Here is a 137,148-nt window from a genome sequence, read left to right on the forward strand (position 1 = left end):
TGGGGGATGGGTATTTGTGAGTACAGACTCTGCATGGTGGCAGGGTGCCAGGTGCATGGCAGCAGATCAGTACGCGCAGGCAGGCAAGAGTGGGGACAGGGAGAAAAAGTTAACTTTCTCATCAGGTGACCGAGCCAAATGATGACTGGAATTCAACCACTTTCTTCTCGCTGGCCAAGGAGTCAGTGGCTGCAGGAGACCGCCGTGCTGATGCAGAGATGAAGGACCAGCAGGAGGATGTGGCAGGGAGCCAGTCTAAGGCAGAAACTAAGGCAAGGCCCCTCCCCAGCCCTATTCCTGCAGCCGGCTGCTTCCCTGCTCCCTACTCTGCTCCACCCTGTTCCTTTTGTAAAAACTGAAGAATTTTCAGTGGATTAGACCTTTATTTTTCTATCTGGTTTGACGGTGGCTTTGGGGGAAGAGGGAGAGGAGTAGGCTGGGGGATTGAGGTGGGGGATCATTGTAGGTATTGTCACCCCCTCCTACCTCCTTCCCCGGTTACACATGAGCGAATGTACATCCATGCACACTCATCAGAATGTTAATTTATTTTGCTTCCTCTTTTGGTTATGCCCATTTTTCACATGATAGATGGGGTGAGCAATAGGAATGTGGGATCAGATGTGAAACCAGGGTGGAGAGGGAGAGCTCCTGGGCGGGCGTCTTCCTCCTCCCCCCTCCTCCTCCCTGTCCATTTCCAAGCACGTGGCCTCCGTGTGGATGCCGGGGGCACGGGAAAACCACTGTTGTGCCCGTTACTTCTTTCTGATCCCTTCCTCACCCAGATGGTGTGGTTGATGATTTCTTATGGGGTCATGGTGACCAACCCCTGGGTCCCCTTCCCGTATTTCCTCTCTGACCTGCTTTTCTTCCCAGGCAAGTGATGTCCCCACTCCCCATCAGCCTCTTCTCTGCATGTTGCTGAAGGTCCAGGCTCACCTCAAGTCCTGTACTTGAGCCATAAAGTGGAAACAATAAAAACTGAATGTCAGGCAACCTTTTTTGTATTGGCCTTAGAGGGTGGGCATGCATGGCTACATTGTGGAGGACAAATTAAAGGAGTCACTCACCACATCTCCAGTCCCGCTTAAAATGCAGCACCTGATAGAGAATCGGTGGTTGAGCCGGAGCAGCGCTGCCACGCAGGGCCTCCTGGGCTCTGCACAGGCGGCTGGCTCCAGGGCAGCGCTGAGATCCTCCACGTGTTTCCACATTCCCCGCTGCAGTCGGGCAGTTTCTGCCAGCTCTGGTTCTCTTCCCAAACAATAAGGACTTGGAAAACTTCTAAAATACAGGGGCCACTTGTGTTTAGTTTGAAGTTAGATTTCTCTATCTGCCTAACTAATCCCATAGAAAGAACAGGCTCCCTTGGTTTCTTAAAAGGAAAAACCTGCCTGACCTGCAGTGGCGCAGTGGATAAAGAGTCGACCTGGAGTGCTGAGGTCGCCGGTTTGAAACCCTGGGCTTGCCTGGTCAAGGCACATACAAGAAGCAACTACTATGAGTTTCTGCATCCCACGCCTTACCCCTAACCCCCCCCCCCACACACACACACATACCCTATTTCTCTCTCTCTCTCTCTCTCTCTTCTCATAAAAAAAAGGTAAAAATCCCTGATGTCACTAAAAATTCTGTCACAATGAAGAGGGAAGAACAGTCCTCAAGCCAGAGTACACAGACATGCAGACTCACTTAGACTCATTTTTCAGTTTCCTTCTGGGTTCTAACATGAAAAAACTGCTTTTTTCCAACTGTCTGACCCTTCACTCCTGTAACATGGGCCCTGGGAGGGACCACGGGGCACAGGCAGCTATGCTGAGCCTTCTCCTGAACTCGGCTGCATGCCGGGGCCTCCATCCATGCTCCTCTCCTCTGCTGCGCGGGCTGTTCAGTAATTCCTGCACAGTGACAGAGCTGTCTGCCTCCCCACATGCCTGTAAGCAGGTCCTTCCAGAAGAATTTCCTCCACAGTTTTACTATGGAAAATAAACTTACGTGTGAAAAAGTTACACCAAGTCACACAATATGACTGGTACTGGAGCCAGAACTAAAATGTGCTCGTCTCCGTATCACCCCTTCCTCTCCTGCTGGATTCACATCACCGTCCTGGGCCTGGAGCTTGTGTCAGGGTTTTGGTTTTGGTTTTGTTGGGAGTTTGTTTGTTTGTTTTTTGTATATCTAGCTTAGACGTGACCCTGCAGCCAACGATAACAGCTAACCCTCATCATGCACAATGGAAGCCTCGCACTACTCCAAGAGCCTCATGCAGAGTGACTGTCATCTTCACAACCATCCTACAAAGGAGGGACCACTTCATTTTACAGATGAGAAAACCAAGTCTCAGAAGTTAATGCAAAGATCTTCCTGGAATGTGAGATCTCTTGAACAAATCTGAAGTTAGCTCTGAGGTTCATGTGACACAGGGCAAGTTGAACTTTTCTCCTGAACCACAAAAATATGGAGATGGACAAAGCACTCCTGAGGGTCCTTCCAGCTCTGAGTGCTTCAGTAGCAATCCCTAGAATTTAAAACAATCACTTCTGTAGCACCCTGCAGCTGGACAAGCCTTGGTTTATGTGACATTATCGTCCTGTGAGGATGTTTTATTAAAGTGGCCAGAAATCTAAGTTTAAAAATAAACCCACGACCCACCCCTGACACTGCTCTCAGTGAATGCTCACATTTATTTAACAGATTGTTGCACCTTCCTCATCGACACTGAAGTCTTTCTCTATGGAGAGAATGTGCTCAAGTGACAACCAGTAGCAATCAGTACTTTAAGGTGTTAGTACAAGTTTGCAAGTAGTGTCTGGAAAATTTTAAATAGGCTTTAGACCTTAGCTGGGTTGCTCAGTTGGTTAGAGTGTCATCTGGATATGCTGCAGTTGCAAGTTAGACCTCCTGTCGTGGCACATACAAGAATCAAACAATGAATGCATGAATACTTGGAAAAACAAATTGATATTTCTTCCTTCTCTCTCTCTCTACAATCAATTAATGTTTTCAAAAATTTTAATAATACAGCTTGACCAGTGGTGGCACAGTGGATAAGAAATGACCTGGGATGCTCTGGTCCCAGGTTCGAAACTCTGAGGTCGCCTGCTTGAGTGTGGGCTCATCCAGCTTGAGCACAGGCTCAATAGCTTGAGTGTGGGGTCATTGGCTTGAGTGAGGGATCATTAACCTCATCCTTAGCGTGGACCCAAAGTCTCAGGCTTGAGCAAGGGGTCACTGGCTCAGCTGGAGCCCCTGGGTCAAGGCACATATGAAAAGCAATCAATGAACACCTAAAGTGCCACAACTACAAATTAATGTTTCTCATCTCTCCCTGTCTCTGTCTCTCTGTGCCCAAGTGGTTCAGGGTGTTGACTCTGGGCAGACTGCCTGGGCTCCATCTGGCCTCCCCATTTGTTTGCTCTGTGTCTTTGGGAAAGTTACCTACCTTCTCTAAGCTTCAGTGTTCTCATCTATAGTATGGTGATAATGATGGTACCTTCCTCATAGGATTGTTCTAAACGTTAAAGGAATTAAAACTTGCAGGGGAATTACCGTTCCTGAAATGTAGTCAGTGTGCAGCAAATGTTCGCTCTTGATAACTTCTCTGCTCATTTGCTGCCTATGGTGTTCCTTTGTTAACCTGCTATCAGGAGTTACAGAAAGTGTTAGGTGCCCCTTTTGTATTTGTGCTAAACATACCCAAGGAGCACATAAACAAGAGGACACAGGCCTTCAAGAGCTGTCAGTTCCAGATTATGGCCACCCATGCCTGGTGATCGACATGGATGTCAAAAACTATCCACCAGAAATGTTTGTGTTTCTTCACCAGGACTGTGGCTGCAGTTTGCCTTTCTCTCAGGAGAGTGTTGGGCTTTTAGCATACTTTAATTTTCTTTCCTGCTACAGTATTTGCCACCTATAGACAGTTTCATGGGATAAGGAGAGGGCAGGAAGACCATCTCCTGGGCAGAGATGGTGAGTTGGTTGAGCGTGGGTATGGGCCTTCCAAGTGTCTGAGGGAGATGAGGATGCCTCTCAGGGGCCCTCCAAACCAGGTTCCAGGTCAGCCCATTGATCTCCCATCATATGTCAACTTGCTGGACCCTGGGACGTACTGAAGATGTGTACAGTGTGTTTCCTGTTCTCAAGGATCTAGCAGTCCAGAATGGGAGAACAGTAGGTGTTTCTTAACTGTTTAGCATGAACTATGTGGGCCTCTCAGAATCTGGAGAAGAGAGAATTAAGTAAGAATAGATGACATGTTTATCAATCTGAACTCCCCAAACCAGTTAAGCACAAAGTAACCAATCAGTAGAGGAGGCTTCAGAGCTGAAAGGTGTAAAGCAGTGGTCCCCAACCTTTTTTGGGCCACGGACTGGTTTAATCTCAGAAAATATTTTCACGGACTGGCCTTTAGGGTGGGACGGATAAATGTATCACGTGACCGAGACAAGCGTCAAGAATGAGTCTTAGACAGATGTAACAGAGGGAATCTGGTCATTTTTAAAAAATAAAACATCGTTCAGACTTAAATATAAATAAAATAGAAATAATGTAAGTTATTTATTCTTTCTCTGTGGACCGGTACCAAATGGCCCACAGACTGGTACCGGTCCGCGGCCCGGGGGTTGGGGACCACTGGTGTAAATGATGTCAGGACAGGGCTCTGCTTTCACTCCATCCTGCTCTCTGCCTGTGCGTTGGCCCCATCCCCAGGTAGGTCTTGCTTTCGCGGTGGCAAAGTCACAGCAGTAGGGCCAAGGCTCCTAGATTCAAGTTCAGGTCCAGCATTTCATTGGACGTCCTACTCGCCCATTGGATCAGCCTGGTTCTCCTGTCTGTGCCAGAGCCAGCTGCTGTGGTGAGAGGGGCATGACACACTGCCTGGCTCAGAGCTGCTCACCTGCATTACCCTGGGCCCTGGGTCTAGCCCCACATGAAGTCCAGGGATGAGTCTGTAGGAGTGATGATGGATTTTGCCATGAAAACCGGGGCTGTTACCTGAATAAGGAAATAGTGGACAGTAGTGAGGAGAACCACCTGCCTGTACTCGTGGTCAGAGAAGTCCTCCTGAAGGAAAGGGTATGAACAAGGCCACAGCAAGGGCAGGCTGTGGTAAGACAGGACAGGGCAGTGGGCCTGCAGGCCATCTGGTGGGTCTGGATATGTGTGCCAAAGGCTCCGAGGCTGGAACATGGAGCACGGTATGTGCCAGCTCCCAGAGCACAGACAGTGCTGCCTGTCCCATACATTCATCTCTGCCACGCAGGGCAGGACAGGGTGTGAAAAGTGAACCTGCCATGCATCTGTGGATCTCACTCTCCCCTCTGGTCGCCCACTGGGAGCTTGCTTCTGGCTGAGGCTCTGCAGAGCTGTGGGAATGCTCCAGGGCAGAGGAATGGGGGTGCTGGGGGAGGGAGATGGTGGGATTGTAAGTCAGGGCCCAAGGGGCTTCTCTGAACAAGGCGGGACTGTGAGCTTGAGCCAGGGGTTGTAGGGAGCCTGGATAGGCACTTGGGCAGGGAGTGATGGGACAGAAAAGTTCTGGGAAAGTCTGTCAGGCAGTGGTCACAGAGTTGACAAGAAGGGGAGAGAATGGATTCCAGGGACACCTGGAAGCTGTCTGTACAGTCAGGGCATGGGAGGGATGAGGCTGCAGTCCACGGGAGGTACAGGCAGGGAGGACTGGATAAGGGACATTTCAAAGAGAACAAAGACAACATGACAGAACGGGGAAGAGCATGAGGGCAAGGGAGGAGTCAGGGGTGACTGGGGCCAGAGAGGGGAGTGGCTGTAGCCTCTTTCTTCCATGCCCCCTCCATCCTGGAGCAATGAACAAGCAAGGGGCTTTTCATTTCTCATGGGCATCTGTGATGGGCATGTGATCCCAGCTTGAACATCTCCCCCCTTAAACGTGCTCCTCCCATTTGTAAACCTTGCAGAGAAGAGGCACTTTCGTTCTCTCCCCTCACTTCAGGCCCGGGCCCCTGACCCCACTGGAGCCCGTGCCCAGTCTTCAGGTAGGTGAGCTCACAGAAAGTTAGTGTTCCAAGCTGGCATTCCTTGCTCTTGCTCTGCCTCAGTGGGAGCGGTGCAGAGATCGGAGAGAGTGACAGGACCTCTCAGGCTCTCCCGGACCTTCTTCTTCCAGCTCAGACCCTGGCTTCTCTTCCTGCCTAAGGCTCTCCCTGGCCCTCACCTGCCCCCATCTTCACCTGGGAGAAGCCACGCCCAAAATATCTGCCCAGAAATGTCACCTGCTTCACAAGACTTAGAGGCTGAGGCAGAGGGTGCTGCGGTGACATAAGGAAGAGAAGCTGGACAGATTCTGCATGTGGAATTTGAAGTGCTGTCACTTGCCACTCCCCTCAGAGGTCACGTTGGCTCCCAGGGAAGCTGCAGCTCCTGCCTCCATCCTACCTCCTGGGAAAGGGTCCATTTTCTCTGCAAAGCTTTTTCCTTTTCTCTCTTTGTCTTTCTATTTCTTACCTCTTCCCTTCTCTTCCTCTCCTCTCCTATTCCTTCCTTCTTTTCACCTTCTGCACACTTTTCCTCACTTCCTTCTTCCTGTCAGTCCTTCCTTTATCCTTCCCTTTTCCCCCTCTTTCTCTCTACTGACTGGCATCTGATGTCTCTCTCCCAAGGTTAGAAAGCACCCAGTCAGCTGCTGGCATAATTAGCGGATCATTCTTAATTATCCCTGTGAATTAGGCCTGTGAGTGGAGGATAAAGGTGAAGAGCCCAGGTCAGGGTCTGCCGTGCCAGGGACGGGACAGGCGAGATGAGGAGAAGCAGCAGTTAAGGGGCAGGAGTAGGTGCGTCCTCCTGAGGCAGCCTCTGAGGACTGGGTGCGGACTGGCCTGCTGATCTGAAGGTGAGGACCCAGCAGCACAGCCCTGTGGGGCGGGGAAGGGGAGGGAGGGTCAGCTTCAGAGGTGGCAGGGCAGGGAGCCCAAACATTCTCCTGGCCAACCTGTCCCCCTCCCTGTGTCATATGAGGAGAAGGGTGGTCCCTAGGCGCCTCCTGAATGCCTCCTGCCTCAGCCTGAGGAACTGCTCATGGTTGCTCTGCCCTCCGCACTCCATGGTGTTCTCCTGCAAAGTGCTTGTTCCCAGACTGGGACTTCCTTCTCTGTCTGCCCAGCACTGCCTCTTCTGGCTTTCCCCTGAATGCCTAGAGTCCCTCATCCCTCCCTCCCTCGATGGCTAGGAATAGCAAACGTGAACCAAGGACTTAGCATATGTCAGCTAGTACAGGAGCACTAGACATACATTTGTTCATTTTAGCCTTTACTATAATTCCATGATATAGAAGTTACTACTACTTCTTAGCTGACAAGACTGAGGCATAGGCCAACTGGGTGATGTACCCAAGGTCATGCTGCTACCAAATAGATGTTCACCCAGGTCTATGGGACATTGTATTTATTTATCTCCCCAGTAAACCAGTATCTGCTTGAGAGCAGATGTGTGTCATCTGATTATCTGTCCCTGGCCCTGAGCACACTGGGTGAGCCAGTTCTGTCTCAGGTGCTGACCCGGCAGCCCTTCCTCTGCTAGGGTCTGAGCACACATGTTCTAGGGACATGGCGTACATGAGAAGTAGGGGGCTCTCATTGCGAGCGCCTCTAGTTTCTGGATCCTTGAAGAATTTTCTGTAGGTTTGTTTAGTAGTCATAAATTCTAGAGCTTTAGAATAGTTCTGATTTTAAATCTTGTTCCATTGGGTAGAGCCGGAACTCCATCCTTCAGGGTAGAGGGAACCTGGACAGACAGGCAGGGGGTTCCCCAGTCCACCTTAATCCAATGGAAAAGGGGGGGGCTACTAAAATAATTTGAAACTACAGCAACAAAATATCCACGTGTCCCTTAAAGTGTAAAATTTCAGTTTTAATATGTCTCCCAGCCATCACCATCCAGAAGTGGCACAGAATTCCTTGTTGGATCTTATGTCACATTTAGGTACTCTGCACATCAGTGATTCTCAGGGTCCCCCTCTGCAGGGTGGCACCACGATTGGAGGCTGGGCCTGGAGCGGAACCAGGTTGTCTGGACACGACTTCCTGAGCTCAGGGGGACGCAGTCAGCATCCATCAGGAAGAGCCTTTCTCACAGTCAGGCTGCTGAGGGCTCCTCTGGACCCCCAGAACCTTGGGCCAGACAGGTCTGTCCCTCAGCCTGGCCCTGTCTGAGCAGCCTTCCTTCCCCGCCCCCAGCTCCAGTCCAGGGAGCTCCCAAGGAAGTGGTGGAGCCCTCCAGCGGCTGGGCCTCTCTGCTGGAGTCCATCCACCACGAGGCTGAGAGCCTCAGCAAGGCCAAGCTCCACGGTGTCAAGGAGATCAAGCTAGAGGAGAAGAAACAGAAGGAGCAGGAGCAAAATGGAGAGCCCTATGTCCCCTCCAGTAGGGCTCTAAGAAAAGGCCCACCTCTTCTAACCACCACCATGCCAACAGGGTGCTCCTTGTTACCCAGGTGTCAAAAGGCGAGGCCCCTGCTCTCCCCAGGTGTGTGCTGGAAACCCTGGTGGCCTCCCTAGCATCCTGTCTCTGCTGCCTGGGCAATGCATTCCTGTTGGCTTCTGGGGCTGCTGAGTGGGACCTTCATCTCTAATCTGGGAGAGCACGGAGCCTCATCCAGCCCAACGACAAGAGAGAATCTTCTCACATTCTGCCAGCTATCCAAGCAAATGGTCAGGACCGGAGATATTTTAGAAACAGAGGACCTGAAGGAGTTGCTCGGTTCTGCTTCTCTAAGCCTCTTGGGGCTGCAGGTTCCTTCTGCTGTGACACTGGCATAAATATAACACCTGGGAATAAAGCAACACTGCCCTGGATGTCAGCAGTCCTGAGTTGCAGTCCCAGCTTTGCTTCTGAGCTTGCACTGTGGCCCAGGCAGACCGCAACCTCTCTGGGCTGGTTTCCTCATCCATTCACAAAGGCTGCTCATTCACGCCCTGTTGTCTCACAGGGTGGCTATGACAGAGTTGCTCAGATGTCAGCCATTTCCTTTCCACTGCCCTGGTGCTGTGTCCTCTGACAGGCTGAAGCTCCAGGAGCAGGTGGTGACAGGTGGCTGTGGAGGGCTGGGGTGTGTCAGTAGTGAAGAAAAAGGACAGATGGGGCTGAACCCTGAGGTTGTCACCCAGGAGCAGGTTTCATACCTGGTCCCTTCCTCCTCCCTCACGGTGGCTTTCCTGTTGCAGTGAGAGCCACAGTCCAGGGTGGGGACTCAGGATGTTGCACCTCAAACACGTTCTGCCTTTTTCTTCCTGAGTCTCTAGGGACTGGGCCCCAAACCTCCCGTCTCACCTTCCACCTCCCCCCTCCCCTCAGGCATCTCTGGGAAAGGACCTGGGCCCAGGACCAGCTCAGGGCCAGGAGGAGCCTTGTCCAGCATGTCAGACTCCATGCCACCTCTGCCACCCCCACAGCAGCCACCTGGTGAGGAGGATGAGGACAACTGGGAGTCCTAGTGCTCAGTGGCTCCCTCTCCCTAATCCCAGGCTGAGGCTCCTCCCATGAAAACAGCTGGGACAGGCTCCTTGTCTTACAGACCTCTCAGCCCCCTATACCCTTGGAGGGACGGGGCTCATGGAGGAGGACCCCAGGTCTGTGCCTGGACCATCAAGGAGTGGGAGGCTGCCTTTCTGAAAGTGCTGGGAGGGGCCCTAGCTCTCTGTCTGTGCTCCACTCACCTTCTCTTCCCTGAGACTTTGAGGTTCAGCAGTACACAAATCAATAAAGAAATATAATGCAGAATTGAGCATCCAGTGACAGTGCATTTTAATTAAGGGGCTGTGCAGAATGCAAACCTCTCTGAGCCAGAGCCCACCCTGCTCTCCTGGTCTCTGGCAATGGGGCAAGATGCCCATTGAACCCAGGCCGCTTTCTCTGGGGTCAGGGAAAGAGGAGAAGTGTGTGTAGTCAACAGGGGCAGATGTTGCAGATAGAAGGAGGAATATTTTCACAGGGGCAAAAAATGTCTCGGTGACAGAGTATCTAAAATAGTCCTGTGAGAGCCTAACGGCCCTTGCTGTGATTGCTGAGGTCAGGGGAAGAGGTGTCTTGGAGTTTGCACAGGTGGCGGAGAGGGAGAGAGGTGCCACTGACTGGCAGGACCTGGAACGAGGACTGTGGAGCAGGGCGGGGGTAGGGGCAGCCCCGGATGGGAGAAGTGAGGCAGCGGTCCGGGAGCAGTGCACGGGCTCTGCTCAGGCTCTAAGGACTTCATTGCCCAGTTTGTCATAGGTGGCGCCTCATCCCCAGATGGCAGTCGGGGAAGTAATCAGAAGCCTGTGCCCAGGAGAGCCCTGGGCACCGGGCGGGGGACTGGGAATGAGGAACGTTCTGGATTTTGACGAAAGGGTGAATGAAGGGTAAGAGCTAATTTCAGCGAGAAAAGGGAGAGGCAGAAGAGGCCTGCTCCATCTCAGCTCTGAGAAGGGGGTGCCGGGAAAGGAGCAAGGGCAGTGCCCCAGGGGAGGGCGCAGCTCCCACAGCCGCCTGCCAGGCTGCCAGGAGACCCGGCAGGGAGCTCAGCAGAGAAAGACAAATGTGTGTATCTCATTTATATGTGGACTCTAATGAAGACAATTAACTGAGGAGCAAAGTAAAAAGAGGCAGGGTCGCTGTGAACACAGAGGGAAGGGGGAAGAGAGGATGGGATCAAAGGTGAAGGGATTGACCAAATTATATGCGTATAAAACTTAGATACAAACAACAGGGTAGCAATTCGGGGAGGGAAAGGGGAGATTAAGGTAGGGGGAGTGGGGAAAGAAGATGAAATGGGAATGGAAAGAGACTTTGCGTGGGACATGAGGGATACGATGCGGCGGCGGGGGGGTAGAGGGTGTTATAATGAGTGGGACTCTTAAAACCATGGCAACACAATAAATTAAAAAGAAAATTTTTTTTAAAAGACGCATTAAATCAGTCCAGTGAGTCGGGCCGGAGGCGTGGGGCTGTCCCTCGCTGGTGCTGGGGTTGGTGCCGAAACACGCAGGGTGGGAGCGCGGGGAGCGCGGCGTGTAGAACGTGGGGCAGCAGACGCCCAGGTCGTACGAAGGGGAGGGCGGGAGCGGCCAGAGCGGCCGAGGGGCGAGCGGTTCCAGGTGCGGACTCGCGCCGGCCCGGGATTTGACCGCCGCGGGAGCCAGAGCTCGTGAGCCCCGCGAGCGCCCCAGAGGCGGAGCCCGAGCGGCGGCGTCAGCACGCGGCAGCTGCGGGCGGAGCCGGCGCAGCGAGCGCAGGTGAGGAGCGGGCCGGGCCGCGCGATTCCGGGCGGTGCTCCCGGCCTGGCGGGCGGACGAACCGAAGCCGGATGCGGGGGGCCGAGAGGCGCGGGCGAGCAGCCGTGCGAGGCGGGGGACACCGCCGACGCTGCGCCCTAGTGACTTCCGAGCTGCCGGCCGCCTCGCTGCGCAACCGGAGACAGTGCGGGGTCTGTGCCGGCGGCCAGAAGGGCCCCCACCGCGGCCCGGGCTCTGCGCCCCCGGGGCGAAGCGCTGCAGCCCCTCCCTGCCTCTGAGTGAGGCCGAGGCCCGGGCTCTGCGGGCCCAGCGGGAAGACCGGGCTCCGAGCGCCACGCCACAACCGGCCTCTTCCTCCCCGGCCCGCCGGTGACCCTCGCGGTCCTCCCGCCCTGGGCGGGGCCCTAGAGACTGCGCCGCCCGAGGCCTCAGACGTGCGGCCCCGCCCTCACTGAGGCGGACGAATGCCCCGCCTCCCTGGCCCCTCAGGGTGGAGCCCGTGGAGCATCAGCAAAGGTTTTTGACCTGGGATATAGACCCTGGGAGCCGGGGTTCCCGAAGGGTTTGCAGGAAGGATTTCACGCACTTCCGAAATTATAAACAACATTATGAGAGACGAGTATGGTGGAGGTTCGTTTTTCTGGAAGTGTCCATAGTTGTTACCAGATTCTGTAAGGTGGTGTTATTGGTTAGAAATATGTGAGGCACATAGTGATTCTAAAAGTAAAAAGAAACATGTGAAAACTAATTTAGTACTATCTTTTATTGAACTCATTGTAGCTAAAATGTGACCATTTCAGCACGTAATCACGGTACAGTACATGCGGTCTTCCCCCGCTTATCCCGGGTTCCACACTTTGTGGTCGCAGTTACCCGGGGTCAACCCCAGTTGGGGATATTGAATGGAAAATTCCAGAGATACTTCCTAAGTTTTAAGTTGCACCCCATTCAGAGGAGCATGGTGAAATCTTGCAGGTGTCCCACTGAGCCCTGTATTGTGCTTCCTGGGGTGTTAATAATCCCTTCGTCCAGCCTGTCCACGCTGTAGATGCTCCCACCCCCACTGTCACTCCTTAGACACTAGCTAAGTTATCAGATCAACTGTCAAGGTATTGCAGTGCTTGAGTCCTAGTAACCCTTATTTTACTTAATAATGTCCCCAAAGCCATTCACATTAACTTGTATTATAGTATCTTTTTAATATTGTTTTATATTATGATTGTTGTTAATCTCTCACTGTGCTTAATTTATAACTCAAACTTTATCATAGGTATGTATGTATGCTTAGAAAAAAATGTGCTTATATAGTGTTCAGTACTATGTTGCACTCAGGTCATTCACTGCATTGCTTTAAGCCAGTAAATTTTTTTATTCATTGAATTTATCAGGGTGACATTAGTTAATAAGATTTTATAGGTTTCAGGGACACAATTCTATAATACATCATTTGTATATTGTGTTATATGTTCACCACCGCAAGTCAAGTCTCTTTCCATCACCATTTATCCTCCCCTTTACCATATTCTGTGTCCTCTTTAAACCATTATATTTGTGGTAATTTACAGCAGCAACAGGAGGAAAAAGGAAGGGACGGTATCTGACTGTGGGTGATGAGAGAGAAAGCTCTGTAGATGTCCTGGTTGCCAGTTTGAGTAACAGTGACAAAAGCAGTGTTGCCATTTACTAAGCTAGGAAAAAATACAGAATAAGAAGCAGATTAGGGTAGAAGAGACCCCATGATCAGAAACTGGCCGATTTGAGTGGCAATAGGAACAGAGGCAGGAGTAGGAGATGGTGATGAATCTGATTTCCTCTGTTGTCCTGCCTGGCTGGGGAGGGAGTCAGTGTCGCTGGCAGCCTGAGAGCAGCTAAGCCAGGGTGGAGGTGTGTGAGGTCTGTAAACTGAAGAACAGGTCAAGGGCTAGAAGGCTGTGTTTCAAGAATGGGACTTCAAAGCTTAAAATTCATATGTGGCACTTTGGATCTGTTGACAATATGCTTATGTGCCTGACATGCGTATTTTCCCTTCAAATGTTATGTTTATTTGTAGGAGCATTTTTCTAGGGAGTGGTTCTATACCTTCATAGAACTCTCAAGGAGTCTTTGATGACCCCATAAAAACTAAGAATTGGTATTAGGTTGCACCAATTATACCTATTTCTCCTATTTTCAGTCATACTTGTCCATTTGCTCTGTGAGCATAAGGCAAATGTTTCCTTTTAAATTTTTGTTAAAGATCCCAGAAGGGGGGAAGAAAATAAAGGAACAGTACCAAAAAAGTAGGCTGACAGGTTAACAATTTATGAACGGTATCCACATTCTTCAGTGTTTCCTTTTAAAATTTGGGCAAATAGGATTGTATGTATTGGCAAGCAATTTGGTGGTTTGTGGCATCATTTACATTTATAAATAAATCTTGTAATGCAGCCTTTGCTTTTTTAAAAAGAAGCTTTTAGATTTTTTTGTTCCTAAGCTTTGGTGGACAATAACATTTGAAAAAACTCTCCCTCTGGGATCAGCGTTAAAATCTGTTCTCATAACCTAAGAATTTGAACTGATTGCTGCTACTTTTATAGTCATAATAGTCCATGCATAGCTTGACAGATAAGATGGGAGCCAGGATGAGAGGGATTTAGAGAGTCCTGCCTCTGTCCCCAGCACTCCGTGTAGAAGGTATTTGCAGCAACTGAAGCAAGTGCATCTCACTTAGCGGTCAAACTTTTTATTGTTAAGTGCAAAAGTGAAAGCCGAGTTATTTTTTTATGAGAGATTTCTTTAAAATACACTGAATGTTCAGAAAATATTATAGTGAATAATAATCCAGTTATTGTAATTCCAGGACCACACTTATAGAAGTAAAATATCTTTTCTGATAGAAAAATAAACTGTATTCTGTTCCTCTCACAAATGCGTAAGGAGGTGGGGCCTTGGGCACAGTCAGGTTCCATGAGAAGGTCCAGAGCTCATCACTAATAATGATGTAGTTGACAAAGCACCTTTTGCATTTACTCATTTTATTATCCCAAGAATACTAGGAGATATAGGTGGTATTATCCTCTTATACTATGTGAATAAAATATTACTAAGATGCATGATGAGATTTGGATCAAAATATTCTGACTCCAAAACCCATTTTTCTTCATTGTATTACAAAGCTCACAAAAGCATTAAGATATAAGTTGACAGATGACTCTAACTGCAGAGTCGAGCAACTTAAATTCAATATTATGCCGAGTAGGTGCCTTCATGATTTTGAGGTGTGGGAGTGGCCAAATTAAACTGTTTTGGCTCTGGCTGAGTAGTTCGGTTGATTAGAGCATATTCCCCATACACCAAGGTTATGGGTTTGATCTCTGGTCAGGCTACTTCCAAGAATAAACCAAAGAATACACAAAGAGGTGGAACAACAAGTCGACATTTCTCTCTCAAATCAATCAATCAAATAAAATTTAAATAAAGTCTCCTAGAAGTTATGCTCATGAAGACGGCCGGTGAAGGCATGGAAGTGTGGAGACTGGTTTGAAGCATTTTCTGGTATGAGAGGTTATGATTTGGATCAGATGTTGGTGCCTGCCTTGGAAGCTACTTCTTTGGACTCCAGGAGTCTTGTTTGCTGAGCTTCTACTGTCTCATGCTCTGTTAGTGGGGTGAATCGGGTAAAGGGGAGCAAAGAAGATTTAGTTGCAAAAGGAGAGTCTTTCTACTGTTGAAACCAGATGTAGTATCTCTCCTATACCTTAGAGCTACTTTTCTGTCCTATGCTAGAATCATCCAATAACTGACAAGTTATTACATTAATAGTTTGTCATTGCAGGCATCTCCACTCAGTCTCTACATGGGATCATATTGTTAGGTTTAGGTTCAGGGCTCCTTTAAATCCAGAGCCCCTTTAAAACTCAAATTCCCCTCAGCCAACTTCCCACTAGGGCTCAAAACACAACATTCTTATCCCCCACTGTGAGGTTGTAGTTAATTTGCTTGCTATTCTCTCTCAGTGGCTTCCTGGCCTTCACTTTGAAGTGTAGCAAAAAGTTGACCTTTGCAGAAGTGTCTGGGAAAGCTTACACTGGGGAAGGCTCTGACAATTAGGGGATTTGAAACCAGAATAGTTTTTTTGTAAAAGCCTAGCCATAGGTTCAGAGACTCTTCTGATAGATCAGGTGCCATCCCGCCATGGTGAGGGCAGTGCAAACTTGCAGGAGGAGGGGCTGGCTTGCTTGAAGTCCTTGCCCAGGATCTTTGAACCAGCCCAGGCTTTCTTTTTACACCTAATGTGGATAATTGGCAGTTGAGCAGGGAGATAAACAATTTGGAGGAGCTGTGGTGCCACTCCAATCCACATATGAAGAAATATTACTTTGTACCTATAGGAGCAGTGATGTCAGCCGCTTTTTCCAAGACCCCTGACCAACCTATATAAACCCAGTTCCATCCCTCCCTGTGGGCCTACACGGTTTCGTCTGTCTCAACCAGCCTGCATCCAGGCTCCTCCCCCCTCTGTGCCCCCAAATGAGAAGCAGGAAGGCAGACAGACAGACTTCCGCATTCGCCCGACCAGGATCCACCTGGCATGCCCACTAGGGGGCGATGCTCTGCTCATCTGGGCCGTTTCTCCACCGCAACCGGAGCCATTCTAGCCCCTGAGGCAGATGGAGGCCATGGAGCCATCCTCAGCACCCGGGCCAACTTTGCTCCAATGGAGCTTTGGCTGCGGGAGGGGAAGAGAGAGACAGAGAGGAAGGAGAGGGGGAGGGGTGGAGAAGCAGATGGGCGCTTCTCCTGTGTGCCCTAACTGGGAATCAAACCTGGCAGTTCCACACACCAGGCTGATGCTCTACCACTGGGCCAGCCAGCCAAGGCCTGCACCCAGGCTTTTAAAATAAATTTTCCTTTTGGAACATACCAGCCTTGTGTTTTCAGTTCCTTCTGGATAGGACCATTCTCCTGGTGCCCCAGCTTCTCCCTCACAGCATTCTCACAGTCCTGTGCTCCAAGAGAGCAGCGAACGACTCTAGCTTATTCAGGGCCCTAAGCCAAGCATCGAGAGCAGAGTGCACAGGAGGCATTCATCTATTTGTTGAATGAAGTTCAGTATTGATTAAGCACCAAGTGCTTCATGTAAGGACCAAGAGAAAATCAGAAAATAAGCAGGGCACTAATGGAACAGGGAACTTAAGGGTTACAGGCAGGTCCTGCTCCTGTTCTGTTAGGAGTAACATGCCCAAGGTCGTTCAAGAAGCAGAGACAGATAGGGACTCTGGGAAGCTGAGAGAGAAGAAAAAAAAAAGGAAAAAGAGACAAAGGTTTGCATTCTATTGGTTAAAAGACCCTTATCAGAAGTTCAGGTTTGGAATTCGCCAATGAGCTAGACCCCAGCCCCTGTTGCTATGCTATGTGCAGCCCCCTTAGCAAATAGGTTACCGCCACATCTGCTTCTGGTATGAGGCTTGCTTGCTTAGCTTATAAAAAGATTTAGCTGTGAGTGCTAGGTGCGGCTCCCATTTGCAGCTCCTTGTGGGCACGGTCTTTCCGGACATCTCGGGAGTTCACCCCTGCGCAGGGTAAACTGGCCAATAAAGTAACATCTTAACTCCTGAAAGTCTCCGACATTTGTTCTCGTACCCGGTGGATGCTACATTTTGGGGGCTCGCCTGGGATTCTCCCTTGGCGGAGTTTTGGGTTGGAGACCGGAAGGACAGCTCAAGCTGAGTAAGTATTCACGGAGGATCCTCATTTGGTTTGGTTTTGGGCTCTGGAGCATATAAACCTGAGGTAGTAGGTGGGACGCCGCTGGTAACCTACCCAGGGCTTTCAGAAGCGGGACGCCGCTCTCTGAAATTTGGATATTTGGATTTGTTAACTTTGGGAGTGACCGGTCACATTAGAATCCGTTTTGCGCTGCGCTGCGCTGCGTTTTGTCTGAGCTCAAATGACTGAGTTGAGTGTGAGAGAGACAAGTGTGTTCCTTGTGTTAATAGTGTGTGTTGCCTGTATCCTACCCTTTCTCATTATTTCTGAGTCATCTAGGATGGGACAACAGGAGTCTGTGCTGGGATCCCTGCTCGAGTGCCTGTTGAAGAATTTTTCTGATTTCCAGAAGAGGGCTCAGGGGTACGGAGGTCCACAGCCAAGTCCAGGTTTCCTCCCGACCTTGAGCCAGCTGGAATAGCCTGCATTTAATGTAGGATAGCCCACAGAGGGCACTTTTGACCTTCCAATTTTGTTTGCTGTCAGAGCCACGGTCTATAGGGCTCCCCACCCAGACCAATACCTGAATATGGATGTATGGGTAGATACAGCCATTTTGTCTCCTCCTCTGGGAGGAACAGCCATTTTGCCTCCTCCTCCGGGAGGAACAGCCATTTTGCCTCCTCCTCCGGGAGGAACAGCCATTTTGCCTCCTCCTCCAGGAGGCGCAGCTATTTTGCCTCTCCGGGAGGCGCCGCTGGCACCAGATGCTGGCCCACGGGCACCTCCTCGCCTCATCTATGTGCCTTTTTCCACTAGTGATTTATACAATTGGAAACATCAGAATCCCCCATTTTCCGAGAAACCTCAGGGATTAATATCTCTCCTTGAGACCATTTTTAGGACCCATCAGCCCACATGGGATGATTGTCAGCAGATTTTACAAACCCTCTTCACTTCTGAAGAAAGGGACAGAATAATAAGAGAAGCTGCTAAGGCGGTATTAGGAGAAGAAAAGGAAACTTAGGAGGGACGAAGGGAAATAGAAGACGTTCTCCCATCTCAACCTCCTACCTAGGACCCTAATACTGCTGGAGGAAGGGACGTGCTCCTCCAGTATCGCCGGGCTCTGTTGAGGGGGCTCAAGGCAGCAGCTAGAAAGTCAACCAACTTTAGCAAAGTAAGTGAAGTCATCCAGGGAAGAGAGGAATCCCCAGCAGCCTTTCTAGAGAGACTCATAGGAGCTTGCTTCATAGCTTTCATCAAGGCCCTGCTCCAGAGTGGAAAGAAAGGTCATTGAACTGAAGCCTGCCAGGTTTCCGGGCCCCACCGGTTGACACACCTGTGCTGTGGAAAGAGGGACATAAGAAGGTAAGCTGCCCCCTTGCTCCATGGAGGGAGGGTTCAGTCTCTTCTAGTCCTGCTCCAGCTACCTGTGACCTGACCTTGCCCAGCGTGCTGGGAATTGCCACTGAAGGCCCAAGGACATCGTTCAGGAGCCTAAGGTATTTCTTCCAAGTAGCATATAAGCTAATCTCATTTCTTGTAAACACAAGGGCCATCTACTATGCCTTGCTTGAATATTTAAGTTTTATTTATCCCTCAAAGATCTCTACTGTGGGTATTGACAGTCTGGTTTTATTGCTTTATTTAATGTTTAGTATCTCCTTTATTTCTCTTATCTCAATGCCTCATGCCTATTATAGGCTGGGACCTGCTGCTAATTCCAGCTAGAAGCAGTGGTCACTAGGACTTAAACTCTAACTGCAATGTGTAGAAATGTAACACCCTTTCCCTAAGTACTTACAGGTTTTATAGGTTACTCAGAAAACTGTTCAAAGACTGTCCAAGAGGCACTTCTAACAGTACATCACCCAAGGACTGACTCCCACGTAGACGGGTCCACACACCATGATCCTGACAACTCCCACTACTGCCAAGGTAGAAGGCATACTCGCCTAGGTCCACCGCAGCCGGCTGAAGCTTGCAGTCCCAGCAGAGACACCTTTGTGGACAGCGAAGACTGACCCCATCAACTAAGCTGACCCTGAGAAGGACAGCATGCCCTGCTTCAGCCACAAACCAGAAGTTAACTGGTCCATGCATGGAGACTTTGAGGAGGGAGGGAAACTAAGGTAAAGGAAAGCCAAGTAAGTCATCTTAAGGTTTGATGCATGTACTGCTATGAGTCATACAGAAAGGGAGTGTAGGTCCCTTAGCTGAGAGAGAAGCTACAAGGTAAATGAAAGTTATGTATGTACTCATAGCTACCACTATAGAATAATCTGTGAATATTGGTCATGTGTCCAATAGGCTACTTATGAAAAGGACACCTCCAAAAAGCAATCTTTAAAAGAGGATTACTTAGTACTAACTTAGTCCTTGCTGAAGGTTAAGGTTTTTAGGAATTAAGAATTCTAATAAATTAAAAAGAAATTGTATAGTTTTAATAATAAAAGGTATAAAATATAGAGGTACTTTAAAAAAAAAAGTAAGTTATTATAAAGGCCAGTTATTTCTAAATAAGAAAGTGCATAAAAGTTGAAGGTTTGTGTAAGTTGCAGAAGGTTTGTGTAAGTTGCAGAAGGTTTGTGCAAGTTGTAAGAAATTAGTACAGAAAAAAAAATGCAAGGCAGAAAGAAATTAGTCCGTAAAGCTTGTAGTACTAAGGGCACACTATCAGCGTGCCAGCACATACTAGGGAGAACCCCTGACCTAATTAGCTTATAGCTACAGCTAAAGTAGAAAATTCTCATAAGCCCCAGACTTATACCATTCTCCCCACTGATGAAGAATCAAGGATTTGATTTATGCCCTAAAAGGAGTAGGGAATGTAAGGACCAAGAGAAAATCAGAAAATAAGCAGGGCACTAATGGAACAGGGAACTTAAGGGTTACAGGCAGGTCCTGCTCCTGTTCTGTTAGGAGTAACATGCCCAAGGTCGTTCAAGAAGCAGAGACAGATAGGGACTCTGGGAAGCTGAGAGAGAAGAAAAAAAAAAGGAAAAAGAGACAAAGGTTTGCATTCTATTGGTTAAAAGACCCTTATCAGAAGTTCAGGTTTGGAATTCACCAATGAGCTAGACCCCAGCCCCTGTTGCTATGCTATGTGCAGCCCCCTTAGCAAATAGGTTACTGCCACATCTGCTTCTGTATGAGGCTTGCTTGCTTAGCTTATAAAAAGATTTAGCTGTGAGCGCTAGGCGCAGCTCCCATTTGCAGCTCCTTGTGGGCACGGTCTTTCCGGACATCTCGGGAGTTCACCCCTGCGCAGGGTAAACTGGCCAATAAAGTAACATCTTAACTCCTGAAAGTCTCCGACATTTGTTCTCGTACCCGATGGATGCTACACTTCACTTCTTCAACTCCTCACAATAACCCTTTAGGTAGATGTTATCCCCATTAACAGATGAAGAATGTGAGAACAGAGAAGTTAACTTGCTCAGAGTCACCCAGTCAATGAATGACACATCCAGGACCTGACCTAGATCACTTTGATACAAAAGCCAGTGTCATTTGTCTTTCATTTTCCTCATGGCATGCATTCATCCCTCTGAAAAGCCAGTGTTGTAAGCACAATTCTGCTTGGTCAACCCCAGAAAAACAGACAGAGGGTCTGATAAAAATGCAGTAGGAAGCTCACGCTGGGCATTGTGGTGTGCCTTCCCACCACCCAGCCCCACGGTCTCCAGTCACGGGCCCTGTTTTCATGTGGATGATACCCAGCTCTCCTTGCCTCAGCCCACATGTGTGGGAGACTGCAAGTGGCAAAGCCCTGGCAGTTTGAGGCTTAGCCAAAGGGTAAGTTATTTCCCACATACCATGGCTATGAAGCTGAGTATTTGTACTCATCCCATCCCCCCACCTGACTTCCTTGTTTAAGTTACTAAAAGCAATTTACATGCCCTTCCTCTTACCCTTTGTTTTAATGTTGGTTGATTTCAGTTATGCAGAGCTCAAGGTTTCTGCATTTGGGAGAATTCTTGGGTTGCCTTGGAAATGTGTGACTTTGTATCAGAGACTTTCTTATTTGTGTATGGCTATATAATAAAGCAGGCCAGGGCTCTTGGCCTTTTGCAAGCTATCTTTTGCATTGCAGGGTCCCCCCTGAGCCCATTATTTTTTCTCTTTAAGCCTATTTTATTCATTCCACACCATTCCCACTCAGGACCTGGAATTACTAGCCGCGCTGGTTGTGGTACACATGGTCTGGGTGTGCTCAGCTCCAAGAATGGAATACTGTGACTTATATTGAGCCAGTCAGCATAGTCCATTCTGTCTAAACATGATTAGTTTAGCATAGGGCTTGGAACCAGTATTGTCAATAAGAGCCAATTGAGACTCACTCCTTAGGCTATTGGAATGATCATAAATATGTGTTTTCTGGACCTGAGGAGGAAAGCAGTGAGAAGGTAACATGGCAATTATAGTCAAAACAAGTTTTGAGGTTTTGGGAATCAGGGCTTATAATACCTGCTCTGTAACTTATGGAGTGTAAAAAACTTCATTTATTTATATATTTCCATACACCTCAGTTGTGTCTAAAGAAAGTGAGGATAATATTTGCCAAACAACTTAGACAAGGAGGAACTGATTAAAATGTGCCTAGTACTTTGTACTTTGCTATTATTTGTATTCCATCATGACGAACATTTAACCATGTCAACCTGTGGCTTTTCATATTTCTCAGTCACTAGACTGATCTAACCAACAGTGAAGTGGGGAGATGAACAAGGTTACTACTTTGGGGAGACTACAGATGGAGGAGATTCATGTTCCACTGCTCAGGGGGCCTTAGATGAGTGTCCTAACCTCACTGTAAAATAACTTTTCATGTTCAGGAGAGAATAGTAAGCTTGCTTTCTTTCTGTTCTATGGAGTTCACAAATGGGGTCTTTGGACTTGAACTTTTCAAAACACATTCTGATCCTTCCAAAATTGCTTTCTCTGAAATCAGATAGATGTGTTTATAGTTATTAACTATCTGTGAGGAAGGAAAGCCCTTAGAGACATTAAGAAAAATGAAACCAACCCTGGCTGGTAGCTCAGATGGTTAGAGCGTATCCTGATACGCCAAGGTTGCAGGTTCGATGCCCGGTCAGGGAACATACAAGAATCAACCAATGAATGTGTAAATAAGTGGGACACCAAATCGATGTTTCTCTCTTTCTCCCTTTTTCTCTTTCTCAAAAATCAAGAAATAAAAATTGGAGAAAAAAAAAGGAATTGAAGACTGGAATGCAGAAAAACACACTGTGGTGGAATAGTGGAATAAAAGACACAACAGAGGTGGCAGAACTAGGGGTGGCATCCGAGTACATTCATCTTTTTTTTTTTTTTCATTTAGAGAGAGAGAGACAGACAGACAGGAAGGGAGAGAGATGAGAAGCATCAGCTTGTAGTTATGGTACCTTAGTTGTTCATTGATTGCTTCTCACACGTGCCTTGACGGGGGGGGGGTGCTCCAGCAGAGCCAGTGACCCCTTGCTCAAGCCAGCGACCGTGGACTTCAAGCTAGTGACCTTTGGATTCAAGCCAGCAACCATGGGGTCATGTCTCAAGCCGGCGACCCTGTGCTCAGCCAGATGAGCTCACACTCAAACCCGTGACCTTGGGGTTTCCAGCCTGGGTCCTCAGTGTCCCAGGCCAATGCTCTATCCATTGTACCACCGCCTACATAGGCCCAGGTACATTAATTTTGAAAGCCAGCCCCCAGTGACACCAAGAACAACAAATAAATTTAAATGTCTTTAAGAAAACAATCTGTGCTATTTAGATTTGGATTTTCATCTCTTTATTCAGTTTGTGACTCCTTAAGCTCTTTTCTCCTTTTCAAAGTCATCTTCTGAGTGATTTAACTAAGCCCTCAAAGAAAGGGTGAAATTCTAACTGTTGGCTAACAACTTGAATAAGACAGCATTTTGAAGTTACCGAATAAACTAAGGTTTGGAGATGATGGTAGACTTCAATTATCAAAGCTCACTGTTTCCTTTTAAAGGAGAGCTCAAAGTTGTTTTGTTTTTGATGCTTTGGAAATCAATAGAAAATGGCTAAATAGGGTGTAACATCAACTTTTTAGGATTAAATTCAGCTTTGCCTAAAAAAGGCATCTCTTCTCCCATTTAGTACGTTAAGTGTGAAATTGAAGCTTAAGTCGTTTGAGCCACTCATTCAGCTCTCCACTCTCCACTCGTGCTATTTCACAGCATATCCACAGATGTGGGACCGCACCAGCTCCCAGGTCAGCGGGGCCTGTAGGTGCTGCAGCTTCAGCCTGGAGAAGCCAGCCCGCTCCAGGGCCTTCCAGCTCTCTCTGGTCAGGCTGCACCCATCAAAGAGCAGGTACCAGGCAGGATCCAGGACCTGCTGCCAGAAGTAATTCCAGGTTGAACGCTCAGCTGCTCCATGCTCCATGAAATAAAAGCCCCTCCCTGGAAAAGAGAAAAGAAAACATATTTCAAGGATTTTAGTTTGGGGAAAACAGATTTATAAGATGATTGAAGCATCAGATTTCAATGGCCCCAGAGTTCAACTTCATGAAAAGACATGGATAGGTTAAAATTGACTGCCCTGGCTGGGTAGCTCAGTTGGTTAGAGCATCTTCTTGATACATCAAGGCTGTGAGTTTGATCCCCTGGTCAGGGCACATACAAGAATTATCCAAGGAATGTATAAATGAGCCACAAATCAATGTTTCTCTCTCTCTCAAATCAATAAATTTAAAAAATTGTTTAAAAAACGTACTAAAACATCACTTTGGCCAATAGTTTATCTTGTGTCAAATTGTACACAGAGCTGACAATCTAAAGCAGTTATTGACACTTCTATTTTCTGATTATAAAAGCAATATATAATAATAGCTGAAACTTAAAGCAGTTACTGGATGCAAGGTGCTATATCCTAAATAAATGTTAACTCAATCCTCACAATAAATATATTTGCTAAGTATTATTATCATCCCTACTTTTGCAGACGAGGGAACTGAGAAAGTAAGCACATAGGAAATGAGCAACTTGCCTCAGGTCACACAGCTTGTAAAGGTCAGAATCAGGTTTGTTTTTTATTTTTTTAGCACAAGAGAGACAGAGAGGACAGATAGACTAGAAGGGAGAGAGATGAGAAGCATTAACTCATAGTTGTGGCACTTTAGTTGTTCATTGATTGCTTTCTCTCTTTTTTAAAGATTTTATTTATTGATTTTAGAGAAAGGATAGAAAGAAAGGGGGTGAGAAGCAGGAAGCATCAACTCCCATATGTACTTGACCAGGCAAACCTGGGGTTCAAACCAGCAACCTCAGCATTCCAGGTTGATGCTTTAGCCACGGTGCCACCACAGGTCAGGAATAGCAGTTGCTTCTTCTGTGTGCCTTGACTGGAGATCGAACATGGGACGTCCACACTCCAGGCCAATGCACTGTCCACTGAGCTACCAGCCAGATCCAGTTTTAAAATTTTTTACACAATATTTCGCACCACTGAAAGTACTGTTTAACTATTCTTATTTAGGTTATTTCCCATTTTTCACTAGTATAAATATGGTTACAGTGACTGTCCTTACCCAAAATTTTTGTGACTCCATCTGTCGTTCTCTCCAAATAAATAACTTGCTAAAAAGTAGAATTGCTTAGTCAAAAATCTGTGCATTTAAAAAAAATGATTTTATTTACTGAGTTGGTTTTTTTTAGAGAGAGGAGAAAGAGAGATGGGTTGGAGCAGGGGCCCCCAAAGACAAAATGGGAACAAATATTTAAAATAAAGAACAAGTAAATTTAAATCAACAAACTGACCAATATTTCAATGGAAACTATGGGCCTGCATTTGGCTAATGAGATGGTCAATGTCCGGTTCCATATTTGTCACTGCTAGCCGTAACAGGTGATATGACAGGCTTCCGGAGCTGTGACGCGTGCATCCCGCGTCACAGGAAGTACTGTATGTGAGCGATGCTACGCTTTGTGGCAACGCCACATACAGTGCTCCTCTCACTGACCGCCAATGAAAGAGGTGCCCCTTCTGGAAGTGCAGCAGGGGCCAGATAAATGGCCTCAGGGGACCGTACTTTGGGGACCCCTGGGTTGGAGGGAGGCCTGGCGACCTCAGAGCTCCAGGTAGAGGCTTTATCCACTGCGCTGCCACAGGCCAGGCTGAAATCTGTGCCTTTTTAAAGCTGTTGGTATAGGTTGTCAAATTGCCCTTTGAAAAAGTTGTAGCAAGTTTACCTTCATACTAGCAACAGATGTAAGTGACTATTTCCAATAAACTCTCTTCAGGACTTTTTTTCCCCCCTCTATATATTTAATTTGATGGGTAAATGGTACTTCATTTTCAATGCTATGTATGTCTTTAATAATCTTAAGAAATATAACATCTTTTACTAAATCTTATTGGTTATTTGGATTTTTTATTTTCTAATTCACCTATTGGTGTCCTTTGTCAGTTTTTATAATAGGGTGTTGGGTTTTTTTTCTTACTAATTAGTGATAACTTTTAGTATAATAAAGCTACAAATGTTTCCCCCAGTTTCTTTGCCTTTTAATTACCCTTTAAAAACTTCTACTACTTTTATTTTTAAAAATCTGTTAATTCATTGAAAATTGTTCTCAGGCTCTGCTTTGCAAACCTGTGGGAGAGTCTGAATCCACACCAAGCAGTGCCTGAGACTAAATCACCATGTCTTACACTTTTGTACCATTGTCACAAGTATGTAAATGTGATTAATTAAAATACCAAATCATCTAAAAGCATTACTGAATTCACGGTAACATTTTGTCAGTAGGTATTTTATTCAATCAGTGGATGCTCTGTGTAAATAATTATCATGAAGGAGTCTTGTGAGCGCTGCTTTCATCTAGGACAGCCCTATAAATACAGGTCAGTGTAGCTGCAGTAGAGGCTCATGTTATTAGGAGGTCTTCAGAAGTTGTCTGCCTGTCTCTGAGGTGAGTAGGGGGAAAGGGACCTGACAGTTGTCCCACACTGGTGGTGACTGCCCCACTCTTCTTAGCCTCTTCTCCCTACCTAGCTGGCAGAGTTGAGAGATAGAGTTCCCCAAAATTCTCTGGGTAAGTCTAAGATCTGTGTTCATGAATAGAAAACCTGAGATTTCCTGATTTAAAAAAAAAAAATTCCATAGAATAGAATGGGAGGAAAGGAGGAGACCCAGGTCTGGGGAGGTCAATATTGCCCTCTAGATAACACAGGTTACTGTCAAGTGAATGTAGCCCAGAAAAGATCTGGGCTACATATTTCAATTTGGAACCAATCTGTGTATGTGTGATAATTGAAAACTCTGTGAGTGAGATTGCTGGGGGTGGGGGTGGGGTGGGGGAGTATATGAGTGAAATGAGAACCAGAAGAGTCTCTAGTATTTAGGGATGGGTGGAGGAAGAACAATCAGCAGAAGGGAATGTTGAAGTCAAGAGACGTAAAAAGCCCCAGTGACAAGCAATGAGGTACAGTGGTAAGAGTATTTGCATTGAAGAAAGATCTACTAGCTGTGTAACTTTGGGCAAGTTTCTTAACATTGCTGAGCCTGTTTCCTCAACCCAACAATACCTATTTTAAAGGACTACTGTGAGGATTAAATGAGAAGGTAATAAAGTTCCTGGTTATATTCAGCAGAGAGTGGGTGCTTCACGGGAGCTCAGGAGGTTTACCAAGAATATGATTCTCTTAAGAGTATTACTAGTACTAGAAAGTGGAGATGTTAATTACTTTCTTTGCAGGGGTGTTGTAAGATTAGTAACACTGTAGCAAAGCATCTACCAACCATACCCAGTTAGTAAGCAGGCTTAGGACAGAAGAACCCAGCATTTGGGTATAAGAATCAGACCTTTTTCGTTTGTTACTTGGATGTCAGCCTAACCTTGAGCCAAAGACAAGATTATATAATGGCCTCGCAGCCCTATCTCTGAGCCCTCTTCTTCCTGAGGAGCTTCCTCTATTAGAAAACAAAACCGGGGATGACAGAACACCCTTTTCTCCTCAAAAAGTAAATTCAAATGTTAAGATATCCATGCTTTATTTATGGTCAAGCATATTTAAAATAAAACTATTTTAAAACTAGGTTTTAAAAATAATAAAGGTATTGCCTGACCTGTGGTGGCGCAGTGGATAAAGCGTCCACTTGGAATGCCTAGGTTGCCGGTTTGAAACCTCAGGCTTGCCTGGTCAAGGCACGTGTGAGAGTTGATGCTTCCTGCTCCTCACCCCCTGCTCCAAATGAATAAATAAAATAATAAAAAAAATGTTAAGTTAAAAAAAAATACAGCTATTATGTGTAAATTACATACAGGCATTAAGAATTTCAAACTATGCAGAAAGGTATAAAATAAAATATAATTTTCCCCCACCTCTGTCTCATTCCCAAGAGCTCAGCACTGCTAATAGTTTCTCATCTGTCATTCCCATTAACATATGTACATATTTAAGTTCATTCTTTTCCCCTTTGCACAAATAGGCTTTTTTCATTTAACATTATCTCTTGGGGGATTTTTTTTTGTATCAACATAGATAACTCTCCTTTGGTATTTTTAACAGCTGCATAAAATTCCTTTATACTGTATGACAGTTTACTTTCTTTGCAGGGGTGTTGTAAGATTAGTAACACTCTAGCAAAGCATCTACTAACCATATCCAATTAGTAAGCAGGCTTAGGACAGAAGAACCCAGCATTTGGGTATAAGAATCAGACCTTTTTCGTTTGTTACTTGGATGTCAGCCTATCCTTGAGCCAAAGACAAAATTATATAATTGCCTTGTAGTCCTATCTCTGAGCCCTCTTCTTCCTGAGGAGCTTCCTCTATTAGAAAACAAAACTGGGGATCAAAACCTTCCTGTTGATGGAATTCTAGGTTATTTCCAATTTGTGCTATTACAAAAACTGTAATGAATATTTTCTCATATGGATGAGTTTTTGCACATTGGTGCACTATAGCAATAGGATAAATTTATACTGGGTAAAAGAGAATGTGCACCTTAAATTTTGTCATTTTTGCTTTCGCTTCCCTTGCCTTTGAGGTCAAATTCATAAAATGCTAACCAGGGTCCATAAATTTAGAGCATATATTTTCTTCTATGTTGGAGAAGTTGTAGAGAAAAAGGAACCCTCATTCACTGCTGATGGTAATGTAAACTGGAAAGCAGTATGGAGAATTCTCAAAAAATGAAGAACAGACTTACTTGCCATATGACCCAGCAACCCCTCTTTTGGGTACCTACCCGAAAAATTTGAAAACATTTATTTGTAAAGATACATGTCCTCCTATGTTCACTGCAGCATTACTCACCATGACCAAGAAATGGAAACAACCAATGTGTCCTTCAATAGAGGATTGGATAAAGAAGATGTGGTACATATATACATTGGAATACTACTCAGCCACAGGAAAAGATGAAATACTGACAATTATGACAACATAGATGGATCCTTCTTTTTCTTTAGATTTTATTTATTCATTTAAGAGAGGAAAGAGAGAGAGAGAGAGAGAGAAGGGGGGAGGAAAAAGAAGCATCAACTCCCATATGTGCCTTGACCAGGCAAGCCCAGAGTTTCAAACTGGTGACCTAAGCATTCCAAGTCAACACTTTACCCCTGCGCCACCACAGATCAGACAATGGATGGATCTTGAGAGTATCATGCTAAGTGAAATCAGGCAGAAAAGTCAAGAACCATATGATTTCATATGTGGGCTATACAACTGAAAACATAAAATGAACAAATAAAACAAATAAAAACTTATAGAGACCAATATAGTATGGTGGTTTCCAGAGAGGAAAGGGAAAAGGAGGAGGTATTAAAGGGTGAAGGGGATCAAATGTATGGTGACATAAGATTTGACTTTGGTAAACACACGATGCAATGTACATGATGCATTATAAAATTATATATTTGAAACAATTTTATTAACCAATGTTACTCCAATAGATCTTTTAAAAATGTGACATTATTAAATTTTATGTTATTGGGCACTTCCTCCAATGTGTATGGTGGTATCCAATCGCCCACACCAGCCCAACACTGTATTCTTTAAAGTCTCTGACAATATAATAGGTAAAAATGGTATCTTGCTTTAATTTATTCTTTAATTGTAAGGTTGAACATTTTAATGATATAATTGGCTATTTTTATTTATCTTTCTGTTCCTACTCTCTGCCTACTTTTCTCTTGTGTTTTATTGATTAAAAAATAACCTATTGACCTTTGACTTGTAATGTATTTTAATACAAAGGAAGTTACCGTATTTCCCCATGTATAAGACGCTCCCATGTATAAGATGCACCTTAATTTTGGGGCCCGAAATTTGAAAAAAAGTATTACATAAAGTTATTGAACTCAAGTTTTATTCATCATGAAATTCATACAACTCTTCTTTGCTGTCAAAACTCCTATCCATTAGCTTGTCCTCATCCATGTCTGATGATGAATCAGTCTTCATATATTGCCTCATCCTCAGTTCCATCACATTTGAAATGCCACACTCCTACAACCACTGTATAATACGCACCCAGTTTTTAGACCCCAAGTTTTTTTAAAAGGGTGCGTCTTATACATGGGGAAAATAAGTTAACCCTTGTCTATCATCCCCAGAAAATACTTTTTCTAAGTTTCTTGTACTGTAACTTTGTTTATAGTACATTTTTTCCTGCAGTTTAAAATTTTTATATATTCCAATTTATCAGACTTTGCCTTCATAGCTTCTTTCCCACTCTAAGATTTTGAAAAATTCAATAATGTCTTCTATTAGTTTTTACTTTTTCAGTTAGAATGTTCAATTCACCTGACATTGATAGGACTGCCCCTGGTTATAGTGGTTGCTACTAACCAGTCCTCACAGCCCATCACTCACCGGCCTCAGCACTCTGCACACCTCCCGGAGGATCTGCTCCTGGTTCTCCACGGAGCACAGGACCAGGGTGCAGACCACCACGTCCATGGAGCCATCAGCCACCTGGTGCATGTTCTCCCCGACAGCCACCATGAAGCGCTCGAACTGCAGGTGTCGGTTCTCGGCAATGCTCTTGATCAGGAACTTCTCAAAGTTGGGGTTGGGGTCAACGCAGGTCACCATGCATCCAGGCGGATAGAACTTGAAGTTGGTCCCGGTGCCACAGCCCACCTCCAGCAGGGAGAGCTTCCCGGAAGGGCCCACGAACTCCTGCAGGTTGCTGAAGAGCTCACGCTTCTTGCTTGCCATCTGTTTGTTGTACATCACACTGAACCTCACCAAGAAGTAGGGGAAACATTTTTTGCATATCCAGCTCCACACGCCCAGAAAGCTCAGCAGGTACAGGGGAGATACGAGGATGCAGATGATCAGCCGGAGGACAAGGAGGGTAAGCGCCATTACTCAGAAGAGAAACAGTTTAGAGAACAGACTCCTTTAACTGCAGGAGGGAGGCTTCTGGCCACATTCCAGAGCCAATCAGCTTCAGAGGAGAGAACTGGCTGTGCTACCACAGAAAGCTGCAGCCGAGGTCAAATCATGGGAAAGGGGCCCATTTCTCTCAATTAATAGACGTTTGGCTAAAGTTGACTCATAGCTTAGTTTTCATGAAGCAAAAAGAGAAAGTTTCCAGCTTTTCTTTAGAAGGAAAGGTGGCTACAATCCCTCATTCTAATTCTGTTCCTGCTTCCGCTTCTCTGAGTTTGGAATCTACAGCTAGTTTCCAGCCGCAATTTTCTTTGCACAGTGCACTTCCTTTCCAGATCTTCCAGTGACCTGCAGAAAGCAAGCAGAATCCGTGGGTGGAGCCTGGTTAAACTATACCAGAAGAGGCAGCCAAATGGCCTCTGTTACAACATTCCCTCCTCCTAGTCCCTCTCCTTCCGTCAGTCAGCCTGCCTCTCCCCAGCCCACATTTTTTTTAAGTGAAATTGAAAGGATATGCCTAAAGGATATGCCTAACAAGAATTTTCCCATTTGCATCCTGGGCTGCAACTCTCAGATGTTCCTAACTCAACAGAATTATTTTTATGTCACTTTTGGGCTGCCTGTCCTTTAAAGTACAAGTTGTTCACTACCACATTATTTAGCTAATTTAGGTGAAAAATAGTTCCCCAGAATATTGACATTTGGGGACCACAAGCATTCAGAAAATAGTTTGAAACATCTATCTGTTTTTAACAAGAAAGCCTGAGATTTAGGCTGGTGGGGAAACACAGACATTTTCAAAACTAATGATTACATTTATTTTTTAAAACTGGGTGATAGATACAGAAGATCTTCTATTATTTCATTATTTGTTATACATTACATGTATTTTATAAATATTATATTTATTCTATTTTTAGCAGCTTTTTTGAAGTGGAATTGACATACAATAAACTCTACATGTTTAGATTCACAGATACAAAGAACAGACTGATGGTGGCCAGAGGGGAGGGGTTTGGAGGAGCAGGTGAGAAAGGTGAAGGGCTAGAAGTACAGATTGGTAGTTACAGAATGGTCACAGGGATGTAGAGTACAGCACAGGGGTTATAGTCAATAGTATTGTGATAACTGTGTGTGATGCCAGGTGGGTACTGGAAATATTGGGGGACACTTTGTAAAGTATATGATTGTCTAACCATGATGCTGTACACCTGAAATTAATACAAAGTAATACTGAATGTAAGAAAAATAATAAATAGAAAAAAAAAATAAACTAAATAGAAAAAAAATAAACTACATATTTAAAGTGTACAGTTTAGGCCCTGGCCAGGTGCTCAGTGTATAAAGATTCGTTCCAGCATGCCGAGGTCTCAGGTTTGACCCTGTGTCAGATTATGTATGAGAAGCAATCAATGAATACACAATTAAATGAAACAACTAAGTACGAAACAAGTTGATGCTTTTCTCTTTCCCTTCTCTCTTTCTCTCACTCTAATTCAAATCAATGTAAAAAATTAAAGTGTACAGTTTAATAAGTTTTGACCTACTGTGTACATACCCATGAAACCATCTCTTCAAACAAGGTAATGAACAGCCTGACCGGGCAGCAGCACAGTGGATAGAGCATCAGTCTGGGATGCTGAGGACTCAGGTTCAAAACCCTAAGGTCTCCAGCTTGAACCCAAAGGTCTCTGGCTTGAGCAAGGGTTCACTGGCTCAACTGGAGCACCCCGCCCCACCCTGGTCAAGGCATATATGAGAAAGCAATCGATGAACAACTAAGGTGCTGCAACAGATAATTGATGCTTCTCATCTCTCTCTCCTTTCCTGTCTGTTTGTCCCTCTCTCGCTCACTAAAAAAAAGAAAAATGAAAAACCCGGTAATGAACATATCCATCACTCCAAAAAGTTTCCTTTTGGTTCTTTGTGATATCTCCCTCCTGCCCTCTCCATCCCAATGCTACCACTGATCTGTTTTTCTGTCACTACAGATTAGCTTGCTTTCCCTAGAATTTTATGTAAATGGAATCACAGAATATGTACTTTTTTGTCTGGCTTCTTTTACTCAGCATATTTTGGGAGTCATTCACATGTTGCATGCATCCATTGATTTTATTGAGTAGTATCCCATTGTAGGGATGTATAACAGTTTATTTGGGTTGTTTCTGGTTTTTGGCTATTACAAATTAAGCTACTGTAAACAAGTATACAAGTCTTTGGATGGACATATGCTTTAATTTCTCCTGAATAAATTCCTATGAGTAGAAATAGGAGCACTATAGGAATACCCTGAAGTAATCTCACAAAGGCTTCTCCTTGGTCACAGTGAGTGTTTCTCCTTCTGGCACATCCAGTCCTATAAACTGTCTATCATGGAAAAAGGGGCTGTGAATCGTAGCTACTCTTCCACAGTGAATCAGTGTGCTGTCTGTGCCTAAAACTCCGATCCCCCATCCTACCTTGTACTGTTTAGAAGAACAAATGCTTTAAAGGAGTAAACACTTTGGGGAAAAAAAATATCATTAGTTTTATCTGTTGATCTCATATCCCATGACTTTGCCTATAAACTCAGTAAGTAATAGTAGTGACTTTTCTGTAGAATCCTTAGGTTATTCTAAATAACAAAACCATGTCTATGAATGACTCCTTTATTTTGTTCTTTCTACATGCCTTTTATATTTCTTTTTCTTGCATTATTGTACTGTCTAGGACAATGAACTATGTGCTATGGTGACAATACGCTACTCAGAGACCAGATAAAATGCTCCGAGGGACTGAGGGGAGACAAAAGCCCCAGTCAGCAGACTGAAGGACTGAAGCCCCGTCCCCAGACTTACTCAGATATTTATTAGCCAGTGCAAATAACTCAAGGAAGCAGACAGGGGTGAAGTAAAGGACAAGGAACATGCTGACTCCTAATCTCTGTTCTGAGAACCTAAACATTTCTGTGTTGCTGAATCTTATCCTGCTATTTTGCTGTTTCCAGCACGCACTGTTTCCAGTATGGGTCAGAGAGGCCCCTGGACTCTCGTCCACTCAGGGCTCTCACCCTAGGGTGCTTCACTGTCTCTAATTGTCATCCTAACTCTGCATGTCTTCATAGCATATTCCAACAGACTTCCAGTACAATGCTGAATAGAAGAGGTAAGAGTGGAGAGCTTTGCTTTATCCCAGCTTAGAAAAAAATGCAAATATAAAAAAAAAGAAAAGACAAGCCTGGCCAGGTGATGGGGCAGGGGGTAGAGCATCGGACTGGGATGCGAAGGACCCAGGTTTGAAACCCCGAAGTCGCCAGCTTGAGCGTAAGCTCATCTGGCTTAAGTGCGGACTCACCAGCTTGAGCACGACGCTGCTGGCTTGAGTGTGGGATCATAGACATGACCCCATGGTTGCTGACTTGAGCCCAAAGGTCGCTGGCTTGAAGTCCAGGGTTGCTGATTTGAGGCCAAGGTCGCTGGCTTGAACAAGGGGTCACTTCCTCTGCAGTAGCACCCTAGTCAAGGCACATATAAGAAAGCAATTAATGAACAAGCAATCAATGAACAACTAAGGTGCTGCAACAAAGAATTGATATTTCTCATCTCTCTCCCTTCCTATCTGTCTGTTCCTATCTGTCCCTCTCTCTGACTCTCTCTCTGTCTCTTTCTAAAAAAAAAAAAAAAAAAAAGACAATAAATGTTTATTAAGATATAAAGAGCCTGACTGGTGGTGGTGCAATGGATAGAGCATTGACCTGAAACACTGAGGTCCCAGGTTCAAAACCTTGAGGTCTCTGACTTAAGCGAATGGTCACTGGCTTGAGCACAGGATCATCAACATGATCCCAAGGTCACTGGTTTACATAAGGGGTCACTAGCTTGGCTTGAGACCCAGGTCAATGCACAAATGAGAACAATCAATGAACAATTAAAATGAAGCAACTACGAGTTGATACTTCTCACTCCCCTCCCTCTTTTTCTCCCCCTTCCTCTCTCTCACTCTCAAAAATCAATAAAAAAACTATCACAGTTTCCTTAAAAAAAAAAGATATAAAGACATTAGTATCTCTATCCACTGTTGGTGAGACTGTTCAATTGTGCAACTGTTACAGAAAACAGTATGGTGGTTCCTCAAAATATTAAAAAAAGAATTACCATATGATTCAGCAATTCTATTTCTGTATATATTTATATATAACCAAAAGAATTGAAAGCAGACTCTCAAGAGATATTTGCTCACTCATACTCATGGCAGCATTATTCACAATAGCCAAAAGGTGGAATCAATCCAGGTGTCCATTGATAGATGTGATTAAGATGTCAGATCTCCCCAATTCATCTCTAAATTAAACCCCAATAGACATCTCAGTAGGCTTTATGTGAAAATTAAAAGCTGTTTCTGAAATTCCTATGAAAATGCAAAGGACCTAGAGTAGCTAAAAACTATTTTAAAGAGAAAAACAAAGCTGGAGGACTTAAATTATTAATACATTACTAGAAAGTTAAAGTTATGAAGACAGTGTGGTTTTTGTGTAAAATAAATACAGTAAAATCAATGAAACAAAATGTAGTTCAGAATATACCCACCATATATGAACAATTGATAGCTGCCGAGGTAATTTGATGAGGGAACAATGGCTGGGACAGCTTAATACACTTATGTAGAGAAAATAAGCTGCAGCCTTTACCTCCTCACATTGTACACAAAAACTAACTCAAAATTGATCACTGACCTAATCATAAAAGCAAAAACTGTAACACTTCTAGAAGAATACATAGGAGAAAATCCTCATGAGCTTGGTTTAGGCAAACATTTTTAGGCCATAAAAGCATTAATTAAACATATATGTTATATATTATATGTAAATATAGTATATGTGTTATATAAATTACATTAAATATATGATATATAAATATGTATAATAAATTGAATTTCATCAAAATTTAAAACTTCTGCTCTTCAGAAGACACTTAAAACTAAAAGGCAAGAAAATAATCTCAGGATATAGCTCCAACTAAGGACTTATATTCAAAATGTATTAAAAAAACCCTACAGCCTGACCTATGGTGGTACAGTTGACAAAGCGTCAACCTAAAAAAAAACAACACTTGAGGTTGCTGGTTTGAAACCCAGGTCTGGTTAAGGCATATGTGGGAGTTGGTGCTTCCTGCTCCTCCCCCTTCTCTCTCTCTCTCTCTCTCTCTCTCTCTCTCTCTCTCTCTCAGCTCCAGCTCTAAAATGAATAAAAAACATTAAAAAGAAAGAACCCCTACAACTCAGTAATAAGACTAAGAGCACAATATAAGTGGGTAAAAGATTTGAAGAGGCATTTAACAAAAGAAGACATTCTGGCTGACAATAATCCTCTGTGTCATCAGTTATCAGGTAGTGCAAAGTAAAGCTACAGATAGATGCCACTGCACACCTAATTGAACGGTTAAAATTTAAAAGACAATACCAAATGTTAGTGTGAGCTCTGTTACTGGTGACATGTGAATGGTACAATAACATCAAAAAATAGGTTATTTCCCCCTGACCTGTGGTGGCACAGTGGATGAAGCATCGACCTGGAAATGCTGAGGTCACCGGTTCAAAACCCTGGGCTTGCCTGGTCAAGGCACATATGGGAGTTGATGCTTCCAGCTCCTCCCCACTTTCTCTCTCTCTCTCTCTCTCTCTCTCTCTCTCTCTCTCTCCTCTCTATCTCTCTCTCTCCCTTTCTCTCTCCTCTCTGAAATGAATAAATAAAATTAAAAAAAATAGGTTATTTCCAATAAAGTTAAATATCACTCCTGGATATTTATCCAAGAGAAAGGAAAAATATGTCTGTACAGTGTACACAAATGCTTATAGCAGATTTATACATAATAGTCCCACAGTAGAAACAACTCCAATGTCCATCAATACATAAATGGAAAAACAAATTGTGACACATTCACATGTTTGACCACTACTCAGCAGTAAAAAGGAATGAATACTGATGCATGAAATAACATGGAAGAATCTTAGAACACTATTTTAAGTGAAAGAAGCCAGACTTAAAACACTGTGTACTCTTCTGCCAGAACCCCAGCTGACTTGGGACCAAGATGTGAGTGCCATAGAGAAGCCATAGTGGTTCAAGCGTTGGCAAGTGCCCCAATCTGACCCTTTAGAAGGCAGAATCTTTTCAAAGGGCTTTTTAAACAATAGAGAAAACATCAATGCAGTGTCCTGTGAAAGAGGCAGGGACTGGCCATGGCTGTGCTGGAACAGACTGGACTTTGTGCTTCAAGAGCGGAAATTCCTCATGCTGATCACAGCTCAAAGATAACTTGGTTCTGAAAAATATACACATAGCTTATCTTTATTCACCTAGAAGTCCTATCCTGTATGTGAAGAAAAGGGGGTTAAAAATGAAGAAGAACCACACACGGTTGAAATATTCCATGTGTCTGGTCTTTACTGAGGCATATTCTCCTGAGAATGACCTTTTGAAAAACACAGAGGCATAGAGAAGTTGAATTGAGTGCACAAAGTTAGAGGGTATAAGTAATGGTGCTGGAATTTGACTCATGAACCTCATACTCTGACCCACAAACTTGGCTCCTGGATTGTACAATAAATAGCATTGCCAAAAGAGATCCATGCATAAGACCTATGCATCTTTCTTAGAGTCTTCATTGTATCATGGAGAATAAAGTGTTGTAATGATTTTTTAGTTCTTAATCGGAAGAGTATGGGGAAACTCTGCTATTCTGAGAGCTCATCACTTCCACACAGCCTTTAGCCCTTAACAAATAGTACTTTAGGAATTTCCTATGTCATTCTCTCCTTCAAAGCACCCCAAGACTACCCCTTCTCTAACCCAGTGGGTGCCACATAAGTAAGCCTCTTTCATTCTACCATTCTTTTTTCCTTTTATTTTTTAGCGAGATAGAGAGAGAGAGACAGGGACAGACAGGGAGGAAGGGAGAGAGATGAGAAATATCAACTCATAGTCGTGGCACCTTAGTTGTTCATTGATAGCTTTCTCATATGTGCCATGACTAGGGGGTGGGGGGCTCCAGTGAAGCCAGTGACCCCTTGTTCAAGCCAGCGACCTTGGGCTCAAGTCAGTGACCTTGGGCTTCAAGCTAGTGACCATAAGATCATGTCTATGATCCCACGCTCAAGCCAGTGACCTCACACTCAAGCTGATGAGCCCGCGCTCAATCTGGAGACCTCGGGGTTTGAGCCTGGGTCCTCAGTGTCGCAGGCAGATGCTCTGTCCACTGTGCCACTGCCTGGTCTCTCTTTTGAAGGTGATTTACTGCAGGTGTGGCAGGGCAGTGATATAGAAACTAGATTCTCCTCTTTAAGGGCCCTGCAGTGCCTGACTTCCCACCATGTATCAGATGACCATGTTGCAGGAAAGTGAACACTACAGATACAGATGCCACTTCATCACTGCGTGTCATTGATGTTAATCCAGAACACATCCCCTCTGCTTTAATATTCTGTTAGACATAAAAATTTTTGAAGAATGTAAAAGCAATATTGTGTGGTAATCCAAGTTCTCATTACTATATGACCAACTTAAAGAGGCAGGATATGCAGATATGATGTGTTCCCATTTTGCAAGTGCAGCACTTACTATTTTAATTCTAGTTTAAGTGTCTGAGTGATCATCAGTAAATAGTAAATTCAGAGGTATCTAAAAATAGATTGGTCATCTCAATCCTGTGAGTTCTTCCTCCTTCCTTCCTGTCACTGGAAATGTTCAAGCAGAGGATGGTGGCCCATCTTCCAGAGCAGTGACAGAGAGACTACCTACATTGGTAGACAGTTTGAATGAGATGGCTCAAAAACTCATCCTGTTATTAGCATTTATGATTCTGGGATATTGTGTAGTATTGCTATATTAGGAACACAGAAAAAATATTATATACTATGTGGTTACACTAATATGAAACTCTATAAAGGACAACTATCTATATTGATTGAAAGCTGATCAGTGGTTGCCTGGTACAAGGGTGACTTTTACTGAGAAGATGCACAAGGGAACTTTTTGAGGTTCTATGTCTTGATTAAGATGATAGTTACACACAGATGTATATAGTTTTCAAAATTCATAAAATTGTACTCTTAAAATGTGTGCATCTTGTATATAATTTATACCTCAATAAAATTAATTTTAAAAATCATACCTTAGTTAAAAGGAAAGAATAAACCCTAAAATTAAATGCAAATAAAAATAAGTATTATCAGCTGGTAAAATTACTGCACATAAAATCATTTCATTAATGTAACTTTCAATATAGTACTCTGATTCTGTAATTATAGTAGGATATAGTCAAGGACAAAAGAGATACAATGAAATCTTGACCTTTATCAATGAGGTGTGTTGCTAGTAGGTGTTTTGATGTAGTGACTCTGACACTATTGTGTGTGTAGTATAAGAGAGCAAATGAGTAAATAAATTTAAGGTGTTAGCAATTATTGCAAAAGAATTGAGATACACATATGGAAATGGGGAGAAGTATAAAACAACCCTCTGATGTTAGACTTGAGTTGAAAGTATCAATATGAAATCATGCTTTGAAACATGTATTTCTTAGTTCTCTTCACTTCAACAACCTAGACTTAATGAAAACTCAGTAGCAGTGACTTTATCTTATACTTGGTTCCTAAAACCATTATCCAATAAAAGAATTCGGAATTCCTTGGAGAAATGAGTTGTTTTAGATGTGGGTCAGGAAAACTTTAGCCAGGAACACTAGAAAGGAAGTACAAGTTGACGGCTAATGGAAGAATGTCAAAAGAACACAGAAACCACCTTGAATGAACTTCCACTGCCAAATCTAGAACAATTTAAGCACCAAGAAGAATGATGGTAACTGGATTACACAATAAATTTAAAAAGGAGCCTGTGAGTCCAACGTGATACTGGGCAAAAGGAGAAGAGTCAGAAAAGAGCCTCCCCCCTCAAAAAAAAAAATGCCATTGTATAAATGTAAAGAAATGAAAAGGAGCCCTGGCCGGTTGGCTCAGCGGTAGAGCGTCGGCCTAGCGTGCGGAGGACCCGGGTTCGATTCCCGGCCAGGGCACACAGGAGAAGCGCCCATTTGCTTCTCCACCCCTCCGCCGCGCTTTCCTCTCTGTCTCTCTCTTCCCCTCCCGCAGCCAAGGCTCCATTGGAGCAAAGATGGCCCGGGCGCTGGGGATGGCTCTGTGGCCTCTGCCTCAGGCGCTAGAGTGGCTCTGGTCGCAACATGGCGACACCCAGGATGGGCAGAGCATCGCCCCCTGGTGGGCAGAGCGTGGCCCCTGGTGGGCGTGCTGGGTGGATCCCGGTCGGGCGCATGCAGGAGTCTGTCTGACTGTCTCTCCCCATTTCCAGCTTCAGAAAAAATGAAAAAAAAAAAAAAAAAAAAAAAGAAATGAAAAGGAAATCAGCATTTTGAAACTTTTAGCATACTAATTGACTTGAGCAAGGATCACCAATGGATATTAAAGCCATTGGGTGTAAATTTGTTGAGGAATAGGGTAATCATATGATCTCAGTGCATCCTCCCAGGTTATTTATTAATTATGAAGGAAAAGGGGTATCTTTACAATAAAGAAATACGATGGAAACCACTTTATCAAAATGATCAGGCCTTGGCCGGTTGGCTCAGTGGTATAATGTTCGCCTGGCATGTGTATGTCCTGGGTTCAATTCCCAGTCAGGGCACACTGGAGAAGTGCCATCTGCTTCTCTAGCCCTCCCCCTCTCAATACTCTCTCTGTCTCTCTCTCTGTGTCTCTGTCTCTCTGTCTTCCCCTCCTGCAGGCACGGCTCAATTGGAGCCAGTGGCCATGGGCACTGAGGAGGTCTCCATGGCCTCTGCCTCAGGTGCTAAGAAGAGCTTGGTTGCAGAGAAACAGAGCAACACCCTAGATGGGTAGAGCATTGCCCCCTAGTGGGCTTGCTGAGTGGATCCCAGTCAGGGCACACATGGGAGTCTGTCTCTGCCTCCCTTCCTGTCACTGAAAAAAAAACACCAAAAACAAAAACAAAATGATCAAACAGAGCATTACTTATAATGGGACAGACATTGTGTGTTGCCTTTTAAGGATATGCAATGGGAAGTCCATCTATCTAGTGCCATTGTCAGAAACCTTTAATTTGACTCTTATCTGATAAATTCAGAATGTAGAGAATTTTAGAAGAGAATTGACTTGAAATCTCTATCAGCTTAATGAAAAAGGAAAAAAGAACAGACTTTTTAGATTAAAAAACATTGTAGAGCTATGAAAAAAAATGCAACATGTGGGATCCAGATTAGATCCTGGAGTAAGGGTTGGGGAGGAGTATAAAAAACATTTTTGGGACACTTAGGGAAGTTTGAATATAGACCCTATATTAGATATTATTATTAAATCAATGTTAAATTTCTTTGGTGTCATAAATGTATTGTGATTATGTTTTTGTTCTTAGAAGATTAGGGAAGAAGTAGCATAACATTAGCAATTGACTTGTAAATTGTTCAACAACAAAAAATGAGGGGTATCTGTGTGTGTGTGTAGAGAGGCTGTAAAGGAAAACGTGCACACGGCAGTAAGTTATTATTTGAAAAATAAAGGTGGGCAGTCATAGTACTATCTTTCCATTTTACTATAGGATTGACATTTCCAAAATCATCAGGGTAAAATAATACTTTGGAAGTGTTTGTTTACAAAAAAGAAGATTTTACAAAAATACCTATTATACGTTAAATATCAAAATTCATGGTAGCTTTCTTTGCATAGTAGGGCTATGGATGATTTTCTCTTTATTTTCTATACTTTACTTTTAAATTGATTTTTGAGAGAGAGGGAAGGAGGGAGGGAGGGGAGGGAGGGAGGGAGGGAGGGAAGGAGGGAGGGAGGGAGGGAGGGAGGGAGGGAGGGAGGGAGGGAGGGAGGGAGGGAGGGAGGGAGGGGAGAGTAAAAAGCATCAACTAGAAGTTGCTTCATTTTAGTTGTACATTGATTGCTTCTCTTGCCTTAATGGAAGTGGGGGGCTCAAGCCGAGCCAGTGACCCCTTGCTCAAGCCAGCAACCTTGGGCCTCAAGCCAGTGACCTTGGGATTGTGTCCATGATCCCACGCTCAAGTCAGCAACCCTGCACTCAAGCTGGTGATCTCGGAACCCTGAACATGGGACCTCAGTATTCCACGTCAAGGCTCTATCCACTATGCCACAACTGGTCAGGCTATTTTCTTTACTTTCTTAGTTTTTAATAATAAGGTTGTAATACTTTGGGAATTAGGAAAATAAAGTAAATTTATTTTTTAAATAGTATACTTTAAAATTGAGTTTATGAGAAAAAGGGTCTTTTTTTTTAAACATTTAATATGTTTTTTGGGTGGTTTTTTTTTTTTTAAGTTTATTCATTTTAGAGAGGAGAGAGAGAGCTGAGACAGAGAGAGAGAGAAGGGGGAGAGGAGCTGGAAGCATCAACTCCCATATGTGCCTTGACCAGGCAAGCCCAGGGTTTCGAACTGGCGACCTCAGCATTTCCAGGTCGACGCTTTACCCACTGCGCCACCACAGGTCAGGCAAAGGGTCTTTTGTTCCAGTAAGTTTTTCAGATGAAAGTAATGAGATATTTTCAAATAGTATAATGATAATGAAATATAATGAAAAAGATCATGTGATTCATGGGTGGGTTATAGTAACCAGTTACTGAGCACCTTCAATATATATTTATTGAGCCCCTCAATATATTAAAATTTTCACATAATCAAATTATTCAAAAATTACAATAATGCTGTAAGTAGGTATTAATAATTGTCCATACTCTTGTAACTAGTAAGTAATAGAATGAAATATGAAACAAAGTCTGTCTTAGATTAAACATCTATACACTAATAGTCTCTTGTGAAGAGAAATGTTATATAACTAATTCCTGTTGGCTGAAATAAGTGAACTAAGCTGGGCAAAAAGATAAGAAACTGCTGGTAGCCTGACCAGGTGGTGGCACAGTGGATAAAGCATCGGACTGGGATGCTGAGGACCCTGGTTCAAGACCCCGAGGTCACCAGCTTGAGCACAGGCTCATCTGGTTTGAGCAAAAGCTCACCAGCTTGGACCCAAGGTCGCTGGCTTGAGCAAGGGGTTACTCGGTCTGTTGAAGGCCCGCGGTCAAGCCACATATGAGAGAACAATCAATGAACAACTAAGGTGTCGCAATGCGCAACGAAAAACTAATGATTGATGCTTCTCATCTCTCCCTTCCTGTCTGTCTATCCCTCTCTCTGACTCTCTCTCTGTCTCTGTAAAAAAAAAAAAAAGAAAGAAAGAAAGAAAGAAAGAAAAGAAACTGCTGATAGTAGTTTCTGCCTAATTAGAAATTCTCCCCTCAAGAGTAATTAGGACATAACCTTTGGAGTAGAAAGCAAGAGCTTCCCCTTCAATGCTGTCAATTCATTTTAGAAGAGTTTCTTAGTACAGGCGTCCTGAGTTCTGATGGTTCGACTTACAATTTTTTACTTTACGATGGTGTGAATGCAATCCAGAAACTGTGCTTTGCATTCTGGTCTTTTTCCAGGCTAGTGATCTACAGTACGACACTCTTGTGATGCTGGGCAGCTGCAGCTTGCAGTCAGCCGCCTGATCAGGAGGGGAAAAATCGACACTCTACAGTGTACGGTGTTGCCAGCTTTTTTGTGTGTCTATGAATTCCATCATGTCTTTCTTCTACAGAAGGCGCATCTGATTCTGCTTCTGGTGAGAAGAGGAAGGCAGTTACAGACGCTCCTCAATTTACTATGGGATAATTGGGAGGTAACCTTATTGGAAGTTGAGAAGCATCTGTATTAATAATATTCAGGGTTATCAAGTGAATCTGAGTGATGCTCAGGTGGCATAAATAGGAAGAGATTAATGCATTATGGTGACTGCCATACAAGCATTACCAACTAATTCCTTATAAGACCTGTGAATGCATACTGTAGGGTCTTATTCAAGAAAGAACAGTCAGTATTCCCTCAGTGTTGCTCAAAGTCTATAAAAATCAGCCTCTATCCCTTGTGTTAAACCAGTAATGATCCTTAAAGGAATCAGTACATGGAAAACTCATGCTTGAACCACCGGTGGAAGGATTAGAACTGGTCGCCATCCGCCTCATTTTTCCGCGAGGAAGTTGATGCTCAGTGAGGCCGAGGGACGGAGAGTGACCGGCGCAGTTATTGAAAATGGAGTCTTCTAATAAAACTTTTATCTGATGACGTCAGAGTAATGGCGGGGTAGGAAGCGATACCAATAAATCTCCCCCAAAACTCAACAAGATCTTCAACCAGAAACAGAAAAACCTATCCTTGGAGCCTCCAGATGTTTCGCAATACACCCAAAGGTATGATCGAGCGAAAAATTGGCTAAATATATAACCAAACCCCCAAGGAAATAGGGAGTAAGAAATGCTCCGCCTTCCTCACTAACCTAAACAGGACGGTTTTCACTGGAAACTGAGAATATAGAAACTAAGGCGGGCAAAGGGGGTGAATAGATCCAGGCCGCAGGACAATCGGCCGAACCAGGCTGTGGCACAGAGATCCAAGCCGAGGAAAAACTGTTCCTGTGACAACCCGGGCAATACAGCTAACACTTGCGCCAAACCCAGACAAAGAAAGACAAGCGGGGCAGCCATTTTACCTGATCTCCTGGTCGGCGCGCGCAGATAGTGGGTGAGAGATTCCTTCCAAAGCCCCGGGAGGGAGCGCCCGTGTTACTCCACAGAGAGGCAGAGTCAGAGGCCTTTGTGTGGGCCGAAAGCCTCCGGGCCGCCCCAGCGCGCCCTGGGAGAGCCGCACACGGGGAGGGAGCGAGAGATAATTTCAACACTGGAACTTTTCAGTGCGGGCGGGAGGTTTCACTCAGAGGGCAAGACTCCGGCCTCACATCCTGGTCTGCGCGCACAGAGAGTGGGTAGGAGACTCCTCCCAGCACCTCGGGAGTGGGAGCCCGTGTTGTCCCATGGAGGGGCAGAGTCGGGGGCCTTTGTGTGGGCCGAGGGTGGAGTCTCAGGCCGCCCCAGCGCCTTGAAAAAGCCGCACACGGAGACGGAGCGAGAGCCAATTCCAACGCTGGAACTTTTCAGTGCGGGCGGGGGGGTTTCACTCAGAGGGCGAGACTTCCGGTCTAACATCTTGGTCTGCGCGCGCAGATAGTGAACGAGAGTTTCCTCCAAGCACCCCGGGAGTGGGTGCCCGCCCATGTTACCGAACAGAGTGGCAGAGCCAGAGGTCTTTGAGTAGGCGGAAGCCCTGGCTGATTATGCTAGCGGCTCTGACTGACTGAGCCTTACCCAGAGCCCTGTGCTGAGTGGGAATAGAGTGGGGAGTTGCCAGCTCTTTGAGCCTCTTACTATCCAGGCAGAGGCAGCAGCAACCCCATAGCTGGATTCTCAGGTTACTAATTGAGGAAGGAAAGACTAGGAGAGAGGCTCCAGGAACACGGACTCTCTCACTGTCAGAGCCTATAAATGCTAATGAGCCTCGACTGCCAACGAGACTGAAGCACAATACATGACATCGCCATAGAGACTTATCAACTGCAAACCTCTACCTGAGCGTGCCAAAGGGCCAGAACCCAGGGTACAGAGTCACCGACCAGGAAGAGGGAGAGAAAAGAAAAAGCAAGAAGATAACCTCTCAAAATCAAGAATAATCCGCAGACTTTATAACCTATCCCATTTTATTATATTTGTTCGTTTGTTTCTCTTATCTTCATCCTTGATTTTTTTTTTCCTCCTCCAATTTGGCCGATTAACTCTCTGCCGGTCTTACTCTCTCCTCTCCTTGAACTACACTACCCATAAGTGTTACATCTCCCATTATCTTTTCTTTCCTCTTCCTTTCTCTCTATGAGGGTTGCACTCCAAAACTCTTAACTCTCTCTCTCTCCTCTTTTTTCTTTTTTCTTCTTTTAGTGGTTCCTTCTTTTCTCTCTCTCTCTCTCTTTCTTTTCTCCCTCTATATCAGTTTCTTCCTTTCTCCTTTACGTCTCCTCTCATTCAAACCTCAATAACGATCAAATTATTTTATCTGGGATTCAAACTTATGTTTGTGGCATTTTGGGGGGTTTTTATTTCATCTTTTTAACTCACTAGCAGTGTTCCTATCCCTGGCTCTCCATTTTATCAAGCTCTTGTTCCACTAAATACAATAGTAATTTTTTAATTTGTCCCCCCATTTTCCTGTTTCCCTCTTACTCCTTTCATCATAACTCTTAGTCAACCAACCCCTAAACGCAAATCATTTTATTCTTGATCCAAATTTTTTCATTATTTGCTTTTTGTGGGTCCATACCCCCACCTTTTTTTTATTTTTTATTTTTTATTTTTTTTATTATTTTTTTTCTTGCCCCTTTATTAGTTTTCCCTAATTCAGGCTCTCCATTACAGGCATTGTTTGTTCTATTAAATACAATATAATTCACAGTTCACCACAAGATTTTCTCAAGAGAGAGGGGAGAGGAGAGGAGAGGAAAAAAGGAGGGGGGGAATAATTTCCTTTTTTAAATTTTAATTTAATTTTATTTTTCTTTATTTCATTATTAATTTTAAAAAACACAACTTTTTTCAATTTTTTATTTTTTTAACTTTTTATTTTTTATTAAATCTCATTAATACTATCAACAAAACCACCCTCAGATGCCATTAAGGAAGAGAAAATCGAATATCATGGATACAAAAGAAAGAGAGGTAACACAGCTAGATGAGGAAAAATCTATGGAGAAAAAATTTAATATATTGGAAACCTTGGAGTTAAATGACAGAGAATTCAAGATAGAAATCCTAAAAATACTCAGAGATATACAGGAAAACACAGAAAGGCAATTTAGGGAGCTCAGAAAACAACTCAATGAACACAAAGAATATATGTCCAAGGAAATTGAAACTATAAAAACAAATCAAACAGAGATGAAAAACTCAATTCATGAGCTGAAAAACGAGGTAACAAGCTTGGCTAATAGAACAGGCCAGATAGAAGAGAGGATTAGTGAAATAGAAGACAAGCAACTTGAGGCACAACAGAGAGAAGAAGAAAGAGACTCAAAAATTAAAAAAAATGAGATAGCCCTACAAGAATTATCTGACTCCATCAGAAAGAATATCATAAGAATAATAGGTATATCAGAGGGAGAAGAGAGAGAAAATGGAATGGAGAACATACTCAAACGAATAATAGATGAGAACTTCCCAAGCCTGTGGAAAGAACTAAAGCCTCAAATTCATGAAGCAAACAGAACTCCGAGTTTTCTTAACCCCAACAAACCTACTCCAAGGCATATCATAATGAAATTGGCACAAACCAATGGCAAAGAAAAAATTCTCAAGGCAGCCAGGGAAAAGAAGAATACAACATATAAAGGAAGGCCCATTAGATTATCATCAGATTTCTCAGCAGAAACTCTACAAGCTAGAAGAGAGTGGACCCCAATATTTAAAGTCCTGAAAGAGGAACTTTCAGCCACGAATACTATACCCATCAAAGCTATCCTTCAAATATGAAGGAGAAATAAAAACATTCACAGATACAGAAAAGATGAGGGAATTTATCAGCAGAAAACCCCCCACTCCAGGAATTACTAAAGGGGGTTCTCCAATCAGATACAAAAAACAAAAAAAAAATAAAGCCACAAGTAAAAGCTCCAAGAAGAACACAATAAAACCAAATTTAAACTGTGACAACAACAAAAAGAAAGGGGGGAGAGGGTGGAGATTAACAGTAGCAAAGGACAATGGAGTGCAAAAGTACTCACAAAATAGTGCGCTACAATGAACAGGGTAGGAAACCTTTTCATTACTTAAAGGTAACCACCATTGAAAAAACCACCACAGTAGCACATGAGATAAAAAAGATAGAAACAGTGGAAAGATGTATGGAATACAACCAAATAAAAACAAAAGATAGAAAAACGAAAGAGAAGAATCAAACAAGACACAAAACTAACAGAAAGCAATCTATAAAAGGGCAATAGGGAACTCACAAGTGTCAATAATTACACTAAATGTAAACGGATTAAACTCACCAATAAAAAGACACAGAGTAGCAGAATGGATTAAAAAAGAAAATCCAACTGTATGCTGCCTACAGGAAACTCATCTAAGTAACAAGGATAAAAACAAATTCAAAGTGAAAGGCTGGAAAACAATACTCCAAGCAAATAACATCCAAAAAAAAGCAGGCATAGCAATACTCATATCTGATAATGCTGACTACAAGACAACAAAAGTACTCAGAGACAAAAATGGCCATTTCATAATGGCTAAGGGGACACTGAATCAAGAAGACATAACAATTCTTAATATATATGCACCAAACCAAGGAGCACCAAAATATATAAGACAGCTACTTATTGACCTTAAAACAAAAACTGACAAAAATACAATCATACTTGGAGACCTCAATACACCACTGACGGCTCTAGATCGGTCATCCAAACAGAGAATCAACAAAGACATAGTGGCCTTAAACAAAACACTAGAGCACCTGGATATGATAGACATCTACAGGACATTTCATCCCAAAGTGACTGAGTATACATTTTTCTCCAGTGTACATGGATCATTCTCAAGAATTGACCATATGTTGGGCCACAAAAACAACATCAGCAAATTCAGAAAAATCAAAGTTGTACCAAGCATATTTTCTGATCATAAAGCCTTGAAACTAGAATTCAACTGCAAAAAGGAGGAAAAAAATCCCACAAAAATGTGGAAACTAAACAACATACTTTTAAAAAATGAATGGATCAAAGAAGAAATAAGTGCAGAGATCAAAAGATATATACAGACTAATGAAAATGACAATACGACATATCAGAATCTATGGGATGCAGCAAAAGCAGTGATAAGAGGGAAGTTCATATCACTTCAGGCATATATGAACAAACAAGAGAGAGCCCAAGTGAACCACTTAACTTCACACCTTAAGGAACTAGAAAAAGAAGAACAAAGACAACCCAAAACCTGCCGAAGAAAGGAGATGATAAAAATCAGAGCAGAAATAAATGAAATAGAGAACAGTAAAACTATAGAAAAAATTAATAGAACAAAGAGCTGGTTCTTTGAAAAAAATCAACAAAATTGACAAACCTTGGCAAGACTTACCAAGGAAAAAAGAGAAAGAACTCATATAAACAAAATCCAAAATGAAAGAGGAGAAATCACCACGGACACCATAGATATACAAAGAATTATTGTAGAATACTATGAAAAACTTTATGCCACTAAATTCAACAACCTAGAAGAAATGGATAAATTTCTAGAACAATACAACCTTCCTAGACTGAGTCAAGAAGAAGCAGAAAGCCTAAACAGGCCTATTAGTAGAGAAGAAATAGAAAAAAACATTAAAAACCTCCCCAAAAATAAAAGTCCAGGCCCTGACGGCTATACCAGCGAATTTTATCAAACATTCAAAGAAGACTTGGTTCCTATTCTACTCAAAGTCTTCCAAAAAATTGAAGAAGAAGCAATACTTCCAAACACATTTTATGAGGCCAACATAACCCTCATACCAAAACCAGGCAAGGATGGCACAAAAAAAGAAAACTACAGACCAATATCTCTAATGAATACAGATGCTAAAATACTAAACAAAATACTAGCAAATCGAATACAACAATATATTAAAAAAATAATACATCATGATCAAGTGAGATTCATCCCAGAATCTCAAGGATGGTTCAACATATGTAAAACGGTTAACGTAATATACCATATCAACAAAACAAAGAACAAAAACCACATGATCTTATCAATAGACGCAGAAAAGGCTTTTGATAAAATACAACACAATTTTATGTTTAAGACTCTCAACAAAATGGGTATAGAAGGAAAATATCTCAACATGATAAAGGCCATATACGATAAACCATCAGCTAACATCCTATTAAATGCCACTAAACTGAAGGCTTTCCCCCTTAAATCAGGAACAAGACAGGGTTGTCCACTCTCTCCACTCTTATTTAATGTGGTACTAGAGGTTCTAGTCAGAGCAATCAGACAAGACAAAGAAATAAAAGGCATCCATATCGGAAAAGAAGAAGTAAAGGTATCACTTTTTGCAGATGATATGATCCTATACATCGAAAACCCCAAAGAATCCACAAAAAGACTACTAGAAACAATAAGCCAATACAGTAAGGTCGCAGGATACAAAATTAACATACAGAAGTCAATAGCCTTTCTATATGCCAACAATGAAACAACTGAGAACGAACTCAAAAGAATAATCCTCTTCACAATTGCAACAAAAAAATAAAATACTTAGGAATAAACATAACAAAGAATGTTAAGAACTTATATAATGAAAACTATAAACCATTGTTAAGAGAAATCGAGAAAGATATAATGAGATGGAAGAATATTCCTTGTTCTTGGTTAGGAAGAATAAATATAATCAAGATGGCTATATTACCCAAAGCAATATACAAATTTAATGCAATTCCCATCAAAATTCCAATAACATTTTTTAAAGAAATGGAGCAAAAAATTATCAGATTTATATGGAACTATAAAAAACCCCGAATAGCCAAAGAAATCCTAAAGAAAAAGAATGAAGCTGGGGGCATTACAATACCTGACTTCAAACTATATTATAGGGCCACGACAATCAAAACAGCATGGTATTGGCAGAAAAATAGACACTCAGACCAATGGAACAGAATAGAAAGTCCAGAAATAAAACCACATATATATAGTCAAATAATTTTTGATAAAGGGGCCAAGAACATACAATGGAGAAAAGAAAGCCTCTTCAATAAATGGTGCTGGGAAAACTGGAAAGCCACATGCAAAAGAATGAAACTGCACTACACTTTGTCCCCCTGTACTAAAATTAACTCAAAATGGATCAAAGATCTAAACATAAGACCTGAAACAATAAAGTACATAGAAGAAGACTTAGGTACTAAATTCATGGACCTGGGTTTTAAAGAGCATTTTATGAATTTGACTCCACAGGCAAGAAAAGTGAAGGCAAAAATTAATGAATGGGACTACATCAGACTAAGAAGTTTTTGCTCAGCAAGAGAAACTGATAACAAAATAAACAGAAAGCCAACTAAATGGGAAATAATATTTTCAAACAACAGCTCAGATAAGGGCCTAATATCCAAAATATACAAAGAACTCATAAAACTCAACAACAAACAAACAAACAATCCAATAAAAAAATGGGAAGAGGACATGAACAGACACTTCTTCCAGGAGGAAGTACAAATGGCCAACAGATATATGAAAAGATGCTCATCTTCTTTAGTTATTAGAGAAATGCAAATCAAAACGGCAATGAGATACCACCTCACACCTGTTAGATTAGCTATTATTAGCAAGACAGGTAATAGCAAATTACCTGTGGAGAGGCTGTGGAGAAAAAGGAACCCTCATCCACTGTTGGTGGGAATGTAAAGTAGTACAACTATTATGGAAGAAAGTATGGTGGTTCCTCAAAAAACTGAAAATAGAACTACCTTATGACCCAGCAATCCCTCTACTGGGTATATACCCCAAAACCTCAGAAACATTGATACGTAAAGACACAGGCAGCCCCATGTTCATTGCAGCATTGTTCACAGTGGCCAGGACATGGAAACAACCAAAAAGCCCGTCAATAGATGACTGGATAAAGAAGATGTGGCACATATACACTATGGAATACTACTCAGCCATAAGAAATGATGACATCGGAACATTTACAGCAAAATGGTGGGATCTTGATAACATGATACGAAGTGAAATAAGTAAATCAGAAAAAACCAGGAACTGCTTTACTCCATACGTAGGTGGGACATAAAAGTGAAACTAAGAGACATTGATAAGAGTGTGGTGGTTACGGGGGGAGGGGGGAAAGGGAGAGGGAAAGGGGGAGGGGAAGGGGCACAAAGAAAACTAGATAGAATTTGACAGAGGACAATCTGACTTTGGGTGATGGGTATGCAACATAATTGAAAGACAAGATAACCTGGACTTGTTGATCTTTGAATATATATAACCTGATTTATTGATGTCACCCCATTAAAAAAATAAAATTATAATAAAAAAATTAATAAAAAAAAGAAAACTCATGCTTATTCTCAATTATATTCTGAAATTAGGTTAAAGTAAAACAAAACAAAGCAACAACAAAAACACTTGGTTTTAGTGAGTTATATGTAAAAAGGAAGAGAAAATAATTATTTTTCCTTTAGTACATGGTTTATCCAAAGTTCCAGGGAGATGTCAGTTGATTAATAGTAGATACTAACTTAGTGAACTTTTTTCTGTTTTGATAATTCATTTTATAGATTAGTCATCATAAAGTTTATCCCAGATTGGCTTCCCTCTTTTACCCAGAATGCTTTTCAGTCACCTCTTCTCACAGTTAATTTAGGGAGCCCAAGGAATATAAACTTTTACCATGGACTTCAAGAAAGTGAGCTTCAGAAAGTACATTATAATGCTGTTAAAGTCATATTATACATTTCTAAATAAAAAGTAAATTATTTGAGGGTATCTGTACCACAGTTCTTTCTTGGCATAGGAAAGGAAGCATTAATAGCTTTCATTAGAATTGAGACAGCAGGCAAATATGTATTTCTCCAAATATTTTTGAGAACCAGATAATAATTTTAAAAAATCATACAAACAAATGTTTTTGAATAGAATAATCTCTAACTTTAGAAAGGAAAAAGTTTCAGCCCTGGCTGGTGACTTAGTGGATAGAGTGTCAGCCTTACATATGGACATCCAGAATTTATGTGCCAGGTCAGGGCACACAAGAGAAGCTGACCATCTGCTTCCCCCCTTCTCTTTCTCTTCTTCTCCCGTCACCAGTGGCTTGATTGGTTTGAGTGTGGCCCCAGGCACTGAGGATAGCTCCATTGGAGCACATTAACCTCAGGCAATAAAAATAGCTTGGTACTTGAGCATTGGCCCTAGATGGGGTTGCCAGGGAGCATGCAGGAGTCTGCCTCACTATCTCCCCTCCTCTCACCTAAAAAAAAAAAAAAAAAAAAAAAGAGGAGTTTTGATTTAATTAACAAAAGAACAACTTCATTTTAATTATAAACTCTTTATTCTTTGTCATGTACATACATAAAGTATATTTAAACTGAATATTTTATACAAACTCTAGGAAAGTGTTCCAGATAAATTATGATTATAAAGTAAAACAATGAAGATACATCAAAGATGCTTGTGATTCAGTAATAATTCACAATCGTATATCTAAAATGTCACAGTCCTTTTAATCCCCCCAAAATGTCCACATAACAACTCAAAAATGGGCAATAACTTGTCCAGAGAATAAATTATTTTCATTATGTGGAACATGGAAAGGGACATGGTGGAAAATTAAGATACTTTAGAATTCTTTTATGGAGTTCCTAGTAAGACAACAGTACCTAAGGCGATGAGGACCTGTCCAAGTAGCATATTTATATGAAATATGTCTTTATTGCTTGCCTGGTAGAGGTGATCTCTCAACCACATTTCGAAGAAGAATGGACCAGAGTAGACACCAGGAAAATTTTTTCGACCACAGCCATATCCGAAACTGGTAACTCCCATTACAAAAAATCGTTTTTGTTCTGGTAAGTAGCACATTAATGGTCCACCACTATCACCCTATTAAAAAAGCCCCAAAATAGTGTTAGTTACTTCTTTATATAATAGTAAAGCTAGAATAAATTAATCACATTAAACATACATTTATATAAATACACATTTTCAATATACCTCTAAGTTATTAAGATCAATAGATTTTTTAGTTTACATTCCAACTCAAACAGGAATTCAGTTACATTCAATCTGGCCTAGTATTTAGAGGAACCACATAGCTGGTGGATAAACTTACCATCTACATAATTTTGAATCAGAATACTATAAACTAGATTGTTTGGATTTTTTACTACAATTACTCAGGAGAAATATAATTTAGGATGTGTGCAAAATATTGTAAACATTGTTAGAATACTTCTGTTGGTTAATGCTGTTTGTGACAGGTATAACTTTAAAATACTGTATTTCCTCATGTATGAGACACACCTTTTTTCAAAAAATTTGGGGTCTAAAAATTGGGTGCATCATACAGTGGTTGTAGATTTTATTTTACTTGCAGTTCCCGCTTTTTCACATGGATGAAGAGTTGTATGAATTTTATGATGAATAAAACTTGAGTTCAATAACTTTATATATATTTTTTTTAATTTTGGCCCCCCAAATTAGGGTGCATCTTATACATGGGAAATACAGTACATGAAGGAGTCTTTTAGGTATATGTGGTTTTCAAGATAGAGAAGAGTAAACTGAATCTTACAAGAAATGGCATCTAAGTGTTGACATTGGCTGATGCAGGATATTAGGAATAAATGGCTAATCCTCTCAGTGTTATAAACAACAAATCTCCTTCGGCTGTCAATTTAACAACTGAAACACTATTACAAGGATGTGAATCACTCAAAACAGCAAGGACACTGAGCTGCTACAGTGCCTAGCAGTTAAAGACTGTTATTAAAATGTTTTCAAGTTCTCTCTATATACTAGGCCTTAAATAATTATTTTTTGACAATGGAAATGTTTCACTTATGACTACAGTTTAATTAGATTGGATTCTTTACTATTTTACTCAGTAAGGTTTTTAAGGAAAAAGACACAGGAAAGTAAATCCTTGATTTCTAGAAGTCAGAATGAGTAGAAGATCAGAGCATGGGGTATTACTTAGGAGTGAAGTGCTGATAGATTTAATAGTGAAGAAAAGAGGAATAAAGAAAGATTCAAGGCCCTGGCCAGGAAGCTCTGTTAGAGGGTCATTCTGTTATGCCAAGTTTGTGGGTTTGATCCCAGTCAGGGCACATACAAGAATCAACCAATGAATGCATAGATAAGTGGAACAATAAATCCATGTCACTCTCTTTCTCCCTCTCTCTCCCTCTTCCTTTCCTCTCTCTCTAAAATAAATCAATAAAAATTTTAAAAGATTTAAAACAAAAAGTATATAAATTGTACTTCATAAAAAATAGAAAAACTTTGTGCTATAAATGATAGCATTAGGGAAGTAAAAAGACAGTCCACAGAATGGTAGAAAATTTTATCTATAATAAATAAAGAATGCTTATGACTCTCAATAATAAAAAGTACCATAACTTATTTTAAAAATGGGCAAAGGACCTGAATAGACATTTCTCCAAAGAAGAGGTGCAAATGGCTAATAAACATATGCAAAGATGCTCAGCACTGTTAGTCATTAGGGCAATGCAAATTAAAACCACAATGAGAAACCATTTTATATAAAGATGGCTGTAATAAAAAAGACAATAAGTGCTGACAAGGATATGGGGAAATTGGAATGCTTGTGCATTACTGGTGAGAATATAAAATGGCGCAACCACTGTGGACTACAGTTTGGCAGTTCTTCAAAATGTTAAACATTGACTCAGCAGTTCCACCCCAGGGAAATTTCCAAGAGAAATACAAACATGCCTACACATAAAAATATATACACAAACATTTATAGCAACATTATTCATAATAGCCAAAAAGTGGAAATAGCTCAAATGTCCATCAACTAATGAATAGATAAATAAAATGTAGTATATTCATAAAATGGTATATTATTTGGCAATAAAATAAAGTATTAATACATGTCACAATGTGGATAAGCGCTGAAAACATTATCCACAAAGTGAAAGCAGTCACAAAAGACCACATATTGAACGATACCATTCATATGAAATTTCCAGACTAGGCAAATCTATAGATTCGTGGTTGTCTAAGGCTGGGGGTGGGCGGGAGGAATGAGGAGTAACTCATAATATGTAGAGGTTTCTTTTTTGGGTGATAAGAAATGTCCCAAATTTAGATTGTGGTAATGGTTGCACTACTCTGTAAATGTATTAAAAACCCATTGAGTTGTACACTTTAAATGAGTGAACTGTATACATATGTAAATCATATCTCCTGAAGGTGGTAATGAAAAAGGAAGGAAGAAAGGTTCAGTGCAAATCAGGAAAGCAAAAGGATTTGGATTGTTGGTATAGTTAAAAATGAGAACAAATAATTTAGTGATTTTGAGGCTTGAAAACGAAGGCTTCACCAGAAAGTGATCAAACCTTGTTCAATTTCTCTCTGGCTTTAAAAAATATCTCTAAGGAAAATTATTTGGTCTTACCCTGCAAGAATCAAAATGTCCATTTTCATCACCTGCACAAAACGAAGTTACAGGAATTATATTACCATAACTCATCTCAGAATTACAAATGTTTCGAGAAATATAATGCACTTCCGCTTCCTGTAACATACTTGTAATGCTACCTATTAACAAAAAAATACCAATAAATTATTTTGGAGAGCAGGCATTTGAACAGTGATGTAAAATGTTAATATTGAATAGGTTTTATTTCCAAAGCAACTGATTCAACAATTATGTAAGATTGTATCCATATATATATGGATATATGCCTAGGAAGATTGTTGAAGAACATTCACCAAAATGCTAATAATGATAGTATCTCTAAGCTATTACAAATTTCAGGTTATTTTTGCTGTCTTTGCTCTCATGTACTCTTGAAGGTCTCACAAGGGGATCTATCATTTTTACAAAATAAAGCAATAGTCAAGGACTAAAGAGGCAAAGTCAGAGGTCATTGTTTCTTATGCTCTAAATTATGAATAATTTTATTACATTTTATAATGATGCTACATCTTGAAAAATGGTGCACAGGAAAATAAAACATTTTAATTTATATACTCCCCTAACTTCTCTTCTTATTTCTGACAATGACGTGGTTCTTTGCTACAGAAAAAAAAAAAAGGAAAATACAAGACAACACTTCAGGAACCATTTAAGGACAGAATATGGTAAAATTTACCCATAGAAAAGCTGCTGTAACAGCAGCATCTGATCCTATCAGTCTGAGTTGCAGTTGTCTCATGCGGTAGCTGAATATTTTGTGTGCCCCGCATACTTCTCCAGCGTTGGAAGTACTAGACATTGCCCCTTGACTGCGAGTGGGCAGGTACCCAACTATTCCAGCCACGGAATTCTGCTCTCCTGGTGACACTGATTGGTCTAGAGATGACTATATTTGGTATCAGTGTAACTGATTGGAATACTTCTCCAGCATTTTTTTTTTAACTGGGGCTGACAGAGAAGAACTTTTCAGCCTATTCACAGGGCTGTTAAGCTATAAATCCAAAGCAACCTGTAGCCTTAGTTCCAGCATTTTGAGGACAGGCAGCCTGAGAAAACAGTCAACATACAGTGAGACTAGAATAGGAAATAAAAATAAAATATATTCCAATGGTATTCAGATTATTGGATCGAGGCTTCCTAGAGGCCAGTCACATTTCTGCCATTTATTTTAAAATAATGAAGTTATAGTAATACTGGCTGCATATAAAGGAACATATGTAACATGTAAATTATAGAATTTAATAATGAACACCTGGGAACCTACCATCCAATTAATGAAACTGAACAATTCTAATACCAGTGCAGTATTAGTGCAGTGATATTAAAAACCCAGAGATTTTAAAACAAATAGGAGGAGCCCAGAAACAGCTGTTTGGGTTTTCTATTCCGTTGCACTGGTCACTTAGAATTTCCTTGCAAAATAAAACACTTAACTACTATAGCTTTAAAATAAACCTTGATTTCGGGATGGCAATTCTTCCATAGGATTGTCTTGGCTATTGTTGGGTCTTTTAGAATCAGCTTTTTAATTGTCTCAAAACTCATATTACGGTTTATCATTCTCTTTATTTTATTAGTTTTGCTGATAGAATTGACATCTTTATGATCTCAGTTTTTCTGTTCCAGCAGAAAGTATACCAGCATTTACTTAACTATTCTTTAATGTCTTTAAAAAATATTTTAGGGTTTTTTTCCCATATAAGGCCTACATCTTTTGTTAGTTTTGTTTTTAGCAACCTAATCACTTTGGTATTATTGTAAATTTTAATGTTTTGAACTTTTCCAACATTTTATTATGAAAAATTTCAAACACAAAACAAAGATCAAAGAACTTCTCAGTGAACAGCCATATGCCTACCTCCTAGGTTCTTTAATCTGTAGTTGTTTTTGCAACTTTTTATTTAGCTATAATTCCAAAATTATAGAAAAGTAGTGATAATAGTACAAAGAACTGTCAAGTATTCCTTTACTGAGATGCATCAGTTGTTTGCTTTTTGTCACACTTGCATTATTTGCACTCTGTGTGTTTATCATTTTTTCTGAATCATTTGAGAGTGAATAGCAGACATTGTTTCCTTATACCTTTAAATACTTCAGTGTGCATTTGTTAAGAAAAAGGAACATTCTCTTATTAAGCATAGTACATTTATCAAGATCAGGAAGGAAATTTAGGCCCTGGCCAGTGGCTCAGTGGATAGAGCATCGCCTGGCATATGGATGTCTTGGGTTTGATTCTAGTCAGGGCACACAGGAGAAGTGACCGTCTGCCCCCCCCCCACTGCCTTCTCTCCTTCTTCCCCTCCTGCAGCCAGTGGCTTGATTCGTTCCAGCGTGGACCCCCAGGTGCCGAGAATAGCTCCTTTGAAGGTATCAGCCTGAGGAGCTAAAAATAGATTGTACTCAGCATTGGCCCCAGATGGGGTTGCTGGGTGGATCCTGGTCAGGGTGCATGCATGTGGGAGAGTCTGCATCACTATTTCCCCTTCTCTCACCTTAAAAAAACAAACAAAATGAAATCTATATTATTATTATTATTATTACTATGATTTTAATGAGAGAGATTAGAACCATCAACTCACAGTTGCAGCAATTTAGTTGTTCATTGATTGTTTCTCATATGTGCCTTGCCTGGGGTGCTCCAGCCAAGTCAGTGACCCTTTGCTTAAGCCTGCAACCTTGGGCTCAAGCCAGTGACCATGGGACCATGTCGATGACCCCACACTCAAACTGGTGAGCCTGCACTCAAGCCAGATGAGCCCACACTCAAGCTGGAAACCTTGGGGTTTTTGAACCTGAGACCTCAACCGATGCTCTATCCCCAGGGGTTCCCAAACTATGGCCCGCGGGCCGCATGTGGCCCCCTGAGACCATTTATCCGGCCCCCGCCCCACTTCTGGAAGGGGCATGCACCTCTTTCATTGGTGGTCAGTGAGAGGAGCATAGTTCCCATTGAAATACTGGTCAGTGTGTTGATTTAAATTTACTTATTCTTTATTTTAAATATTGTATTTGTTCTTGTTTTGTTTTTTACTTTAAAATAACATGTGCAGTGTGCATAGGGATTTGTTCATAGTTATTTTTATAGTCCGGCCCTCCAACGGTCTGAGGGACAGTGAACTGGCCCCCTGTGTAAAAAGTTTGGGGACCCCTGCTCTATCCATTGTGTCACTACTGGTCAGGCAACACTCTTTTTTTATATATTTATATATACTTTTTAGTTAATTAATTGTGTTTACATAGATTCTAGGGTCACCCCGAATGCACCCCTCTCCCCCATATTCCCTTGCCCCCCTCCTTACAGTGCCTTCCCCACTTCCCTTCAGGTTTCTCCCATCCTATCATCCCCTTTCCCTCTGTCCTCTTCTCCTCTGGTCCCTTTGATCCCTCCTCTGACTGAAAAAAAGAAATGCACCCCCATGTTTACAGCAGCATTGTTCACAATAGCGAAGATCTGGAAACAGCCCAAATGTCCGTCAGTGAACTAGTGGATTAAAAAGCAGTGGTACATTTTATTTATATATATATATATATATATATATATATATATATATATATATATATATATATATATATATATATATAAACACACACACACACACACACACAATGGAATACTATGGGGCTATGAAAAAGAAGGAAATAATTAATTTTTGCAACGATATGAAGGGACCTGAAAACTACAGGTTATGTTGAGTGAAATAAGCCAGGCAGAGAAAAAAAAATCTCATATGACCTCACTCATTTGAGGAATCCAAGGAATAATGAGAATCAAGGAACAGAATTGAGAAAGGCAACACTGTCTTTTAAGTAAACAAGCCAACACTATTGTCTTGATGACAATAGTTTATAGAATATTTTTGAAATTTGGTAGGATAACTCCTTCAGCTTTTTTGTTCCTCAAAGTAATTTTGGCTATTCTAGGTCCTTTGCCTTTCCATGTACTTTTTAGGATCAGCTTGTCAATTTGTGTGAAAAATCTTGCTAGATTGTGATAGGGATTTTGCACTGGATGTTCAGGTCAGTCTAGGGGTAATTGTTATAGTGAATCTTCAGCCCATGAATGTCCTCTGTCTTTCCATTCATTAGGTCTTTTTAACTATCTCTGTAATGTTTGTAGTCTTTCGTGTACAGGTCTTGCATATTGTTTGTTGACTACAGTGAGTCTAAGTGTGGATCTCTTTTTTAAAAATCTTAATTGAGGTTCATTGAGCTTTTTCTATAAATTAATGTTTTCATGAAATTTAAGGAGTTTGGGGTCATATTTTCTTCAAAATTTTTTCTTCCCTGTTTTCTTTCTTCTCCCCTTCCAGAAATCTCATTACATGTATGTTGGCATATTTGATTTTGTGCTACAGGTCTCTGTATATTCACTTTTTTCAATATTTCTCTCTATGTTCTTCAGATTAGATCATTTTTATTGCTCTGTTTCAAGTTCGATGATTGTTTCTTGTGCCATTTTAAAAATTGAGATTTTCTATTTGGTCCTCTTAAAAACGGTCTGTTTCTCCATACTCATTCCCTCTTTGTAAGCCATTCTCATCTCATTTTCCTTTAATTTTTTCAGCAATAATTTCTTTAAATTATTGAGCATCTTTAAAGAGCTTCTTTGAAGATTTTGTTTGTTAAATTCAACATCTGTACCCATTCCGTTTCTTTTTTTTTTTTTTTACCTGAGTATATAGGTCACATTGTCTTGGTTTTTAAATTTTTAATCATTACTTTTATTCTTTAGCTCTCTCATTTTTAGACTATTCCTGTCACATTTCTGACTGTTCCGCTACTGGCTGCCCCCAGGCCAGCAGAGCTGTGTGTTTTCTCCATTTGTCTCTTGCTGAGTCTACTACTTTTATTGACAGTGTTCCAGGCCTGAATTTTCAGCTGCTGCTCGGAATTGAGTTGTCCTCCTCCAACAGCAGGACCCTTGGCTTTCATGGCCCTGGTAAAACTACTGTACTCACTGATCTGGAAGGAGAGTCTGGAGTAGCCACAGCAGGACAGCTGCAGATTCCTCTTCTTATCCAAATTTCTAGTTGTTTATAATGAACAAACTCTCTTCAACTTGTTGTGTAACTTTGGTTGATTTCCTGGGCCCTGAAATAACTGCTCATGACATTTTTATCCTGTTTATATTTCTCTTGGGGGAAAAGGATTTGCCAGCCTCCTCATGCCACCACAGCCAAAATTCCCATCCCCAGTATCGTTTCTAAGTTCATTGTAATCAGGGTAGATAGTATGTGTACTACCTAACCTTTGAACTTTAAAATTTATTTTATGGCCTAAAGAGTGGTCAGTTTTTATTAAGTTTCTACCTGTACTTAAAAGATGATATTTTATGATTTTGAGGTACAGAGTTCTCTGATTTGGCTATTAAATTAAGCTTGCTAATTATGTTGTTCAAATATTCTAAACATTTACTAATTTTTCATCTCTTTGATATGCCAATAATAAAAAGAGTCATGTTAAAACTTTCTACAATCATAGAGGAGTTATAATGTTTGCTACACAATTATATTTTTCCTTAATATTATCTTGGTCCTATTTATTAGGCTCATAAATGTAGAATTTTTGTTTTCTCCTAGTGAGTTAAACATTTCTAAATATATAATGACCTTCACCCTTAATTTTTTTATGTTTAAAGTCTGTTTTATCTTCTATTTTCATAGTGATATCAGCTTTCTTTTGATTTGAATTTATTTGGTGTATTTCTTTCTTATTGTTTTACTTCAGTCTTTCTGTATCCTTATATTTTAAATATCTCTTGCTAAACTAAGATGGATATCCTGTTCCTTAATCTGATTATCTATGATTTAACTGGTGATTTGGTCCATTAATATTTAGTGTGATTATAGATATGTTTGGGTTTGTTTCTATTGTTTTATTTTGTATTATTTATTTTTTTCACTTTTCCTATGCCTCTTAATTCTTTTTTGATTTTTTTATTGATCAAGATTTTGTCTTTTTTTTATTCCATTTGTTTCTTTCTATTGGTTTATAAGTTGTATCCTCTATTTATATTATTGAAATTTGACCATTCAGGCTTAAAGCTAATGTTAACCGGTATCTTAACACTTCTGCTAAATTACACAAGAATGTGAGACCACTTAAACTCTTGTTTTTGAGAGAAAGAGAGAGAGACAAAATGGGAGAGAGAGGGTGAGAAGTGTTAACTTGTAGTTGCTCTCACTCTAGTTGTGTATTGATCACTTCTGAAAGACGGAGGAGAAAGTGAGAAGAATCAACTTGTACTTGCTTGCACTTTAGTTGTACATTGAGCTTCTCCTATGTGCCAGTATCCCCTTGCTAAAGCCAGCAACCTTGGGCTTTTCATGCCAGCGACCTTTGGCCTCAAGCTGGTGAGCTTTGGGATTATGTGGATGATTCACCCACTCAAGCCAGCAAACCCATGCTGACAGGCCACACTCAGGGTTTCAAACCGGTGACCTCAACATTTGGGGTTGGCACTTTATACTGTACCATCACCCATCTGGCAAGACCACTTCAATTTCGATCACCCAGGGCATGTAATTCAGCCCCTAGTAATTATATAACTTTATACAAAATTTTACAAATTACATATTTTTATTGCATTCCAAGGTTTCTCAATCTTGGCACTATTGACATTTTAGGCCAATAAGATGTGGAGGGTGGGAGGACTATCTTGTACATTAAAAGATGATGAGCAGCCTCCCTGGCTTCTACCCACTAAGGTGTTAGCAGCATATTCCTTGCACAGTAGTAACCAGAATTTTCTTCAGACATTACCAAATGTCCCTGGGCAAAATTACTCACTGTTTATACACACAACCTTTTTTTTCCCCCTTAAGTGAGAAGTGGGGAGGCAGAGAGACAGACTTCTACATGTGGCCCTGACTGGGATCCACCCAACAAACCCCCTACTGGGCAATGCTCTGCCCATCTGGGGTTGTTATTCTGTTGCTTGGCAACTGAGCTATTTTAGCACCTGAGGTGAGGCCATGGAGCCATTCTCAGTGCCCAGGGCCAATTTGCTCCAACCAAGCCATGGCTGTGGGAGAAGAGAGAGAGAGAAAGAAAGAGAGAGAGAGAGAGAGAGAAAGAGAGAGAGAGGGGGGAAAGGGAGGGGGAGGGGGGAGAAGCAGATGGTCACTTCTTCTCTGTACCCTGACAGGGAATCAAACTTGGGATGTCCATACACCAGGCCCACGCTCTACCACTGTAGTTATTTTGCAACTAGCCAGGGCCTTTACACACAATCTTTATTTATATTTATCTATATATTTACCTATTTGTTTACTCACTTCTTGAAACTCATACCTCCTTTTTGCATCATTTTCTTTCTGGTATATTTCTTCTTTTGGTGAAAGATTATTGATAGTCAAGTCAGTTTCTTAGTCTTGAAGGATAGTTTTGTTGGGTACACAATTATAGTTTCATAATTATTTTCTCTCAGTACTTTTTTCATTGTGCTTTGACTGTCATTATTGCTATAGAGAAGTTTTCTGAAAACTCATCTGTAGTTATTTTGTAAAATGATTTTTTTGTGTTTTTTGTCTTTTTTCTCTGGCTGTATCCATATCTTCTCTATGTGTTTTGTTATACTTTATTACAGTGTGTAAAAAAGGACTGCATTTTGTTTTGGCTCATATTGCTTACTCACTGTATCTGGATTCATGTCTTCTATCTACCAGTTATAGAAAAATTTCAACCCAAATTTATGGAACATTGCCTTACCTTTATTCTCTTCATTTCTTCTCTCAACCATCTCATTACATGTATATTTGCTTTCTTATTCTATCCTGCTTATATTTTACTTTCTTTCATACTTTTAATTCTGTGCAACCGTTTAGGCAGTTTCTTCAGATGTATCTTCTGGTTCATAGGTACTTTCTTCAGATGAGTGATATGAAACTTAATTCATTCAGGAATTTTTAAACTTTAGCAATTACATTTTTCACTTTAAAGATTCTCTTTGGTTCTCTCTTAAATTTGTCTAGTCATTTTTATGTAGCCTATTAATCATTTTTAATTCTACTTTTAAAAAATAAGCCCTGGCCGGTTGGCTCAGCGGTAGAGCGTCGGCCTAGCGTGCGGAGGACCCGGGTTCGATTCCCGGCCAGGGCACACAGGAGAAGCGCCCATTTGCTTCTCCACCCCTCCGCCACGCTTTCCTCTCTGTCTCTCTCTTCCCCTCCCGCAGCCAAGGCTCCATTGGAGCAAAGATGGCCCGGGCGCTGGGGATGGCTCTGTGACCTCTGCCTCAGGCGCTAGAGTGGCTCTGGTCGCAACATGGCGACGCCCAGGATGGGCAGAGCATCGCCCCCTGGTGGGCAGAGCATCGCCCCTGGTGGGCGTGCCGGGTGGATCCCGGTCGGGCGCATGCGGGAGTCTGTCTGACTGTCTCTCCCTGTTTCCAGCTTCAGAAAAATGAAAAATGAAAAAAAAAATAATAATACATATATGCTTACTTTATAGTCTCTTAATATTTGAACTCCTTGGAGAGCTTTTGGGGGCTTCATTTGTTGTTTCATTTCTGTTGACTTTTACTATTATGGTTTGTTTCCTTGTGTGTTTGGTAATATTTGATTATGAGATTATAATTGGATGATTTTAATCTGTGGAAATCCTATGTGCCTCCTGACTTGTTATTACTTTAGCCTAGTGAATTTATTTCATTTATTATATTTTTTGTTATAGTTTTGTTCTTTATCTTTTATTTTTTATTCATATTGTCACCCATTTATGCCTCATGTTCCATTATTGGAACAGTAGTCATATGGGAGTTATTTACATCCTATTGCTCAAGGTCATTGCTGAGGTCTGAGTTTTCACACATCTGCCTCCTAAGAGTACATGTTATCATGTGGTGCACAGAATTAGTCACTGCTGCAGATATTGGCATGCTGGGAGCTTGTCAAAAAGTGATGTGAATTTTTGGAAAATTTTTTAAGAACTGAATTTCAAAAATTTCAACCTCCATCATAAAATGGGTTAAAGCACAGCTTTTACTTCTTATTATATATTAAACATTTTAAATATTATCTGATAACTCCAATATCAGAAATCTTTCTGGGTCTGATTCAAATGTCTTTTGTTTGTGCTGACTCTTACTCATAGTACCTTGTTTCATTTTGTGTTTAGTGGTTTTATTTTATTTATTCATTTTTAGCAAGAGAGAGATAGAGAGACAGGAAGGGAAAGAGATGAGAAGCATCAACTTGTATTGCAGCACTTTAGTTGTTCATTGATTGCTTTCTCACATGTGCCTTGACTGGTGGACTTCAGCCGAGCTAGTAACCCTTTGCTCAAGCCAACGACCTTGGGCTTCATGCCATTTGGCCTTTGGGCTCAAGCCAATGACCATGGGGTCTGTGATCCCACACTCAAGCTGGTGAACTCGTGCTTAAGCTGGTGAGCCTGTGCTTAAGCCAGCAACCTCAAGGTTTCAAACCTGGATTCTCAGTGTCCCAGGTCAACGCTTTATCCACTGTGCCACTGCCTGATCAGGTTGATGTTTAGTGAATTTTAAAATTATAATCTATTTGACTTCATTGAAAGGATATCTGGTAACATTCTTTGAGGTCTTATATAAAATTGGGTATTTATATTCTCAGGCACCTAGAGAGGTTAACAGTCTAGAACTTATTTAAAATAATTCAGAGCTTGAGGCTTTCTGGTCTAATTAGAGTGATTTTGGGCAGCGAATCCATATTATTGGTATTTGTAGCTGCATATTTTCTGGGAAATGTTCTACTTTTCCCTTTTCATTAAGCATTTTTTCCCAGCAATCCTGGAGGTGGGGGTAGGGGTTGAGGTTGCTTGGTGATATTTGATTCATTTTTAAAGAAAACCTTTTTATTTTGAAATAATTATAGTTACAGGAAGCTGCAACGGTAACACAGTGAGGTCCATTGTAGTGTTTACCCAATTTCCTGCAATGGCCACTATGTAAATGAAGTACAATATCAAAACCAAAATGTTGACATTGTGGTGTGTGTGTAGTTCTATGCCATTTTATTGCGTGTGTATATGTAACCACTACCACAATCAAGATACAGAATTACTTTATCACCACAAGATCCCCTTTGTACTACCTAACCTTCTACCTAAACTACAGCAACCAGTAATCTGTTCTTCTCTATAATTTTGTCTTTTGAGAGTGGTACTGTATATGACCTCTTGAAAATAGCTTCTTTTCACCCAGCATAATGCCCTTGTGATTTATCTTAGTACTTATATGTATCAAAATTATTTCCTTTTGACTGCTTAAAAGTAGTATACCACATTAAGGATATGATACTTAATCCATCCAGGGAGTTTTAAACTTTAGCAATTATATTTTTCATTTTTAAAGATTCTATTTGGTTCTCTTTTAAATCTGTCTAGTCATTTTAAGTAGTTTATTTAGATACAGTTTGTTTAAGAATTCACCTGTTGAAGGACATTTAGGTTTTTTCCAGTTTTTGGATATTACAAAAAAAGCATTTGTGAATATTTGTGAATAGGTTTTTATGTGAATATATGTTTTCATTTCTCTGAGATAAATGCCCAGAGTGTGATTGCTGGGTCATAAAGCAAGTGTATGTTCACAAATGTGTTTTTCAAAAAAATTTAAAACACATTTAATATGAAAATATTATTATAAGAGAACCTCATAGATTTTTAACTTCACTTGTGCAAACTTTATCTTTAAAACATCTCTCTGCTATCCTATCCAACACCATTTTTTTGAGATTGAAAAAATACTTACAGTCAGTCATTTACCATAGGCTTGAGCATAGTCTGACAGTTAATGACAGTCACCTTAAAAGACATAATGGGCCCTGGCTGGGTGGTTTAGTTGTAAAGTGTCCACTTGGCATGCCAGAGATTGTGGGTTCAGCCCTGGTCAGTTCACATAGCAGAAGCAATCAATGAGTACACAACTAAATGGAACAATTAGGTAAAACAAAGAGTTTTACCTAATGTTTCTTTCTCCCTCTCCCTTCCTCTCTTTCTCTCAAACCAATGGGGGAAAAAGATAAAGGGCACTTCATTAACAGTACTTATCGGGTCCTGGCTGGTTGGCTCAGTGGTAGAGCGTCGGCCTGGCGTGCAGAAATCCAGGGTTCGATTCCCGGCCAGGGCACACAGGAGAGGCGCCCATCTGCTTCTCCACCCCTCCCCCTCTCCTTCCTCTCTGTCTCTCTCTTCCCCTCCAGCAGCCGAGGCTCCACTGGAGCAAAAGACAGCCTGGGCGCTAGGGATGGTTCCTTGGCCTCTGCCCCAGGCGCTAGAGTGGCTCTGGTCACGACAGAGCCACGCCCCAGATGGGAAGAGCATCGCCCCCTGGTGGGCGTGCCGGGTGAATCCTGGTGGGGCACATGCAGGAGTCTGTCTGACTGCCTCCCCGTTTCCAACTTCAGGAAAAAACAAAAAACAGTACTTATCGTCCACTTGTTCATCTCAGCAGAAATGTCAAGATATGCTAAGCCCATTAATACATTGTTGCACATATCTATCAGTCCACTTGGTATTTGATAACATTTTGCAATTCTGTCTTCACATTTATGTTTTCTTTAAGTTTTTAAACTGAATTGATTGGGGTGGCATTGGTTAATAAAATTATATAGATCAGGGTATATTGTATGGTGTGCCCACCACTCCAGGTTAAGTCTCCTGCAGTCACCATTTATCCCCCTTTGCCCTCGCCTACCTCCCCCCAACCCCCTTTCCCTCTGGTAATCACCCTACTGTTGTGTAAGAGGCTTTTTTTTTCTTACTAATCCCTTAATGTTTATAACCCAGCCCTGCTATCCTCTCCCTTCTGACAGCTGTCAGTCTGTTCTCTGCACCTGAGTCTGTTTCTATTTTGTTAGGTTTTTTTGTTTATTAGATTCCACATATATGAAATCATATGGTACTTGTCTTTCTCTGCCTGGCTTAATTTATTTAGTATAATACTCTCCAGTTCATCCATGCTGGTGCAAAGGGTAGGATTTCCTTCTTATTTTATAGCTGAGTCATATTCCACTGTATAAATGTACCACAACACCTTTTTTTGGGGGGTGAGAGAGACAGGAAGGGAGAGAGATGAGAAGTAGCAACTTGTCACTTTAGTTGTTCACTGATTGCTTCTCATACGTGCCTTGACCAGAGGGCTCCAGCCGAGCCAATGAACCTTTGCTCAAGCCAGTGACTTGGGGCTTCATACCAATGACCTTTGGGCTTAAGCCAGCAGCCGTGGTATTATATCAATGATTTCATGCTCAAGCTGGCAACCCTGAGCTCAAGTTGGTGAGCCTGCACTCAAGCAAGCAACCTCAGGATTTTGAACCTGGGTCCTCAACTGTCCCAGGTTGACACTTTATCCACTGTGCCACCATCAGCCAGGAGTCCAACTTTTTCTTTCTCCAGGTTTCTTTGATTATTGGGTTCCACATTAATTTTATGATTATTTATTCTAGTTCTGTTAGAAATGCCAGTGGTATTTTGACAGGGATTGCACTGAATCTGAAGATTTGAGTAGTGTGGACATTTTAAATATGTTAATTCTTCCTATCCATGAGCACAGTGTATACTTCCATTTATTTGTATTAATATCTTCCCAATTTCTTTCTTCAATGTCTTATAATTTTCTGAGTATAGGTCTTCTTACCTCCTAGGTTAAATTTTTTAAAATAATTTTTATAAACTAGAATTCAACTGCAAAAAAGAGGGGGGAAACCCACAAAAATGTGGAAACTAAACAACATACTTCTAAAAAATGAATGGGTCAAAGAAGAAATAAGCGCAGAGATCAAAAGATATATACAGACAAATGAAAATGAAAATACGACATATCAGAATCTCTGGGATGCAGCAAAAGCAGTAATAAGAGGAAAGTTCATAAAATTGTGTTGTATTTTATCGCTTCAGGCCTATATGAACAAACAAGAGAGAGCCCAAGTAAACCACTTAACTTCACACCTTAAGGAACTAGAAAAAGAAGAACAAAGACAACCCAAAACCAGCCGAAGAAAGGAGATAATAAAAATCAGAGCAGAAATAAATGAAATAGAGAACAGAAAAACTATAGAAAAAATCAATAAAACAAGGAACTGGTTCTTTGAAAAGATCAACAAATTGACAAACTCTTGGCAAGACTCACCAAGGAAAAAAGGCACAGGACTCAAATAAATAAAATCCAAAATGAAAGAGGAGAGATCACCACAGACATCATAGATATACAAAGAATTATTGTAGAATACTATGAAAAACTATATGCCACCAAATACAACAATCTAGAAGAAATGGATAAATTCCTAGAACAATACAAACTTCCTAGACTGAGTCATGAAGAAGCAGAAAGCCTAAACAGACCAATCAGCAGGGAGGAAATAGAAAAAACTATTAAAAACCTCCCCAAAAATAAAAGTCCAGGCCCAGACGGTTATACTAGTGAATTCTATCAAACATTCAAAGAAGACTTGGTTCCTATTCTACTCAAAGTCTTCCAAAAAATTGAAGAAGAAGCAATACTTCCAAACACATTTTATGAGGCCAACATAACCCTCATACCAAAACCTGGCAAGGATGGCACAAAGAAAGAAAACTACAGACCAATATCTCTAATGAATACAGATGCTAAAATACTAAACAAAATACTGGCAAACCAAATACAACAACATATTAAAAAAATAATACATCATGATCAAGTGGGATTCATCCCAGAATCTCAAGGATGTTTCAACATACGTAAAACAGTTAATGTAATACACCATATCAACAAAACAAAGAACAAAAACCACATGATCTTATCAATAGATGCAGAAAAGGCTTTTGATAAAATACAACACAATTTTATGTTTAAGACTCTCAACAAAATGGGTATGGAAGGAAAATATCTCAACATGATAAAGGCCATATATGATAAACCATCAGCCAACATCATATTAAATGACATAAAACTGAGGACTTTCCACCTTAAATCAGGAACAAGACAGGGTTGTCCACTCTCTCCACTCTTATTTAACGTGGTGCTAGAAGTTCTGGCCAGAGCAATCAGACAAGACAAAGAAATAAAAGGCATCCATATCGGAAAAGAAGAAGTAAAGGTATCACTTTTTGCTGATGATATATGATCCTATACATCGAAAACCCAAAGGACTCCACAAAAAGATTATTAGAAACAATAAACCAATACAGTAAGGTCGCAGGATACAAAATTAACATACAAAAGTCCATAGCCTTTCTATATGCCAACAATGAAATATTAGAAAACAAACTCAAAAAAATAATCCCCTTCACGATTGCAACAAAAAAAATAAAATACCTAGGAATAAACATAACAAAGAATGTAAAGGACCTATATAAAGAAAACTAGAAGGCATTGTTAAGAGAAATAGAAAAAGACACAATGAGATGGAAAAATATTCCTTGTTCTTGGATAGGAAGAATAAATATAATTAAAATGGCCATATTACCCAAAGCAATATATAAATTTAATGCAATTCCCATCAAAATTCCTATGACATTTTTTAAAGAAATAGAACAAAAATCATCAGATCTATATGGAACTAAAAAAAACCCCGAATAGCCAAAGCAATCCTAAGGAAAAAGAATGAAGCTGGGGGCATTACAATACCTGACTTTAAATTATATTATAGGGCCACGATAATCAAAACAGCATGGTATTGGCAGAAAAATAGACACTCAGACCAATGGAACAGAATAGAAAGTCCAGAAATAAAACCACATATATATGGTCAAATAATCTTTGATAAAGGGGCCAACAACACACAATGGAGAAAAGAAAGCCTCTTCAACCAATGGCGTTGGGAAAACTGGAAAGCCACATGCAAAAGAATGAAACTCGACTACAGCCTGTCCCCGTGTACTAAAATTAATTCAAAATGGATCAAAGACCTAAATATAAGACCTGAAACAATAAAGTACATAGAAGAAGACATAGGTACTAAACTCATGGACCTGGGTTTTAAAGAACATTTTATGAACTTGACTCCAATGGCAAGAGAAGTGAAGGCAAAGATAAATGAATGGGACTACATCAGATTTAAAAGTTTTTGCTCAGCAAGAGAAACTGACATCAAAATAAACAGACAGCCAACTAAATGGGAAATGTTATTTTCAAACAACAGCTCAGATAAGGGCCTAATATCCAAAATTTACAAAGAACTCATAAAACTCAACAACAAACAATCCAATAAAAAAATGGGAAGAGGACATGAACAGACACTTCTCCCAGGAAGAAATACAAATGGCCAACAGATATATGAAAAGATGCTCAGCTTCATTAGTTATTAGAGAAATGCAAATCAAAACTACAATGAGATACCACCTCACCCCTGTTAGATTAGCTATTATCAACAAGACGGGTAATAGCAAGTGTTGGAGAGGCTGCGGAGAAAAGGGAACTCTCAACCACTGTTGGTGGGACTGTAAAGTAGTACAACCATTATGGAGGAAAGTATGGTGGTTCCTCAAAAAACTGAAAATAGAACTACCTTATGACCCAGCAATCCCTCTACTGGGTATATACCCCAAAACCTCAGAAACATTGATACGTAAAGACACATGTAGCCCCATGTTCATTGCAGCACTGTTCACAGTGGCCAAGACATGGAAACAACCAAAAAGCCCTTCAATAGAAGACTGGATAAAGAAGATGTGGCACATATACACTATGGAATACTACTCAGCCCTAAGAAATGATGACATCAGATCATTTACAGCAAAATGGTGGGATCTTGATAACATTATATGGAGTGAAATAAGTAAATCAGAAAAAAACAAGAACTACATGATTCCATACATTGGTGGAACATAAAAACGAGACTAAGAGACATGGACAAGAGTGTGGTGGTTACCAGGGGTGGGGGGAGGGAGGATGCAGGAGGGAGGGAGGGAGAGAGTTAGGGGGAGGGGGAGGGGCACAGAGAACTAGATAGAGGGTGACGGAGGACAATCTGACTCTGGGCGAGGGGTATGCAACATAATTTAATGACAAGATAACCTAGACATGTTTTCTTTGAATATATGTACCCTGATTTATTAATGTCACCCCATTAACATTAATAAAAATTTATTTAAAAAAAATAATAATTTTTATTTTTCAAGAGAGGGTGAGAAAGACAGGAAGGGAGAGAGAGTGAGAAGCAGCAGCTCATAGTTGCTTTCACTTTTGGTTATACTTTGATTGCCTCTCATACATGTGTTGATCCAGATTGTACCTTGGGCTCAAGCTGGCAAGCTTTGGTATAGTGTGGATGATCCCTCTGCTCAAGCCAATGACCTTGCACTGACGGGCCCCACTCAGAGCTAGCAATCTCGGGGCTTCAAATCGGGGATCTCAACGTTCCAGGTCAATGTTTTACCTACTGTACCACCACCTGTCAGGAGTTCTGGCTTAAATTTATTTATTGTTTTGAAGAATTGTAAATGCAATTGTTTTTTTAACGTCTTCGATAGTTTGTTGTTGATGTATAAAAATGCAATTCATTTCTGATTATTAATTTTATATTCTGCTACTTTACTGAATTCATTTACCAGTTCTAGTAGTTTTATGGTGGAATCTTTGGGGTTTTCTATATATAGTATCATGTCATCTGCAAATGATGACAGCTTTACTTCTTAGTTTCCAATTTAGATGCATTTTATTTCTTGTCTGATTGCTGTAGAGAGGACTTCTCATATTATGTTTAATAGAAGTAGTTCCTGATTTTACAGAAAACATCTTTAGATTTTTCCCATTATGATGTTAGCTGTGGTTTTGTCACATGTGCCTTTATTATGTTGAGGTATGTTCCCTCTATCCCCACTTTGCTGAGAGTTTTTATTATAAGTAGATGCTGGACTTTGTGAAAAACTTTTCTGCATCTATTATAATTATATGATTTTTATCCTTCACTTTGTTTATGTGGTGTATCATGTTAAGAGATTCGTGGATACTGAAACAATCTTGCACCCCAGGAATAAATACCAGTTGATCATGGTGTATGACTTTCATAATGTATTGTTGAATTAGGTTTGCTAACAATTCCAGTGCCATGCGGACTTTTCCTGTGGGGAACTTTCCTGGACTCCTGCTCCCTGTGGTGGCTCCTAACAGACTGAACTGTGGTTGGGTTGCATTTTTCGGGGATTTGGCATGGTGATGGGGCCAACTTGGACTTGGGGAACATGTTAAGGACACTACTCATTCATGGATTCTTGCTGTATTGGCCAAGAGTTTGCTTAAAGGCTGTTAATCACTGTAAAAAAAATAGAGGACTGGATAAAGAAGATGGGGCACATATAAAAAAAAATATATTGTGTTGAAGATTTTTGCATCTATGTTCATCAGGAATATTGACCTATAATTCTCTCTCTTTTTTTTTTTTTTTTTTTTTTTGTAGTATCCTTTTCTGGTTTTGGAATCAGGGTGATACTGACCTCATAAAAATAAGCTTGGGAGCCTTCCTTCCTCTTCAGTTTTTTTAAATAGTTTTAGTTTAAGAATGATAGATGTTCATTCCTTTTAAAATGTTTGCTAAAATTCACCTGTGAAGCCATGTGGTCCAGAACTTTTGTTTGATGGGAGTTTATTTTTTTTTAATATTTTATTTATTGATTTTAGAGGGAGAGAAGAGAGATAGAAAGCGGGGAGGGAGGAACCGTACGCATCAACCTGTAACAGTTGCTTCTCGTATGTGCCCTGACCAGGCAAGCCCAGGGTTTTGAACCAGCAAACTCAGCATTCCAGGTCGATGCTTTATCCACTGCGCCACCACAGGGCAGGCAGCTGTTGTTTTTTTTACTATTGCTTCAATTTTGTTAGTAGTTATGGGTCTATTCAGATTTTGTTTCTTTCTGATTTGTTCTTTAAAGGTTGTATGTTTCTAGGAATTTGTCTACTTCTAGGTTGTCCAACTTATTGGCATATAATTGTTCATAGTATTTCCTTAAAATGCTTTGTATTTCTGTGGTATCAGTTGTCACTGCTCCTCTTTTATTTCTGTACTTATTTATTTGGATCCTCTTTCTCTCTTTTTTGATGAATCTGATTAAAAGTTTATCAATTTTGTTTATCTTTTCAAAAAAAACGCTGCTCTTGGTATTGTTGCTTTTTCCTATTATTTTCTTTAAGACCCTTTTATTTCCATTCTCATCTTTATTATTTCCTTACTTCTACTTGTTTTGGGCTTTATTTGTTATTTTTCTAGTTCTTTAGATGACCAGAAGTTTATTCCAGCTTTCTTTTTGTAATTACTTTTTTTGTGTGACAGAGAGGGACAGATAGGGACAAACAGACAGGAATAGAGAGAGGAGAAGCATCAATTTTTCATGGCAGCACCTTAGTTGTTCATTGATTGCTTTCTCATATGTGCCTTGACTGGAGGGCTACAGCAGACCGAGTAACCCCTTGCTCAAGCCAGCGACCTTGGGCTCAAGCTGGTGAGCCTTGCTCAAACCAGATGAGCTCGTGCTCAAGCCTGTGACCTCAAGGTCTCAAACCTGGGTCCTCTGCATCCCAGTCCGACGCTCTATCCACTGTGCCACCACCTGGTCAGGTTATTCCAGTTTTCTTTTGATTCATATTGCCATAGTGTAGCTTTTCCCATCCTTCTGCTTTGAACATAACTCTATCATAGTTGAACTATGTATACATGAGCTATATGCTGGATCATAAGTCTGACTCATTCTTAGAATACAGTCCTGAAGCTCCAGTTTTATGGGAGTCTCCCCACATTACACTTGAGCAGGCTTTGTTCTTCAACCCTCTCAAGGCCCATGAAACTACAGAAATCAATATTCAATGTTACCAATTTGGTAAAGACCCTGAAGGTGAATGCCAACTTTGGTTATTCAAGTTTTTATCCTCACATTCGGTCCTTGACCTATGTATTTTATCCCCTTCCAATAGTTTTAAGTGAGAAGGTTGGTGGGTGCATCTAATCAATCATGTTACTAGAGAGCCAACTTAATCCTCAAAACAATTCTCTGATAGGTATTATTACTCTCTTCCTATAGATCATGATAATGTATGACATTGTGAGAGATGATATAAAATAGTAGAAACAAATGAGTTTTGAGACTGGCTGCCCTGGGCTTGAATTTTGACCCCTTACCTAGTTTGCTCTGTAATTTTGGGCAATTTATTATATCAACCTCTTTTTATTTTTGGAGTTTTGGGCATTTGCCAAATTCAGGCGATAGAATATCTGAATCTTAAATCCCTTGTATATACTGTATGCATCTATCCCAGAGGAAACAGAAAGTAATACCTGACAGGAAATGTTTTTCCACAGCTTCTCTATAAAATCATTACTTTTCTTCTTTTTATATTAGGATTTTATCTAAAGAGATCACTGACAAGAGACTGCTTTTCCATGTTGACTTTGCACCTCTATTTCCTGCCTTAACCAGTCTTCTAATTCTGTATTCTTTTCAAGCATGATGAGCAATTATATTTGATCCTCCAGTGATCTGAGGGAGTTTTCCTCTCCAGGAAGTGTGACCTTTCCCTATTTCTTGGAATTCTTTAGTCAACCATAATCATCACTTTCACTTGGTGCATTTCTGCAGGCAGAGATCTAAATTCAGTCAGTGACTCCTTCCTTGGCAGCATCTCACTCCTGAAGACTGTCATTGTTAGCAGATTCTTCTTTATGTGACCATTGTAATTCTTTCTTGAGATCATATTTCTTCCTACTTTTATTTCCTTGAAATATTTTGTTACTTCCTGGTATTGTTTCATCATTAAAAGGGCCATTTGTTTCTATATCCAATCTTGGCCTTTTTCTAATATTGCCATCTTTCTCTTGTTTTTGAATTTTCACTTCCATTTTTAACCCTGGTTTTGTATTCTTAAATAATTGTTCCAATACTTCATTTTTTAATTTTTTAATTATTTATTTAATTTTTTTAACGCGAGTTCTTTTTTTTAAATTTTTATTTATTTATTCATTTAAGAGAGGAGAGGGAGAGACAGAGAGAGAGAGAAGGGGGGGAGGAGCTGGAAGCATCAACTCCCATATGTGCCTTGACCAGGCAAGCCCAGGGTTTCGAACCGGCGACCTCAGTATTTCCAGGTCAACGCTTTATCCACTGCGCCACCACAGGTCAGACTTAATTTTTTTTTTTTTTTGTATTTTTCTGAAGTTGGAAACGGGGAGGCAGTCAGACAGACTGCCGCATGCACCCGACCAGGATCCACCCAGCATGCCCACCAGGGGGCGATGCTCTGCCCATCTGGGGCGTTGCTCTGTTGCAACCAGGGCCATTCTAGCACCTGAGGCAAAGGCCATAGAGCCATCCTCAGTGCCCGGGCCAACTTTGCTCCAAAGGAGCCTTGGCTGCGGGAGGAGAAGAGAAAGACAGAGAGAAAGGAGAGAAGGAGGGGTGGAAAAGCAGATGGGCGCCTCTCCTGTGTGCCCTGGCCAGGAATCGAACCCATGACTCCTGCACGCCAGGCCGACGCTCTACCACTGAGCCAACCGGCCAGGGTTTCTAATACTTCATTTTTTTATTGCTTTCTTTTTTTATTTAGAAAATTACATTTAACAGGGTAACATTGATGAGTAAGAGTACATAGGTTTCCGGTAAACATTTCTATAGCATTTGAACAGTTGATTATGTTGTATACCCATCACCCAAAGTCAAATCATTTTCTGTCACCTCATATTTGTCCCTCTTTATACCCTTCCTCTATCCCTCCCCCATGTCCTCCACCTTCTAGTAACCACTGCACTTTTATCTATGTCCATAAGTCTCAGTTTTATATCCCACCTGTGTATGAAATTATACAGTTCTTAGCCTTCTCTGATTTACTTATTACAGTATAATGTTCTCAGGGTCCATCCACGTTTGTCGTAAATGACACTATATTATCATTTCTTATGGCTGAGTAGTATTCCATTGTATACATGTACCACATCTTCTTTATCTAATCCTCTATAAAAAACACTTTGGTTGTTTCCATGTCTTGGCCACTGTGAAGAATGTTGCGATGAACATGGGGGTGCATGTGTCTTTACATACCAACGTTTTCTAGTTTTGAGGGTATATACCCAGTAGAGGGATTGCTGGGTCATGGGTCATATGCTAGTTCTATTTTTAAGAATAGGGCCTGAAACATGGTTAGTGCTCCCAAACAGTAGCTGTTGTTATTCCCAAAGTAATAGATTGTTATCTACTTTTTTTTTTTTATTCAGTGAGAGGAGAGGAGGCAGAGAGACAGACTCCTGCATGAGCCCTGACCAGGATCCACCCAGCAAACCCACTAGGGGGCAATGCTCTGCCCATCTGGAGCATTGCTCTGTTGCTCAGCAACTGAGCTCTTTTTAGCACCTGAGGTGGAGGCTATGGAGCCATCCTAAGCACCTGGACCAACTTGCTCCAAGCAAGCCATGGCTGTGGGAAGGGGTAGGGAGAGAGAGAGAGAAGCGAGAGGGGGTGGAGTGGAGAGGCAAATGGCCGCTTCTCCTGTGTGCTCTGGCCGGGAATCGAATCCATGACTTCCACATGCCGAGCAGACGTTCTACCACTGAGCCAACCAGCCAGGGCCTTGTTTTCTACGTTTTTAAATTTATCCCGCTAGTTTAGCCAGTGAACAATTGGTGCCCCTTTGTATACTAAAGAAGATACATGGCAGTCAACCTGTTTAATACTAAACAGGGCATTAAATTTAAAAGGACATAGCCTGACCAGGCAGTGGCGCAGTGGATAGAGCATCGGACTGGGATGCAGAGGACCCAGGTTCGAGACCCCGAGGTCGCCAGCTTAAGCGTGGGCTCATTTGGTTTGGGCAAAGCTCACCAGCTTGGACCCAAGTTCGCTGGCTTGAGCAAAGGGTTACTCGGTCTGCTGAAGGACCACAGTCAAGGCACACATGAGAAAGCAATCAATGAACAACGAAGGCGTCACAACGAAAAACTGATAATTGACGCTTCTCATCTCTCTCTGTTCCTGACTGTCCCTATCTATCCCTCTCTCTGTCTCTGTTAAAAAAAATTTTTTTAAAGGACATAAGTTGATTACCTACAGCCAGAAGCTTATTATTTAAGATAAGCAATTCTGTCACATAGCTGACCTTATTCCACATGAGTCTCAAAAATGACAGAGACACTTAGATCTGTCATGCTAAGGACGTCAAAAGGTTCGAGTATCTTGACATGTATAACCAGAGAAAGTCTCTGTTTCTGCTTTAGAAGATAATTTTGTCTCTTCTACAAAGGAGGAAAAAATACAGACAAGAAAAAAAGACATTTCCTTTTCACTGGTTTGTAAAGACCTCTTGTTCAAATCATAATACAAAGATATAAATAAATATTATAAAAGGGCTCCCTTCTCCAATAATTAGGGGAAAAAATGGTATCAATAAAATTCAAACTGTAATTACCTTCTTCTTCTGTTCTTCCCCAGCCACCTATAATGCACTTTGTGTTTCGATCCAGGTTTTGGGAAACATTAAAAGGTAGACAAATAGGTTGAATATAGTCATTATACCTCACTGCTTCTTTTAAATGAAAGAGTGCAATATCATTTTCGTAAGTTTCTAAATTGAAGTGTGGGTGGATGATGATTGCTTTAACTTTTATAATCTTGGTGTGTGGTTGCCTCCCAGCTATATTATTAGTTCCAAGCACAGCTCTCCACACTAAAGGTTGTCTGAAAGAAAGTAAATATTCTTATTATAAACACATTTATTTAAGTAAATATTCTTAATCTCCCATTACTTTTTGTTTTTCCCATGTTGATTAATAACCAAAAAAATTAATCCTAATATTATGTGACATAAAGTCACATCTAATAAAACCTAAATATCAAGATGTAAGAAAAAAGAAAAAGATCTATGGAACGGAAAGTCCAAACACAGACTCAAGTACATGAGAATTTATATGATTAAGGCAGTACTTCTTACTGGTGGGTGTAGTATGAATTAGTAAATGGTATTGGTATAACCAGCTAACTAGTTTGTAAAGTGAAATCTCTGAAAAACACTAAACACTAAAATAAACTCAAAAAGAATTAAATATATAAACACAAAAATATTTTTAATAAAACTATCTTTTAGAGATTCATAAAGTGTTGTGTCTGAGATTTACTTCAAAATAGTTGGAGAGGGGAGTTGGTAAGGATGAAGAAGAAACAAGATCAGGCATGAGTTGATAACTTGAAGCTGGGTGATTGGTATATGGGAATTCACTTAATTATTCCCTTTACTTGTGTAAAGTTTTGAAATTTTATAATGAAACTACTTGGATATTAAATTAGTATAAAAATTATAAAAATGAAATCTGCAAGAAAATATAGATGAATACATAACATTGAACTGAGGAAGGACTTTATAAAGCATGACACTAAATACAAAAACAAGAAGCAACTAATAGATCTTGACAGTCTTAAAAAGGAAAAAAGAAAAACCTAAACCAAACCAAAAGATGTTCTGTAGGTAAAAAATCAACAATTAATACCCAAGCATTTTATAGTTGTTAAAACTGTGATTGGATTGGAAGGACTTGTACTTTTTATGTAGTTGTTTACAAATGCTGAAATTCTTTTTCACCCTTCAAATTGGTAAAGTTTGTATATGGGTGTGTGTTGTGCACATGCATGTGAGAATGCATATTTGATGATAATGCTCACTACAGATAGGAGTCAGAATAACAAAGGGACTCCTATTCATTGTAGAAAGTATTAATAGATGAGCACTTGGGTAGCCTGTTTCAATAGCCTATAAGAATTGCATTGTATTTGACTCTTCAGTTTTATTTCCTAGAACTTATCCCAAGGAAATAGGACAGGGGTCTCCAAACTACGGCCTGCAGACCGCATGCGGCCCCCCGCCGCACTTCCTGAAGGAGCACCTCTTTCATTGGTGGTCAGTGAGAGGAGCATAGTTCTCATTGAAATACTGGTCAGTTTGTTGATTTAAATTTACTTGTTCTTTATTTTAAATATTGTATTTGTTCCTGTTTTGTTTTTTTACTTTAAAATAAGATATGTGCAGTGTGCATAGAGATTTGTTCGTAGTTTTTTTTTTATAGTCCTGCCCTCCAACGGTCTGAGGGACAGTGAACTGGCCCCCTGTGTAAAAAGTTTGGGGACCCCTGAAATAGAAGATGATTAACTCTCTTAAAAGTGGACTAGGCAAACTCTAAAAAGTCTGTAGTAAAGTTTTAAAGTTCTAGTGTTTTTTGTTTTTTTTAAATCACTGCTTTAAGCTACTTGGAAGTAATGATGTTTCTTTTCTTTTCCAAACTTAATTTATATAACTTAACTTGCTTCAACTTATATTCAGGCTATAAGATTTAAAAACAGGTTGTACACACTGTGAACTACAAAACATTGCTAATAGAAATTAAAGAATACATAAATGGAAAGACATCCCACATTAATGGGTTGGAAGACCTACTACTGTTAGGATAACAATAATACCCAAAGCGATCTATATGTTCAATTCCTATAAAAGTCCCATGATGTTTTTTTCCAAAGTAGAAAATTTAATTTGGAATATCAAGGGACCCCCACCCCCACCCCAAGTAACCAAAATAATCTTGCTAAAGAAGAATGAAGTTGGAGGACACACACTTACTGATTCCAAAGTTTACTACAAAGCTACAGTAATCTAAACAGTGTGGTGTTGGCATAAGGACAGGTATATATACTAATGGAAAAGAATAGAGAGCCCAGAAATATACCCTTGCTTATGTGGTCAAATGGTTTTCTTTCTTTCTTTTCTTTTCTTTTTTTTCTTTCTCTCTCTTTCTTTCTTTCATTGTTTCATTTTTTCCTTTCTTTTTATTGTAAGTTTTTTCCTTTCTCTTGATTTTATTGGGGTGACACTAGGTTATCAAGAGTACACAGAAAAAAAAAAGCCTGACCAGGAGGTGGCGCAGTAGATAGAGCGTCAGACTGGGATGCCGAGGACCCAGGTTCAAGACCCCAAGGTTGCCAGCTTGAGCGTGGGCTCATCTGGTTTGAGCGAAGCTCACCAGCTTGGCCCCAAGGTCGCTGGCTCGAGCAAGGGGTTACTCGGTCTGCTGAAGGCCCGCGGTCAAGGCACATATGAGAAAAGCAATCAATAAACAACTAAGATGTCACAACAAAAAACTAATGATTGATGCTTCTCATCTCTCTCTGTTCCCATCTGTCTGTCCCTATCTATCCCTCTCTCTGACTCTCTCTCTGTCTCTGTAAAAAAAATAAAATTAAAAAAAAATTTTTAAGTTAAAAAAAAAAAGAGTACACAGGTTTCAGGTGCACAATTCCACAACACAGCATATGTACACTGTATTGTGTGTTCATCACCCCAAGTCAAGTCTCCATCCATCACCATTTATCCCCCATGATACCCTCCTGTTCGTCTCCCCATCCTTCTCCCTCTGTGGTCAACTGATTTTCAATAAAAATGCCAAGACAATTCAATAGAAGAATGGACAGTCTTTTCAACAAATTGTGCTGAGAAAATTGGATATCTACATGCAAAAGAATGAAGTTGGATCATATGCACCATATGCATATGGACCTTATACCATATGTAAAACTTAACTCAAAATAGATAATGACTTAAATATAAGAGTAAAATTATAAAAACTCATAGAAGAAAACACAGGAGAAAACCTTCATGGTGTTGGATTTGGCAATGATTTCTTGGATCTGATCCCAAAAGCATAGGAACAACAACAACAAAAAGATAAATTGAACTTCATCAAAATTAAAAGCTTGTAAATAAAACAAACAAAACAGAAATAGACTCACAGATACAGGAAACAAACGCGTGGTTACCAGGGTGGAGAGAGGTTGGGGATGTAGGTGAAACAGGTAAAGGGGATAAGTGGTATAAACTCTACCATTGAGCTAGCTGGCCAGGGGCAATTTTTTAAAAATTTAAAAAATTTGTGCATCAAAGGACACTATCAAGAGAATAAAAAGACAACCCACAGAATAAGAGAAAACAGCTGCAAAACATATATTTAATAAGGGATTAATGGCCAGAATATATAAAACACTCCTACAACCTAACCCCCCCCCAACAGCCTAATTAAAAATTGGGCACAGGACTTGAAAAGGTATTTTTCCAAAGAAGATGGCCAGTAAGCACATGGAAAGATGTTTAGCATTACTAGTGATTAGTGCAAAGCAAAACCACAATGAGACACACACTTCACACTCATCAGGGTAGTTATCATAGTAATAGTGTAAGTGAAAGTAGTGCAAATGATGAGCTAAGGAAAAGGAGACTGATATTCTGGATCTACTTTTAATCAGTGGGGAGCTTTAGGGGACAGAAGAAACAAACTTTAGAGCTACTTCACAGAAAGAGCTAGCTCTCGGGAAGTGGAGCTATTGGTCATGCTGTTATCTGAGAGACAGAGGAAGGAAAGGATTAAACAAAACAGAAAAAATTCATTGTTGGCAACTAATGAATAAACAAGGAAAACAGACAAAAACTCATAGACACAGACCACAGTGTAATGGTTTCCAGAGAGGAAAGGGGTGGGAGATAGTAAAGGAGGTCAACTATATGGTGACAGAAGATTATTTGACTTTGGGTGGTGTGCACACAATGCAACATACAGATGATATAGCATAGGATTGTGCACATAAGAGCTGTATAATTTCTGGTCCTGGCCAGTTGGCTCAGCAGTAGAGCATCAGCCCGGCGTGTGGAAGTCCCGAGTTCAATTCCCAGCCAGGGCACACAGAAGAAGCACCCATCTCCTTCTCCACCCTTCCCCCTCTCTTTCCTCTCTATCTCTCTCTTCCTTTCCTGCAGCAAGGCACCTCTGGAGCAAAGCTGGCCCGGGTGCTGAGGATGGCTCCATGGCCTCCACCTCAGGTGCTAGAATGGCTCTGGCAGCAATGGAGCAACGCCCCAGATGGGCCGAGTGTCGCCCCTGGTGGGCATGCTGGGTAAATCCTGGTCGGGTGCATGTGGGAGTCTGTCTGACAACCCCCTGCCCCCCACCTCTCACTTCGGAAAAATACAAAAAAAAAGTGCTATATAATTTTTATTATTTTAATTTAGAAATTAAATTTAATGGGGTGACATTGGTCAGTAAGAATACATAGGTTTCAGGTAAACATCTCTATAGCATTTTTGAACTGTTGATTTTGCTATGCGCCCATAATCCAAAATCAAAGCATTTTCTGTCACTGTATATTTGTCCTTCTTTACTTCTCTCCCCTTCACCCACTCCCCCTGGTAACCACTTCACTTTTGTCTGTGTCCATGAGTCTCATTTTTATATCCTATATATGTGTGAAATAACATAGTTATTTAGTTTTTTCTGATTTAGTTATTTCACTTAGCATAATGTTCTCAAGATCCATTCGTGTTGTAAATGGCAATAGATCATCATTTCTTTTTCTTTTTCTTTTTAGATTTTATTTACTGATTTTACAGAGAGCAGAGAGTGGGTGGGGAGCAAGAAGTGTCAACTCATAGTTGCTTCACTTTAGTTTATTGCTTGCTTGTCATATGTGCCTTGACCGGGCAAGCCCAGGATTTTGAACCAGCAACCTCGGCATTCCAGGTTGATGCTCTATCCACTATGCCACCACATTTCTTATAGCTGAGTAGTATTCCACTCAGTATATATGTACCACATCTTCTTTATCCAATCCTCTATTGAGGGAAACTTTGGTTGTTTCCATGTCATGGCCACTGTGAATTAAGCTGTGATGAACATGGGGGTGAATGTGCCTTTGCGTACCAACGTTTTTCAGGTAGATATCCAGTAGAGGGCTTTGTTGGGTCATATGGTAGCTCTAGTCTTAATGTTTTGAGACACCATACTGTCTTCCATAATGTCTGTACCAGTTTACATTCCCACCAGCAGTGAGTGAGGGTTCCTTTTTCTCCACATCCTCTCTAACGCTTGTTATTACCTGTCTTGTTGACAGGTAATAGCTAATCTAACAGGTGTGAGGTGGTATCTCATTGTAGTTTTGATTTGCATTTTTCTAACAGCTAGTGAAATGAGCATCTTTTATATATCTGTTTGTTGTTTTTATGTCTTCATGAGAGAAGTGTCTGTTCAGGTCCTCTCCCCATTTTTTAATTGGATTGTTTGTTGTTAAGTTTTGTGAGTTCTCCATATATTTTAGATATTAACCCTTTGTCAGAGCTGTTTTTTGTGAATATCAACTCCTCTTTGGTTGGCTGGCTTTTCATTTTGTTATCAGTTTCTTTTGCTGTGCAGAAGTTTCTTAGTTTAATACAATCCCATTCATTTACTTTTGCCTTTACTTCCCTTGCCTTTGGGGTCAAATTCATATAATATTCTCCACAGCCAAAATCTAAAAGATTAGTACCTATGTCTTCTGTGTAATTTATTGTTTCAGACCTTAAATTTGGGTCTTTGATCCATTTTGAATTAATTTTTGTTCATGGGGACAAACTATAGTAATTTCATTCTTTTGTATGTACTTTCTAATTTTCCCAGCACCATTTATTGAAGAGGCTTTCTTTTCTCCATTGTATATTTCTGGCTCCTTTGTCAAAGATTATTTTCCCATATGTATGTGGTTTGATTTCTGGGCTCTTGATTCTGTTCCACTGGTCTGTATGTCTGTTTTTCTGCCAATGTCATGCTATTTTGATTATTGTGACTCTATAGTATAATTTGAAGTCAGGTAATGTGATACCTCTAGTTTCATTCTTTTTTCTCAGAATTGCTTTGACTATTTGAGGTCTTTTATGGTTCCATACAAATCTGGTGATTTTTTTGTTCTGTTTCTTTAAAAAATGACATTGGGGGTTGCATTAAATTTGTATATTGCTTTGGGTAATATGGCCATTTTAACTATGTGAATTCTTCTGATCTATGAACATGGAATATTGTTTCCTTTTATTGTGTCTTTTTCCATTTCTTTTAATAATACTTTGTAGTTTTCAGTATATAGGTCCTTCACATCCTTTATTAAGTTTATTCCTAGGTATTTTATTGGTGTATAGGAAAGCAATATTTATTTGTTTATTTATTTAGCAAGAGAGACAGAGAGAGGGACAGGGATAGATAAGAAGGGAGAGAGATGAAAAGTATCAATTCTTTGTTGCGGTATCTTAGTTGTTCATTGATTGCTTTCTCATATGTGCCTTGACCTAGGGACTACAGCAGAGCGAGTGACCCCTTGCTCAAGCCAGCGACCTTGTGCTCAAGCTAGTGACCTTGGGCTTCAAACCAGTGAACCTTGGGCTCAAGCTAGTGACCATGGGGTCATGTCCATGGTCCCACGCTCAAGCCAGCAAACTTCTCATGCTGGTGAGTCAGTGCTCAATCTGGTGACCTCAAAGTTTTGAACCTGGGTCCTCTGTGTCCCAGGCTGACACTGTATCCACTACACCACCACCTGGTCACGCAAAGTAATACACTTTTGCATATTGATATTTATCCTGTGACTTTACAGTATTTATTGTTTCTAATAGTTTTTTGGTGGAGTTTTTGGGGTTTCCTATATACAGGATCATTTTATCTGCAAAAATTGTTACCTTTACTTCATCTTTCCCGATATGAATGCCTTTTATTTCTTTCTCTTGCTTAACTGTGTTGGCTAAGAGTTTCAGTCCATGTTGAATAAGAGTGGAGACAGTAGGCATCCTTGTCTTGTTCCTGATTTTAGAGGAAAAGCTTTCCATTTTCCACTATTTAGTATGAAAATGGCTGTTTGTCATATATGGCCTTTATTATGTTGCAGTGCTTTGCTTCTATATCCATTTTATTGAGTTTTAAACATAAATGGATGCTGTATCTTATTGAATGCATTTTTCTTCATCTATTGATACATACACACACATATATATTTATTTATTTATTTATTTATTTATTTATTTATTTATTTTTTAGCAAGAGAGACAGATAGGGACAGACAGACAGGAAGGGAGAGATATGAGAAATAACTCATAGTTGTGGCACTTTAGTTGTTCATTGATTGCTTTCTCTTATGTACCTTGACCAGGGGGCTCAAGCTCAGCCAGTGACCCCTTGCTCAAGCCAGCAACTATGGGGTCAGGTCTATGAGCCCAGGTTCAAGCTGGTGAGCCTGCACTCAGGCCAGATGAGCCCACACTCAAGCTGGTGACCTAGTGATTTCAAAGCTGGGTCCTCAGTGTCCCAAGCCAGTGCTCTATCCAATGCACCACCACCTGCTCTGGCAGGGATCCTACCATTTTTATCCTTTGTTTTGTTGATGTGATGTATCATATTAATCGATTTGTGTATATTGAACCATCCTTGTGCTCCTGGAATGAATCCCACTTGATCATGGTGTTATTGTTTTGTTTTGTTTTGTTTTAATGTACTGTTGTATTCGATTTTCTAGTATTTTGTTTAGGATTTTTGCATCTGTATTCATTAGAAATATTGGTCTGTGTTGTCCTTGCCAGATTTCGGTATCAGGGTTATGTTACCCTCCTAAAATGTGTTAGGAAGTATTGCCTCTTCAATTTTTTGGAAACCTTTGTGAAGGATAAGTACCAAATTTCTTTGAATGTTTTGTAGAATTCACTAGTGTAACCATCTCGTCCTGGACTTCTATTTTTTGGGAGGTTTTTGATAGTTGTTTTTATTTCTTCACTGCTTATTGGTCTATTTAGTTTTTTTACTCTTTGTGACTCAGTCTAGGAATATTGTATTGTTCTAGGAACTTATTCATTTTTTCTAGATTATTGAATTTGGTGGCATGTAATTTTTCACAGTATTCTAGTATGATCCTTTGTATAGCTATGATGTCTGGTAATTTCTCCTCTTTCATTTTGGATTTTGTTGATATGAGTCATTTCTCTTTTTTCCTTAGTGAGTTTAACCAGGGGTTTGTTGACTTCATTGATTTTTTGTCAAAGCACCAGTTCTTGGTTGTATTAATTTTTTCTATAGTTGTTTTTATTCCCTATTTCATTTAGTTCTGCTCTGATTTTTATTATTTCCTTTCTTCTGCTGACTTTGGGTTGCCTTTCTTTTTCTTTTTCTAGTTCTTTAAGATTTAATGTTAGATTGTTTACTTGGGATCTCTCTTATTTCTTGATATAAGCCTGTAATAATATAAACTTCCCTCTTATTACTGTTTTTGCTGGATCCCAGAAGTTTTGATATGTCATATTGTCTTTCTCATTTGCCTGTATATGTCTTTTTTTATTATTATTGAGAGAAGGAAGGCAGAGAGACAGACTCCTGCATGTGCCCTGACTGAGATCTACCCAGCAAGCCCCCTAAGGGCAATTCTCTGCCCATCTGGGCTTCGATCTGTTGCTCAGCAACTGAGCTATTTTTAGGACCTGAGGTGAAGGTTACAGAGCCATTCTCAGTGCCTAGGGCCAACTGGCTTGAACCATTGAGCCATGGCTGCAGGACAGGAAGTGGGGTAGGGGTGGAGAAACAGATGATCATTTTCCTGTGTGCCCTGACTGGGAATTAAACCTGGGACATCTATACACCAGGCCGATGCTCTACCACTGACCCAACCAGCCAGGGCCTGTATGTATCTTTTGATCTCTGCTTTTATTTATTCTTTGACCCAGTCATTTTTTAAAAGTATGTTGTTTAATTTCCATATTTTTGTGGGTTTTTTTTAAAGTTAAATTTAATGCAGTGACATTGATAAATCAGGGTACATATGTTGAGAGAAAACATCTCCAGATTATTTTGACATTTGATTATGCTGTATACCCCTCACCCAAAGCCAAATTGTCTTCCGTCATCTTCTATCTGGTTTTCTTTGTGCCCCTCCCCTCCCCCTACCTCCTCTCTCCTTCCTTGCCCCATCCCCCCCATGGGTTTCTTTACTTCCTTTTGGCAGTTGGATTCTAATTTCAGAGCTTTTTTTTTTTTCCTGAAGTTGGAAACAGGGAAGCAGTCAGACTCCCGCATGCTCCCGACCAGGACCCACCCGGCATGCCCACCAGGGGGCTCTGTCCATCTGGGGCGTCGCTCTGTTGCAACCGGAGCCATTCTAGCGCCTGAGGCAAAGGCCACAGAGCCATCTTCAGTGCCTGGGCCAACTTTGCTCCAATGGAGCCTTGGCTGTGGGAAGGGAAGAGAGAGACAGAGAGGAAGGAGAGGGGGAGGGGTGGAGAAGCAGATGGGCACTTCTCCTGTGTGCCCTGGCTGGGAATTGAACCCGGGACTCCTGCACACCAGGCCGATGCTCTACCACTGAGCCAACCGGCCAGGGCCTAATTTCAGAGCTTTATGGTCAGAGAATATCTTTGGTATAATGTCAGTCTTCTTGAATTTGTTGAGCTCAGTTTTGTAGCCCAACATATGATCTATCCTTGAGAACGTTCCATGAACCCTGGAAAAGAACATATTATCTGATGTTTTGGGATGAAATATTCTATAAATATCAATTGGTTTAGTGTGTCATCTAAGGCCAATATTCTTTATTGATTCTCTCTTTGGATGATCTGTCTAAACTGTCAATGTTGAGTTGACATATCCAACTATGACTGTATTTTTGTCACTTCTTATTTTAGTTCCATTAGTAGTTGTTTTATATATTTTGGTGCTCCCTGATTTGGTGCATATATATCAAGGAGTGTTATGTCTTCTTGATATAGTATCCCCTTTATCATTATGAAATACCTATCTCTGTTTCTTGTTATGTTTGTTGTCTTGAAATTAGTATTGTCAGATATAAGTATGGCTACACCAGCTGCTTTTCTTTGTATATTATTTGCTTGGAGAATTGTTTTCCAACCTCTCACTTTGAGTCTACTTTTGTCCTCGCAGCTTAGATGTATCTCTTGGAAGCAGCATATGTTTGGGTTTTGTTTTTTGGGTTTTTTTGTTTGTTTGGTTGGTTTTTTTGCATTTCTCTGAAGCTGGAAACAGGGAGAGACAGTCAGACAGACTCCCGCATGCGCCCGACTGGGATCCACCCGGCACGCCCACCATGGGGCGAAGCTCTGCCCACCAGGGGGCGATGCTCTGCCCATCCTGGGTGTCGCCATGTTGTGACCAGAGCCACTCTAGCGCCTGAGGCAGAGGCCACAGAGCCATCCCCAGCGCCCGGGCCATCTTTGCTCCAATGGAGCCTTGGCTGCGGGAGGGGAAGAGAGAGACAGAGAGGAAGGCGTGGCGGAGGGGTGGAGAAGCAAATGGGCGCTTCTCCTGTGTGCCCTGGCCGGGAATCGAACCCGGGTCCTCCACACGCTAGGCCGACGCTCTACCGCTGAGCCAACCGGCCAGGGCTGGGTTTTGTTTTTTGATCCACTCTGCTACTGTGTGCCTCTTTATTGGTAAGTTCGGTCCATTTACATTTAGGGTAATTACTGATGCATGAGGATTTCTTATATCCATTTTATATTTTGTTTTCTCGTAGCTTTGTGTCTCCTTTGGTTTTTTCCCTCTGTGTTTCTGGCACTTGTTTTTGTTTGGTGGTGTTCCAAGTTTCTTTCTCCTATTTCCTCTTTTTTTAAGCTATGTATTTCAGTTTTGTTTTTTTTTGATGGGTGGTTACCATTAAGTTATTGAGAAAAATAGTTTCATATATATAGGAGTCCTTTGTTTTATGAGTACTTCTGTCCTCCATCCTCCCTTGCTACTTCAGACCTTTATCCTCTCCCCTTTTATGATTCTGTTGTCACAGATTATCCTTATTTACAGTGTAACCTTGTTGGAACTTTTACTTGTAGTTCTGTGTTGTTTTGTTCTTTGTATCTAGTAAAATAACCCCCTTGAGAATTTCCTGCAGTGGGAGTTTTCTGGTGATAAATTCCTTCAGCTACTGTATGTCTGAAAAAGTTTTAAATTCTCCTTCACATTTGAAGGATAGCTTTGATGGAGATAGTATTCTTGGCTGGTAATTCCTCTCTTTCAGTAGTTTGAATGTTTGGGTCCACTCTCCTCTTGCTTGTAGAGTTTCTGGAGAAGTCCAATGATAACTTGATGGGCCTTACATAGGTTATATTCTTCTTTTCCCTAGCTGCCTTGAGGATTCTTTCATCATTGATATTTTACTGTTTTATTACAACATGCCTTGGAGAAGGCCTGTTTGGGCTGAGGTAACTAGGTGTTCTGTTTGCTTCTTGAATTTGAGGATCTAACTATTTCTATAGGCTTGGGAAGTTTTCCTCAATTATTTGTTTAAATAGGCTATCCATTCCCTTCTCCTTCTCTTCTTCTGATATACCTATAATTCTTACACTGCTTTTTTTATGGAGTCAGACAATTCTCATAGAGCTCTATCATTTTCTTTCTTTCTTTTTCTTTAATTCTTGAGTGTCTCTCTTCTTCCCTCTGTATCATTTCTGCTTGCCTATCTTTGATGTCACTGATTTTATCCTCTATCTTGTCTGTTCTGTTAGGTAAACTTGCTAATTCAGTTTTCAATTCATGCATTGAGTTCCTTGGTTTGGTTCTGTTTTAAAGTTTAAATCTTTTTTGTTCATTAATTTGTTTTCTGAGGACATCGAATTGCCTACTAGTGTTTTCTTGCATCTCGTTGAGTATTTTCAGAACTTCATTTTTGAACTCTCTACTATTTAACTCCAAGGTTTCCATATGATTGAGGTTGCTTCCAGGAGATTTTTCTGTGGGACACTGCAAATTGAAAAAGCCCTTGCAGTTTAAGGCTTAGACCAGTGGTCGGCAAACTCATTAGTCAACAGAGCCAAACATCAACAGTACAATGATTGAAATTTCTTTTGAGAGCCAAATTTTTTAAACTTAAACTATATAGGTAGATACAGTCCTTATCAAGGTAGCGCGCACACGTGGTATTTTGTGGAAGAGCCACACTCAAGGGACCAAAGCCACATGTGGCTCGCGAGCTCAGTTTGATGACCAGGGGCTTAGACAAAGGCTAGGTTCCTCCCCCACACCTCCATATTGGCTATAAAGCTGAGTATCTGCACTCATCCCACCCCCTCACTTCACTTGCTTAAGTTACTAGAAGCAATTAACATGCCCTTCCTCTCACCCTTTGTTTGTTCTGATGTTGGTTGATTTCAGTTATGCAGAGTGGAAGGTTTCTGCACTTGGGAGAATTCTTGGGTTGCCTTGGAGATGTATGACTTTGTATTGGAGACTTCCTTATTTGCATATGGCTATATAATAAAGCAAATCGGGAGCTGTTTTGCTCTTGTAAGCTAAAGGCATTGCAAAGAGTCCTCCCAATCCCATCCTTATTTTTTCTCTTTAAGCTTCTTTTCTTCATTCCACACCGTTCCCACTCAGGACCTGTAATTACTAGCTGTGCTGGTTCACAGCATTTTTCATATTCTTTCTGAACTGCATCTCTTCCTTGGGCAACCATGAAATTATACTGCTCACAAAGATTAGGAGATATTTCTTTTTTTTTTTTTTATAATTTTATTTTTTTAATGGGGTGACATCAATAAATCAGGATACATATATTCAAAGATAACAAGTCCAGGTTATCTTGTCGTTCAATTATGTTGCATACCCACCACCCAAAGTCAGATTGTCCTCTGTCACCTTCTATCTTGTTTTCTTTGTGCCCCTCCCCACCCCCTATCCCTCTCCCATTTCCCCCTCCCCCCCGTAACCACCACACTCTTATCAATGTCTCTTAGTTTCACTATTATGTCCCACCTACGTATGGAATAATATAGTTCCTGTTTTTTTCTGATTTACTTATTTCGCTTCGTATCATGTTATCAAGATCCCACCATTTTGCTGTAAATGTTCCGATGTCATCATTTCTTATGGCTGAGTAGTATTCCATAGTGTATATAATTAGGAGATATTTCAAAATGAATATGAAGCTATAAAATATCCCAATTTTTGTGAGCAGTGTTTTATTTTTTTCTGTCTAGATGAATAATTTTATTAACCAACATTTCCCCAATAAGTTTAATTTAAAAGAAAGAATAAAATAAATAAAAACATAAAAATTTTTCATTTTTGGACTTGTGGAGAATGTGACTCCAATATATCTGTATATTAGGCAGCTGGATGGGAGTTGCTAGTATATGGTGATGGCAGAAACAAGCAATGAGATAGCTCTAGGAAAGAGTACAGATGATGAAGCCAGAGGATAGAAGGTAAAATATTACCATTTAAATGATAAAAAAAACTCATCAAGGAAGTGGAGAAAAAGGAAAAGAAGGTAGAGTGATGTCTTTCTTGGAAATTGAGAAAAAAGATAGCTACGAGAGCAGCAGTAAACTTTGTCAGATGTTATAGAAATCAAACAGAATGGGGACTGAATAAAGGTCATTGCATTTGGCATGGAGGTAGGGTGTTTTTTTTTTATTTGGAAAATTAAATTTAACAGGATGACATTGATCAATAAGAATGCATAGATTTCAGGTAAACATTTCTATAGCATTTGAACTGTTGATTCTGTTGTATACCCAAGGAGGTGGATTTTTAATACTGTGTTTTGGCCACAGAAATCAGATTGTAATTGGGATTTTTTTGTTTGTTTGTTTGTATTTTTTTCCTGAAGTTGGAAACGGGGAGGCAGTCAGACAGACTCCCGCATGCGCCCGACCGGGATCCACCTGGCATACCCACCAGGGGGCGATGCTCTGCCCTTCTGGGGCATCGTTCTGTTGCAACCAGAGCCATCCTAGCACCTGAGGCAGAGGCCTCAGAGCCATCCTCAGTGCCCGGGCAAACTGCTCCAATGGAGCCTCAGCTGTGGGAGGGGAAGAGAGAGACAGAGAGGAAGGAGAGGGGGAGGGGTGGAGAAGCAGGTGGGCGCTTCTCCTGTGTGCCCTGGCCGGGAATCGAACCTGGGACTCCTGCACGCCAGGCCAGCGCTCTACCACTGAGCCAACCGGCCAGGGCCGCAATTGGGATTTTATGAATCGTTGCAGATGAAGCAAAACAGAATCTCTCTTTCAAGGAGTCTAACAGTGAAGGGAAGAACAGAAACAACTAGGGTTTGTTTATAAATAACAATGATGTGACCCAAACATGTTTGAAGGCTGTAGGGAAGAAAGGAGTTAAGAGATTAAAAAGGACTAAAGAGACAATGAGATTTAATGAAACAGTGTAGTGTTTGAGACCTGGATTTAAACCAGTGGGCTGGCACTTAATGGCAATGTGATCTTGGGCAAGTTACCAAATCTCTCTGATCTCTGGATTCCTCAAGTGTAAAGTGGAGATAAAAATAGCTATATCAGAAGGTTAGGGGGAGGGCCTTTTAAATACAGAAGTATAACATCCTTAGTACCTAATCTCATAGCAGGTCTTTGATAAGTGGTTGTTATAAGAAGGAATACGGGATAATTGATGGTGCAAGGTTTAGGAAATAAGGGAGAACAGAAATAGAAGGTGGCAGATTTGGTCCTCTAAGACAGAAGAAAACTCCTAGAAAGTAAAGACTATGCCTCAGTAATGCCTACTTTCCTAGAACCTAGCCCAGTCCCTAGTATATAATATATAATATATTGAATATATATATTTTTCCCCCAGTAAATGTTTGTTGAGTAAATGGGTAAAAACATCAACGAGATTGAGTCTATGAAACTGTTAAGTGGAATATGAACATTATCTTCAAATGCCTGGAAGAGGAATTAGGTTTAATATATATGGTTTCAGAAGGCAGAATAAAAACCAAGACACTTAGTTCAGCATAAGGAAAAGCCTTCTAAGAATTAAAGCTTTCCAAAATTAAAATGAGAGTCTCCCACAGTAGCAGTTCATCACAGAAGGGTTTCACGTAGAGATCCATATGATATACTATAGTTACAGTTATGTGTGTGGGTTTTCATTCTGACAGATCTGGATTTGATGCCTGATTTTGTTGCTTTCCAGCTATTGAACCATGAGCAAGGTACTTATGCATGCTCAATTCTCAGGGCCTCCCTATAGCAGAGTGGTTGTAAAGTTAATGGAAATGATGTATGAAAAAAATGAGTGGCTCAGTACACTGAAGTGCCTTTTCTGTCAGACTAGAAACCCTTCACTTCAGTACTGTAAGAAGGATTCATATACAAAAGATTGAACTAGACATTTAAAGTGGCTCTTTGACTTCTAAGATTTTCTGACAGTATAACAGAGCTATATAATTTGACCAAGGACATATATCTAAGTAGGTTTTGGAACCTTACTTAAAGCCACTGTACCACCAAGTGTCAGGGAAGGACTAGGATTCAATTCTTCCCACTCCAAACTCATTGTGCTTCCCACTCTATCATAGGAACAGATCAGTAGAGGCATAATGTTAGGGTTTAGTAGGCAAAGAGAGCTTTTCCAAGAATTTTCAAGACTCTTCCTCCCTTGCCTTAAGATTTAAAAACTGGAGAAGAGCAGTTTTTAAAGATAGCATGTGAGGCCCTGGCCGGTTGGCTCAGTGGTAGAGCGTCGGCCTGGCGTGTGGGGGACCCGGGTTCGATTCCCGGCCAGGGCACATAGGAGAAGCGCCCATTTGCTTCTCCACCCCCCTTCCTCTCTGTCTCTCTCTTCCCCTCCTGCAGCCAAGGCTCCATTGGAGCAAGGATGGCCCAGACGCTGGGGATGGCTCCTTGGCCTCTGCCCCAGGCGCTAGAGTGGCTCTGGTCATGGCAGAGCGACCCCCCGGAGGGGCAGAGCATCGCCCCCTGATGGACAGAGCATCGCCCCTGGTGGGCGTGCCGGGTAGATCCCGGTCGGGCGCATGTGGGAGTCTGTCTGACTGTCTCTCCCCGTTTCCAGCTTCAGAAAAAATACAAAAAAAAAAAAAAAAGATAGCATGTGAGAGAACAGTTGTAAAACACCCATATCTGAAAGGACTGAACGGAATCCTAACTTTGAAACTTTTTCCTACATCTTTTTCTGTACCCTTGGTTTATACCTTAATTTCTCCCCATTTTTCTAATCTCTGTTCCTCAAAAGGCCAATTGATAGAACTGAAATCCATGTTTTAAAAATATAGTATTTTTTAAAAATTTAAAAATATAGTATAGTATTACTATATTTAAAAATATAGTATAGTACAGCCTGACCAGTAGTGGTACAGCCAGTTTCAAAACTCCAAGATCACTGGCTTGAGCGTGGGCTCACCAGCTTGCACACAGGATTATCAACACAGTCCCAAGGTTGCTAGCTTGAGCCCAACGTCGCTGGCTTGAGCAAGGGGTCACTGGCTCAGCTGGAGTCCCAGTCAGGGCATATTGGAGAAGCAATCAATGCACAACTAGAGGCACAATTTGGGTCTGTTGCCCTGTGTTAGCCATATGCAGCTGATATATTTAATAAATTTCCTCCTTTAATAAACTTTTCAAAAACTTATTTGGACTACGTGCCTTTACAAAACACCCGCGGATTTGTGGATTTAGTTACTTTACAACATTTGGCACCCACACCGGCCCTACAGTGTTTTACATCACTCTCTAGAGGCATCCTGAATCAGACGGACTCTATGGGGAGCTGCCCGGGGCCCGCTTGAGAGCTGAGGAGAGGCGCACCACCTGAGACTTACAGGGCTCCCGGTCTTCCTGTGGGGTTCGGGTAGTTCTCTGGTAGACACGCCCAGTTCCCTAATTTGACAATTTGGACTATTCGGCAGAGAAATAAAGGAGGAATCAGACCATTAAAAACTGTTTTCAGAGAGAGAAAAAAATGGCAGTGGAATAGGCGGACGCACAGATGCCCAGCTCTCACCACCAAACTGGAATACAAATCAATTTAGGAAAAATCAGCATGAAAAACCAACTCTGAACTGCAAGAACAGCTCTCAAAAACCAAGGAGCAAAGAAGAAGCCACAACAAACCTGGTAGGGAGTGCCTGAATCTCCCCTGCTTACAGGAACGGGGGAGGGGGTGAGGCTGAGAGCCCAAAGGGGATCTCACACAAAGGAAAAGATCAGAAACTACTGCTCACAGCCACTTGCCTGGCGACCAGGGAGTAAGGTGTGTTGAAAAGACCAGCTTATCTCCCAAGTGGAAAGGAAAGAGAGAGGGACAGACTGTGAGGGGCTAAGGAATGAAGGAGACGACCTAAAAAAGCTGACTCATCCATGCTGGAGGCGGCCATAGCTGGGGGAGGGACCGAACCTTTCACAAAACAGAGCTGAATTGCTTCCGGATCACAGATCTCCGGACATCTATCCAGCTCCAATCAGCGCAACAAGACACAGCTTAAAACAAGAAGTAGGGAGGAGGGGCAGTAACTCAGGTCTCCATGGAGATCTGAGATACACCTCCCCCTACTGAAGCTGAGAAAACACCCTGGCCCCAGTGAGATTAGCTGGCTAAAGAGGACTTCAGAGTCTCAGGTTACACCCATGGCATTCCTGGATACAGTTTCAAGGAAGCCCCCTGCTGAGATCAGTAAACAAGACTATCACCTGTTTAGAAAACAAACAAATCAAGACTTCAAAGCTGCCCAAATCCGAAAGTGGATTACAGATAACAGCGGATACCAACCCAAGAAGACCTAGAAATAACACAACTGAAAACTGGAGGCAGACAACACCAAGCCTAGACTCAACCAACTCTACAAACAAAACACCCACACAGACAATGAGAAGACAAAGGAGTGCAATCCAAATGAAACCACAAGAAAAACCTTCAGGAGATGAACTGAGTGATATGGAAATAATCAAACTTCCACATGCGGAGTTCAAAATAATGATTGTAAGGATGCTTAGGGATCTTAGAACAACAATGGATGGTCATTATGAACACCTAAATAAAGAAATAGCAAGTATAAAAAAGAATCAGTCAGAGATGACAAATACAATATCAGAAATAAAGACCACAATGGAAGGAATTAAAAACAGGATAGATAGAACTGAGGATCGAATCAGCGAGTTGGAGGACAACTGGAATGAAGGCATGAAAGCAGAGAAGAAAAGAGAAAAGAGACTCAAAAAGTCAGAGGAAACTCTTAGAGAGTTCTGTGACAACATGAAGAGAAATAACATCCGCATCATAGGGGTTCCTGAAGAAGAAGAAAAAGAACAAGAACAAGAACAAGGGATAGAGACTTTGTTCAATCATATCATAGCTGAAAACTTCCCTAACTTAATGTAAGAGAAACTCTCACAAGTCCAAGAAGCACAGAGGACTCCATTAAAGAGAAACCCAAAGAAACCTACACCAAGACACATCGTAATTAAAATACCAAAGCTAAGCGATAAAGAGAAAATATTAAAAGTTGCAAGAGAAAAAAAAGTTATCACCTACAAAGGAGCCCCCATAAGGATGACATCCGACTTCTCAACAGAAACACTTGAGGCCAGAAGGGAATGGCAAGAAATATTCAAAGCAATGCAGAATAAGAACCTACAACCAAGACTACTTTATCCAGCAAGGCTATTGTTTAAAATCGAAGGAGAAATAAAAAGCTTCCCAGACAAAAAACAACTCAAGGAATTCATTACAACCAAACCAATGCTGCGGGAAATGTTAAGGGGCCTGTTGTAAACAGATCAAAGTGGGAAAAGAATATAGCAAAAAAGGAATACACCTTTAAAGAAGAAAATGGCAATAAACAACTACATATCAATAATAACCTTAAATGTAAATGGATTAAATGATCCAATCAAAAGACATAGGGTAGCTGCATGGATAAGAAAACAGGACCTATACATATGCTGTCTACAAGAGACACACCTTAGAACAAAAGATACACATAGATTGAAGGTAAAAGGATGGAAAAAAACATTTCATGCAAATGGAAATGAAAAAAAAGCTGGGGTAGCAATACTTATATCAGACAAATTGGACTTCAAAACAAAGAATATAGTAAGAGATAAAGAAGGCCACTACATAATGATAAAGGGAGTAATCTAACAGGAAGTTATAACTATTATAAATATCTATGCACCTAATATAAGAGCACCCAAATATATAAAGCAGACTTTGATGGAGTTAAAGGGCGAGATCAACAGCAATACTATAATAGTAGGGGATTTCAATACCCCACTAACATCACTAGATAGATCCTCAAGAAAGAAAATTAACAAAGAAACAGCAGACTTATTGGAAACACTAGATCAACTCGACTTAATAGATATCTTCAGAACCTTTCACCCTAAAGCAGCAGAATATACATTCTTTTCAAGTGCTCATGGTCCATTCTCTAGGATAGACCACATGTTAGTGCACAAAAGTGCTCTCAACAAATTTAAGAAGACTGAAATCATATCAAGCACTTTCTCCGATCACAATGGCATGAAACTAGAAATGAACCACAACAGAAAAGCTCAAAAATTCTCAAACACATGGAAACTAAATAGCAGGTTGTTAAATAATGAATGGATTAAGAATGAGATCAAAGAAGAAATTTAAAAAATCCTAGAAATGAATGACAATGAGCATACAACAACTCAAAATTTATGGGACACAGTGAAAGCAGTACTGAAAGGGAAGTTCATAGCACTACAGGCACATTTTCAGAAGCTAGAAAAAGCTCAAATAAAGAACTTAACCCTGCATCTAAAAGAATTAGAAAAAGAACAGCAAGTAAAGCCCAAATGTAGAAAGAAGGAAATAATAAAGGTCAGAGCAGAAATAAATGACATAGAGGCTAAAGAAACAATACAGAGGATCAATGAAACTAGGAGCTGGTTCTTTGAAAAGTTAAACAAGATCGATGAACCTTTAACTAGACTCACCAAGAAAAAGAGAGAGAGGACTCAAATAAATAAAATCAGAAATGAGAGAGGAGAAATAACAACTGACACAACAGAAATACAAACTATTATAAGAAAATACTATGAAGAAATGTATGCCAAAAAACTAGACAACCTAGATGAAATGGACAAATTCCTTGAAACATACAATCTTCCAAAAATCAATCAGGAAGAATCAGAAAACCTAAACAGACCGATTACACCAAATGAGATCGAAACAGTTATCAAAAAACTACCAACAAAGAAAAGTCCAGGGCCCGATGGCTTCAAAAGTGAATTCTACCAAATATTCAAAGAAGAACTAACTCCTATCCTTCTCAAACTATTTCAAAAAATTCAAGAGGAAGGAAGACTTCCAAGCTCCTTTTATGAGGCGAGCATAATTCTGATTCCAAAACCAGGCAAAGACAACACAAAGAAAGAAAATTATAGGCCAATATCTCTGATAAATATAGATGCTAAAATCCTCAACAAAATATTAGCAAACTGGATCCAACAATATATGGAAAAAATCATACACCATGATCAAGTGGGATTTATTCTGGGGAGGCAAGGATGGTACAATATTCGTAAATCAATCAATGTGATTCATCACATAAACAAAAAGAAGGAGAAAAACCGTATGATAATTTCAATAGATGCAGAAAAAGCATTTGATAAAATCCAGCACCCATTCATGATCAAAACTCTCAGCAAAGTGAGAATACAGGGAACATACCTCAACATGATAAAAGCCATCTATGACAAACCCACAGCCAACATCATACTCAATGGACAAAAATTAAAAGCAAGACCCTTAAGATCAGGAACAAGGCACGGTGCCCCCTTTCACCACTCTTATTTAACATAGTCCTGGAAGTCCTACCCACAGCAATCAGACAAGAAGAAGAAATAAACGGCATTCAAGGTGGAAAAGAAGAAGTAAAACTATCATTATTTGCAGATGATATGATATTGTATATAGAAAACCCTAAAGTCTCAGTCAAAAAGCTACTGGACCTCATAAATGAATTCAGCAAAGTGGCAGGATATAAAATCAATACTCAGAAATCAGAGGCATTTTTATACACCAACAATGAACAGTCAGAAAGAGAAATTAAGGAAACAATCCCCTTCACCATTGCAACCAAAAAAATAAAGTACCTAGGAGTAAACTTACCCAAGGAGACTAAAGACTTGTACTCGGAAAATTACAAAGCATTGATAAAAGAAATCAAGGAAGATACAAACAAGTCGAAGCATATACCGTGCTCATGGTTAGAAAGAATAAACATCATTAAAATGTCTATATTACCCAAAGCAATCTATAAATTCAATGCAATACCAATTAAAATACCAATGACATACTTCAAAGATATAGACCACATATTCCAAAAATTTATATGGAACCAAAAAAGAACACGAATAGCCTCAGCAATCTTAAAAAAGAAGAATAAAGTGGGAGGTATCACACTTCCTGATATCAAGTTATACTACAAGGCCATTGTACTCAAAACAGCCTGGTACTGGCATAAGAACAGGCATATAGATCAATGGAACAGAACAGAGAACCCAGAAATAAACCCACAGTTTTATGGACAACTGATATTTGACAAAGGAGGTAAGGAAATACAATGGAGTAAAGACAGCCTCTTTAACAAATGGTGTTGGGAAAATTGGACAGCTACCTGCAAAAAAATGAAACTAGATCACCAGCTTACACCACTTACAAAAATAAACTCAAAATGGATAAAAGACTTAAATGTAGGCCGTGAAACCATAAGCATCTTAGAAGAAAACATAGGCAGTAAGCTCTCGGACATCTCTCGGAGCAATATATTTGCTGATTTATCTCCACGGGCAAGTGAAACAAAAGACAGGATAAACAAATGGGACTATATCAAACTAAAAAGCTTTTGCACAGCTAAAGACAACAAGAACAGAATAAAAAGACAAACTACACAATGGGAGAACATATTTGACAATATGTCTGAGAAGGGGTTAATAACCAAAATTTATAAAGAACTTTTAAATCTCAACACCAGGAAGACAAACAATCCAATCCAAAAATGGGCCAAAGAGATAAATAGACACTTCTCCAAAGAGGACATACAGATGGACAATAGGCTTATGAAAAAATGCTCAACATCACTAATCATTAGAGAAATGCAAATTAAAACCACAATGAGATAACACCTCACACCAGCCAGAATGGCGCTCATCAACAAAACAACACAGAATAAGTGCTGGAGAGGATGTGGAGAAAAGGGAACCCTCCTGCACTGCTGTTGGGAATGCAGACTGGTGCAGCCACTGTGGAAAACAGTATGGAGATTCCTCAAAAAACTGAAAATCAAACTGCCTTTTGACCCAGCTATCCCACTTTTAGGAATATACCCCGAGGACACCATAGAACGGCTCCAAAAGGAGAAATGCACCCCCATGTTTGTGGCAGCATTGTTCACAATAGCGAAGATCTGGAAACAGCCCAAGTGTCCGTCAGAGGACAAGTGGATTAAAAAGCGTTGGTACATATATACTATGAAATACTACTCAGCCATAAGAAATGATGACATCGGATCATTTACAATAACATGGATGGACCTTGATAACATTATACGGAGTGAAATAAATAAATCAGAAAAAACACTAAGAACTATATGAATCCATACATAGAAGGGACATAAAAATGAGACTCAGAGACATGAACAAGAATGTGATGGCAACAGGGGTGGGGGGTGGGGGGAGGGGGGAGGAGGCGAAGAAGGAGAGAGGGGTTGGGGGAGGGGAGGGGCACATAGAAAACCAGATAGAAGGTGACAGAAGACAATTTAACTTTGGGGGAGGGGTATACAGCACAATCAAATGTCAAAATAATCTAGAGATGTTTTCTCTCAACATATGTACCCTGATTTATCAATGTCACTGCATTAAATTTAATAAATTTTAAAAAATTGAACAAAAAAATGCACAACTAGAGTGATACAACTATGAGTTCATGCTTATCATCTCTCTCTTTTCCTCTCTCCCTCTCTCAAAAAAGAAATTCTAAAAAGTATATATATAGTATACATATTAAAATCTACCTAATCAGGCCAATTACTCTGAATTGAATTTTGAAGTTGCTAGCTCCTCTTAAAGACTTTTATGCTTCTCTAAGACAGCTGTTCTCTTAAAAATTAAAGACTAAAGGGAGACTATATGACAGGTACCACAGCTCTAAGATTTATCTTAGAGCTTCATATTAAATGGTTCTATTCTAACTGGTAAATCCTATTTCTCCAAGATTGACATCATCCATAGATTCAATAAATATTTTTTAGGTTTCTTATAAAGTAGGTCAAGTCCTATATTAGTTCCAGGAATACAAAATAAAACATGTATCCCTTACCTTCAAATAACTTATGATCTAATGTAAGAAAGACAAATACATGGTTACAATATAATAATTTTATTTTACTATTTTTTTAAAATTTTTATTTATTGATTTTAGAGAGAAAGGACGAGAGAGAGAGAGATAGGAACATGTGCCCTGACCAGGGAGCGAACCCACACCTTTGCTTATCAGGATGATGCTCCACCTAGCCAGGGCACAATATAATTTAAAAGCTAAAAGAAAGTTCCATTATTTAAAGGAAGATCTAACAAACTTCAATCCACAAGCCAAATCTGGCCTGTCTCCTATTTTGCACTTGTAAGTAGTTAGGGGAAAAAAAGCAAAATAACAAAATAGTATTTTGTATAAATTTCAGTTTATAAATAAAATGTTACTGGATCACAGCATACTCATTTAATTATGTATTGTCTATGACCACTTTGGTTCTACAGTGGCAGAGTTGAATAGTTGTGCAAAACCTAAAATACTTACAGGAAATGTCTTTACAGAAAACGTTTGTGGACATCTGACTTAAAGGATTCATTTCAAAAGATATTCAATGTAGTCTGGATAAGACATCATGGGCCCTTGCAAATATACAGCTTAACTGAACATGACTGAAGTCAAACATTCCTCCACCATTTTAAAATACTTTCTAAGCGAGTAAAATAGGAGTTGTGTTCTAAATACATACCTAGTGTAGTTAGTGCAGTGGGCAGCTGTGAGGACCCATCTGTTTTCCACTAAGCTTCCCCCACATACATGAATGAGAATTCTTCCGGACTGAATCTTCAGGCTCACTATCCACGGCCATGCGCCAGCGTGAGCATCTGTGCCCCCTGTTATCCGAGACCCTTTCAACATATCCCCAAGTGGTGCTCTTCCACAATCTAAAAATAAAAAAGATAATTGCTTAGACTGAACATCTAGTAACATGTATTACTTCCTTATCTTAACACGTTAATGTAATCTTTTAAATTCCTATTAAAAAATGATCAAACTGGACACTTAAGGCATGCCCATATTTTGAGGGAGAAAAAAAGTAGAGTTAAGGTAAACATGGCTTAATTGATTATTTATTTACAAATGGAAAGACACTAAATCAACACAATTCATTAATTTTAAAACTCTGTTCTCCAAAAGTATTTACGTGAGATGTTTCTCGGGCCAGGAGTTACGTTCTTCCCTGTGTGAAACGATTCAAGATCCTGGGACTGGTGGACCAAGAGCTGCAAGTTCTAATACTTGCCATTTACCTTTGTTGGGTTAATTTTTCTCAACTGGAGTATAAAAAGGTCATCTAATAGCCCCAATTCAACCCTGAATTCCAATGAATTATTAACCTGTAGAATGAGGATTACAAGCCCCAGCGTTTTGAGGCGCATATATAGCTGCCCTACGCAAACGTATGGTATTTTTACTGTTTCGGCCACTGCTGTAGTCGTCGTTGGGTTGCTTAGGGATGCACATTTTCAGTTAAAGGCAGTTGGGATGACGGAAAAGAAGGGGCCCCAAATCAAACACTACCGGAACGGGGGAAAGGCAAGGGAGACTGTCCGGTGAGAGGACTGAACAGATACTGCCCTCTGTGTCCGACCTTCCCTTTTTCCCGGCCGTGCGCCCCTTCGGCCGCAGGAGCCTCCCGCGCGGGGCCGCACGCCCCCCGGGACCCTCGGCCGGCTCCGGAGCCAGGCCGCGGCTGCCCCGTCCCGACAGCGAGTAATGTTCCCCAAACAAGAGAGAGCTGCCCACGAACAGCAGCGCGGCGCTCAGGAGCCTGGGCCCCATGGCGGACGCCTCGCTCGGCAAGATGGCAGCGGCCTTCCCGTCGCCTGAGGGCTCGTGCTGCAGCGTGGTGGGGCGGGCCGGGCTGCTGCGGAGCTGCGGCGTGGTGGGGCGGGGCCGGGATGCTGCGGGGCTGCGGCGTGGTGGGGCGGGGCCGGGATGCTGCGGGGCTGCGGCGTGGTGGGGCGGGCCAGGAGGCCAGCGGGGAGGAGTGTGCCGCGAAATAGTCGAGGTAGTGCCAGGGAGAAGAGGCCGCGGGAAAGGCCCGGGGAGAGTCCGGGAGGGAGGCCCGGGAGGCTGGCAGACTTGTCCCGCTGAGCCTGGCCTCCCGCAGGTGTTCTGGTTGATGTGCACTTACTGGACGGTTGTATACGGAGTGACCTGCTCTCAGCCAGGTTCTGCGGTTCGGTTTCGTTAATTAGACTTTCCTGGGACCAGAGCCAAACGCAGGTACAGTACAGTAGGACTACGGGGGTGGGAGGGGAGGTGCTGGGTCCCGGGTGCTACCCGCGCAGACTCGCAAGGCCAGGAAGGCTTCCAGAAGGGCTCCTACCAGGCCAGATGTTTCAGGGTGATATGGCTGTGGACCAAAGGGGCTTTTAAACGAAGGCGTCACGCTGGGGAAGGGAGAGGTAAAGCAGAAGGCAAAGCAAGTGTGGAGGTTGGGATTCCAGACGGGACAGCCATTGGAGGAACCCGATTTCTGTGGTACAGATTGATCTCATTGTTTTTTAGTAGTTTGTCTTTAGCTTATTTCAGGGTGAGCATATAAAATTTAAGGGCCTGCAAAGTTGAGGACTGAAAGTCACAGCCCCCACTTCGATCCCTACCCTGAAAGATGCATTATTCCTTGCCCTTTTCGGAACCCCTGAGATGCCCCCTTGATATTCTAAAAATGTGGAGATAAATAGCTCCAGTTAATGGATTAATTGAAACAGTAATTATAGTATTAACCTCACACTATATGCGGTACAGGGAAATAAGAATCATGTCATGGGAGATATATTAAGACCTGTCCATCTGACCCAGAGAACTTTATAACTTGGTTAGCAGAGAAATAAGGTCTAATTCATTTCGGGAACAAAGAAATAAGTAATCTATGACACCCAAACCTGGCACCAATTCAGACACAAGGGATTGGTGTGGCAGTCTGAGGAGGCTCCCTGCAGGAGGGGGGTGTTAGTTGGGCCTAGATTGTGGGGGAAGGTCAAGAAGAGAAAGATGTAGCGAAGACAGGCTAGTCTAATGCACAGTATAAGCAAAGGTTTGAAATTGTGAAAATTAATAAAGGAGACCTCAACCAAAACTGGAGTCTGGTGGCCTTTAGGGGGAACTCACACTCTACCACTCACCATTGGTTGCCCAGACAGGAAGAGATACACCTTGTATGGCCAACAGGAAGATGTTTTCAACTCGACTATCTCGGCAGGAGGAAGATTTTCTCCTTATTCAGCAGTGGTCCAACCAATGAGAGATTGTCACAACCCAGCCAATGAAAAGTCACTAGACTTTGGACTCCCAGTTTTCTCCAATGGACTGTATTTATAACAGCTTCTTCCACCTTCCCCTTTCTTCTCCTTTGTTCTCCAGAAATCACTATGGTTTTGTCATAGCTCACATATCTTGAATTGCAATTCTCTGCTATTTCTCAATAAATCCACTTTTGCTGTAAAATAACACTTATTTTTAAGATCAATAATGTGTATCCCTGCATGTGTCTCCAAAGAAATAGCATCAGTAGGATATATAGAGACATATGTGAGGACATTTATTGGCTCATTCAATTGTGGAACCTGGAAAGTCCCACGACATGCCATCTGCAAGATGAAGAACTAGGAAAACCAGTGGTATAATTAAGTCCCAGTGCAAAGACCTGAGAACCAGGAGGTCTGATGTCAAAGGATAGGAGGGGTGGATGTCTCAAGAAGAAAGGAAGAATTTGCCTCTTCACCATTTTTTTTTTATTTGAACCCTGATTGATTGGATTGGATGATACCTGCCCAACATTGTTGAGGATATACCTTTTTTACTCACTCTACTAATTCAAATGCTAATCTCTTCCAGAAATGAACTCACAGACACACCCAGAAATATTATTTTACCAGTTATCTGGACATCCCTTAGCCAGGTCAAGTTGACACATAAAATTGTCAAAGTAATAATAATGCAATGAGTGCCTGTATAATTTTATTATTATATTTTTATTTCAGTTGAGATACAATATATTAATTTCCAGTGTACAACATAATGATTAGACATTTATATACCTTATGAAGTCATCACCCACTATGTCTAGTATCCATCTGACAACATATACAGTTATTATATTATTATATTCCTTATGCCAGTGATGGGCAATCTTTTGAGCTTGGTGTGTCAAAATTCGCCAAAAAACCGAGCATAACTCAGGTGGTCTGTCACTTTGAGAAAAAAACCATAATTTTGTAATATTTATAGTTTAAATAACAAAAATGTATAATTGTAATATATATTTAATAAGCCAAAAACTAATTATTTAACTTACCTGCTTAGTGACTTCTTTGTTTATCTGTCAATCAGTTTCTTTTGTTGGTCTTGATATTATTTAACTTTTGTGGGTGCCATGAACTAAGATAAGTGAGGGGGAGGGGGAATTCTTTAACCTGCCTATTAGTGACTTTTTTGTTGCTGAATTTCATTGGCTAAATCTTCACTTGAAGGTTGGTATTTTGTACACTTCAAACCCAAGCAAGCACTACTACTAACTTCATCTGTCAATCTGTTTCTTTTGTTGGTTTTGATATTATTTAACGCTGAGAATAAGGTCTCACAAAAGTACATAGAGGGAAAAATTGTGAGTAAAGCTATTGCTATATTTTTCAGGGTGCTAAAAGTGTCTGGTAAACGGTTCCAGGCACTCCAAATTTCCTGTTCGTAGTGGCATTCCTCTTGATTCTCCAAGCAGCACCTTTCCAGATTCTCAAGCTTTGACCTCAAGTCGACAAACACCTGAGCCCAGATGCTGTCTTGAAATTCTGCAAGTTGCATCTTATGTAAATTAAGGTGGTTGCCGCTATTTCTAATGGCGGTAAACGGCACCTATAGCACAGGCCCTCGCCTCTCCTAGCCTCCCCCTCGCTTATCTCAGTAACGATGGTCAATTAGAAATCCACGACACCCCAGAACAGTAGATTGGATGATGGTTGCTGTGGTTATGTGGTTGCTGGTAATGGCGATCACAGGGCCCCCAGAGATTGGCCCCCTGCGGCATTCCACTGCTCCCTGCTCTGCTGGCCGGGAAGTGAGGTCAAAGATCCCCTAACAGCCTAACTGGAAGTCCCAGAACTAGAAGCTTTGTGCCAGAGTTCTGTTGTTTTGGCCTACAGACCTCCGGCACAGAGTGTCTACACTACAGCAAATGTTTTATCCTCGGCTACTGCACCTGGCCATGCAGGAACCGAGGATGAAACGTCCTTCTCGGCATGTGGCCCCATACTTCTCTGGTATGCAGCCGCATGCAGCCACGTGTCATCAAAAATGGCTATGTGTGTCAGTGCTGACACGCGTGTCATAGGTTCGCCGTCACGGCCCTATGCTGTATTTTACATTCCCATGACTATTTTTATAACTGGCAATTTGTACTTCTTAGCCCCTTTCACAGTTTTTTACCAATTCCCACAGACCTACTTCCAACTGGAAATCAATTGTTCTCTGTATCTATGAGTTTGTTTCTGGGTTGTTTTTTTGTTCATTTATTTTGTTTTTTAGATTCTACAAATAAGTTAGTCTTCTTTATCTACTCATATATGGATGGACATCGGTTGCTTCTATATCTTGGCTTATTGTAAATAATGCTGCAAAGAGGTACATATATTTTTTGAATTAAGATTTCTTCAAACTCAGAACTGGAATTTCTGGGTCATATGCTAGTTATATTTTAAATTTTTTGAGGAATCTTCATACTATTTTCCACAGTAGCTGCACCAGTCTGCATTCCCACCAGCAGTGCAGGAGGGTTCTCTTTTCTCCACCTCCTCACAAGCACGTATTGCTTTATTGATGATAGCCAGGTGTGACATGATATCTCACATGTGACATGATATCTCATTATGGTTTTAATTTGTATTTCCCTAATGATTAGTGATGTTGACCATTGGTCCTCTGTCCATTAAAAAAAATTTTTTTTTCTATTGATTTGAGAGAGAGGAAGGGAGAAGCATCAATTTGGTGTTCCACTTAGTTGTTTAATTTAGTTGTGTACTTATTGGTTGCTTCTCATATGTGCCCTGATTGAAGATTGAACCCACAACTCTGGCATGCTGGGACGATGCTCTATTCACTGAGCCCACCTGGCCAAGGCCTCTCCCCCCCACTTTTTTTAAGATTTTATTTATTTATTTTACAGATGGGGGAGGGAATGAGAAGTAGTTGCTTCACTCTAGCTGAACATTGGTTGCTGTATGTGCCTTGACCAGGCAAGCCCAGGGTGTCGAACCGGTGACCTCAGCATTCCAGGTCAGTTCTCTATCCACTGCACCACTGCAGGCCAAGCTAATCCCCTCTTTTGAAAAACAAATTAGTTTTTTTTTTTAGTTGTATGAGTTCCTTATATATTTTGGATATTAACCCCTTATTGAATGACTCATTGGCAAATATCTTCTTCCATTCAGTAGGTTGTCTTTTCATTTTGTTGACAGTCCTTCCCTGTGCAAAAACTTTTTAGTTTCGCCTGACTGGTAGTGATGCAGTGAACTGAGCATTGGCCCTGAATGCTGAAGGCTCCAGTTTGAAACTCTGAGGTCATCAGCTAGAGTTCAGGCTTCCCAGCTTGAGTGCAGGGTCGCTGGCTTGAGTGGGAGATCATCAACATGATCCCAATGTCGCTAGCTTGAGCCCAAAGGTTGTTGGCTTGAGCAAGGGGTTACTGGCTCGGCTCAAGCCCCCTACTCAAGGCACATAAAAGAAGCAATCAATAAACAATCTAAAGTGAAGCAACTAGGAGTTGATGCTTATCTCTCTCCTCCCCCCACTTCCTGTCTTTCTCTAAGAACAAAAAAACTTTTTTAGTTTGATGTAGTCCCATTTAAACGTTTACTTTTTTCTTTTATTTCCCTTGCCTGAGCAGACATATCCAAAAAGATACTGCTAAGAGTGAGGTCACAGAATTTTCTGCCTGGTTTTCTTCTAGTAGTTTTATGGGTTCAGGTCTTACATTTAAGTCTTTAACCCTTTGAGTAGTATAAACATTCGTGTACATCCTCGTGCCTCCTGACCATCCAGAGTATGGTTGTAACAAAAAGTTTTTATTTTAAAAATGTGTAAGGCAACATTAAAAAAAGGGAAATGTATGTTCTTCTTGTTTTCATAAATTGGTTATCAAACAAACATGTTTTAAGTTAATAAAACTGTAACTGGAACTAATTTCATTTTTGAAAAAAACTAACTCCCTGGGGTCAGCAAGCATGAAAAAAACTCACTACTCAAAGGGTTAATCCATTTATTTTTGTATGTGGTGTAGGAAAGTGGTCTAGTTTTCTTTCTTCTTCCTCCTCTTCTTCTTCTCCTTCTCCTTCTTCTTCATTTTTTGCAGGTATCTGTCCAGTTTGCCCAACACCATTAGTTTAAAAGATTATCTTTACTTCATTGTATATTTTTACCTCGTGTGTGGATTTATTTCTGGGCTCTCTGTTCTGCTGTATTAACCTATGTGTCTTATGCCAGTACCATGCTGCTTTGATTACAATAGCCTTGTATAGTTTGATATCAGGTAGCATGATACTTCCAACTTTGTTGTTCTTTCTCAATATTGCTTCTGCTATTCAGTTCTTTTGTGGTTCCATATAAATTTTAGACTTGTTTCTTCTAGTTATGTATAAAATGCCATTGGTATTTTGATAGGGATTGCACTGAACTTACAGATTGCTTAGGTAGTGTGGACATTTTAATGATGTTAATTCTTCCTGTCTTTGAGCATGGTGTATATTTCCACTTATTTGTATCTTCTTCAGTTGCTTTCCTCAGTATCTTATACTTTTCTGAGTACAGGTCTTACCTCCTTGGTTAAATTTATTTCTAGGTATTTTATTCTTTATGATGCAATTGTAAATGGGATAGTTTTCTTAATTTCTCTTTCTGAAAATTAATTATTAGTGTGTTAAAATGCAACCAATTTCTGTATATTAATTTTGTATCCTACTATTTTACTGAATTTATCAGTTCTAGTAGTTTTTAGGTGGAATTTTTTTTAATGTATTGATTTTTAGAGAGAAGGGGGAGAGAGAAATGAGAGTAGGTGTTTCTCCTATGTGCCTTGACCAGGCAAGCCCAGGGCCCTGAACTGGCGACCTCACCATTCCAGATCGCTGCTCCATCCACTGTGCCACCACAGGTCAGGCACAGGTGGAATTGTTTAGGGTTCTTTACATATAATATTATGTTATCTGCAAATAATGACAGTTTTCTTTTCCAATTTGGATGTGTTTTATTTCTTTTTCTTGTCTCATTGCTGTGGATTGGACTAATAACACTATGTTTAATAGAAGCAGTGAAAGTGGACATCCTTGTCTTGTTCCTGGTCTTTCTTTTCTTTTCTCTTCTTTTTTAATAAGAGGAGGGGAGATAGACAGACTCCCGCATACACTGTGACCGGGATCCACCTGCAAACCCCCATCTGGAGCTAATGTTCTGCCCACCTGGGGCCATGCTTGCAATTAAGCTTTTTCTAGCACCTGAGGCAGAGGCTCCACAGAGTCATCCTCAGCACCCAGGGCCAATGCACTCAAACCAATCGAGACATGGGTGCAGGAGGGTATAGGGGGGAGGGAGAAGGGGTGGAAAAGTAGATAGTTACTTCTCCTGAGTGCTCTGAGCAGGAATCGAACCCAGGACATCTACATGCCAGGCTGATGCTCTACCACTGAGCAAACTGGCCAGGGCCTTGTTCCTGATCTTAAATAAAAAGCTCAGCTTTTCATCATTAAGTATGATGTTAGCTGTGGGTTTTTTATACATGGCCTTTGTTATGTTGAGGTGCGTACCTTCTATCCATACTTTGCTGAGAATTTTATCATAAATGGTTGTTGGATTTTGTCAAATGCTTTATCTGCATCTATTGTTAGGATCATAATATTTTTATCCTTCATTTTGTTTCTGGGGTATATCACGTTAATTATTTGCAGATACTAAACCAGCCTTGCATCCCAGGAATAAATCTCACTTGAGCATGGTGTATGATGTTTTAACATATTGCTGAATTTATTTTGCTAATATTTTGTTGCAGATTTTTACATCTGTGTTTATGAGGGATATTGACCTATAATTGCATATTTTTCAGAGTGTCTTTGTCTGGTTTCAGTATCAGAGTAATGTTGGCCTCATAAAATAAACTTGGGAGCCTTCTCTCCTCTTAAATTTTTGGAATAGTTTAAAAAGAATAAGTACTAATTCTTTGAATTTTTGGTAAAATTCATCTATGAAGCTACTTGCCCAGTATTTTTTTTTCTCTTGGGAGTTTTTTTAATTACTGATTTTTGTTAGTAGTTATCAGTCTGTTCAGATTTTCTGCTTCTTCTTGAGTTAGTCTAAGAATATAGTATGTTTTAGGAGTTTGTTCATTTCTTCCAGGTTGTCCAACTTATTGGCATGTAATTGTATAGTATTTCCTTATTCTTTGTATTTCTGTGGTGTCAGATGTCACTTCTGCTTTTTCACATTTTAGAATTACTACAGTTTTTACTTAGGTTTATGTTTTTGTCAACATTATTTACTTTGTGTGTGTGAGTATCCCTTAATTTATTGTTATAATTACACATGATATTCATACTTTTGTCTTTTAACCTTTGTATTAACTTTATATTTGATTGATCCACTGCTTTTACTAAGTCTTTGCCTTTGTCAGTGAGAATTTTCTTCTTGCCTATATAGCTTATTCATATTTTTTGTCTTTTCTTTCCCATTTAACAAAGTCCCTTTAACATTTCTTACAATACTGGTTGAGTGGTGATGAATTTCTTTGGTGTTTTCTTGTCCAGGAAACCTTGTCTCTCCCTAGATTCTAAATGACATCTTGCTGGGTAGAGTAATCTTGGTTGCAGGTTTCTGCCTTTCATCACTGAGAATATTTTACTGTGTTTTCTTCCGGCCTGCAACGTTTCTCTTGAGAAATCAGCTGACCGTCTTATGGGAGCTCCCTCATAGGCATCTAACTGCTTTCCTCTAGCTATTTTTATGATTTTCTCTTTTTCTTTAACATTTCCCTTTTAATTATGATGTATCTTGATATGGGCCCCTTTTGGTTCATCTTGTTGGGACTCTGCACTTCTTGGAATTGTCTTTTTCCTTTGCCAGATTAGGGAAGGTATTATTTCTTCAAATAGGTTTACAATTCTTTTTTCTCTCTTTTCTCCTTCTGGTAACCCCTATGATGTGAATATTGGTATTTTTGGTATCCCAGAGGTCCCTTAAACTATTCTCATTCTTTAAAATTCTATTTCATTTTGCTGTTTTGATTAGGTGTTTTTGGCTACCTTGTCTTACAGATTGCTGATCTAATCTGCTGTTGATTCACTCTACTGTATTCTTCATTTCAGTTGTATTCTTTAATAACTTGTTCTGTTTTATGTGTTTGCTTTTGGCTTTTTTAAAAATTTATTTGTTAAAGTTCTCACTGAGTTCATCTATTCTTCCCCTAGGTTATCACCGAGGTTTTGAATTGCATATCTAGTAGGTTGCTTGCCTCCATTTCATTTAGTTCTTATTCTGGAATTTTGTCCTATTTCATTTGGGACATGTTTCTTTGTCTTCTCGTTTTACCAACTCCCTGTGTTTGTTTTTGTGTATTAGATAGATGTTACATCTCCTGATCTTGACAGAGTGGCCTATGTAGAAGATGTCCTATGTTGATCAGTGGCACATTCTCCCTGGTCACTTGAGCCAGTAGTTCCCTGTGTGGGTTGTGTGTGCCCTCCTGCTATAGTTGGGCCTCTACTGCTGTTGGCATGAATGAGTGGGGTTAACCCTCAGGCTGAATGGCTGTGAGGGATGGCTGTGACTACGGCAGATGAGCTCTTGTGCAAGTGCTTACCTCACAGAGTGGGAGTTGGGTTCTGGTGCCAGCCAAGTTACCCCTTCAGGTGTGTTGGTTGTGGAGCTGGTTGGGTTCTGTTCTGATATAATCTGAAGCCAGCCACTGAGTGTGTTGGTTCTGGAGCCTCTTGGTAATGGCTCCAATGCAGGCCAGGGTCAGCCACCATTTATTTTGGACTTGTAGCTGCTTGGTAGGAGCTACAAAGTGATCTGTGATTGGTTGCTGCTTGTGCTACCTATGTTCCAGGCCAAGAAAGTCTGTCACTTATGCCAGGCTCAGGGCCACCTGATGAGAATTACAATGCAGGTTGAGACTGATCACTGTTTGTGCAGGACTGGGACTGCTTAGCAAGAATTACAAGGCACACCAAGCTGGCTGTTGCTTGTTTCAGTTTGTGGACCTTTGAAAGACTTTAAGGCCCTGGCCGGTTGGCTCAGCGGTAGAGCGTCGGCCTGGCATGCGGGGGACCCGGGTTTGATTCCCGGCCAGGGCACATAGGAGAGGCACCTATTTGCTTCTCCACCCCCCTCCCCTCCTTCCTCTCTGTCTCTCTCTTCCCCTCCCACAGCCAAGGCTCCATTGGAGCAAAGATGGCCCGGGCGCTGGGGATGGCTCCTTGGCCTCTGCCCCAGGCGCTGGAGTGGCTCTGGTCGCGCCAGAGCGACGCCCCGGAGGGGCAGAGCATCGCCCCCTGGTGGGCAGAGCGTCGCCCCTGGTGGGCGTGCCGGGTGGATCCCAGTAGGGCGCATGCGGGAGTCTGTCTGACTGTCTCTCCCCGTTTCCGGCTTCAGAAAAGAAAAAACAAAAACAAAACAAAAAACAAAAAAAGAAAGACTTTGAAAAAATCTGCAGTGTGAGCCAAGGTAGTTCCTCTTGTAGCGGAGCTGCTATAAGAGGCTTGGGCCCAGTGAGCAAGCTGGGTGGGTAAGTTCTCAAGGTGTCACCGGGGTGGGGTGAATGGTGGTAGTTAGGTTAGTGGAGAACACAGATTTGGTGCCTGCCTGCACCAGGCCAGTTGAATGGGAGAAAAGTTTAACAAAGGGACAGTGGCACCTGTGAATACCTCTGTCCCTAAAAAGAGTTGAGAGTTGTCCCATTCCCTGTCCCTCCAGCCCTCACCCTGAAATTAGTTAATTTAGGTCCTCCCCTTATGTTCCTGGTGCTTTTGGAGCTGCTGCTTCTGCTGGAACTTAGAGCAAGTGAGTTTGTGAGTGAGTGAGCTGTGTGTGGGTCCTTTCAGAGCAGCCCTTTGGTCCCTAGCAGCACTTTGTCTTTCTTAGGTGCAATTCCTGCTGTTTTTCACAGCCGAATATTATGGGGAGTCCTATTCCCAGCATCGGTGTCCTGGGCTGGGAAGCCAGCTGTGGGGCTAGAACTCCTCGCTCCTCAGAGGTGACCATGCAATGAAAGGTTTCTCCCAACTCTCTTTTTTTTTAATTCAGTGGGAGGAAGGGAGGCAGAGACAGACTCCCGCATATGCCCTGACCAGGATCCAGCTGATTAGCCCACTAGGGGTCAGTGGTCTGCTCATCTGGGGCATTGCTCCATTGCTCAACAACTGAGCTGTTTCTAGCACCTGAGGCAAGGCCATGAAGCCATCCTCAGTGCCCAGGGCCAACTTGCTCCAACTGAGCCATGGCTGCAAGAGAAGAGAGAGACAGAGAGCAGTGAGAGGGAGAGGGGTGGAGAAGCAGATGGGAACTTCTCCTATGTGCCCTAACCAGGAATTGAACCCAGAATATCCACACCCCAGGCCAACGTTCTGCCACTGAGTCAACCAGCCAGGGCTGCATTTACTGTATTCACACACTTGTTTAGTCCCCCCTCCTTTACCATTAGCTGGATTTAGTTCCACACTTCCAGCAAATAGAAAAAATGACAGTTGATAGCCTGTTCCTTTCAATATTAAGTCATAAAAAGATTGTGACTTAGCTCTTGCTCTAAGGCAGGGGTCGGGAACCTATGGCTCGCGAGCTAGATGTGGCTCTTTTGATGGTTGCATCTGGCTCGCAGACAAATCTTTAATAAAAAATAATAATAACATTAAAAATATAAAACATTATCATGTATTACAGTCCAATCATTTCCTACTGCTCATGTTCATGGTTGAGGGTGGCTGGAGCCAATCACAGCTGTCCTTTGGGACACCACCACATTTTTATTGGATAATGCATAACATACACAGGTCGTTGTATGGCTCTCACAGAATTACATTTTAAAATATGTGGCATTCATGGCTCTCTCAGCCAAAAAGGTTCCCGACCCCTGCTCTAAGGGAAGCTGGCTGTCATGTTGTGAACTACCCTGTGGCCCTATGGAGTGGCCTCCAGCGGTAGCTAATAAGGAACTGAAGTCTTCAATCAATCCACAAAGAGCCAAATCATACAGCACTAAGTGAGTAAGTTGGGAACACTTCTTCCCCTGGTTCAGTGGTTGGCAAACTCAGTCAGCAGAGCCAATATCAACAGTACAGCGATTGAAATTTCTTTTGAGAGCCAAATTTTTTAAACTATATAGGTAGGTACATTGTTATTAACTTAATTAGGGTACTCCTAAGCTGGCCAAAGAGCCTCACACAAGAGGCCAAAAAGCCGCATGTGGCTCATGAGCCGCGGTTTGCTGACCACTGCCCTGGCTAAATCTTCAAATGAGAACACAGTTCTGGTGAGCACCCTATCTGCAATCTCATGGGAGACCGTAAGCCAGTCATTCCATTTAGCCACACTCAAGATTACTGACCCATAGAAACTAAAATAACACATTTTTGTTGTTTTAAGCCACTAAGTTTTGGAATAATTTGTTATGCAGCCACAAATAATACATATTGTTTCTACTACCATTGAAGGAGGGTGGAGCCTAGGGCTGGCTGGGTGCATGTGGAGGTAGGGACAAGGTTGACTGGATATGAAGTCCGCGAAGGTTTTATTCTTCCCTGCTCTACTTGGGACATGTCAGAGTTGGTGCTAAAATTTTTTTTTTATGTGAGAGGAGGGGAGACAGACTTCTATCAATACATGCTTCTGGACCAGAATCCACCCAACAACCTCTGTCTGGGGCCAATGCTCAAATCAACTGAGCTATCTACAGTGCCTAAGGCTGATGCTCAAATCTACTAAGCTATCCTCAGTGCCTGAGGCCAACACTTGAACTAACCAAACTATCCTCAGCACCCAAGGCCAACACTTGAACCAGTTCGAGCCACTGGCTACAAAAAGGGAAGAAAGAGAGAAGAGGTAAAGGGAAGGGAAGAGAAGCAGATGGTTGCTTTTCATGTGTGCCCTGATCAGGGACCAAACCTGGGACTTCCACATGCCAAGATGACACTCTAGCCACTGAGCCAACCGGCCAGGGCCTAGAAACCTTTTTAATAAAAATATTTTATTTTGTAGACTTGAAGTAAGAACAACACTATAAATATTCACATACCCACCGCTTCATTCTCTATTTTTTTTCATTAAATATTTAATCTATATAAAAGTATATTTATCCTTGTTTTCTGTAACCCTTCTGTAAACATTTATTCTAAGAGTTTCTTTATAGAATATTTTGGATTTTCTACATAGACTATTATGTCATTTATGAACAAAGACTCTGTATACCTTTTTTTTCTTTCCTTTTTTTAATTTTGAGAGAGAGTGTGAGAGAGAGACAGGAAGGGAGGGAGTGGGTGAGATGCATCATGCATGGGAGAAGGTGAGAAGCATCAACTCAGAGTTGCTTTCACTTTAGTTGTATATTGAGCTTTTTGTATGTGCCTTGATTGGGGCCATGCTGGTATCCTCTTGCTCAAGCTAGCAACCTTGGGCAACCTTTGGGCTCAAGCTGGGAAGCTTTGGGATCATGTAGACAATTACCCTACTCAAGCCAGTGACCCCACACTGCCAAGCCTGCGCTCAGAGCCAGCGACCTCAGGGTTTCACACTGGCAGCTTCTGCATTTAGGGCAGTGCTTTATCCACTGTGCCATCACCAGACAGTCTCCTTTTCTTGTCTTACTACATTATCTATGACTTATAATATGATGTTGAAAAGCAGTAACAAGAGGTTACATCCTCCCCTTTTTACTGATTTTAATGGGAAAGTTTTGAGTTTCTCACCAATATCTATGATATTTTTGTACATATTTATCAGGTTGAGGAAATTCCCCTCTATTTCTTGTTTACTGAGAGTTTTATAACATACATTTTTGTCAAGTGCTTTTTCATGCATCTATTTATATGATTATGTGATTTTTCTTCTTTAGCCTGTTGTGATGGGTTACATTGATTTTTGAATGTCAAACTAGCCTTGCATTCTTGGGATAAATCTCACTTGGTCATGGTATACCATTTTCATATACAGTATTGTTGAATTTGACTTGCTAATACTTTATTGAGGTCTTTGCATCTTTATTCATGAGAGATATCAGTCTGTTGTGCTCTTGTAATATCGTTGTCTGATTTTAGGTAATGCAAGCCTCATAGAATGACTTAGGAAATATTCCTTCTGTTTATACCTTCTGAAAGAGATTGTAGAGAATTGGTATAATTTCTTACTTAAATATTTTTTTGTTTTGTTTTTTTGGGTTTTTTAAATTTAATGTATTGGGTTTACATAGATTCTATTGTTGCCCTGAATGCTCCCCCCCACCCCGTATTCCCCTCAACATCTCCCTTGCCACCCTCCCAACAGCGCCCTCCCCCCTTCCCTTCAGGTTTATCCCATCCTATCATCCCCTTTCCCTCTGTCCTCTTTTCCTCTGGTCCCTTTGATCCCTCCTCTGTTTCAATTCCATTTCTCAGTTCACATTGTTCCTTGGATTCCTCAAATGAGTAAGGTCATATGATATTTTTCTTTCTCTGCCTGGCTTATTTCACTTAGCATAATATTTCACTTAGCATAATGTTGCAAAAGGTAATATTTCCTTCTTTTTCATGACCCCATAGTATTCCATTGTATATAAGTACCACAGCTTTTTAATCCACTTGTCTACTGATGGACACTTGGGCTGTTTCTAGATCTTCACTATTGTGAACAATGCTGCCATAAATATGGGGGTGCATTTCTTTTTTTGAATAAGTGATATGGTGATCTTGGGGTGTATTCCTAAAAGTAGGATGGCTGGGTCAAAAGGCATATCCATTTTTAATTTTTTGAGGAATCTTCATACTGTTTTCCACAGTGGCTGCACCAGTCTGCATTCCCACCAGCAGTACAGGAGGGTTCCCTTTTCTCCACATCCTTGCCAGCACTTATTCTGTGTTGTTTTGTTAATGAGTGCTGTTCTGACTGGTGTGAGGTGGTATCTCATTGTAGTTTTAATTTGCATTTCTCTAATGATTAGTGGTGTTGAACATTTTTTCATCTGTCTATTGGCCATCTGTGTGTCCTCTTTGGAGAAGTGTCTATTCATTTCTTTTGTCCATTTTTTGATTGGATCGTTTGTCTTCCTGTTGTTGAGTTTTACAAGTTCTTTATAAATTTTGGTTATTAACCCCTTATCAGACGTATAGTCGAATATGTTCTCCCATTGTGTGGTTTGTCTTTTTATTCTGTTCATATTGTATTTAGCTGTACAAACGCTTTTTAGTTTGATATAGTCCCATTTGTTTATCCTGTCTTTTATTTCACTTGCCCATGGAGATAAATCAGCAAATATATTGCTGAACAGAGAACCCAGAAATAAACCCACAGTTTTATGGACAACTGATATTTGACAAAGGAGGTAAGGAAATACAATGGAGTAAAGACAGTCTCTTTAACAAATGGTGTTGGGAAAATTGGACAGCTACCTGCAAAAAAAATAAAACTAGAGCACCAACTTACACCATTCACAAAAATAAACTCAAAATGGATAAAAGACTTAAATATAAGCCATGAAACCATGAGCATCTTAAAAGATAACGTAGGCAGTAAGCTCACCGACATCTCTCGCAGCAATATACAGTGTGTACGTAAAGTCATGGTGCACTTTTGACCGGTCACAGGAAAGCAACAAAAGATGATAGGAATGTGAAATCTGCACCAAATAAAAGGAAAACCCTCCCAGTTTCTGTAAGATGATGTGGCAGCATGTGCACATGCACAGATGATGACATAACACTGTGTATACAGCGGAGCAGCCCATGGCCATGCCAGTCTAGATATGGATGGTACAGAGGAAAGTTCAGTGTGTTCTGTGGCTCGATAAATTCAAATCCATGACCAAAGTGCAACGTGAATATCAGCGTGTTTATAGTGAAACGCAACCACATAGGAATAACATTACTCAGTGGAATAAGCAGTTGAAGGAAACCGGCAGTTTGGTGGAGAAACCCCGTTCTGGTAGGCCATCAGTCAGTGATGAGTCTATAGAGGCTATACAGGATAGCTACCTAAGGAGCCATAAAAATTCTGTGCATGAGCCCACATTGAACTGTACTGAATAGGTATGAAACTGGGAGAGTTTTCCTTTAATTTGGTGCAGATTTCACATTTCTATCATCTTTTGTTGCTTTCCTGTGACTGCTCAAAAGTGCACCATGACTTTACGTACACACTGAATATTGCTGCCAGAGATGTCGGTGAGCTTACTGCCTACGTTATCTTTTAAGATGCTCATGGTTTCATGGCTTATATTTAAGTCTTTTATCCATTTTGAGTTTATTTTTGTGAATGGTGTAAGTTGGTGCTCTAGTTTTATTTTTTTTGCAGGTAGCTGTCCAATTTTCCCAACACCATTTGTTCAAGAGACTGTCTTTACTCCATTGTATGCTCTTACCTCCTTTATCAAAAATCAATTGTCCGTAAATGTGTGGGTTTATTTCTGGGTTCCTTTGTTCTGTTCCATTGATCTATATGCCTGTTCTTATGCCAGTACCAAGCTGTTTTGAGTACAATGGCCTTGTAGTATAATTTGATATCAGAAAGTGTGATACCTCCCACTTTATTCTTCTTTTTCAAGATTGCTGAGGCTATTCATGTTCTTTTTGGTTCCATATAAATTTTATGTGTTCTATATCTTTGAAGTATGTCATTGGTATTTTAATTGGTATTGCATTGAATTTATAAATTGCTTTGAGTAATATAGACATTTTAATGATGTTTATTCTTCTTAACCATGAGCATGGTATATGCTTCCACTTGTTTGTATCTTTCTTGGTTTCTTAATGTTTTATAATTTTCTGGGTACAAGTCTTTAATCTCCTTGGTTAAATTTACTCTTAGATACTTTATTTATTTATTTATTTTTTGGTTGTAATAGTGAAGGGGATTGTTTCCTTAATTTCTCTTTCTGACAGTTCATTGTTAGTGTATAAAAATGCCTCTGATTTCTGAGTATTAATTTTATATCCTGCCACCTTGCTGAATTCATTTATCAGGTCCAGTAGTTTTTTGACTGAGACTATAGGGTTTTCTATATACAATATCATATCATCTGCAAATAATGGTAGTTTTACTTCTTCTTTTCCAATTTGGATGCCTTTTATTTCTTCTTCTTATCTGATGGCTGTGGCTAGGACTTCCAGAACTATGTTGAATAAGAGTAGTGAAAGGGGCACCCCTGCCTTGTTCCTGATCTTCAGCTTTTAATTTTTGCCCATTGAGTATGATGTTGGCTGTGGGTTTGTCATAGATGGCCTTTATTGTGTTGAGGTATGTTCCCTGTATTCCCACTTTGCTGAGAGTTTTGATCATGAATGGATGCTGGATTTTATCAGATGCTTTTTCTGCATCTATTGAAATTATCATGTGGTTTTTCTCCTTCCTTTTGTTTATGTGATGAATCACATTGATTGATTTACAAATATTGTACCATCCTTGCCTCCCCAGAATAAATCCCACTTGATCATAATGTATGATTTTTTTCATATATTGCTGGATCCAGTTTGCTAATATTTTGTTGATGATTTTAGCATCTAAATTCATCAAGGATAGCCTGACCTGTGGTGGCGCAGTGGATAAAGTGTCGACCTGGAAATGCTGAGGTCGCTGGTTTGAAACCGTGGGCTTGCCTGGTCAAGGCACATATGGGAGTTGATGCTTCCAGCTCCTCTCCCCTTCTCTCTCTCTGTCCTCTCTCTCTGTCTCTCCCTTTCCTCTCTAAAATGAATAAATAAAAAATAAATTAAAAATAAATAAATTAAATTCATTAAGGACATTGGCCTATAATTTTCTTTCTTTGTGTTGTGTTTGCCTGGTTTTGGAATCAGAATTATGCTCGCCTCATAAAAGGAGCTTGGAAGTCTTCCTTCCTCTTGAATTTTTTGAAATAGCTTGAGAAGGATAGGAGTTAGTTCTTCTTTGAATATGTGGTAGAATTCACTTGTGAAGCCATCAGGCCCAGGGCTTTTGTTTGTTGGTAGTTTTTTGATAACTGTTTCTATCTCATTTGTTGTAATTGGTCTGTTTAGGTTTTCTGAATCTTCCAGAATGATTTTTGAAATATTATATGTTTCAAGGAATTTTTCCATTTCACCTAGGTTGTCTAATTTTTTGGCATACAATTCTTCATAGTATTTTCTTACAATCCTTTGTATTTCTGTGGTGTCAGTTGTTACTTCTCCATCCTCATTTCTAATTTTATTTATTTGAGTCCTCTTTTTTTTTTTTTACAGGGACAGAGAAAGAATCAGAGAGAGGGATAGATAGGGACAGACAGACAGGAACGGAGAGAGATGAGAAGCATCAATCATCAGTTTTTTTCATTGCGATACCTTAGTTCAATGATTACTTTCTCATATGTGCCTTGACCATGGGCCTTCAGCAGACAGAGTAACCCCTTGCTTGAGCCAGTGACCTTGGGTCCAAGCTGGTGAGCTTTTTGCTTAAGCCAGATGAGCCCACGCTCAAGCTGGCGACATCGGGGTTACAAATCTGGTCCTCTGCATCCCAATCTGACTCTCTATCCACTGTGCCACCACCTGGTCAGGCTCTTTTTTCTCTTGATGAGTCTGGTTAAAGGTTCATCAATCTTGTTTACCTTTTCAAAAAACTAGCTCCTGGTTTCATTAATCCTCTGTATTGTTTCTTTAGCCTCTATGTCATTTATTTCCACTCTGATCTTTATTATTTCCTTCCTTCTTCTACCTCTGGACTTTACTTGCTGTTCTTTTTCTAGTTCTTTTAGATGCAGGGTTAAGTTGTTTATTTGAGCTTTTTCTAGCTTTTTTTTTTTTTTTGTATTTTTCTGAAGCTGGAAACAGGGAGAGACAGTCAGACAGACTGTCGCATACACCCGACCGGGATCTACCCGGCACGCCCACCAGAGGCCACGCTCTGCCCACCAGGGGGCGATGCTCTGCCCCTCTGGGGCGTCGCTCTGCCGCGACCAGAGCCACTCTAGCGCCTGGGACAGAGGCCAAGGAGCCATCCCCAGCACCTGGGCCATCTTTGCTCCAATGGAGCCTTGACTGCGGGAGGGGAAGAGAGAGACAGAGAGGAAGGAGGGGGGCTGGAGAAGCAAATGGGCGCTTCTCCTATGTGCCCTGGCCGGTAATCGAACCCGGGTCCCCCGCACAGCAGGCCGATGCTCTACCGCTGAGCTAACCGGCCAGGGCCTTTCTAGCTTTTTAAGGTATGCCTATAGCGCTATGAAATTCCTTCTCAGTACTTCTTTTGTTGTGTTCATAAATTTTGAGTTGTATGCTCATTATCATTTGTTTCTAGAAAAATTTTTATTTCTTCTTTGATCTCATTGTTAACCCATTTGTTATTTAATAACATGCTATTTTCATGAGTTTAAGTGTTTTTCAGTTTTTCTGTTGTGGTTGATTCTAGTTTCATGCCATTATGATCAGAGAAAATGCTTGATATGATTTCAGTCTTCTTTAATTTGTTGAGACCACTTTTGTGCCCTAACATGTGATCTGTCCTAGAGAATGTACAATGAGCACTTGAAAAGAATGTATATTCTGCTGCTTTAGGGTAAAAGGGTCTGAAGATATCTATTAAATCCAGTTGATCTAGTGTGTTCTTTAAGTCTGCAATTTCTTTGTTAATTTTCTTTGTTGAGGATTTATCTAGTGATGTTATTAGGGTATTGAAATCCCCTACTATTATAGTATTGCTGTTGATCTTGCCCTTTAACTCCATCAAAGTCTGCTTTATATATTTAGGTGCTCCTATATTAGGTGTGTACATATTTATAATGGTTGGATCTTCCTGTTGGATTGCTCCCTTTATCATTATGTAGTGACCTTTATCTCTTACTATAGCCTTTGTTTTAAAGTCCATTTTGTCTGATATAAGTTGAGGAGGAGATGCATTCAAGGAGAAACTAGAATCTATGTAAACACAATAAATAAATAAATAAATAAATAAATAAATAAATAAATAAATAAATAAATAAAATACACACACACAAAAAAATGTATTGCTATCCCAACTTCTTTTTCATTTCCATTTGCATGAAATACTTTTTTCCATTTTTTTACCTTCAGTCTATGTGTATCTTTTGTTTTGAGGTATGTCTCTTGTAGACTGTATATGTATGGGTCCTGTTTTCTAATCCATGCAGCTACCCTATGTCTTTTGATTGGATCATTTAATCCATTTATATTTAAGGTTATTATTGATATGTAGTTGTTTATTGCCATTTTAGTCTTTAAAGCCTTATTCCTCCTTTACTATATTCTTTCCCACCTTTGTTCTATTTACAAAAGACCCCTTAACATTCCTTGCAGCATTGGTTTGGTTGTAATGAATTCCTTGAGGGTTTTTTTTTTGTTTGTTTGTTTTTTGGTCTGGGAAGCTTTTTATTTCTCCTTCAATTTTAAATGATATTCTTGCTGGATAAAGAAGTCTTGGTTGTAGGCTCTTGTTCCGCATTACTTTGAAGATTTCTTGCCATTTCTTCTGGCCTCAAGTGTTTCTGTTGAGAAGTCAGATGTCATCTTTATGGGGGCTTCCTTTGAAGGTGATAACCTTTTTTTTCCTAGCAACTTTTAATATTTTCTCTTTATCTCTTAGCTTTGGTATTTTAATTATTTTGTGTCTTCGTGTAGATTTCTTTGAGTTTCTCTTTAATGGAATTCTCTGTGTTTCTTGAACTTGTGTGACTTTTTCCTGCATCAGTTTAGAGAAGTTTTCAGCTATGATTTCATTGAACAAGGTCTCTATCCCTTGTTCTTTCTCTTCTCCTTCAGGAACCCCTATGATACGGATGTTGTTGTTTTTTTAGGTTGTTACAGAACTCTCTTAGAGTTTCCTCAGATTATTTCAGCTTTTTTTTTTCTGCTCTGCTTCCGTGTTTTCATTTATCGTTTTCTAAATTGTTGATTCAATCCTCTGCTTCATTCAGCCTGCTTTTAATTGCTTCTAGTGTAGTCTTCATATCTGACATTGTATTTGTCATTTCTGACTGGTTCTTCTTTATTACTTCAATGTCCTTTTTGATGCTTGTTATCTCTTTATTTATGTGCTCATTGTGTTCATCCATTGTTGTTCTAAGATCTTTCAGCATTCTAATAATCATTATTTTAAACTCTGCATCTGGTAGTTTGTTTATTTTCATCTCAGTTCATTTTCTGAGTGTTTCTCTTGTTGATACATTTGGATTGCACTTCTCTGTCTTCTCATTTTGTCTGTGTATACCCTCTTGGTTTGGTTGTGTTGTTTGTAGAGCTGGCTAAGTCTAGGGTTGGTGTTGTCTGCCTCCAATTTTCAGTTGTGTTATTTCTAGGTCTTCTTGGGTTGGCATCAGCTGTTGTTTGTAATCCGCTGTGGGCTACTTATCTGCTATCATTGTTTTTTTTTCTGTGTGTGTCAGAGTTTTCTATGTCCTGGCTGGATCCAGTGTGAGGAGCCCTTCATTAAGCTTCTACTCTAACAGGGGTTGTTAAGTCCTGAACTGATGCTTTCTGTATCTGGCCACTGAGTGTGCCTTCCCTGCAACTCCCTGGCTGGGGCCTGGCACAGATCTATGGGGGTCATTGCCTATGACTGGTTCTTATCCACCTTTTGGGAGCTACAGGCTATCCAGATCTTGTGGCTGCCTCTGCTGGGTCCAGGTGCTGTTGTAAATCTTAACTTAAATGTTTTGTGGAATTCACTAGAAAACACATCTGGGCCCGGTGATTATGTTTTAGAAGATTACTCATTATTGTTTCAATTTCTTTAATAGTACAGATCTATTTAGATCGTCTGTTTCTTCTTGTATAAGTTTTGTTAGATTTCATCTTTCAAAGAATTGGTCCACTTCACCTAGATTGTTAAATTTGTTGCCATGAAGTTGTTCAAAATATTCCTTTTATGTCAATGGGATCTGTAATGGTATCCCCTCTTTCAGTTCTAATATTAGTTTGAATCCTCCCTCTTTTTTACTTAGCCTGGCTAGAGGATTAACAATTTTAATGATCTTTTCAAAGAACAAGCTTTTTAGTTTAACTGATTTTTCTCGATTGAGTTCTTGTTTTCAATTTCATTGATTTATGCTTAATTTTTACTATTTATTTTCTTCTGCTTACTTTACTTTTGATGACTAGAAATTCTGAATTTTAACATAACTGAATCTAGCAAAGTTTTCCTTTGTTTTGTACTCTTTTTTAATTTTTAATTATTATTTTTTATTCATTTTAGAAAGGAGAGAGAGAGGGAGAGAGAGAGAGGAGAGGGGGGGGAGGAGCAGGAAGCATCAACCCCCACATGTGCCCCGACCAGGCAAGCCCAGGGTCTCAAACTGGTGACCCCAGCATTTCCAGGTCGATGCTCTATTCGCTGCGCCACCACAGGTCAGGCTGTTTTGTACTTTTTGTGACTTGGTTAGGATGTGTTTTTTGTGACTTTTTAAGGAAACTGTTAGCCAACTTGAAGTCATAAAACTATTTCTTACATTATCTTCTAAAGATTTCATAGTTTTATAGCTTTTGTCTTTCATACTTAAGTTTTCAATCTACCTGGAATTGATTTTTGTATGTGGTATAAAGAAGGAATCCAATTTCCTTTAGTTCGTATGTGAATAACAAATAGTTTCAGAATCATTTATTTAGTTTTTAAACTTTTTGTATGAAAAATATCAGTATGTACAAAATAGAATAATAAATTCCATGTACCCATCACACAGCCTTGATAACTATCATTTCATAGCCAATCTTGCTACATTTATATGCCTATTTACTGTTTTGTACTCTCAAAAGTATTTTGAAGTAAATTCTAAGTATTATATAATTTTATCTATAAGCATTTTAATATTTATTTCAAAATATAAGGTATTCTAAAACACAGTTGCAACACTATTATTACACTTAAAATATGAATTATGATTCTATTTATTTAAAAAAAAATTTATTATTATTCTGGACAATTGGTTCAGTGGTAGAGCATCAGCCTGGTGTGTATAGGTCCTGGGTTTGATTCTCAGTCAGGGCACACAGGAGAAGCGACCATCTGCTTCTCCACCCTCCCCTTCTCTGTTTCTCTCTCTCTTCTCCTCCTGCAGCCATGGCTCAATTGGTTTGAGCAAGTTGGTGCCAGGTGCTGAGGATAGCTCCATGGCCTTGCCTCAGGTGCCAAAATAGCTCAATTGCTGAGCAATGGAACAATGGCCCCAGATGGGCAGAAGATTGCCCCATAGGGGGCTTGCCATGTAGATCCCAGCTGGGGCACATGCAGGAGTCTGTGTCTCTGCCTCCCTACCTCTCACTTAATAAAAAAATAATTTTTTGCCCTGGCTGGTTGGCTCAGTGCTAGAGCATCAGCCTAGCGTGTGGAGGACCCGGGTTCGATTCCCAGCCAGGGCACACAGGAGAAGCGCCCATTTGCTTCTCCACCCTTCCGCCGCGCCTTCCTCTCTGTCTCTCTCTTCCCCTCCCGCAGCCAAGGCTCCATTGGAGCAAAGATGGCCCGGGCACTGGGGATGGCTCTGTGGCCTTTGCCTCAGGCGCTAGAGTGGCTCTGGTCGCAACATGGCGACGCCCAGGATTGGCAGAGCATCGCCCCCTGGTGGGCAGAGCGTCGCCCCTGGAGGGCGTGCCGGGTGGATCCCGGTCGGGCGCATGCGGGAGTCTGTCTGACTGTCTCTCCCTGTTTCCAGCTTCAGAAAAATGCAAAAAAAAAAAATTTTTTTTATTGATTGATTTTTTTAGAGAGAAGAGAGAGGCAGAGTGAAAGGTGGCTGGGAGAAGTGGGAGCATCAACTCATTGTAGTTGCTTCTCATATGTATCTTGATGGGGCAAGCCTGGGATTTCAAAATGGTGACCTTAGCATTCCAGGCCCACACTTTATCCATTGTGCCACCACAGGTCAGGTGAAATATGATTCTTTAATTGCAACTCATTAAATGAAGCTAGCATTACCCTAATAACACAGACAAGGACATTATAAGAAGAGAAAACTTCAGAGGCCACCGAGGCTTGTACACTGAGCATGTGATCACAGCACCTCCCATGAAGGAGAGGCAGAAACCACAGCAACAGCTCCAGTGGGCTGGCACCGGCAACGCCCATACCCGAACGCCCTAGGCAGCAGCAGCAGAGGGGTTGGCGGACCTGCAGACAGACCACACCTAGGGAACACAGAGGCCACACTCAGTGGACTCCAGTGGCCAAAACCTTCTTTTACACAGACAAAATAAAAAGGCAGAGAAATGCAACACAAAGAATCAAGAGAAATCCCCAGAAAAGGATCAGAATGAGTCAGATATAACCAAATTACCAGATACAGAGTTTAAAATAATAATTGTTAGGATGCTCAAAGATCTTAGAACAACAATAGATGGTCATTATGAACACCTAAATAGATAGCAAATATAAAAAAGGACATTGAAATAATAAAAAGAATCAGTCAGACATGACAACTACAATTTCAGAAATAAAGAACACAATAGAAGGAATTAAATGCAGGATGGATGAGCCTGAGAATCGAATCAGCAAGTTAGACGACAAGATAAATGAAGGCACAGAAGCAGAGTAGAAAAAAGAAAAGAGACTCAAAAAGTCTGAGGAAACGCTAAGAGAGCTCTGTGACAACATGAAGAGAAATAACATTCGCATCATAGGGGTTTCTAAAGAAGAAGAGAAAGAACAAGGGATAGAGACTTTATTCAAACATATCATAGCTGAAAACATTTCTAAATTAAGACAGGAAAACGTCTCACAAATTCAAGAAGCACAGAGAACTCCATTAAAGAGAAACCCAAAGAAATCTACACGAAGATACATCATAATTAAAATACCAAAGCTAAGAGATAAAGAAAAAATATTAAAAGCTGCTAGAGAAAAAAAGACTATCACCTACAAAGGAGCCCTCATAAGGATGACTTCCGACTTCTCAACAGAAACACTTGAGGCCAGAAGGGAATGGCAAGAAATATTCAAAGTAATGCAGAACAAGAGCCTACAACCAAGACTTCTTTATCCAGCAAGAATATCATTTAAAGTTGAAGGAGAAATAAAAAGCTTTCCAGATAAAAAAACCCAAAAAACTCAAGGAATTCACTACAACCAAACCAATGCTGCAAGAAATGCTAAGGGGCCTGTTGTAAACAGATCAAAGGGGAAAAATAATATGGCATAAGAGGAATAGAGTTTTAAAGAATAAAATGGCAATAAACAACTACATATCAATAATAACCTTAAATGTAAATGGATTAAATGATCCAATCAAAAGACATAGGGTAGCTGTGTGGATAAGAAAACAGGACCCATACATGTGCTGTCTACAAGAGACACACCTTAAAACAAAAGATGCACATAGACTGAAGATAAAAGGATGTAAAAAATTATTTCAAACAAATGGAAATGAAAAAAAAAAAGCTGTGGTAGCAATAATTAGACAAAATGGACTTTAAAACAAAGGTAAGAGATAAAGAAGGTCACTACATAATGATAAAGAGAGCAATCCAACAGGAAGATATAACCATTATAAATATGTACACACCTAATATAGGAGCACCTAAATACATAAAGCAGACTTTGATGGATTTAAAGGGCAAGATCAACAACAATACTATAATAGGGGATTTCAATTCCCTACTAACATCACTAGATAGATCCTCAAGAAAGAAAATTAACAAAGAAATTGCAGATTTAAAGAACACACTAGATCAACTGGATTTAATAGATATCTTCAGAACCTTTCACCCCAAAGTAATAAAATATACATTCTTTTCAAGTGCTCATGGTACATTCTCTAGGATAGACCACATGTTAGGGCACAAAAGCGGTCTCAACAAATTTAAGAAGATTGAAATCATATCGAGCACTTTCTCTGATCACAATGGCATGAAACTAGAAATCAATCACAACAGAAAAACTGAAAAATACTCAAACACTTGAAAATGAAATAGCATGTTATTAAATAACAAATAGATTAACAATGAGATCAAAGAAGAAATAAAAAAATTCCTAGAAACACACGATAATGAGCATACATCAACTCAAAATTTATGGGACACAACAAACACAGTCCTGAGAGGGAAGTTCATAGCATTATAGGCATAACTTAAGAAGCTAGAAAAAGCTCAAATAAACAACTTGACCCTGCATCTAAAAGAAATAGAAAAAGAACACCAAGTAAAGCCCAGAAGTAGTAGAAGGAAGGAAATAATAAAGATCAGAGCAGAAATAAATGACATAGAGGCTAAAGAAACAATAGAGGATCAATGAACCCAGGAGCTGGTTCTTTAAAAAGGTAAACAAGATCAATGAACCTTTAACCAGACTCACCAAGAAAAAAAGAGAGAGGACTCAAATAAATAAAATTAGAAATGAGGGTGGAGAAATAACAACTGACACAACAGAAATACAAAATATTGTAAGAAAATACTATGAGGAACTGTATGCCAAAAAACTAGACAACATAGATGAAATGGACAAATTCTTGAAACATATAATCTTCCAAAAGTTAATCTGGAAGAATCAGAAAACCTAAACAGACCAATTACAACAAATGAGATCGAAACAGTTATCAAAAAACTACCAACAAACAAAAGTCCTGGGCCTGATGGCTTCACAAGTGAATTCTACCACATATTCAAAGAAGAACTAACTCCTATCCTTCTCAAGCTATTTCAAAAAATTCAAGAGGAAGGAAGACTTCCAAGCTCCTTTTATGAGGCGAGCATAATTCTGATTCCAAAACCAGGCAAACACAACACAAAGAAAGAAAATTATAGGCCAATATCCTTGATGAATTTAGATGCTAAAATCATCAACAAAATATTAGCAAACCGGATCCAGCAATATATGAAAAAAATCATACATCATGATCAAGTGGGATTTATTCTGGGGAGGCAAGGCTAGTACAGTTTTTGTAAATCAATCAATGTGATTCATCACATAAACAAAAGGAAGGAGAAAAACCACATGATAATTTCAATAGATGCAGAAAAAGCATCTTATAAAATCCAGCACCCATTCATGATCAAAACTCTCAGCAAAGTGGGAATACAGGGAACATACCTCAACACAATAAAGGCCATCTATGACAAACCCACAGCCAACATCATACTCAATGGGCAAAAATTAAAAGCAATGCCCTTAAGATCAGGAACAAGGCACGGTGCCCCCTTTCACCACTCTTATTCAACATAGTTCTGGAAGTCCTAGCCACAGCCATCAGACAAGAAGAGGAAATAAAAGGCATCCAAATTGGAAAAGAAGAAGTAAAACTACCATTATTTGCAGATGATATGATATTGTATATAGAAAACCCTATAGTCTCAGTCAAAAAACTACTGGACCTGATAAATGAATTCAGCAAGGTGGCAGGATATAAAATTAATACTCAGAAATCAGAGGCATTTTTATACACTATCAATGAACTGTCAGAAAGAGAAATTAAGGAAGCAATCCCCTTCACCATTGCAACCAAAAAAATAAAGTACCTAGGAATAAATTTAACCAGGGAGATTAAAGATTTGTACTTGGAAAATTATAAAACATTGATAAATAAATCAGGGAAGATACAAACAAGTGGAAGCATATACCATGTTCATGGTTAGGAAGAATAAACATCATTAAAAATGTCTATATTATCCAAAGCAATTTATAAACTCAATGCAACACCGATTAAAATACCAATGACTTACTTCAAAGATATAGAACATATATTTCAAAAATTTATATGGAACCAAAAGAGAACACGAATAGCCTCAGCAATCTTGAAAAGAAATAATAAGGTGGGAGCTATCACACTTCCAGATATCAAGTTATACTACAAGGCCATTGTACTCAAAACAGCCTCATACTGGCATAAGAACAGGCATATAGATCAATGGAACAGAACAGAGAACGCAGAAATAAACCCACAGCTCTATGGACAACTGATATTTGACAAAGGAAGTAAGGGCATACAATGGAGTAAAGACAGCCTCTTTAATAAATTGTATTGGGAAAATTGGACAGCTACCTGCAAAAAAATGAAACTAGAGCATCAACTTACACTATTCACAAAAAAAACTCAAAATGGATGAAAGACTTAAATGTAAGCCATGAAACCATAAGCATCTTAGAAGAAAACGTAGGCAGTAAGCTCTCCGACATCTCTCGCAGCAATATATTTGCTGATTTATCTCCACGGGCAAGTGAAATAAAAGAATAAACAAATGGGGCCCTGGCCAGTTGGCTCAGTGGTAGAGCGTCGGCCTGGCGTGCAGAAGTCCTGGGTTCGATTCCCAGCCAGGGCACACAGGAAAAGTGCCCATCTGCTTCTGCACCCCTCCTCCTCTCCTTCCTCTCTGTCTCTCTTTTCCCCTCCTGCAGTGAGGCTCCATTGGAGCAAAGATGGCCCTGGTGCTGGGGATGGCTCCTTGGCCTCTGCCCCAGGTGCTAGAGTGGCTCTGGTCGCGACAGAGCGACGCCCCGGAGGGGCAGAGCATTGCCCCATGGTGGGCAGAGTGTCACCCCCTGGTGGGCGTGCCGGGTGGATCCCAGTCGGGCACATGCGGGAGTCTGTCTGACTCTATCCCAGTTTCCAGCTTCAGAAAAATACAAAAAAAAAAAAAAAAAGAATAAACAAATGGGACTATATCAAACTAAAAAGCTTTTGCACAGCTAGACAACAAGAACAGAATAAAAAGACAAACTACACAATGGGAGAACATATTTGACAATACATCTGATAAGGGGTTAATAACCAAAATTTATAAAGAACTTGTAAATATCAACACCAGGAAGACAATCCAATCCAAAAATGGGCAAAAGAAATTAATAGACACTTCTCCAAAGAGGACATACAGATGGCCAACAGGCATATGAAAAAATGCTCAACATCACTAATCATTAGAGAAATGCAAATTAAAACCACAATGAGATATCACCTCACACCAGTCAGTATTGCGCTCATCAACAAAACAACACGGAATAAGTGCTGGAGAGGATGTGGAGAAAAGGGAACCCTCCTGCACTGCTGTTGGGAATGCAGACTGGTGCAGCCACTGTGGAAAATAGTATGGAGATTTCTCAAGAAATTAAAAATCGAACTGCCTTTTGACCCAGCTATCCTACTTTTAGGAATATACCCCAAGAACACCATAGCACTGTTTCAAAAGAAGAAATGCACATCCATGTTTATGGGGGCATTATTTACAATAGTGAAGATCTGGAAACAGCCCAAGTGTCTGTCAGTGGACGAGTGGATTAAAAAGCTTTGGTACATATACACTACGGAATACTACTCAGCCATAAGAAATGATGACATCGGATCATTTACAATAACATGGATGGACCTTGACAACATTATACTGAGCAAAATAAGTAAATCAGAAAAAACTAAGAACTATATGATTCCATACATATGTGGGACATAAAAATGAGACTCAGAGACATGGACAAGAGTGTGGGGGGTTACGGGGTGGGGAGGAGGAGAGGGAGGAGATGGGGTGAGGGTAGGGGCACAAAGAAAACCAGTTAGAAGGTGATGGAGAACAACTGGACTTTGGGTGATGGGAATGCAGCATAATCAAATGTCAAAATAACCTAGAGATGTTTTCTCTGAACATATGTACCCTGATTTATCAATGTCACCCCATTAAAATTAATTTTTTTTAAATTCTCTAAAAAAAGAGAGAGAAAACTTCAGACTAGCCCTGGCCCAATAATTTAGCTGTCTAGACCATCATCCTGATACAAAGACATTGTAGGTTTGATTCCTGGTCAGGGCACATACAGGAACAGATTGATGTTTCTATCTCTCCCTTCCTGTCTCTCTAAAATCAATAAATAAGTTAAAAAAGAAAAAGAAACTCCAGGCCAGTATGAACAGAGACACAAAAATCTTCAATAAAAAGATGGCCGACTTGGAGGATCGGGTGTCGGATGAGGAGAAGATGATTCTGGATTGCCTGTAGCTCCAAGAAGGTTGCTGAGGGCCAGTCAAAAGCGGTGACTCCCACTGGTCTTTGCCAGTTTCCGGCCTGTGAGTTCCAGGCCGGTACATCCAGCGGCCAGATACAGAGCATCAGCTCAAGACCTAACAACCATAGTTAGAGTGGTATCTTAAGGAAAGGCTCCTCACACCTGACCCAGCTAAGGCAAAGAAAACGTTGTCACAGACAAGTAGCCCACAGCAGATTACAAACAGCTGAAGCCATCCCAGGAAGATTTAGAAATTACAAAACTGAAAGCTGGAGTCAGACAACACCAACCATATACTCAACTACACAAACAACATATTTGAAGGAGCAGTCTATATTGAGACAAAATGGGAAGACAGGGAAGTGCAATTCAAATGAATCAACTGGAGGAATTCCCAGAAAAAGAATTGAATGAAATGGAAATAACTAAAATGCCAGATGCAGAGTTTAGAATAATGATTGTGAGGATGCTCAAGGATCTTGGAGGAACCATAGATAGACAACATGAGTACCTAAACAATGAGATATCTGGCATCAAAAAGGACATTGAAATTATAAAAAAAGATCAGACAGAAATGATAAACACAATATCAGAAATGAAGACTACACTACAAGGAATGAAAAGCAGGCGGTATGAAAAAGAGGATCGAATCAGCAATTTAGAGGACAAGATAAGCAAAAGCACGGAAGCAGAACAGCAAAAGAAAAAGAGGATCAAAATGTCTGAGAAAACTCGAAGAGAGTTCTGTTACAATAGGAAGAGAAACAACATCTGCATCATAGGGGTTCCTGAAGGAGAAGAGAAAGAACAAGGGATAGAGAACCTGATTGAAGAAATCATAGCTGAAAATGTCCCGGAATTGATGCAGGAAAAAGTCACACAAGTTCAAGAAGCACAGAGAATCCCATTAAAAAGGAACCCAAATAAACCTAAACGAAGACACATCATAATTAAAAAACCAAAGCTAAGAAATAAAGAAAGAATACTAAAAGCTGCAAGAGAAAAGCAGTCAATCACCTACAAAGGAGACCCCAAAAGGATGACATCCGACTTCTCAACAAAAACACTTGAGGCAAGAAGGGAATGGCAAGAGATATTCAAATTAATGCAGAACAGTTTCCTACAACCAAGATTTCTTTATCCATCAAGGCTATCTTTTAAAATAGAAGGAGAAATAAAAAGCTTCCCGTACAAAAATAAAAAAAAAATCCTCAAGGAATTTATTACAACCAAACCAATGATGTAAGAAGTGTTAACCGTCCTGTTGTAAACAGAACAAGGGTAAAGAGGACTGTAGATTTAAGATTTTAGAAATGCATCCAAATTGAAAAAGAAGAAGTAAAACTATCATTATTTGCTGATGATATGATATTGTACATAGAAAACCCTAAAGTCTCAGGAAGATAACTACAGGACCTAATAAATGAATTCAGCAAGGTGGCAGGATATAAAATTAATATTCAAAAACCAGTGGCGTTGTTTGTTTCTTCTATCTTTTTGCCTTTATTTCCTCCACCTCGGTCCTTCTATTCTCTGCCCATCTTATGCTTCCCCTTTCTTGAACTACACTACTCATGAGTGTTGCATTTTATTTTTCTTCTTCATCCTCACCCTCCTTTAAGGTTATACTCCAAAACACTTAACTCTCACTCTCTCCTCTTTTGTTTTTGTTTTCTTTGTCTTGCTTTATTTTGTTTTTTTCTCTTCCTATTTTATTTCTTCCTTCGTTTTTCTCTTTTTCTTATTTTTTCCTTTCTATTCGTTTTTTCTTTTCTCATTTTACTTTCCTCCCATATAATCCTCAATCACAAACAAATTAGTTAATTTGGGACTCAAGGCTTTTTTTTGGCTTTATTTCTCTTTTTTGCTTTTGTTTTTTTTTTTTCTTGTTTGTTTATTTTTGTGGCATTTTGGGTCCTCCCAACCCAAGGTCTCCATTGTATTTAGTCTTCGCTCCACTTAATACAACAGATTTTTACTTATTATTTTTATTTTTTCTTCTTTATTATTCTTTTTTGGTCCTTTTTTCTGGTTCCCTCTTATTCCTCTCATTATATCTCTTAGTTGACCTTCACTTACAAGCAAATCATCTTATGCTTGTCTAAGATTTTCTTCCCTTTTTTTTTTTTTTTTTTTTTTTGCATTTAGTAGGTCCCTACTCCCTTTTTTTTTGCCCCTTGAACTCTTCACCCCAAATCAGGCCCTCCATTATAGGCACGATATTTCCCTGAGGAGGGGAGAGGAGGGAAAGAGAAGAGAGAAAAAAAGGGGGAAATAATAAATTATTACTGTTTTTTTTTTTGTGGGGTGTTTTACCCTTTTTTTTTTTTTTTTTTTTACTTTTTACTCTTTATTAATTCTAATTAGTGCTATCAATAAGACCACCCTCAGATGCCGATAAGAAAGAGGAAATAGAATATTATGGATACAAAAGAAAGAGAGGTAACACAAATAGATGTGGAAAAATCTATGGAGAAAAGACTTAACATATTGGAAGCCTTGGAGCTAAATGACAGAGATTTTAAAATAGAAATCTTAAAAATACTCAGAGATATACAAGAAAACACAGAAAGGCAATACAGGGAGATCAGAAAACAACTCAATGAACACAAAGAATATATTACCAAGGAAGTTGAAACTATAAAAACAAATCAAACAGAAATGAAAAACTCAATTCACGAGCTGAAAAACGAGGTAACAAGCTTAGCTAACAGAACAGCCCAGATTGAAGATAGGATTAGTGAAATAGAAGACAAACAACTTGAGGCACAACAGAGAGAAGAAGAAAGAGACTCAAAAATAATAAAAAACGAGAAAGCCCTACAGGAATTGTCTGACTCCATCAGAAAGAATAACATAAGAATAATAGGTATATCAGAGGGAGAAGAGAAAGAAAATGGAATGGAGAATATACTCAAACAAATAATAGACGAGAACTTCCCAAGCCTGTGGAAGGAACTAAAGCCTCAAATTCAAGAAGCAAACAGAACACCAAGTTTTCTTAACCCCAACAAACCCACTCCAAGGCACATCATAATAAAGATGACACAAACCAATGACAAAGAAAAAATTCTCAAGGCAGCCAGGGAAAAGAAGAGTACAACATATAAAGGAAGGCCTATTAGATTATCATCAGATTTCTCAGCAGAAACTCTACAAGCTAGAAGAGAGTGGACCCCAATATTTAAAGCCCTGAAAGAGAGGAACTTTCAGCCAAGAATACTATACCCATCAAAGCTATCCTTCAAGTATGAAGGAGATATAAAAACATTCACAAATACAGAAAAGATGAGAGAATTTATCAACAGAAAGCCCCCACTCCAGGAAATACTAAAGGCGGTTTTCCAACCAGATTCAAAGAACAAAAGAAAACAACACCACAAGTAACAGCTCCACCAAGAACACAATAAAACCAAATTTAAACTGTGACAACAAAGGAAAAAAAGGGGGGGAGAGGATGGAGATTAACAGTAGCAAAGGATGATGAAGTGCAGAAATACTTATAAGATAGGGTACTACAATGAATATGGTAGGTACCCTTTTCATTACTTAATGGTAACCACCCTTAAAAAAACCACCACAAAAACACTTGACTTAAAAAAGGTAGCAACAGAGGAAAGAAGTATGGAACACAAACAAACAAAAACAAATGATAGAAAAACAAAAGAGAAGAATCAAACTAGATACAAAACTAACAGAAAGCAATTTATAAAATGGCAGTAGGGAACCCACAAGTGTCAATAATTACACTAAGGCCCTGGCCGGTTGGCTCAGCGGTAGAGCGTCGGCCTAGCGTGCGGAGGACCTGGGTTCAATTCCCGGCCAGGGCACATAGGAGAAGCGCCCATTTGCTTCTCCACCCCTCCGCCGCGCTTTCCTCTCTGTCTCTCTCTTCCCCTCCCGCAGCCAAGGCTCCATTGGAGCAAAGATGGCCCGGGCGTTGGGGATGGCTCTGTGGCCTCTGCCTCAGGCGCTAGAGTGGCTCTGGTCGCAATATGGCGACGCCCAGGATGGGCAGAGCATCGCCCCTGGTGGGCGTGCCGGGTGGATCCCGGTCGGGCACATGCGGGAGTCTGTCTGACTGTCTCTCCCTGTTTCCAGCTTCAGAAAAATGAAAAAAAAAAAAAATTAAAAAAAAAAATAATTACACTAAATGTAAATGGATTAAACTTACCAATAAAAAGACACATGGTAGCAGAATGGATTAAAAAAGAAAATCCAACTATATGCTGCCTACAAGAAACACATCTAAGCAACAAGGATAAAAACAAATTCAAAGTGAAAGGCTGGAAAACAATACTCCAAGCAAACAACACCCAAAAAAAAGCAGGCGTAGCAATACTCATATCTAATAATGCTGACTACAAGACAGAAAAAGTACTCAGAGACAAAAATGGTCATTTCATAATGATTAAGGGGAAGTTGAATCAAGAAGACATAACAATCCTTAATATATATGCACCAAACCAAGGAGCACCAAAATATATAAGACAGCTACTTATTGACCTTAAAACAAAAACTAACAAAAATACAATCATACTTGGAGACCTCAATACACCGCTGACGGCTCTAGATCGGTCATCCAAACAGAGAATCAATAAAGATATAGTGGCCTTAAACGAAATACTAGAACACCTGGATATGATAGACATCTACAGGACACTTCATCCCAAAGCGACAGAGTATACATTTTTTCTCTAGTGTACATGGAACATTCTCAAGAATTGACCATATGTTGGGCCACAAAGACAATATCAGCAAATTTA

The 137,148-nt window shown here is 40.5% G+C and overlaps 2 protein-coding genes, 1 non-coding gene and 1 pseudogene across 3 annotated transcripts; 1 reads left to right on the forward strand and 3 right to left on the reverse strand.

The window, feature by feature from the left end:
• The window catches only part of LOC136322316 (actin-related protein 2/3 complex subunit 3-like), a 10,925-nt pseudogene extending 9,656 nt beyond the window's left edge, over positions 1-1,269 (forward strand).
• Positions 1,270-22,710: 21,441 nt separating this feature from the next.
• TMT1A (thiol methyltransferase 1A) lies at positions 22,711-30,635 on the reverse strand. The gene is made up of 2 exons (XM_066257834.1): positions 29,768-30,635; positions 22,711-23,360 (listed from the first exon to the last, which is right to left on the reverse strand). Exons 1-2 carry the CDS (start codon positions 30,277-30,279, stop codon positions 23,129-23,131), a joined length of 744 nt encoding a protein of 247 aa, XP_066113931.1. The 5' UTR covers positions 30,280-30,635; the 3' UTR covers positions 22,711-23,128.
• Positions 30,636-52,633: 21,998 nt separating this feature from the next.
• Positions 52,634-103,069, reverse strand: TMPRSS12 (transmembrane serine protease 12). The gene is made up of 6 exons (XM_066254386.1): positions 102,809-103,069; positions 102,625-102,736; positions 101,976-102,171; positions 77,788-78,056; positions 55,428-55,570; positions 52,634-52,885 (listed from the first exon to the last, which is right to left on the reverse strand). The coding sequence occupies exons 1-6, from the start codon at positions 103,067-103,069 to the stop codon at positions 52,634-52,636; spliced, it is 1,233 nt and encodes a 410-aa protein (XP_066110483.1).
• An 18,502-nt stretch (positions 103,070-121,571) lies between these two features.
• TRNAS-GCU (transfer RNA serine (anticodon GCU)) lies at positions 121,572-121,647 on the reverse strand. The gene has a single exon. It is a non-coding gene; the product is annotated as a tRNA-Ser (tRNA).
• Positions 121,648-137,148: the final 15,501 nt, after the last annotated feature.

The sequence above is a fragment of the Saccopteryx bilineata genome, chromosome 2 (assembly GCF_036850765.1).
Source record: "Saccopteryx bilineata isolate mSacBil1 chromosome 2, mSacBil1_pri_phased_curated, whole genome shotgun sequence".
In the NCBI taxonomy this organism is placed as follows: Eukaryota; Metazoa; Chordata; class Mammalia; order Chiroptera; family Emballonuridae; genus Saccopteryx; species Saccopteryx bilineata.

Coding starts and splice junctions, on each gene's coding strand:
- TMT1A (XM_066257834.1), bottom strand. CDS start 30,279: ATGGCGCTTACCCTCCTTGTCCTCCGGCTGATCATCTGCATCCTCGTA. Junction 23,361..29,767: donor AGGCCGGTGAGTGATGGGCT/GTGAGGACTGGT, acceptor TTTTCCAGGGAG/GGGCTTTTATTTCATGGAGC.
- TMPRSS12 (XM_066254386.1), bottom strand. CDS start 103,069: ATGGGGCCCAGGCTCCTGAGCGCCGCGCTGCTGTTCGTGGGCAGCTCT. Junction 102,737..102,808: donor CTTGCCTTTCCCCCGTTCCG/GTAGTGTTTGAT, acceptor TGCATCCCTAAG/CAACCCAACGACGACTACAG. Junction 78,057..101,975: donor CACTGCACTAACTACACTAG/GTATGTATTTAG, acceptor ACTTTCTTTCAG/ACAACCTTTAGTGTGGAGAG.